Consider the following 121,896-nt stretch of genomic DNA (forward strand, 5'->3'; position numbering starts at 1 on the left):
CATACACATATATGTATGTATATCATTTACCAAAAATGACATTATATTGCTTCAAGAGAGGTTGCTACTCAAGAGCATCATCATTATCTTGTGGATACTTGAATGGCCAGGCCTTTGATGATTTTGAGCATAGGCTTGTGGATGAGTTCATGGGGCTCCATTACGTCCCAAGCATGCAGATCACCACATCATACTGTGACAGCTCCATAGACTTTCTTCAACAAATAAACAACCACCACTATTTGGATGAAAGCAAAGTGGCTACATGTATCTTGTCAAGATATCTCCAATCATGCTACTTCAGCTCTAGGGCACAATCTCACACCTCCTCCAAACGGTGCAAATTGTGATCGAGGTGACCTCTGTGCAGCTCTCAGATTAAAAGCAAGTCCACATACATTCGATTACATTGCACACCTAATCAATGAGCGAGGTAGCAAGAGAGTCACTTACACTAGATTGCCACTGGCAGGGATCAAAAAATGACGGATTGGGAAAGGTAGTTGGAACGAAATGGTTGGACGATAAACTCAAAAAGATTGTGGAGCCCTTGGGGATTGTATAACCTTATAGAGAGAGGTTTGACGACCAATTAGATAAATCACAAGCATTCTGTTACACATAGATCAAGAAATTTACCAACCTTTTGCATGCAGAACGAGCAGATATCAGAAGAAGTATATTTGCGGCCTTCTTCGAAAGCGCTTATGGTTGCCAAACTTGTGAAGATCTTGCCGTCCCCTTGTTGGTAGCCCTCACATTTTTAGTGAAAGACATATTTGCATAATCGTCCATGCTCAACCCTTTAACTTGTGGCTTTTGAATCGCATCATGTTCTTTCTGTTACGATCCAGAACTGTTCCAGATAGGTTAGGGGGCAAATAGGGTTACGTCGCGCACGATTACTCCTTTGCAACGGCTGGCAATATATATGTACAGACAAGAGTCTAGGGTAAAAGTCATCGTCAGCTCTTTCAAAGCCGCTGGAGAATTAGTAATGAATTTGACAATTGCAGTTAGCGTTTTAGTGGTGGTATCATTTTTGGCAAAGAACCAACGTCAGAAATAAATCTTGGTTTTCTCCGTCAGACAGACGTCTTCCTTCGTCAGCTGATAGAAGAACATCCAATAAGTCTCCTTGATGGTTGGGAAGTTCTGATGTTCTCCTAGCATCGAGCAAGCTTTGGGAGTGTTTGATTAATCTCTCACGTGCTTGCAATTCTTATAAAAGCTTTAGCAGTGATCGAAGCTGGATTACGGGCATCAATACCCCAGACGCGAAAGAAGAGGAACTTGCTTGGATGGCCTTGCTGTACCTTGTGCCAGGGATATTGATGGGCAGAGACACAAGTCCATTTTCGTAGGCTTTATAAATTCCATGGATTTGAACTAGTTCGTCCAAGATTAAGCTCATGAACGCCTAACCGATTAACTCAAAAGCAAACTGCAGTACTGTATCCAATGATGTGAATTGGGAGTCTCGTCTGTCTTCATCGATTTACAAGTGCAATAGTTCAAGCTGCACAATCAAAGCGATCAAAGCTTTCCGAATTCCATTGGAGTTAAATTCTTGCACTCCTAGTTTATTATCAAGGTAGAATGCACTCACACTTTTCGCTTCAGCGAGAAGATGGACCACAGGACTTACCCGACCCCAAAAAACCCACAATCAGTGCTCTGTAAAACTTGTGCTCTTCCCCCACGACCACAAGAATGGAGTGTTTGCCCACCACATCTCGTATGGATTTGGGCCAAGAGGCCCGAAACAGTCGTCCCTCATTGAGCATAATGAACTTATTGGCAATGCGTAGAAACAAAGGTCCGTCTTCCAAAAAGGATAGCAGCGAACAAGTCCCCATACTTGTGGACAGAAAGGTGGGTTCTCATTGGCACACAGGCTTGTGATTCCCCAATTGTTTGCTATGATTAAAGCTATAAGACATGAGCGAGAAAGATAAGGTCGGAAAGATATCCTTTGCCCCTTAATTTGGATGAAGGGTTCGAGATCATGGACACAAACCAGGTGCCATAAACTCAAGGGTTTGGCCTAAGAGAGGCCATCCCATGGAGCCATAAACTCAAGGGTTTGGCTTAAGAGAGGCCATCCCATGGAGCCAGGAGACAAGCATATATCACAAGGAACTTTTGACCAATCTCTATATAGCACAAAAAAAGGATTTGCTAGATTATTTACTGGAAAGAAATGCACATATCTAGTAAATAGAGAAAGTGAGAGTGTCTCTATATAGTTTACCTAGAGAATATTTCACTATACTAGGAAAATACTTTCTCTACATAGGGATTTCTTAAGAGAATGTTGCTATATGGATGAAATTTCACTATATGGGAAAAACAATCACTATATAGAGAGTCCTTATGAGAATTTTACTATACAGATATAAAATGTTGCTATATGGATGAAATTGCACTATATGGGAAAAACAATCACTATATAGAGAGTCCTTATGATAATTTTACTATACAGATATAGTTTCACTATATAGAGGCAAAATTTCTGAGAAAATTGCACTATATGGGAAAAACAATCACTATATAGAGAGTCCTTATGAGAATTTTACTATATAGATACAATTTCACTATGTAGAGGCAAAATTTCTCAATGTAGAGAATTGGCCCTCATAGAAATTCATCATATAGAAAACAAATTCTCTATATAATGAAACGATAGAATGAAAATATTTTATATAGATATTTAGCCAAAATTTTTGACTATATAAATAAGATTTACTATGTAGCAAAGTCATTCATTGCGTTGAAATGCAATTTCACACAATTAATACAATTTTTGTACTTATTAATACAATTTTTTTATTGTAATACAATTTCACTGTATACTAACAACTAGAAATGATAGTAAGAAAAGAAATGTTTATATTGCATTCCAAATTAAGTGAATCATAATAAAAATGAGGAATGCTATTAAAATCCTAGATGAATGTCATTTAGAGACAATCCTTGTTGTCAAATCTTCTTTACAACTACTTCTGTTCCATAGGATGGCTAATGTTGGTTTCAACAATAATAGCCATCCTTAGGCGATATACCTTTCTGATGATCGTTAATAGGTTGTATCTTCTGTCGATGTGTTGAGCATCATATAAGGCTACAATTTCGTTCATAGGCAAGTCTTGGTTGTCGATTATAATCCTAAGCAATTCTTACTCATGGTTGTTGGACCATGTAGTGTAAGTTCTTGTGGATCTTTAAGGAGGGGCATTATAGTCACATGCGAGGTAGATTCATCTAAGAGGAAATATGTTTTTTGGAATTAGGATCATTGTAGGTGGAGAAAACCTTGATGAGTTTAAAGCAATCAAAGCATAAAAGATCCAATGACTTATCAAGCATGCTTGAGAACCTTGATATAATATCAATACAATGTGAGCTTTGCCAGGGCTATTCGTAGGAGTTGGCACTAATAGAACATGCATGGACAACATAGCAAGAAAAACACCATACTTGAATGAAGGGCACAACTCTACAACACATTTAATGTCTGTGTTGTTTGGGTGTTTTCCGAGGCATGCTTGTGTTTTTCGTAGGAGCATGCTTGTGTTTTTCGAGGCAGGTTATGTTTTGTTGTACTCGCCATGCAAGGAGAAGATCATCAGAGTTCATTTGTCAAATCTTGGAGAGGGGAAGGAAGAAGGTGATAATGAATGAGCAAGGCTAAGCATTGTGCAAGAAGATGTTCAACCTGATCCTCATGAATTCTAGTATTGCTTGTGCAAAAAGTATTTGGAAAGTTTTCCTTTACTAGAAAGGAAAGTGATGAATGAGGTGTGTTCAAAGATACATGCTTGTTAAAGTTGCAAACATTGAAGGCAAAACATGTATGTGATGTACTCTACAAACTCTAATGTGTTTTTGGCCTTCATGTAGGAGACATTTTTCAAAATATACATAACAACACATTTCTCGTTGAATTCTTGGATAAGGAGAGACAAAGTGTGCTTCCGTTCTCACTGACAAAAGAAAGCTGCAAAATTATCCTCAGGTTAAATACTAAGGAGAAGGCATTAACTAAAAAAATGATCGTGGACTTAGAATACTTACAATTTCCCTATCCTCACCACTTGGCCCATCTGCGACAATGATCTCACCTCACATCTGATGCCACAATCAACATTGATAATCAATACTGTGATAGTGCCCATGATATTCAAAATGTTTGTACCATTGGACTTTGTCATGGAAGAAGCCCAAGGGACATAGTAGCATATAAGATTATCTACGTGCAAGAAGCTAATAGAGACATTCAATGGCTCGACTTTGACAATGCAAGTTGTTGCATCAACATGTAAGGATAGCCTAGAGGTGCTGCCTTCCCCAGGTTCCCTCTTCACCACAGCTGCCCCCTCAATCCTGTAGAATGAGTCAACCTTAAGAGCATTTCTGAACTATTGTGAACATATGGCGACATACTCTATCACTGTATGGCTGCATGCTCGATCGGTGAAACCAACATGCATGTAGGTAGGGTAGCTCAACCCTTGGGCTTTGAACATGCCATATATTGTAAGAAATTTCCGCATGCACTTATAAGGTTGAGTGATGAGAAAGGATCGCAAAGAGTTGCCACCAAGCACAAATTGTTGTTTGCAAGCACTATGGCTCTTTTGTTGGAGTGAGAATTGGAAAGTGGGTTCTCTAACAAGTTTGAGTCATTCCCTTACCCAAAAGAATTCACTTCTTCTCCATTTTCTTTTTTGCTAGCTGAATTCGTGCTTGCTGCACACAAGTAAACCACATGCAATGATAGCTTAGCCAACGAGTTCTCAAAGGTCTGCTTTAGTGACAATGTGATCTTGTTTAGTTGCACTAAGTATGTTATTGTTTCTCAAGACTCATTTGCATCCAATCGCTTATTAGAAAATTTGAATCAAAGGCTTGCATTAACTTATTTGCAACAACACCACTAAAATTTCCACAATATCATATAAGAGAAACGATTCTATTTGGTTTTGTCTTTTGAATTAAGACACCACAAGTTAACTTGCTCACTCAAATACTTGTATGCTAACAAGATCTTTCTACTCAAGTATTTGGATGCTATCCCAAATCTTCTCACAAAACAACAGAAAAGAATTTCCACTATGTGATAGTTTGACAAAAAACCCATAACAAAATTCCCAACACATTGGAAAAAGCCTTCATGCAATACCATAACAAGCAAAATAAACTATTACCAAATATGAATGAAGCTTTGCATTTGCTGAAAACTCCCCAAAAAAGAAAAGCCTCCATATTGTAGATTAGCACACCAAGGTAACTTTCATCCCAGTGCTAATTTAACAAACCGTCTCAGAGAAGACCAAACCTAGCCTTAGGACATTTTACCATATCACAATGTAAACAAATCCTCCACGCAATTTTCAACATGTTAGGAAGAAGCTTCATGCAATAGCACAAAAAACAAAATAAGGTCACAATTACTAAAGAGCTAGTTCAAAAAAACGTATCCACCAAATGTTTACACAATAGTTCTTTATCAAGAAATAGTTACTTTGTAGAAGTGCAATATATCACCAAAATGAGGTCCAGGAGTTATAAATCGTGCAAGATTTAAGTATTTAGAACAACGCTAGAGTTTTTCACAAGTGGAGAAGTGCCTTAACCTTCATTGCTCCTATGCCCTTTCTTTTGGGTTGAATGCTTAGCATATATGTTTATCTTGGCATGAAACCTAACATGCTCGGGTTTAAGGTGCAATGCACTCGCCATTGGAACCATGAACAAACGACCATAGGTGAAAAGATAACAACTTGTTTTACATGAGAATTGAAATAAAAAAGAAAGGACAAAACTTCACCTTCAGCATACACGCGCTCGGTAACCCCCTCGAATGCTTGACACATAGATTTCTTTTAAGTCTCTCCCCCCCCCCCCCCCCCAATTTTGAAGTCTTCTTGATAGGAGCTTTTTAGCAAATTCTATTTCACAGGCCTAGTTCCACCCGCAATTAAAAGATGTGCAAGGTGGAGTAGAGCTCCTCTTCCCATTTGAAGTGCTCGTGCTTTCTCCAGTTTCCTCATGATCTTTTGAAAACACAAGCTTGACTAGTTATCATTGAATCCTAACCACATAATCAAAACCAAGAAGCTCCCAATAATTATAGTAAAATTGTAACAAGAGAGAGTGGAAGTCCACAATGAATCCATATGCCTTAGAAGATGCATTGTGTGTGGTCCTTCCACCTCCCATTGCTGCGATTACACTGGCACAAAATTGCAGGCAGTAGTTTGTTGCTTCACTGTGCTGTATTAATCACAATGTATTTGCTATCGTGGATGCTCTTTCATGAGTCAAAGCTTTAGCTTTAGAGTCACATTACATTGTTTAGAGTACTTCATGGAATCTTAACAATTATAAAACACAGAAAAAACCCAAGAGAGTGGGTTGGGAACTCTCATGTAAAGAATCCCATTCAAGAGAGAGCGCGCTAGACCAAAGCTAAAATTAAATACATCCATTGTAAGGTTAACCTATGGCATTCCCATCATGAAACAGCATGAACTTTCCAAAAAACGTCATCATCTTTCTATAATCATCAATTAAAAATATGAATGCCACATTTTCCCATTCTCCTTAGACAAGCAATGACGAGTCTATGGCCACAAAAGCTAACTCCCAGAAACTAAGTTACTTGGCAACTTTAAAGGTCACTGTCTAGCAAAGGTTCTTCCTCCTTTGTGTCTTGCACCAATTTTGTAGACGTGTCCAGTCCACATACTTCATTCAGTACAAGAGTGCCATCCTCCATATCATTCTCAATCATGGTGAGATCATCCTCTACTAAGGTCTTCGTACTTTTATTTGCCCTCAAAGCCTCTCCCTCAGTTTTGATTGCATGCAGCTCATCTCCTTCTACTAATGACAATCTTTCAAGTAGCTGTATTGCATCTACTTTGGGTATCAATAAGCTCATGTTGGTCCTTCCTCGCCAGCATCCAATGGCCGTCACAAAGGAAGCATCTTTTTGGCTCTCAGAATGATCTGCATAAAGCTTGAAAAGTCTTAGTTATTGGGATTGTCGGTTCACACAAAATAATCCATGATCCCCCAGGAAGTTAAACGAACAAGTTACTCACTTCCATCATCAAGGATAACTATGCAGCACCCAGGCAGAACGGTTTGCACAGCCATAGTGAACCTTTCATTCAAAAAAGCTGTGAAGGGAACTGTTCTCGATGAAAGCAATAATTTGAAATCTTCCTTTGAAGCATGGACAATCTGTTTCGTGACATGAGGTAAAAGCACCGGAAGTCCCTCAGAGGCTATCCTAAAAGCACAAGATGAGAATCCTTCTTTTCCTCCTTGCCTTTCCTGAAAAGAAAATCAGTTATGGACTCAAACGGCTAAGCTGATTTCGTGCATGCTTACAACTTTTAAGGTATCACGTACAGAAGCACCTCCCCCCCTCCCCCCCCCGCAAACCAAAAAAAAAAAGAAAAGAAGTAATTAGTGTTTCCTTATGAAGAGACCTTACAAAGATTTTAAGTCCAACCGACGTTATCTTCATCTGCTCCCCAGCCCGAAAGTTCAGCCTCAAAACATTGGCAGCTGCATTGGATATGTAATAAATTCTCTTTAAACGACTTGTATCCTCACTCCTTGTCACTAAATGCCCATGTAAAGGGAGTGTGTCCTTGATCCCATAGAAATCCACCAGGCTGTTTATAAGGTCTTCATCCCTCAAGAACAGCACAGGGTCCACCCCCTTCCAGTTTCCCTGTAGCTGAATCCTGCTTACTGATTTCTGGCTCGACTCTTTGTTTGCATCACCAGAATCAGCAGCTTGTACCTGAGCCTCTCCTATGACTTGCTTTTTTTCACTACTGGACTCAAAACACGGAACTTCAGCAACATTAGTTACTACTTTCAATTCTGATTGCCCTTCAAGCTTCTTCTCACAAGCAACTTTATCAGGAATCAGATCAAAACTTGTCTCTGGATTGTCATTTTGACGTGCGTCAGAATCTTGCTCTTTCATGCACAATGTATCTGCAAAAGCCATGGCCTGCGTTGCATCAACTTCAGCACCATTACTGTGCTTTGTAAGGGCCTCCCTCGTGCAATGTTGAACTGCATTCATCAGCAGATTGTCATTAGCAGCTTGGACTAGGAAACCAATCACATCCTCAATAAAAGTCCTATTAAAGTGGTAGGCATATAAGGCACATTACTGATTAACCTTGAAATGCAGAAATCTTCTGGAACACAGCCACAAAAAAACCACCAGTATCCTGGTCATGGGGTAAGATACGCAAGCACCGCTCCAATGGAAGGGGGCTAGCTTCCCCATCTCCATCATTGCCTTCATCTCTGACCCTCTCATGCTCTCCACTAAGAATATGAACTTCCATACTTTCCTGCAAAAGTGTCCCTCCAGAGGCAATCTTGTCAGATATATCTTCATGTCCTAGGTGGTCTGCATTGCCTTTGGGAAACATGCCTGGGACTATAGCACCTGCCCGGTGCTTATTCACTTGTTGATAAGAGGAAATCCAAAGACCTTTGTCTCTGACCTGAATCCCCCCAAGCCCAAAAAAAAAAAAAAAGATACACCTATAATATCAACTCGCTTTTAGAATATAGAAAAAACAGGGGCCCTTATGGCTGCAAAAAAGAAAACCTTCCATGTCTTCAACCCAGGGCGGCGTTTTAGCTCTGGCAATTCCTTAGACACATCCATGAGCTCCATGCATCCCTTGGAACGTCTCAATATCTGCAATGCACACAGCAAATGGATCCACGCATTTTAGCTGTTCCTGGACTCTTTTTCATCAGCACATCAGACTGTAGTTAAAAGCATGTACATTGTAAGACTCCAAATGTGATTACTTTTTTATGAACTTTACTGGTGTGGAATACACTGCATCATGAACAGTAGAAAGCTTGCTTTCAATGTCTAAAAAAGTGCTCACACTGAATTTTAAGCATTCCAAATATTTCTGCTAAGGTTTCACTAATAAGGAAACAACCAGAAACAAGGTAAGATAATGTATCATGTGGGGATAACTACCATTTTTCAGCTCCAGGAACTCTCTTAAACCAAATTAGGTCAAGCAAAGATTGTATGAAAGGAGGAAATAAGAAGTGTGTTTGAGAACCGAAGTTTCCTTCACCATTTCACCTGGTCGAATCACCTTGGGGCTTTGAACTCTTTCCTCAAATATCAACCCCCCTCCCTGGGGAAAAATAAGACAACCACAACAAACACTACCAACAACAAAGAGCACCACAAATTGTCAGTTACTCTAGCAAAGGTTCTGTTAGCCTGATAACTTATTCAGCCACATTCTCTCATCTATACCCTTTGGTTTTTAAAAAGGTCAAATAGATGTTTTAGCTATCAAGTCTAGATCTTATCTCCTGTACATTTATATGACACTTTGTCGATCGTGCCTCACCTTATCAGTCAACATATGTTAATAGATGACAGTTTTTGAGTGCTTTGGAAGCCTTCCACTCATGCAAGCTTAATCCATGTGCAGGTCCATTAGTCCTTACACATGTTAGTCCATGAATGTTTTTAGCAAGTTCTCTTGAAGGTTTTTTGGGGTCATCAAAATAGAAGTAAGCTTGCATGAGTTGATATTGCTACGCAACATCACCGTTCCTCAATCTCTTGAGGAAGCCGGCTTGATGCCCCAAAAGATTTAGCTGGGCCATTGTCCCACTGTGTCCACCTGATCTGTGTATGCTGCCCCAACATACATGCCTCCTCATCTTGGACCTCCGGATGCTAGAGTAGGGATTGGCGCTCAAGTTCCTTTTGACACTATGGACTAGCTCATATGAGCACCAACCAAAAGCTGCCACATGGTCTGTAAAGCTCCTCATCAACGGTGACCTATTTCCTATCAGGGAAGCCTCTGAGAAAATCCAATGATGAGACTATTGCCACTGTCCTCCTGCACAGTCCTCCTGCGCAGAGGGGTGTTCTTGAGATCTAAACCTAGGTGAGGCTATGTATTACAAACTTATATATAGCTTTGTAAGACTAGAATATATCCACTCGTACAAATTCAGATTTTTGTTGTCCTAAATTCCAAAAACTCTAAGAGAAAAAGAAAGAGAAGAAAAATGAGGTAACAAAAAAGAATTGAAAAACAAAAGGTAGACATACTTAGCAGCAAAGCAACGCTTATGTTGTCATCAGTGCCCACACATAAGCAGCTATATTGGGTTTCTAAAGACCTACGGTTGTAAAGACCTGCGGAGTCTCTTGGGCAACCCCAGTGCTTACTAAAATAGGTCAATTAAACAAAAGAGAAAAGGTGACTAAGAAAAAATAAACCAAAAAATCAAGAAACAAATTTGTCCCAAAAACAGGAATCTCTCTCTCTCTCTCTCTCTCTCTCTCTCTCTCTCTCTCTCTTGTAGGCCATCCTTTGGTGGTTCTAGTGATGCCCTGTAGGCCATGGTATGTGCCTTGTAGGCATAAGTGTAGGCACTTATTGTGTTAGTGCCTTCTATGCCACATAGGACACTTAGTCCTATGTGACACCTAGGACACTTAGTCCTAGGCCTAGATACAAGTACTTTGTACTTGTGTTTAGGAACCTTATCCATCTATCTAAGTTTACGTGACTATCATCTTCGACTCGCCCTGTACTGCACACACACTCTCTCTCTCTCTCTCAATCGTTACTACAGTGGTATCAGAGCAGGGTTTGCTCTAGCCTTCCAGATCTCCTCAGCCCCGAGCCTCCATTGCTCATTGGAGTTTTTTCTGCCTTGCTGGTCGACAAGCAGGCATCGTACAGTTCGTACCTTCCGTACAGCAGGCGTCGTACAGTTCGTACATTCCGTACAGCAGGCGTCGTACAGTCGTACCTTCCGTACAGTTCATGCGTCGTGCATTCCTTACGTTAACAGATCTGCATCGTCGCCGTACATCTGCGTTGAAGGACGCCGTACACCCGTCGGCGCCGTACTGTACTCCGTACTTTGTGTCGTACATCCACCATACACCCGTACCTGCAATTCGCCGTACATACGGTGCATTCATAGTACTTCTGTACCGTACGCCATTTCGTACCTTCGCCGTACAAGGTACATACGCCGTACGATTGTACCTGCGTAGGAGTACAAGACATTTGCAAATTTGGGGCTACGTCGTACGATTGTACTTGCGTAGGAGTACAAGGTACTTTCACCGTACTTTCAATCGTCAGCAGTTCGTACCAGCTTTCCGTACTACGTACCTTTAGTGGTATTCCATACAGCTTCATCTGGGTATTCCGTACAGTACCTTTTTTAGCATTGGCTGGAAACAGGTCCTTGGTCTCACTGCAGTCATCTACATACATTTGCAGATTTGGGGCTTTTGCACAAACATTTTTTTTAAAAAAAAATTTGGGGCTATTGCAGGACATTGGAAAATTTGGGGTTTTCATTTCCTTTCACCTCTTTTAATTGCAATTTCTTGCAAGAAATTGGAGTTTTGGGATTTGTTCTGCAATTTCTTGTTTAGATTGCAGTACATTGGGTCAGATTGCAGGACATTCAGTTATATTTGCAGGACATTGTGTCAGATTTGCAAACTTTGGGTCACATTTGCGAAATTTCAGCAAGATTTGGGGCTTTTCTGAATTTGCCCTCTTTTTGGCTTATTTGCCCTCAATAAATTTGGGGCTTTTGCCAAATTTGCTGTTTTTGCAGTGAACATTGCCTGTCACAGTCACATTTGGGTCAGATCTGCATTTGCCCTTTGATTTGGGTCAGAAATTTGCAGATAGTTGCTGTCATTTTTGGACAGCCAGCTTATTGCAGTGATAGCCTTGAGGCTTTTGGGTTTTCAGGTCTTTTACAAGTTATCACATTTGCTATGGCTGGGAACAATCAAGATTTATTTGGAGTCCTTCGTGAAGATGATAAGTTGGATGGCACCAACTATCCGATGTGGTCTTATCTCATGAAACATATTCTTGTTGCAAAGCATTTGTGGAATATTGTTTCTGGGGCTGATCTGAGGCCAGCCAATCCTTCAATTATTATTTCTACTGCTGCACCTTCTGCAGGTGGTACTTCTCCTGATGCCTCTTCCTCTAGCACTCCTGCTGTTGCTCTTCCAACTCAAGAACAATCTAGATGGGATGCAAGAGATGCAAATGCACATTCATGCATTGCTTTATCATGCAAGAGAATCATTATTCCACACATCCGTTCTTGCAGAACAGCAAAGGATGCTTGGGATAAATTGGCTTCTCTATATCAGATTCGCAATGAAGCTCGTGTTGCATATTTGAGAAGGCAATTACAGGAAGTGAATATGAATGAAGGTGAGTCAATGGATGCATATTTGACAAAGGTCAAAGACCTCATGGAACAGCTTGCCAACATTGATGAAGTGGTGCCAAATTCACAGCTTGTCAGTACTACATTGAATGGACTACCAGATACATATCAAGGGTTTGCTACAACCCTTCGATTAGTGGCCATGGGTAATCCAGACCACTATTCTTTTGATCAGCTTGTTACTTTGCTTTTGCAGGAAGAGCAAAGTAGAGCTAACAGACAAGCCATTATTCCTGATCATGCATTTGCTTCACAACAAACAGGAAGAGGCAAGGCTCCCAAGCCTATGGGCAGGCCAAAATCTGCACACAGCAGCTGCAATTCCTCTACGCATAGCAGCTGCAATTCCTCTCATGCATCTAAAAATACAGCAGATAAGGGAAAGAAGAAAAGATGCAACTATTGTCGCAAGCCTGGAGATGACATTTCAGAATGCAGGAAGCGCATTGCTTCGGAGAAAAAGAAAGCAGGATTGACAGCTAATGCCTCACATGCCATTGAATCCCATGAGCCAGCAGATGCTTCACATGCACATGCTCTTCAGGATGATTGGGCATGGGCTGTCCATTGCTCATTTGATCCCTCCAAAGCTGATGCACTTTTTACTTCTAATGATGCTCAGTCCTGGTACTTTGATAGTGGTGCTTCCAAGCATGTCACATCTTGCAGACAGTTGTTTCATTCTTTAGCTGATGCACCTCGAGGGGGGACTATTACATGTGCCAACAATGCTTCATATGCTGTAAAAGGAGTTGGAGATGTGCAGCTCACATCCATTTCCAGTCATCCTGTCACTCTGACAAATGTTCTTTTTGTGCCTGGAATTGAAGTCAACTTGATCTCAATTTCAGCAATTGCTACTTCAGGTTTCAGAGTAATTTTTGATGGCTACAGATGCTTAGTATATGATCTTCGTGATGACAATGCCATAGTTCTCACTGGCACTTTGCGAAAAGGACTTTATCACCTTGATCATCATGCAGCTGCACTTTATACTGAAGCATTGGCTATTTCAGATTCACAGCTTGCTGAAACTCATCTGTGGCATGAGAGAATGGGCCATCTCAATTATAGAGCTCTTGCAAAGCTGCATTCACACCAGATGGCTAATGATGTACCTCAGACTCACACAGTTTCTAAACATGTGTGTGAGGGTTGTCTTTTGGGTAAGATGCATCGATTTCCTTTTCAAAAGAATTGTCCAAAACTCTCACAAAGGAAATTGCAGCTAGTACATAATGATGTCTGTGGCCCAATGAGGACAAATGCCATTGGAGGATACAAGTATTTCATGACTCTCATTGATGATTTCACAAGATATTGCTGGGTATATCCTTTAAAGGCCAAATCTGAAGTTTTCTTATGCTTTCAGAGATGGCTGAATATGGTTGAGAATGAATCAGGCTGCAAGCTTGTCACCCTCAACACAGATAGGGAGGGTGAGTATATGTCAAAGGAGTTTGATGCATTTCTTTCCTCACGGGGCATTATTCACTCATGCACTACTCCTTACACTCCTCAGCAGAATCCTGTTTCCGAAAGGAAAAACAGGTCCACAATGGAGATGGCCAGATGCATGCTCAAGGCCAAGTCTTTGCCCAATAAATTTTGGCTTGATGCAGTAATGTGTGCCAACTATGTGCTGAATAGATCACCTACACGGGCATTACAGACTATGACACCTTATGAAGCATGGAAAGGCAGGAAGCCTTCACTTTCACACATGAAAGTTTTTGGGTCTCTTGCGTATGTTCATGTACCATCTCAGCTGAGACATAAGCTTGATGACAAGGCAATCAAATGCATATTCATTGGTTACAGCGAGGAGAGCAGAGGGTATCGGTTATATCAACCAAATACTGGGAAGATTATTGTCAGTAGAGATGTGATCTTTGCTGAACATTCAGCTTCTCCTCTTGTGGACTGCAAAGCAAAGCCAGATATTGACATGTTTGATGCCTTTGAATCTTGGTTACCTCTACCATCATCAGAAGAGGATTTTGAACAGCAACATGCGCCTCCTGCAGGCCCTCCACAAAACAATAATCAGCCTCAACCTCATGCTGATTTGCAGGCTTCTCTTCCGGCACAAAATGATCCCATTACTCATGATGCAGTCATTGAAGAAAGAGCTGTTAATAGACAGCAAAGGCAAGTTCCCAGATGGCTTCTTGATACATTGAGGGACAGCAAACAAGATCAGCCTTTTGCTGCCCGGACAAGATCGGGGAATAGACAACATGGTCACTTTCTTGAGTTTGCACTCCTTGCTACAGCTTGCAATGAAGAGCCTTTGTGCCATAAAGATGCTTTTGACAGCAAAGAGTGGATGGATGCAATGAAAGCTGAGTTACAATCTATTGCCAAAAATGACACTTGGGAATTAGTAGATCTTCCACCTGGCAAGAATGCCATTGGAACGCGTTGGGTCTACAAATTAAAAAGAAAATCTGATGGCAGCATAGATCGATACAAAGCCCGTCTTGTTGCAAAAGGTTATGCCCAACAACAAGGCATTGACTTTGAGGAGACATTTGCTCCCACATCCAGGATTACTACCATTCGATGTGTCATTGCCATTGCAGCCCATCATCATTGGCAAGTGCACCAACTTGACATCAAGACTGCCTTTCTTCATGGGGATCTGCAGGAAGAAGTCTATGTCACTCAGCCTCCTGGTTTTGAGGTTGTTAATTCTGAAAATAAGGTATGCCGGCTTAGAAAAGCCCTTTATGGTTTGAAGCAGGCACCCAGGGCATGGTATGCCAAAATTCATGCACACTTACTATCCCTTGGTTTTCAAAATAGTCCCACAGAACCCACTCTTTATTTCCGTGGGAGTGGATCTGATTTTTTAGTGCTGATTTTATATGTGGATGATATGCTTCTCACGGGTCCAGATACTCAGCAAATTGCAGCTTTCAAGGCTGACTTGCAGCAGATTTTTGACATGTCAGACATGGGACAGCTCCATTATTATTTGGGCATTCAGTTTGCTCATGTTGAGGGGGGTATCATGATGTCTCAGTCCAAGTATATTGGACAGCTCCTTAATCGTTTTCAATTTGAGGATTGCAAGCCAATCTCTACTCCAGTGGACCCTGGCTTCAAATTCTCAGCTCATGATGGGAGCCCACCATGTGATATCACTCTTTATCAGCAGGCTGTTGGATGCCTTATTTATTTATGTCACACCAGACCTGACTTGCAGTATGCAGTATCTCAGCTCAGCAGATTCATGCACATGCCCAGTTCACAGCATTGGCAGGCAGTGAAGAGAGTCTTCAGATATCTCAGAGGCACTCAGGATTTAGCCCTCTTCTATGGTGATCAGGGTTCACTTACCATGCATGCTTACACGGATAGTGACTAGGCAGGATGTTCCGACACCAGAGTGTCACATACTGGCAATTGTTTTTTGCTTGGCAATTCATGTATTTCTTGCAGTATGCAATATCTCAGCTCAGCAGATTCATGCACATGCCCAGTTCACAGCATTGGCAGGCAGTGAAGAGAGTCTTCAGATATCTCAGAGGCACTCAGGATTTAGCCCTCTTCTATGGTGATCAGGGTTCACTTACCATGCATGCTTACACGGATAGTGACTAGGCAGGATGTTCCGACACCAGAGTGTCACATACTGGCAATTGTTTTTTGCTTGGCAATTCATGTATTTCTTGGCTCAGCAAGAAGCAACCAACAGTTGCCACGTCTAGTTGTGAGGCTGAGTACAGGGCAGCCTTCACCGCTACAGTTACACGGATAGTGACTGGGCAGGATGTTCCGACACCAGAGTGTCACATACTAGCAATTGTTTTTTGCTTGGCAATTCATGTATTTCTTGGCTCAGCAAGAAGCAACCAACAGTTGCCACGTCTAGTTGTGAGGCTGAGTACATGGCAGCCTTCACCGCTACAGTAGAGTGTGTTTGGCTTCGACAGTTACTTACAGATCTTGGTATTTGCCAGACATCCTCCACTATTGTCTACACTGACAGCCAGAGTGCTTTGGCCATTGCGCGTAACCCAGTGTTTCATGCGCGTACCAAGCATATTGAAGTTCACTATCATTATGTTCGGGAGCGGTTGTCAGCAGGCGACATAGAGTTGTCCTATCTTCCCACAGAGGACAACATCACAGATATGTTTACAAAGGCACTTCCTCGTCCCAAGTTCGAAGTCTTCCGACAGGCTTTACACTTGGTTCCCTTTGTTACATGATCTGACATTCCTTGTACATTCATAGATGGCTATATCCTTTTGGATGAACATGTGCCACCATGACCAGAAACTACCAGGTATTCTGAGACGTTTCCAGAATACTTCAGCCCATCCCATGGAGGGGGGTTTGTAGGCCATCCTTTGGTGGTTCTAGTGATGCCCTATAGGCCATGGTATGTGCCTTGTAGGCATAAGTGTAGGCACTTATTGTGTTAGTGCCTTCTATGCCACATAGGACACTTAGTCCTATGTGACACCTAGGACACTTAGTCCTAGGCCTAGATACAAGTACTTTGTACTTGTGTTTAGGAACCTTATCCATCTATCTAAGCTTACGTGACTATCATCTTCGACTCGTCCTGTACTGCACACACACTCTCTCTCTCTCTCTCTCTCTCAATCGTTACTACATCTCTCTCTAAATAAATGATGTCAAGTCCCCCGTCCACTGAGGTCAAAATCACGGAGTGTTGTCCGCTTGTGCACCAAGCACTTGAGCTGTCACATGCATCCTTGTGAAAGTACCAACAAGGGGCTATGTCCCAGGCCGTGTTCAAGGGGACCTGGTTGGCCACAAGGACCCACGCTGCTAAAGAGAGTTTGTCCGAGCTTCAATAAAGAATCTTGCTCTATAGCACCAGGGCAATCTGCCCTGTTGAAATGTCAATGCACACATGACAACCATGTACTGTGTTGTTTGGTCCATAGAAATCCAATGGAAGCCGAGAGAGGCCCCCAATCTAAGATCTCTTGGATTTCCTCAGCCACCATGGGGGAAATCAACTTATTTATTCCAGTTCACCCTGGCGCTGAACCCCAGGAAGTACACCCAAAGGGCACATCGATCTGTCTCTCAGCTCTAGCAGAACCCTCTACAAAAAGGGTTGTATAATCTGCAAACTCAAAGTTTAATAACTAGTACTCATGCTAGGACCGTGAGGTGCATTCTGTGAGGCTCGCCGGAGAAAATAGCCCAAAGCTTGTGTCAAAAAGAGGAACAACAAAGGACTAGGGGGCAGCCCTAGTGCACTGAGTAGAAAAGAGAAAAGCCCTCTCCTGTATGACATCCTATAAGCATCTTCCTGGAAGTCACTATATACAAGGCAGAGACCCCCCAAATCCATTAGTTCGAGAAACCCATCCTCCACATGGTGCCCTCCAAAAAAGCCCACTCCACCCTGCCATATGTCTTCGAGAAGTCCAAGAGGACTGTAACAGGCTGAGCCTCCTCACATGCCCAGTCACTACCTCCCCAAAAGTGAAGTTGTTGTCTAGGATGCTGCATTCCTGAACAGTGTGTCATGGATAATGTCAGGGAGGTCGGGGTGCAACTGCAAACTCAAGACCTCATCTAAGGCGTTTCTCCTCCGAGGATGGGAGTGCCCCATTTGATGCTATTCTTTACCAACAGGCTGTGGTCTACCTTATCTACTTCTGTCATACCCGACCTGATTTGCAGTATGTCGTTTCCAAGTTAAGCAGGTACATGCACAAGCCCAACACGCAGCATTGGCAAGCAGTGAAGCGGGTCTTCCCTTACTTGAAGTCCACGCAACATTTGGGACTGTTTTATAGTGATCAGTCTTCATTGGATTTGAATGCATTTGTGGACAATGATTGGGTATGTTGTTATGACACCCGCGTGTCACACAGTGGCAACTATTTCATGCTTGGCTCTTCATGCATCTCTTGGTTCAACAAGAAGTAGCCTACATTAGCCACTTCTTGTTGTGAAGCTGAATACAAGGTAGCCTTCACAACTACAATAGAGTGTGTTTGGCTCCGTAAGTTACTCTCAGATCTTCATGTCAGCCAAGACACTTCTAATATTATCAACACTGACAACCAAAGTGCTTTAGCAGTTGCGTGAAATCCAGTGTTAAATGCGTGTAAAAGCACATTGAGGTCCATTCTCATTATGTTCGAGAGCAACTGTCAGTTGGAGATATACAGTTGTCCTACGTTCTCACAAAAGATAACTTCGCAGATCTCTTCACAAAGGCTCTACCACGACCCAAGTTTGAGGCTTTTCGTCGTGCCTTACACTTGGCACGATTTATTACGTGATGTTGATCTCCTTGTTTCATCATAGGTTGCTATATCCATCTTGGACGAATATGTGCATCCATGATATAGTTTACAGGTATACCTGAGATGTATCTACGATACTTCAGCCACACCATGGAGGGGGGCCCTGGTATGGCCTTTGTAGGCTAGAAAATTACCCATTTAGATGACTCAATCAGTACTCTAGCCACATTATTGAATAAGCTTTTTGAGGCTCAAGATAGACATGATATTCAAAGAATGACTCTTTCAATGATAAGCTGGTAGGAGAAGAGCTTCTCGTAGACTTGATTGAACCTTCAGTGCTTCCAAACAAGCCAAAAAATAATCTCAACGTTGAAGAAAGGCAAGCACGCCACACGTTATTAAAAACATTTAGTAAAGTGGAAAGATGGTTCATATGAGAATGTAACTTGGGAAGAGTAAGAAAACTCACAAATTCCTAATATTGTGAACAAGGATGTCAATTCTACCTAACGGGAGGAAATAGTGTGGTGTGGCATTACCTGCCATAGAGCATGCCATCATCTACAACGTCCGAAGCTAGGAGCTCCTCCTATCGGATCGGCAACCTCATCCCTGTAAAGCAAGTGCCTGAGAATGCAGAAAGTAGCCCCAGGCTTCCGTCACAAAAACGAAAACATAAGGAGCATCTTTGTCTCACTGAACGGGAGAGCGGAAAGATCTCACCTATATGGCCTCCGATGATCACCCAGTTGGAGCCGCCTGCATATAGTGCTGAGACCCCTCTGATCCACCTCTCTGAAAAGCTGAGTTTCTGCATAGTCCCCTCCAGGAAGGACCACTCAACTCTGTCATAGGCCTTCTCGAAATCAAGGAGCAGGATAGCCAGAGGCTGTGCCTCCCCCCTGGCCCAGTCAAGTGCCTCCCAAAAGGTGAAGATATTATCCAGGATGCTGCACTCCTGAACAAATCCGATCTACGTCTCATGACTGTCAAATATCTACTCTATCTGCCCCCTTCGAAATCAGGCATATCCAACCTCTGCTTAGGGAATGAAGAAGAAGTCCGGAGTCAAAGATCTCCGGACAAGCTAACCGAAGTGGGGTGGAGATGTGCTCTCAAAACCAGCAGAAGAAGGTCGGGGCCAAACCATCCTCTCCTAGGCACTTCTGGGCTGGAAGACCCTGTAGGGCCTCCCACAACCCCTCATCCATGAAAGGCTCCTCCAGACATTTGCTAAGGCTCTGTGAAAAAACTGTGGGGACCTGCTCCCAAACTGCCTCTCTAGCCAGAAGAGTGGTGGTCGAGGCCTCCTCCGACTGAAAAAGCTGCTATAGAAGGTTGTAGTCATCTCAAGGATCTCCTGTGGGTCTGACTGCATTTGTCCCTGGAAGTCCCTAAGACGCTGTAGCTAGATCCCTGCTGACCGTGGTCCTGTCGTTTGGGAAAACTGGCGGGTCATCCTATCCCCCCATCTGGCCCTAGAGGAGTGGTAAGAAAACTCTACTCTGCGGACCTCCAAGTCTTGTAGCTCTGATCGTGCGCACTCCAGCCGGTCCTGCAGCCACGGGGACCCTGGGTCCTGCTCCCTGAGTCTCTCAATGGACGCAAGATCTCGACACAAACCCCACTCCCGCTCCTGAAGAGCAGATCATTGCCTCAATAACTGGCTCTGTAGCTCCTGACTGCTCTGTTGTATCCGCTCAGCCACACGTCGCCCATCCCTCAATGGGACTGTCCACGGGTTGACTCCAGATCTCTACCAACACCTGCTTGACGTCCTCCTCTTGCAAGAGATCGTCCGAGATGCGGATCCCCTTTTGGGAGAGTCCACGACGGGGTTCTCCACATGGAGAACTACTGGGGAGTCGTCTGACATCATGGTACCTGCTAGAATGTCGGTGGGCCCGCCACGGAGTAAAGCTCAGTCGCCAATATAGAATCTGTCCAAATGCTCTAGCAACCCATCATGCCGTCTCTCACCAAAGAAAAAGCGCAGGCTGCCTAGAAGTTTGGTAAACTCTGGCTCACGCCAAGCATCCCTGCCACTGATCGCAAAGATGAACTGCTCCCAAGTACTCCTCTCCCCCGCTAGCATCTCTACGAAAGAGGCTCCTCTCTGCTTATCCTCCATGAACTCAAGGTTATTGAGATCTCCCCCAACAACCCATGAGTCCACCTCCCAGAGGCAATCTCTGACCCGCGACCAGAAAGCCGGGCAGTGTTGCCAGCAAGCATACACGTTCAGGATACTTGAAACCAGCCTTCAATAAACGAAAGGGCAGTGATCTTCTTCTACTCAGTCATAAACCTCATAAATAGCCACAATTCAAGCTTTAGTCACTTCAACCACTTAGCAAAACTTAGATACAAGCTTCAACAACAACAAAGGGGAAGCTAGAATTCCCTTGGTCTATGAAAAGAATACACAATGCACCCACTGGCCCCAAATGCCTTGGCACCCCTTATGGTATTTATTTAATGCTTCTGAATGAAAATGTTTTACACTAGGGGTTCACCCCTACACTGTTCCTCTCTACAAAGCCTCTATCTGTTTTCAAGGCATCTAATCCAGGTGCACCACTGGAATACCAACAGTTAAGGCATACCCAGACATTCACTTCTGATCTAACCCAACTGAGAGGCATTCAGGCATCCAAACCACTGGCAAACTGAGCTCAAGGCAGCCTCAAGGCTATCACATGCATCCACACTATCCTTAGGTCTTCCACAGGAACACCCTTGCCTCTGGGTGCTTGCTAGAACCTGTAGGAGTCCTGAAAGGACTACAAACAACACACATGCAGTGCAGAAAGCTCCAAAGCTAGAAAGAACAATGAAAAACAGAACCTAGAACCAATTCCCGCTGTTTGAGGCAAAGGGGCGAGCTCTTTCCTCGCGCCTATCCTCTGTCCAAGCTCCCCACAGGGTGCAGGAGGCTTCCAGCTACTGGGAGAAGAGAAAAGGAGTAGATAGAAGGCGGAAGGGAGTACAAGAAAGAGCTGTAGAGGATAGTGGTCAGCAAATCTGCCCCATGATGCCAAGGAGAAAGATCCGTCTCAGGATCTGTGCCCAAAAACCACCTCGGGAGGTGTGCCAAGTGAGGACATCTCAAACTATGCTCCTCTCAACCGTACAGACCCCGGAATTTGCCTCGAAATGCACGCCAAAGGGCGTACAATTGCACGGACTGTCTATACAATCCATACATTGCCTCGAAATGCATGCCAATCAGCTCCTGCAATCTATACACTGTACGGACTGCCTCACGAAGGGTGCAGCCAACGAAAAGAGTGCAAAAACCAGCAGCAAGTGGAAGAGTGATGGCGTGGAACTTCTGGCAAGGCTCTCCTCCAGACAGACTAGCTCCAAGGAAAGCTGGGAGGGATGGTAGGTTGGGGGGAAATACATGCATACACATGCATGACAAATGGCGCTTCTTTCTTGCCATTTGCCCCTTCATTAAAGTCCTAACCCTCTGGCCAAGGACAACGTTGGTTGTCCTTGGGACAACGTTGGTTGTCCTTGGGCCCAACTTTAAGACCCATCTCTAGTGCCTTTGCCTTGGCCCTAGGACCTAGTGGTGCACCTAGACTTTGCCCCTAGGAACTTCTAGGAAGTGTGCACTTCCTCTAGCCAGTCCTTCACGGCCAAACCATTACTACACTTAACCATAGTTAACCCCAAGTTAAGCTTGGGTTGAGTTACAAAGATACTTTACATCACTTTTCACATCCCTATGACAATACCAATCCAAGCCTCTCCTACCTAAAGGCTCATCCAAACTGTGCGTCCTGGAATAAGCTCACCCTGTGCAAAAATATATGGGGCCAACGCCTGAGAAACTGAAATGCAAACCCCACCGCTCCTACCAATTGCTGGGGACCAAATCTCTAGGCCTCTCCCAAGGAGGAGGCGGTGACGGTGTGCCACGTCTGCTGCTGAGAACATACGCTCCCGAATCAAAAGAAAATCAACTGACCTACCTACTAGAGACCACTGTATTAATCGAGCTTCGTTGTTCACAAATCAAAGAAAGCTAGATAAGACATTTGCACGGATGAAAGCTCTACATCCGATGACTCACGCCAAGAAGAAATCTGCACAAAGAATAAGGGTGATCAATTGTCAACTAGAGTCAAGGAGGTTCCACTCATCATACAGGAAGGCTCGCGGCAACAAGTAGTAGTACAGCACGTCACAGGAAAAGGTAAGGCTAAAGAGGTGGAAGCACTTCTCTTAAAATTAAAAGTGAGGAAGGCACCCTTGATCTTGGGTGAAGGACATGCAAGTGGATCAAGCAAGGAAGCCTTACTCAAAGAAGGTATGGACGAGGCAAAGCATGACTAGGAGGAGTTACCAGGAGGCATAGATGGTTCTTCAACCATGACCTTACAGACTCCAGAGCAGCCTACTAGTCAGGAACCTAGTAGCCAGGTCCCTACTCACCAAGAACTTGGTCATGAGACTCTAGAGTAGCCTACTGATCAAGTGCTTGGAACTGAAGAGCAAAGTACTGAGGACCTTGCTACTGAGACTCCAGTCTTAGAGTAGCCTATTAGTCAGGACCCTGGTAGTCAAGGGCCTGGCAAAATCAGGTGCATTGATGTTGGCTACGCGCATGGTCATGAAGCCCGTGCACATTCCAACTCACCACGGTCAAACTCATGGAGATGGGACGGTAGTGAACAAGGCTTGTCGGTGCGTGGAAGCCTACTCTAGGAAGCCGGATTTCAGTGACTTTGCCAGAGGTTTAGAGGGCGAATAATCGATATCTTTGCACCGACGAACCGGCGTCGCCACTGGTGCAATCCCCACTCTTCGAGCCAATACTGCATGAAAGAAACATCTACACCAAACAGTCAACGCTCCAATAGTGAAGCTGTGAAAAAATTGTCTCTGCAAGTAGGCAGATCACAGCTACAACCAAGCCCAGGTTTACTAGGGAAAAGCCAAGCTGAAAATATGCAGAGCTACCATGGGCCAACCAAAGATCCATACCCTAAGGTCCCATCCACTCATCCATCATATGATATTCCTTATGCTCCATCATCGCATCAAAAAGCTCTAAGGTCCAATTCTCCTTCCCTGTGGAGGCGAAATATGGAGGATCCAAACTAGATGGGTGCCACCGCACTGATGCCCCTTTTCGGGGCTACAGGATTAGAATGGTCAACTCCAGAGGCATAGGATACCTATTCCGGATCTCCAAATAATTCCAAGGACCCAGTCGCCAAAACTCCCTAGGCAACAGCCGGCCCGCTTGCATGTGAAGGTCTGAGGGCTCAGTCTAGGAGCCCCTCTCCCCAGACGTGTGAGAAGAAGCTGTATCTTGGGAGAGGTCGGAATAGAAGCTGGTGCCTTTCCCTTACCCACAGAAGAGGAGCCCATCGCCGCGCCTGACGGGGTGCCCGAGGAGGCGGCCCTGGGCAAGGTTGTTGCTGTCTATAGGGAGGGAGAGAGGACTAGCGGGTGATGAGGGTAACCACCGTAGGAGGGGCCGGCAGAGAAGGATGAGGTTGGGAAGGCACAAAGGGGGTGGCAGAGAGGGTGCAGGTGGATCCTGGGGGGGTGGGGAAGGCAGCTAGGTGGGGTCAGCTACTATCACAGTAGGAGGCGTAGAAAGGTCGCTGCAATGGTGGTACCTGCGGTCCCTATGACACCCTCTCCGATCGCTGAGGGGGGGCTAGGGGCACTAGTGCTCTAGGGGTCTCTAATGCCCACTCCTGATGTTGTTGTGGGTCCTGTGACGGGCGAGAAGTCTCTCCCCTCCAGAGAGGCCCGACAAAGTGGAAGGCAGTCTCTCTGGGTCACGTGATACTCCTGTCTGCGGGTCACCATCCTGATCTCTCTGTGCCTGAGCCATTGCCTGTGCTCTCCAATGCCTTTGATTGTTTTTGGCCCATTTGCTCCTCTTCTTTTTCCCTGCCTTGGTCCATCTTCCCTCTCAGGGCTCCACCCAAGGGGTCTGGGCCTGCTAACCCACTCAAATTGTGATGTGCTTGCCTGGGTGGACTTCGAGTCCCGCCCTCTCGTGTCACTCTGCTGCCCCCGTGTCTCCTATGAGGAGGGATGCGCCTTGCTCAATCCTCTCGTACAATCTCTGGCTAGGTGTCCCTTCTGCCTACTCCTAAACATTGCCCTGGTAGGCCAGATACCTACACATGCTGGTGAAGCATACCTCCCTCCAAGGTCTTCAAAAGGATCACCTCTGGAAGTGTGTCTGGGCTCTCTACCACCAGCTTGAGTCGAGGGACTCCCTCATCTGTCACCACTGCCGACTCTACCTCTAAGGGGTACTCTCAAACTGTGCCAAAGGCCTGCCCTATGGAAAAGAGGATGGACCTGTATTCCCTTGGAAGCCCTGGGAAGCAGAGTGTCACAAGAAAACGAGGGACATGGTGAGTCGAGTCCATGTTCTCCACCGTGAATCCATGTTACCAAGGGATGAGATACACCACGTGAGGGCCCAAGAGAATAGGGCTCCTCTCCACGAGAGCCAGAGCAGTATCCGAGGAGCCAAGTTGTAGGAGGAAAACTCCGTGTCCATAGTTACTGACCTCCTAAATGTGGTCATCAGCTAGTGCTAGGCTGGTCTAGATCCAATCTCTGATATGTCTCCTCAAAGGAGTGAGGCCAACGATCCTACTATCACTACCCTGTCTTGAAGAAGATTCACTGCCTGTTGTACCTGTTGCTTATCCGATAGTGAAAGAAGCACTTTAACAGTTGTGGGGTTCGAGGGTGCTGCCATGGAGCCCCTCTGGCTAGACCAAAGATCACCACCAAAGAACTGTATCACTGGGATAAGCAATAAACTGCGGAAACTGAAAGGAGGGGGCCGGGAAAGTGAAAGGAGGGGGCCAGAAGTGCCCTTGAGGAAAGGAAGAAGGAGAGTAAATGCTCATGAGGAAAAGCCTGCTAAGAGCGCCACAATCGTGTCACTACCCAAAGAGGGCCTCTAACTGAACCTTTGGAAAGGAGAATCTTGAAGGTAATCCAGTTGAGGAGAAGGAATGGGAGCCCAACCGAGGTGTTTGTACAAGCAAGCTCACAATCAAGGATGGGAAAGGAGTATTCAAGGAGCTGTTGATTCCCTTGGGACTCTTCCTTCAAATAACTGAGCTGAGCTTGATGGGACTGGCAAGGTAATTGAAAGGATTGGCTAGCTGGACGCTTCTCACCAGTCTTGAAGCAGGAGGATTTGGCAAGATACACAAGGAAGGAATCACGCTCAGTACAACAAGGAGGTTGTGGGCTGATCAAAGGGTGGGGAGCATGGCACTATTGCAGCTACACTGGAGCGGGTCACTCACGAACGACTGGCTGGAGCAATGCGCTGAGCCAACTATCGTGGAGTAGTGTTTGTCGCGTGTCTGCAGCCCGTGAGCTTCGTCGAGTTACAAGGGTGTCGGGTACCAAGCCACAGCCTGTGAGTTGTGGTACCAAATAGTCGCATATCGAATCATCAGCAAAGGGTCACGTTCTCAGCCCGCTCCTATGCAAGACAAAGGCGCAGCCAGTGGGCTTTCTTCCGCTCACAGTGGCGAGCACACAACAAGGGGGCTAGATGGGGAGGGGGGGGGAGGGGAGATGGGTGCAGTTCGCAGGGAGAGGCAGCAGTGCCCGAAAACATTATAATTTCCTTCTCTCTTTTTTTTCAAAGAAATTATAATTTCCTTCTACCCCCCCCCCCCCAAATTGTCTTTTTCTAGGCTAGCTTTGCAAGCTCGCCTTCGTTCATCCCCTCATTGTTCGTTGCCAGCAGGCGAGTTGTTCCTTAAAAAATTGGGAAATTTCAAGATTGTTATCTTTTGTGGATGTCCGAATACTTAGTAACACTGACTGCACCCACTAGGTCCTAGGGGCAAGGCATAGGCATCTAAGAGGGGTTTTAAAGTTGGACCTAAGGACAACCAACGTTGTCCTTGCTAGGATAGTTAGGACTTTAATGAAGGGCCAAGTGGCATGCATGCAAATGCATGTGCTTCCCCCAACCTACCATCTCTCTCCCTCACCCTCTTGGAGCATTCTCAGTTGGTAGAGGCTCTTGGAGCTGCTTTTGGTTGCATGTTCTTGCTCTCCTTGCCTATTTTTGCTACTCTTGTAACTGCATGCTGCTGCTTTGACGCTTGCTCCAGTTCTCGCACGCAACCCGAGGCTATGCAACTGTAGGCACACGTCCCTAGGCAACTGTACAGTTGCTGTGCAGGCTGTACGGACATCATGCACGACTCTCGAGGCGATTGTACGGACACTTTGGCGCGGATTCTGAGGTGATCCCAGCGAAGCGCAAATCCAAAGGCAGAGTACCCTTTCTTTACGGATTCTCCTTGCCATCAGAGGCAGACCTGTGGACCCTAGCCTCTCCAGCTCTTTGCTTGCCCTCTTTCCACCTTCTTTTTGTTCTCTCTCTCTTCTCTCGGAGGCTGGGAGACACCTGCACCGTGTTGGGAGTCTGGCCAAGGGATAGGTGCAAGGACAGAGCTCTCGCCCCTCTGCCACGAACATCGGGTATTTGGTTATTGTCTTCCATTTGATTGCCATTTTTTATTTTGAATTTATCTGCAGTGTATTTCTTGTGTTTGGAGTCCTCTCTGGTCCCCACAGGCTTAAGCAAGCACTCAGAAGCAAAGGGTGTGCCTAGGGAAAGGCCAGACGGCCAGTGTGTTGAATGTGAAAGCCTAGAGGCTGCTTTGAGCACACTCTGCTAGTGGTTTGGATGCTTGGATGCCTTTCAGTTGGATCATGTCAGAAGTGGATGCCAAGATTGCCTTGCCAGTTAGATTCTAGTAGTGCACTGTGGAATAGATGCCCAAAGGATAGTCAGAGAATTTGTAGAGAGGAACGGTGCAGGGGTCACCCTTGGTGTAAAGCATTTCCATTCAGAAGCATTAAATAAATACCGAGAGGGGCGCCAAGGCAATTGGGGCCAGTGGGTGTTTTGTGTACTATTTTTGCTGAGGAGGGGCATTCTAGCCTCCCCATTGTTGTTGTGGAAGTTTATTTCTAAGTATTGTTAAGTGGTTGAAGTGATTGAAGCTTGCATTGTGGCTATTTAAGAGGTTTATGACTGAGTAGACGAGGATTACTGCCCTTTAGATTCTTGAAGGCCGGTTATAGTGGTTCCATTGCGGGGATCGCCATCATCTTTCTATAGAGGTGAGCCCTAGTAGTGTTGATGAAGTACGCCTTCATTGCAATTTTTGGTATAGCCATCAATCTCAGCAAGTATTGTGAAGAACCAGCCTTCTTAAGAATGCAAATGTGTGCAATGCATGCAGAATTTGAATGCCGATTGACCCTCCAATGGGGAAGAGCGCCCGCATGAGAGTACTTGTTTCTATTTTCGACCTACATGAAAGGTGGGAAGAGATGGCGGATGAATGCAAGGTGAATGAAAAATGCTACGTGAGATTCACAATGAAAGGGTGATACCCTTTCATTAATGTCCCTTGAGATCACTCAAGTTCCATCTTCCCATTTACACCTACCCTTAACCTATGACCCATGCATCTACCATTCAATGCACCCTTCCCTTCCTATTGCCCCTAAAACACGTGTGTGAACATTTTTATTAATAGAGTAAGTGTCACATGTCCAAATTCGATGCCATCTAAAGCAGTGGCTCCAGCTCAACTAGTCCTATCTACTGAAATGATCCACCGCCATAACAAATCAGTCCGTGTGCATCATGAATACAAATACATGTTACACCATTGGCGTATAATATATAATAATGTTTTAATGTCTACTAATCACGGATTAGTGATTTCTCTTGTCATGACACTCCCTTCTGCTTGAATGGGCAGAAGTCTTGTTCTGGATCCTCTCGTCTCTTTCTCTTGCGTACACTTCTCTTTTACTTCTGCATTTGCATCTCCTCTTCATAATCTGCAAATAATCTTCTCTTGGTAGTACACGATCTCTTCTAAATCAGAACTTAAATCCCATCTTCGAGTTCTGGTTTCTCTAGATGCTGAATATTCAAATGAAGAAGTACCACTGCAGTGCCTCTTCAATATCTCTTCATGCTCAGAATCCTCTTCTGAATACTTAGCTGCTGAAATCTATTTATAGTAACCTGCTCAATAAGCTCAGGGCCTTCAAATTCCGCCCTGCCCAGCCCTTGTCAGACGAACTTTCAGACGTCAGCCACCCCACAGTTTCGCGTGTAGATCTTGTCGGGCAGCCGTCGAGATCTCGGCCAAAGCATTGTTTCGCATGCAGACCGGCAAGTCTTTCTATGCAAGGTTGTTCCCGCGCCTTGCCTCCTTTCCCACACATGGACTCCCTTCGGCACTCTTTTTATCTGATTCGTATGATCTTCCTTGCGCGCTGTCTTCACAACAAGTCATTTCCACGAACGTTGCGCTGTCTGCTATCCCACACGATTACACCCTCTCTCGCGCTCGCTTCTTCTCCCTCTCTTCCCGTCCCGATAGTGGCTCGTCAATGCTCTGATACCAAATGTGAAGAACCAACCTTCTCAAGAATGCAAATGTGTGCAATGCATGCAGAATTTGAATGCCGATTGGCCCTCCAATTGGGAAGAGCGCCCTCGTGAGAGTACTTGTTTCTATTTTCGACCTACATGCAAGGTGGGAGAGGGATGGCGGATGAATGCAAGGCGAATGAGGAATGCTACGCGAGATTCACAATGAAAGGGTGATACCCTTTCATTAATGTCCCTTGAGATCACTCAAGTTCCATCTTCCCATTTACACCTACCCTTAACCTATGACCCATGCATCTACCATTCAATGCACCTTAATGCACCCTTCCCTTCCTATTACCTAGACACGTGTATGCACATTTTTATTAATAGAATAAGTGTCACATGCCCAAATTTGATGTCATCTGAAGCAGTGGCTCCAACTCGACTAGTCCTATCTACTAAGATGATCCACCGCGATAACAAATTGATCGGTGTCCATCATGAATACAAATACATGTTACACAATTGGAGTATAATATATAATCATGTTTTAATGTCTACGAATCACGGATTAGTGATTTCTCTTGTCATGACAAGTATGTCACACCGTGAGAGGTCGTTGACCATCTCCAAGCAAGAGGGGCAGGAGGAAGACAGGGCATTAGAGAGCTTTGAGGAGGAGCATAGTATTAGCGAGTGTGATGAGGAGCAAGACAGTGAGGAACAACATGTTCCTCCTGAGCATGCCACTGAGGACTCACAGGATGAGGTAGATGAGGCTGAGGAGCTTGATCCCAATGCCCTTTTTGTGTTGCAAATGCAAAGTGCAGTGGGAACCCCGTCACAGTTGCAGCAGACTTTCATGGACATTCCTTTTCTTGTTTTCATTGACAGCTCCTTTTGGAAGCTCGTTATATGTTTTTTTCAAGCATTAATACTTTGTAAAAAAAAAGAAGGAATTAGAAGGTAAAGACACTGATCATGTGTTATTAGGCCTAAGTGATCTAAAGGGTTGATAGTGCCTAGTTAGGACAGTTAGTCCATCAGCACATTGAGTATTGTTAGATGTCCTAGATGTGCAAAGTGACCTAAGTGGAACAGCACATAACTGGAAATTGGCCACTGGGTTTAGGGGTGGCAAATGGTGTTCTATTGAGTTCTAGTAGTGTCTCACCAAATGATCTGCTAGACACTCCTACGTACGTTCTTAGTTTTGGCCTATCCCTTCACATGTTGGAGGAACATAACAATCTGCCATCCCCTGCCACATGGCCATTCCATTCAAGCTAGACCATGTGGACTCAACAGGAGGAAAGGATGATTCTCCAGGTCACAAGTGCAGGACTGTATCAGCATCTGGAAGGGGAAGGGACCTTCCATGCTAGATGCACTCAGACACATTCTAATCCACAAGTGCAAAAGAAAATGTCTGTTAACTCGACAGCACAATTAGAGCCTGTGAAATACCTTTGTTGTAATGGATGACATGAAATTAGGAGCAGGCCGTCTGGCAGAGATTTTAGGTTTAGTTTAGTCAATTTTAGACACAGCCGCTTAGACCTATGTATGAAGCAGTACAAGGCTTACACCATTGGATTACTGAACAGCCACCAGAAACTCTACGTCTACACTACTCAGCACACTTAGAAGATTTCCCGTTGTCAGCAATATTACAATGTTTTGATAACTGTTTACAAAAGTTGACCCACCTCCCCAACTACAGCTTCATCCTCCACTGGATTCAAAGAACAGGTCGAATAAACTAGCCTGCCCCCAACTCTTAACAATGCCACACCTACAAAACCAGACCATCCCAAAGGAAATTCATTATTTGTGCATTAAACTATCTCTTAGGAATCCATACATACAACAGAAAGAATAGAGTTCACTGCAAACTATTCTGGAGACAAAGGCTGCACCACACATTGTATAACATGGTTTTTCAGACACGAATCAAAATATCATAAAACCAAAGACAATAGAGAACTCCACTTAACATTCTGCAATCAAAATATCATAAAAGCAAAGACATGGCAGATAAGAAAACTCCAAAGAATGAATTGCTTAACATTTCAAAATATCATAAAAGCAGAGACCATGAATCAAAGACAATGGCAAATAAGAGAACTCCAAAGAATTAAGTGCTTAACATTCTGCAATCTAGCTCTGGATATAAGAGAACCAACCTGAGAAGACAATCAGATGCTCCCCATTCAAAAATTACAAACCCTATAACAAAATTTTGTCTTGAAAGACAAAAGAGGTAAACACAGGGGAACATAAACTTAATCGCACTAACCTCTCATTGCAATTTGTACTTGCAAGCGATGAAGCCCATTTGCAATGCCTGCATTCCTGATCACACAACAGAAATTTGGCATCAAAGATTATGAACTGTGTACCGCAAAGATGGAATTCTTTGTACAACCAGATTGTGAACTGTAACGTGGCTATCAAAAGGGAATACCATTTCTTCCAAAGGTCAGGTGCTTTACGAATCGTTCCATCCCCACTACAAGGAACATCACAAAGCACCCGATCAAAAGTTAACCCTTTCTCCTCTTCCCAAGTAGTTTCCATAGAGGCTGAATCAATGACTGATTCAAGACCCTTTTCCAATAATTCTGTTAGAACAGAAGTACAGTCCCTTTCCTTCTTCAGTCCAGGAAAGTGTTGTGCTTCATGATTTGTCACGATTACATTGGGACTACACATTCGTTTAGTTTGGTGTATCAACAGATGGCAGCGCTGAACATCCAAGTCATTTGCAACTACCTGGAAGACCAGGATTACATCAATTCAAAGCACAGCATACTTTAAGAATATAGACAGATTAATGAGACAAGAACATGATCCACACTGACTCATTTTTCCAACTTGACTTCACACATAGCAATTAATCCTTTCAATTAGACAAGAAAGTAAAAAACAACAATAGGTGCAAACCATCTTACAAGTCAGTAATACATAGCTTCTCTTCCAAACCAACACAGCATCCCAGAGCCAGGTAGACTTTGATGGGATCCAACAAGTTCCCTTATTTTATCCCCCAGCATTACCTAGATTTAAATCTCCCAAACTTATAGCCATCCTACACTAACTGAGTCAGATGACAAACAGTGCTATTCATCAACCTTCTAAGGCGTAACATATACACATCTACAAATCAATCAGGCATTCTAGGAGAAGTAAAATTGGCCACCACAGGCATTAATTGACCAGGATAGACTCATTTAATAAACATTACTTTATATCGGAAAATAAGCAGGCCCTTCCACTTTAAATTTGATATTAGTAAAAGTATATTGACAAACCAGGCCATCAGGAAGTGATCCTGTCTTGTCAGCACTGTGAATCATCTCCAGAAGTTGGAATGTCTTGGAACCAGGTGCCGCACACACTGTTCAGCAACACATAAACTCCATTTGTAAAGCATGTCTAGAGAGCTTTCATTATAAACATGAGGAAATCTCAATTCTTGTCTTCATAATCATTTTAAGAAGAAAAACAGGCAATGCTTGACTATCAGAATTCTGTTATACATTCCGAAGCAGTAATACATTCAGAGACCGGTGTAAAGGTTCAATTTTCAGGACTGCCAGTCTATTTCAACCCGCATGAAGCGAGGCTTAAGACTACTCGTGCATGATGCAGGTGAACCTTTTGATTCTATTGTATACAGATCAGCTATTCGATGCCTTATTTATCTCTCCAATACCCTTCCAGATATTCAGTTCAGTGTGTCCCAGCTGAGCACTTATATGCACAGCCCAAAAGACAGAGCATTGGTGTGTTGTGAAGCATGTTTTCAGATATCCCTGCAGGTTGACACGTACGATCACGTTTGATGCGTACCGTTCGATATTAGTACGGTACTAAACGAACTAAAAAATCTTAGGCATACGTCCAATGGTACGTTCAATACCCAAAAAAAAAGACAAAGATTTCAGAGTTTTTGAGTAGGTACTTGTACAAGCTTTAAAACTTATACAAAACATGTAATATAGGTGCTTGATGGAGATAGAGGGAGAGAGATGAAGATGCTTGATGCAGCTTGAGCCTCGTCACTTGTTGGAGACGGAGAGGAGAGAGTTGAGACTTAGAGTCAGAGGTAGATCCTAAGTGTGAGATCATGGTGAGGAGAGAGGGGGTTTATATGGAACCTTGCCATTTGGGAGGCCCAAAATCAGTTTGGCAGAACCACCACCAATAACAAAACCAGTCATCCAAAACAAACGAACGCAAAAAACAAAAACAAACAAACAAACAACAACAACACCCACACACAAACAAAAACAACCCCCCCCCCCCCCCAAAAAAAAAAACGAACATAACGTATGGATCGTATGGCACCGTACAGAACAAAACAGGACGAACGGAACGTTCCGTACGTTGAACGAAGGCAACCATGTTGACAATGCAGGGTATGCAGTCTCCGAGTCTGTTCAATGCCAGAGGGATGACCTCTGACTTGGATGCTTTCAATGATTCAGATTGGGTTAGTAATTATGACACTAGAGATTCCACCATTGAGAATTGTTTCAAAGCATGTTTTCAGATATTTGCAGGGTGCTTGTTCAGCCCATGAAGTGTGAGTTTTGGGGAGAGAGAGAGAGCAAGAGAGTGAGCTGAGAGCTTAAAGCTTGAAAGCTTAGTTGCAATAGAAGAGTGTGAGAGTACAACTGAAAGAGTGAGAGATAAGGTTTTGTCCTAGTGACAAAACCTTAGTAGTCACTAACCATAGTTAGTGGACTAACTACGGTTAGAGGAAAAAACCTCTTAAAGAGGGAAAAGTGCCCCTCACTAGCTTATTAAATTACATTGGTCACTACTAAATTATATCTATAATTCTAACACCCCCCTGGAGTGCCAATGTCATGTACAAGGCTGATTAATCACCAAATGGATATAAGTTTAGGGCACTGCGACATGCCTCAAACTTTTCACGTGGTAGTGCTTTGGTGAAAATATCTGCAACATTGTCATGTGTGGACACAAAGATCATACTGATCTCTCCTGCATGCAACTTCTCTCTGACGTAGTGATAGTGAACCTCAATGTGCTTCGTGCGAGCATGAAACACTGGATTCTTTGCCACTGCAATGGCACTCTGACTATCAGTGAGAATTAGAGAAGGACCCTCCAATGACAGATGAAGATCAGCAAATAGACGTCGCAACCAGACACATTCAACTGTTGCTATGAAAGCTGCCCTGTACTCAGCTTCACATGATGAGGTAGCCACTGTAGATTGTTTCTTGCTCAGCCAGGAAATGCAAAATTTACCCAAAAAGAAACAATTGCCACTGGTGGACTGCCTAGTGTCATAATCACCAGCCCAATCTGAATCACTGTAGGCATGCATCTGCAAGTCACCCCCTCTGGGAAATAACAAGCCAAAAGACTTCGTGCCCTGCAAATAACAGAAGATGCGCTTAACTACCTGCCAATGCATAGTTTTTAAAGTGAAAGTGATATATTCCATTCAAAACGAATCATACAACAGGTGGGAGAGAAAGTACTCTATCCCTAGCCTCAACAATGTGGCAAAAAAGCCATGGTGGTGGTCTAAAATGCCACGACATCCCAAAAGGGATCAAATGAAAAAATAATGAGCAGTCCCATGTCCTCATGAAGGATAAAAGTCTCCCACGAGCTGCCAAAGAGGTGCCTGTACACCGCTCCCACTGACTCCTGAGAGTGAAGATAATCTCCGCCCAAATGGAAGCAAGAGTGTCAGCCTCCGTGCATAAATGGCCCCCAAGGACAAAAGAACAACGCGAACACCATATCTGCCATAGGGTAATACTAAATGCATAGTTTTTGGGCTGTGCATATACCTGCTCACCTAAGATACTGCAAACTGAATATCAGGTCTAGTGTCGCAGAGATATATGAGGCATCCAACAGCCTGACTATAAAGTGTGGCATCAACTAATTCTCCTGCATCATGCATTGTGAGTTTCAGCCCTGGCTCCATGGGAGTGGCTATGGGCTTACAATCATGCATGTTTAATCTGTCCAAGAGTTTCTGCACATACTTGGACTGAGACATAACAGTGCCACGTCTCTCTTGTCTTTGTTTAGCTTGCATACCTGAAGTGCATTTGCTGTAATTTCAAAGCCTGGAGGTTGTTTGACATAAACCTCTTCCAACAAGTCTCCATTTAAGAAGGCTGTTTTTATGTCCAACTGATGAACATTCCACTCAAAATGTGCAGCCATTGCAATAACAGATCGGATGGTGGTCATCCGGGATGTAGGAGCAAAAGTCTCCTCATAATCTATGCCCTTTTTCTGAGCATAGCCTTTAGCAACCAGCCTTGCCTTGTATCTGTCAATGGAGCCATCTGGCTTCCGTTTCACCTCGAAAACCCATCGTGTGCCAATGGCATGTTTACCTGGTGGCAAGTCTACAACATCCCAAGTCTGATTTTTCTTAATGGACTGCAACTCATCCTGCATGGCATTCATCCAATGCACATCGTCCTTTGCTTCTTCAAATGTTGCAGGCTCCTCCTCATCGAGAAGAGTACCTGCATATGCTGATTCCACTGAATTAGCACCTTCCATGTGCCTTGCTGCACTGCGAGTCCTGCCAGGTCATGGAGCATCAATCTTACTCTCCCTGAGAGTCTGTAACAGTCAGTTTGGGACTGTTTTTGCTGCATGTATGTCTGCAATTTCTTGCTGAACCACATGTTCCACCGCCTGTGGAGGTGGCAAGACATCTTGTGGCTGAACTGGAGCATCGGGAGGTGGCTGTAAATTCTGATTTGCATTAGAAATATCAGCAGGGGAACCCAAGGCAATGGGTAGCAACCCCTCAAAAACATCCTCTGAAGAAGAAGGCAAATGAAATTCAGCCTGAGTGTGAGCTGAATTTTCTGCAAATATCACATCTCTACTGACAATGATCTTGCGTGTAGCAAGATTGTAGAGACGGTACCCCTTGCTTTCTGCACTGTACCCAACAAATATGCACTTAATTGCCTTATCTGACAACTTACGCCGAAATTCAATTGGCACATGAGCATATGCAAGGCATCCAAGGACTCGGAAATAATCCACTGAAGGCTTTCTCCCATTCCAGACCTCATAGGGAGTTTTTGTTTTCAAAGCCTTAGTGGGAGCCCGATTTAAGATGTAGTTGGCACACATCAGACCTTCAAGCCAGAATTTGTGAGGCATGTGTTTGCTTTTCAGCATACATCTGTCCATCTCCATAAGAGTTCTATTTTTCCTCTCAGCTTTGCCATTTTGCTGAGGGGTCAGCCTCACTGTGAGCAGCAGTAGGAGTAAAAACTGCAAGAGCATGGGCTGCTCTTTTCTCAAAAAGATCAAGCTGAAAAAGCCCACGCAGCAGAGTACCAGATAATCTCAAGCATAATCATTTTCCCTGCCTCGGACAGCACATTTGTGGCAACCGAGCTCTGCCTGCTGCTGAGTCTCCAAACTCCCTAACCCTGTGCAAATACATGACCGACTGAAACGCTGCATCCAATGCAAGGGGAGTAGCTCCAAACTCTGCTAGCATGATCTCGTGCGGAACTGTAGCCTTGGCCCTAATGAGCCGAGAGAACATGATGATCTGTAACCTCTCTACTCGTCTCCAATCTGCAGCGCCGAGGTCTCTTGCCTAGAAAGGAGCTGCATACATCACAGCTGGTCTCACCAATGTATCAAAAAGCAAGGATTTCGTATCGGGATGCTGAAAGTGGGACTGAAAACACTGACGCTCAAGATGAGCCAACGAAGCATACCCTTTACTAATCCTATCTCGTGCTGCATATGTCATGGTGAAGACCGGTCCCCTGAAAACTGCCCCCAAATAAGTGTACTCTCTAACAAGCTCAATGGGCTGTCCGTCATAAGTGAAGCAAAACTCCTCCGTGCTGTAAATACGATCAGAGGTGTTGAAAACCATAACCTTGGTCTTGCCAAGGTTTACGGTCAACCCCCTGTCCTGGCAAAACCTGTGGAGTGCCTCAATATGTGCTTGGAGGCCCTGAGCAGTAGAGGAAATGAGAACCACATCGTCCGCATACAGGAGGATAGGAATGGAGGATCCTGAGAGAGTGGAGCCCACACCGCCTGTCATCTGTACAAATATCTCTAGCTCATCAATATATAATCCAAAGAGAGTAGGAGAGAGCGGGCAACCCTGCTTCACCCCAATCGTCCAATCGTGCTGCATACCTCCTCTGAGAGCCCCTCACGTGTCTGAACCCGACCAGTGACCCTCTCATACAAAGCCATGATAGCCCACTGTATCTCTCCATTGAAGCCCATCTGGCGAATCCTCTGAAACAATCTGAATCGCGGAACTGTGTCAAATGCCTTCCTGAAGTCCACGAAGCAACAATAAAGCTGTTGCCTTCGTGACTTCGCCTCCTCTACCAGTGCCCTGAGTGTGAAGATGTGGTCAAGTGTCGAATGATCCTTGCGAAATCCAGCCTGCCCTCTGGCTCTGAGTCCTGTCGTCTCGGCATGGTCATTTATACGGCTTTCCAAAACTGATGCATAGATCTTGGCCATAACGTGGCCAATCATGATGGTCCTGTAATTCGACGGCTCCATAGGGTCCCCCGACTTGTGGATAGGTACTATGGTATTGCCTAACAAGGACTGTGGTAGGCCTGTACAAACAGACTCATTGAAGAGACGGGAAAGAACAAAATCTAAGGCATCAATCCCATGGATTACATACTCCGCTTGCAATCCATCATGATCCTTAGCTCTCCCGTTCTTCAATCGGTGGACTACTGCACGGACACTCTCTGGTGTGAAGAGACTAGATGAAGCTGGCCTAGGGGAATGGGATAAATCGATGGCTGGCTGATCTGGAACATCATATAGAGCAAGAGAGTGAGCTGAGAGCTTAAAGCTTGAAAGCTTAGTTGCAATAGAAGAGTGTGAGAGTACAACTGAAAGAGTGAGAGATAAGGTTTTGTCCTAGTGACAAAACCTTAGTAGTCACTAACCATAGTTAGTGGACTAACTGCGGTTAGGGGAAAAAACCTCTTAAAGAGGGAAAAGTGCCCCTAACTAGCTTATTAAATTACATTGGTCACTGCTGAATTATATCTATAATTCTAACATGAAGTGCCTTGTGGAGTCTGCATACTTTATGTTCCTAAGGCATCTCAAAACCAACAAGCTGACACACATACACTTCTTCCTGCTGCAAGTCCCCCTTGAGAAAGGCTCTTTTAACATCCAACTGATGTACGTTCCAACCAAAATGAGCAGATAAAGAAACAACACCCCTGAGGGTGGTCATCATGGAATTAGGGGCACAGGTTCCAGCTGTGCACCAGCATATGCAGGCTGAATATTCTGATTTTCTACAGGATGCTTTGAAGTGCCTCAATTGTCAGTGGAATCAAGCCTTCAAACACATCCAGAGTGCTTGTATGTAGCTGTCTATCAAAGTCAGTCATGAACTGATCTGAGTTTTCTGTAAAAATCACATCTCTCCTGACGAAAATCCTTCTTGTCTGAGGATTGTAGAGACGGTAAGCCTTGCTCTCACTGCTGTAGCCAACAAAATGCATATAATTGCCTTATCATCCAGCTTGCTTCTCAACTAACTAGGCCTATGTGCATACGCTATACAGGCAAACACCCAAACATAGTCCACCTTGGTTTTTTTGTCGTACCAAGCCTCAAAGGGTGTAAAAATTTTCAAGGCCTTGGTGGGGTATCTGTTCAAAACCTGTGTTGCACACATTATTGCCTCCAACCAAAATCTGTGTGGACACAGCTTCCCTCTGATCATGCACCTGGCCATTTCCATTAGAGACTTGTTCTTCCTCTTAGCAAAACCTTTTTGCTGAGGTGTATAAGGGGTTGTACACTGATGCATAATTCCTCTTTCCTTCAAGAATTCTTTGAAGGCATATGACATGTAGTCCCCCCTCTGTCTGTTCTCAAAGTCTGCACTTTGCACCCAGACTCATTCTCAGCCATAGCAACAAATTGCTTTAAGTACTCAAAGATAACAGATTTTTCTTTCAAAGGATACACAAATGAAAATTGGAAATTTTATCTATGAAGGTAACAAAATAAGATGCTGTCCCAAAGATGGTATCCTCATGGGATCACACACATCACTGTGTATGAGTGGCAACTTTCTCTCAGCTCTTACCATCCCTCGTCTCTACAACAATTGCAAACTGCCATAGTTCATATGGCCAATTCTAGCATAGAAGGGTGTCTAAATCCTCATTTGACTCAAACAAAAGTAGCTTTGTTGGGGCATATTGTGTCTAAAGAAGGCTTGCAAATGCATCCTGCCAAGGTTCAAGCAATCATGTCATTGCCAAGTCCTGACAATGTGATTGTTGGTGTTTGTAGAATTCTAGGAAGGAGCAAGTATTATCAATGCTTTTGTAATAATTTCACAAAGATGGTGCATCCAATAAACTAGTTTCTTTCCAATGGTGTGTGGAGCAACAGGAGTCTTTCTAGTAACCTAAGGAGGCCATGACTAAGGGCCCAATATTGAATCCCCATGATTGGTCCCAAGACTTTTATGTAAATCCAAGTGTATCTTTGCATTCAGTTTGTAATGTATTGCTACAAGCCATAATTCTGCATTTTATTACTCATTTTCTTGGAAATAGAGATAAATATTTTGGATACCTAACACCTGTATTTCTTCTTCTAAAAGCTCCATTTCTCCATTCCCTTGCAATTACAGAGATAAAATGTCCTCACCTTAACGTATATTATCGCAAAGCCAAGGTATAGAGGGATCCCATTGTATGAGAAACTCTATGACACAGAACATTGATTCTTGTATCAACCAATTTCAGCAGTCACTCACCTACACCGCCCACATGAGGACAACCGAGCTAGATTCCCACATCTCATTTCTAATTGCTCTTTGATTGCGACTTTTCTCTTGCATTCGAGACGAACGATATTGTCGGCTGCCTTCATCGTCAAGGTTCTAGATAATAAACGAGAATAGCTTGCCGCATCACCAAGATAGACACCACATCTCACAACCCACCTTGCCTGGGTAACCCCACATGTACCGTTTCTCACAAGATATGGACTTTCATCCTTAACCACTATTTTGAATGGACACTCAATCCTTAATTGATGTACCGATTCTACAATCCCATAGGCTATATATAACCTCCAAAGGATGATAATATAATGTCATCATCATCTCTCTCTCAAGCTTTCAGGCTGATCATGCGACTTTAGATCGCATCCTCACCCAAAGGTGTCATTCAAGAGGCCACAGCACGGAGACAAAGGGTTTACTGTTGCTTTCTGGGTTCCCACAAAGCTTTTGACACAATGCTAAGAGCCTCATCATACGCTTGCAAGATCTCGGGTATAGTCACGAGATCATTTGGGCAGTCATGCCACTTTATGAGAGGGTCTCCGGCACAATTCAGACAGCTACAGGGTGGAAAGGAGATCAAGAGCAATATAGAGGTCAAACAGGGTTGTTCAATCGCCAACCCTATCTGGCCAACCAGCTTGAGTTCTTCATCAAGACACTGGGGGGCAGGCTGCTTTCTTGTCGGCTCCTTGATCCAGATTCTCCTCAATGCAAACGATGTGGTCTTACTCTCCTTTTCAGCTGAAGGCCCCAGCGACACTCCTTTTGCAAGACAAGGTCAACCTTGGTAAAACCAAACGTTATGTTCTTCAACCATCCTGGGCAGCCATGCAGAGAGCAGTTCACATTGGACGTATTACCAATGGAGATTGCTGTATCCTACATGTATATAGGGGTTCTTTTCTCTGGCCCGATTTTCACGATGCGACCAGCAATGCAATCCCAACTCGGCATGGCATACACGGCACTTGCTAGACTTGCGTGGAAGTGCTTTCACTCTCATTTCCAAGATTGGACCAAGTCTCTTCTCTAACTCCTTGGTCTGCCCAATAGACATGTATGGCACTTCTTGTTGCGGCTTGATCTATAAGAGATAAGTTGGGCCTAGTGGAGATGCTCCAAATTCTCTTACTGTCACAGATGATTTGCAGTAAGCCATCAATCCCATATCTAATCATTCTGACTGAATTTGGGGTATTCCCACTACACCTTGACATAGCATCCAGGTGAACATACCTCTACTAAGGGACCATGGTTCCTCAACTTCAGGCTAGCACTGGTTACCATGGTCAACCTTATCCTCATCCCGTACTTTAGCACGTGAGGGCGGTCAAAGGTGTGGGTATGCCTGTGCACATAAATGGTTTGAGAGTTCGGGACTCCATATGGACAAACTACCCCCCTTTCAAGATAGCCTTGAGGTCCCTTCTGTTCCGCTCACTTAGCACGAGGCTAACCAAGTTATCCGGGAGGATTTCATACAGCTACACACATTAAGGACCTGGTTAGCCCCCCTAACGAACTTCTTGTGAAGCTCGGCTTCATTAGAGAGCATTATTTAACGATATCTGAGAAGCGCTTCATTGATCCATCAGGCTACATACAGTCCCCCCTCCTCCACTCTTTGAGGATTCCAATCAAGCAATTCCATGTTTCCCCACACCCGCTATGAATTGAGATTGGACGGGCGAAGGGCATCCCTAGAGAGGGCCGCATTTGCACCCCATGGAGATTGAGTGAGAGAAGCATTTTGATTTTAAATACCCTACGTACTATGAGATCCGACTTTGTCATCATTACTGTCTCTTCAGCGATGGGTTCGAATCCCTCTTCAACCTCTTGTCTCAACAGGACCAGGGGCATCTGTTGACTTTCATTCATGAGGCCTGTTGCACAGAAACCAACTTCTCGGACACATAGATGAGATCAGGGTGCTCAGCCAAACTCCACTCAAAGTGTGATCACAGAGTTTTTGCGGTCTGATAGCATGGACTAGCAGGACCTAGGCAGATAACGTACTCGAGGCTCGAACCAAGAGATACGACAGACCCGTCAACGTATTGACGCATAGATTAGGCTTAGGGATCTTCCCTCCATGTTCACTAGGCCAGAGGCACGGCAAACAAGTGTGACACTAGCACTTGTCCAACATAGAGCCATAGCTAGGAGATCAGAGCAAACCATGCATACTGACTGTCACCAACAATCTACCATGGGTTTTATATGCCATCACATCACCGGAGCCTCTCATGGACTTTGACTCCTCCACCAACATACACAGGACAACCACAATGATGCCCCATTGCAGCTCCATGGGCTGAAACACTTTGTACTAGGGTTTTAGTGTGTATGTTGTACCTGTCTTGGCCCTTCAGTGCAAATGCCCACTTAAGGCTCCACCCAATCAGCTCATTGTATCTAGTTTTTCTTGTTTTTCCAGCCTCATAGATCCTTCGTCTTTCAAAAACTTTAATAAACTCTCTCTCTCTCTCTCTCTCTCTCTCTCTCTCTCTCTCTCTCTCTGCCGACCGCTCATGCCTGTCATTTAGTATCTCGATTGCACTGCCAGGCATGTAGGTGGTCCACTTGCCCCCACCCAGGTCTGAGTACACTTCAATCATGCCCTTGATGCAGTATACATGAGCCACTTATCATGCGGGTTGGCAACCCCCTTTGGAGATGATGCAGACCTCACTCATCCATCAGACACACTACTATCAGTGATCCATGATGCCACCATTAGATCATTCCCCATGACCAGTTCCACACTTCGCCTTCAACTAGAAAGATGCCACAAAACCCATGCTATGAGGATGAATGCCGGGAGATGAAATCTCACCTCATACGGTGTAAGAAATCCTAGATTTACTATATTTAGAAATGTGCTAAGGAACAGAAAGGAGACTGAAATAGCAGAGAACAAGAAATATTTGTATTGCTTGAGTGTCTGTAGTGTGTCATCCATACAGTTGGGCCTCTCTTATAGTAAAGATATACTTTAGAGAGTGATGGTCTGTCTTGACCACCGAGTCGGCTCCCATGAGATAATGTTTCCAAGAGCGATAAGCATGTACAACAGCAAGAAACTTCTTATCATAAACCGGGTATCGGGTTTGGATATCGGAATGTTTATGGTTGTCAAAAGCAATAACTCTGCCTTCTTGCATCAAGACTGCTCCTGTAGCGATGTCGGAAGTGTCGGTCATGACCTCAAATGGAAGGTTTGGGTCAGTAATAGCCATAACTAGTGTGGTAGTGAGTGCTTGCTTGAGTTGTTGGAAACTATACTCTGTTTCGGGAAGCCATTGAAAAACTGATGTGCTTTTCAATAATTCGGACATAGGAGCTACGATTTCGAAAAATTGATAGACCTTTATATGGTAGAAGTTTGCCAATCCGAGAAAAGAGCGGACATCATGAACATTCTTAGGAGTAGGCCAGTTTCGGATTACCTCAACCTTCTTGGGATCCACAAAGATGCCTTGAGCTGAAATAACATGTCCCAAATATTCGAGTTGGGTCTTGAAGAACTCACTCTTCTCAATGTTGATGTAGAGAGAATTTGCGCGGAGAACTTCAAAAACTTAGTAAAGATGTTGTTTGTGCTCATGTAGGGATCTGCTGAAAACGAGGATGTCATCGAGGTAAACGATGATGAACTTATCGAGAAAAGGCCTGAAGATGTCGTTCATTAGTGTCATGAATGTGGCCGGGGCATTGTTTAACCCAAGAGGCATGACCAAACATTCATAGTGTCCATACTTTGTTCGAAAAGCTGTCTTGTACTCATCGCCTTCTCATATGCAAATTTGATGATAACTTGAACGAAGATCAATCTTTGAGAATTGTGTTGTGTGTAGAAGTTGATCGAAGAGGTCATCGATGCGAGGCAATGGATACTTGTTTTTTATAGTGAGCTTGTTGAGGGCTCGGTAGTCGATGCACAGGCGCATTGACTTATTCTTTTTTTCCACAAGTAGTACACGAGATCCGAAAGGGCTGCGACTGGGCCGAATGTGACCTTTATCTGAACACGATACTGTGTGATAGATGATGCCTGAGGTGTCCTTGAAGGGACTGGGGAATTACCAGGGGTTTCCATGCTTTAAGGAGGAGGCTTTCATTTGCTCTAATTTGATAATGAGCATCAAATAACAATATGAAAGAGAATCCTTAGAAATAGAATGGAAAGAATCCACCTGGCATAGATTAGATCTGCCAATTAGTTGCGTAGAAAAGGCCTGCAGATCACTGTCCGGAGGTCCATGTTGCTGTCTTTGCAAGTCCACGTGGATGTGTGAACAAACAACAAGTACCTGGCGAGACTTTCGAGGCAGAAGGGACGTTGGCAGAGGCGTTTTGCAAATCGCATGAGATCTGGCGCACTTTTCCTGCGTGGAAGTTCGTAGCCTGGCGAAGATGGCCTGCGTTGAAACCTGTGGGGTACTAGAAGAGGACCGAGCCTGGCTAGACGGAAAGAGAGGGCTGCCAAGAGTCGCTGTTCACAGGCTATGTGCAGCAGGGACTTCACTGGTAGAGGCTGCTTGCATCTGGCGCTGCTTGTTGCTTGCTTCCAGGGCTGATTTGCGGTAGAAGAAGATGGCGAATTTCTAGCACCTACGCCTTGTTTGCAGAAATCTGGGCAGCAAGATGACGATAGAGGCTGCAAAGGGGATCTGTTCAATCAAAAGGTCTTGTAGGCAGGTATGCAAAAGAGCCGGCTGATGCAGGCAATCGAGAACTACACAAGATGGAGGCCTGACGAAGGGCACGGCTTGCTGCAAGGATATGGCGCAATCACATACGGCAGAAAAAGGCCAAACATATTTCAGGAATTCGTGTTTTGACTCGTACACCTATTGCTGGGTGGTGGTTACCAAAAATTAAAACATGGGTTTGGAGAACCCTGGGGTAGTCTAGGGTTAGGTCTTGGGTATAGGGCTGGTTCCCCTTTTTAGGCCCTCTAGGTACCCTTTTGTAGGGTGCTTGGTGCCAAAGGGTGTGCCTATTCTAAGGGGTGTGACCCTTGGAATAGGTGTACATTTTCATGAAGGGGTGTGACCCTGTTTTAAAAAGGGGTGTCCCCACACGAAAAGATGTCTTTTTTTTTTGCCACGATGGGGTGTGTCCTTTGGGTGAGGAGTCAGAAACTCTCCATCAAAAGGTGTCTCTGATGGTGGAAAATGTGCGTCCCTTGGTTTTGGGACAGCCCAAGCACATCAAAAGACACGATTTTTGTCATGTCCATTCACATCAACTTGTGATGTGGGGGAGATGGAGAGGCCATTGATGACTTTAGGTGGGGTTGGCGCTAAAAATTTTTACGCTCATTCTCTCCATCTCTTCCATGCACAATGTGAGCGGATATCCTTCTAGCGGAAAGAGATGTATTAAATAGGCGCTAGAAGGTGGGGGGGGGGCATTTCCTACAGGCAGGAACGAAATTTAACCAATAAATATGCATTTAATTGCCTTGTGATCAAGTTTATGTCTCAGCTAAGATGGTACATGAACATATGCAAGAGACCCAAAAACTCTCATGTGTGAAAGTGAAGGCTTCCTGCCTTTCCATGCTTCATAAAAGGGTGACAAGCTTGCATCCTGATTCATTCTCAACCACATTCAGCCACCTCTGAAAGCATGAGAACTCTTCAGATTTGGCTTTTAAAGCATATACCCAGCAATATCTTGTGAAGTGATCAATTAGAGTCAGGAAATATTTGTACCCCCCAATGGCATTTGTCCTCATTGGGCCACAAACATCACTGTGCACTAGCTGCAATTTCCTTTGTGAGAGTTTTGGACAATTGTTTTGAAAAGGCAACCGATGCATCTTACCCAAAAGACAACCCTCACACACATGTTTGGAAACTGTGTGAGTTTGAGGTACATCATATGCCCTATGAATGTAACTTGGCAAGAGCTCTATAATTGAGATGACCCATTCTCTCATGCCAAAGATGAGTTTCAGCAAGTTGTGAATCTGAAATAGCAAATGCTTCAATAGAAAGTGCAGCTGAGTGATGATCAAGGTGATAAAGCCCCTTTTGCAAAGTGCCAGTGAGAACTATGGCATTGTCATCACGAAGATCATATACTAAGCATATGTATCCATCAAGTATCACTCTGAAACCTGAAGTGGCAATTGCTAAAATTGAAATCAAGTTGACTTCAATTCTAGGCAAAAAAAGAACATTTGTCAAAGTGACAGGATGGCTTGAAATGGATGTGAGCTGCACATCTCCAATTCCTTTTACAGCATAGGAAGCATTATTAGCACATGTGACAGTCCCCCCTCGAGGTGCATTGGCTAAGGAATGAAACAACTGTCTGCAAGAAGTGACGTGCTTGGAAGCACCACTATCAAAATACCAAAACTGAGCATCATTAGCAGTAAAGAATGCATCAACTTTGGAGGAATCAAAAGAGCAATGGACAGCCCATGCCCAATAATCCTGGAGCGCATGTGCATGTGAGGCATCTGCTAGCTCATGGGATTCAATTGCATGTGAGGCAGTGACTATCAATCCTGCTTTCTTTTTCTCCGAAGCAATGCGCTTCTTGCATTCTGAAATTTCATGCCCTCGCTTGCGACAATAGTTGCATCTTTTCTTCTTTGACTTATCTACTATATTTTGAGATGCATTGGAGGAATTGCCACTGTTAGACGCATATTTAGGCATGCCCATAGGCTTGGAAGCCTTGCCTTTTCCTGTCTGCTGTGAAGCAAATGCATGATCAAGAATAGTAGCTTGCCTATTAGCACGACTTTGCTCTTCCTGCAAAAGCAAAGTGACTAACTGATCAGAGGAGTAGTGGTCTGGATTACCCATGGCCACTAGTCGAAGGGTTGTAGCAAACCCTTGATATGTATCTGGCAGCCCATTCAATGTGGTACTGACAAACTGAGAATTTAGCACCACCTCATCAATATTGGCAAGTTGTTCCATGAGGTCCTTGACGTTTGTCAAGTATGCATCCATAGAGTCACCTTCATTCATGTTGACTTCTTGCAATTGCCTTCTTAAATATGCAACCTGTGTCTCGTTGCGAATCTGATAAAGAGAAGCCAATTTGTCCTTTGTTGTCCTGCATGACCAGATGTGTGGAATAATGATTCTCATAAAGCAATACAGGAATGTGCATTTGCATCTCTTGCATCCCATCTTGTTTGTTCCTGAGTTGGAGGAGCAGCAACAGGGGTACTAGAGGATAAAGTATCAGGAGGAGTCCCCTCTGCAAAGGGACCAGGAGTGGGGGCAGCCATTGTAGCATTGGCTGGCCTCAGATCAACCCCAGAAACAATGTTCCAAAAATGCCTTGCAACAAGAATACGTTTCATGAGATAAGACCACATCGGATAGTTGGTGCCATCCAACTTATCATCTTCACGAAGAATGCCAAATAAATCATGATTGTTGCCAGCCATTGCAAATGGGACAAGTCAAAAAGCACTGACAAAGTGACCCAAAAGATAGCCTCAAGGCTTGTAACTGCAAAAAATAGGACTTGCTGTCCGAATCTGGAAAAGCCCCAAAATAAGCCATAATTTGCAAATGTGATCAAATGGCCTGTAATTTCTTGCCAAATTCACTGCAAATCTGATAGTATTGTGCAATATGTCTGCAATAGACCCAGAAGCCCCAATTTGTAGAGAAAAACTGAGCCAAAAATGGGGCGAATTCAGAAATTGCAGATTTACTGCAATGTCTGCTCCCAGAATCGAAGCCAAACAATGGCTGAATGCACAACTGAGCCCGCAAGTACAAAACAGTACGAACGAAACTGTACGGTCAAATCTGGTGCATAAGGACTATACGGACTCTGATGGGGTGTCTTGACAACGACGATCGAGTGACGGCGTTTCAAAACGCTGCAGGTGACTATGGATTCCCGAATGATTCAAAGTAAGCCTTATGTCCCCCCCCAGATCATACAGGAAGAGTTTGGCATGATACCACTTTAGATTTACGCCATCTTCAAGACCGTTACTTATCTTCATAGGTCTGGGCCTTACCTAGAGGGAGAGCTACCGAGAGTGGCATTGGAGTCATCTATATGACTAGCTGAGAGTGGGGCTTGCATGGCCTGGTATGCACGCATTTCCGGATGGTTTGACACCCATGCTTATCAGATGGATTGTCTCCCCCCCTTTCATTCTGACATAGCCCATCGGATCCAGACCGAGGAGACCACGTCCCCTGCCGCAATGCGAGATAGCTCAACAGATGCAAATCCGAGACATCCTACCGGAGAGCCACCACACTGCCAGGTTTCGGCTTCTGAGTCTCACCTGTCAGCTTTCAGTTTTCAGTTTTCAGTCTATATTTGAGTTTTGTTAGAGCTCTTTACCTCTTGGTCCCATCGACCCGTGAGGCCTCCCAAGGACGTTAATCTCTCTCTTTCTCTCTCTCTCTCTCTCTCTCTCTCTCTCACACACACACACACACTTTTTTTTTGCGTGAAATCTTTGATTGATTATATTATATGAGTAGCAACCTCAAAACAAGGTGCTACAATTACATCAACTGAAAATTTCAGTATATACCAAAAAGACCTCATGATCTATGCAGCGGGTCTGCAAGCAATCAAAGAAAGATTGCTGCAGAGAACACCTGAAAAAGCCAAACAGAGAGAAAGTAGGATATCCCACATACACACATACACGCTACTTTTTTTTTTGTGAGAAAAAATATTTTATTGCTATGAAATAATTACATTCATAGTTACTTCAAAAGCGGAGTAACTACTACTCAACTGAAAATCTCAGTATACTCCATATATACATCATGATCAATCAAATGAGTTTGAAAACAATCACAAAACGATTGCCTCAGAGATCGTTTGAAAAAAACGAAAGATGGAAAAGTAGGATCACAAAAGACTCCATGATTTCTGTCCATCCATAGAGTCCAAAGTGCCCAGTAGCGCACCCAAACAAAAAATAAATCAAAACCCTGTCTAGCGGGATGAAGACCAAATAACCAGAAGAACCTGCCAAAAGTAACAGTAGGAAATCTTGCTCGAAGCCTCTGACGAATGAAAGCGAGAAAATCACAAGTACGTGGACAGTGCTAGAAAATGTGAAGCATAGGTTCAGCAGAATGTAAACATCTGTGGCAAACAACCGGAGCAATACGTCTATGCGCGAGTACCTACTCAAATGGAAAAATGCCAAGTAGGACTCGCCAAAGGAAAAGCTGTTACCGAAGAGGGACTTTACAATGCCAAAGGAGACGCAGCCGCTTTCTCCACCACTTTAGTAGGCGATCCATATGCAAAACAGAATTGGCTCTGTCAGAAACCCAAGGCGGAGGTAACAACACTTTATACAGAGAAGGCACTGTGATATGTGAGAGCTTCAAAGGAGGACGGACTGAAGAAGATGAAGAATGGAGAGTTCAACCCTCAAGCCTATCCTGAAGTTCCAAACAAGGTACTGGCAAGAAAGGTTGAAGCATTTCTGAAATTTTATGCCATAAAGGACGATAATGAGCTCCCAAACCATACTTGCTAGCAGCCGCAGAAAAAGATAAAAGAGTGCCATCATCCAGTAGTACATCCGCCATAGAAGAAATACCCTTGAAAGATATAAAATAAGAACGCCTGGGTTCTTGTATAGCCAAAGGAGGGTGGAATATTTTGGACCAATAAATATTCTCAGCCCTCAAAGAATTTCCCGACAAAGAATCCCTGCCATTCCATTCCAAGTGGGATAAAATCTGTTTCCAATCAAGAAGCAAGCGAGGGACAAAAGGGCAATCTCTTATCTTGCCTTAAATAGAGCCATATAGAAAATCCCATTTTGTAGGCTGCCAATGCCCAAAAGCAGAAGTATCAATATGCAACAAAAGAGAGCGGATCATGAAAGCCCCAAGGCTGATCCCCTTGCATAAACTGCAACATCATTTTCCTCCTGTGAGCAAGTATGTGCATTCGAATATTGAGTATGTTCAAACCCCCGTGCATCTTTGGAGAACAGAGATGATGCATAGAGAGTGAATACCAGAAAATCTCCATGATAGCAGACATAAAGGAAACCAGATCTGCCTTATTAAACATGGTGAGGGGCAGATAGAATTGTATGTATGCTATCAAAATGGATTGCGTTATTCGCAAACGAACATGTAATGGCCAAGTTGCAAGCTTCCAATATTCAAGTTTTGTCCTCAACTTTGTGAGCACCCAATCAGTTTGTTGAGAACGAGTGAGCCCCCAACCTAGAGGATAGCCAAGATGTCGAGTCAATTGAGAAGTTGGAACAATTTCCCCAGGCCACAAAAGACTATGCCAGTCTTTAGCATGCAACGGCAATAGCTTGGATTTCTGAAAATTCACATAAAGACCAGCAGCTAAACCATATGTAGAAAGAGCCTGCATAATCAAGGAGAGATCGCTCCGAGTATTTTTCGAGGTAAAGAAAGAATCATCAGCATATGCTTGAGCGATCATACTACGACTGCCAGGAATTTCCAATCCGTGCAACATGCTAGTGTCCAAAAGGTGGTCCATATATTGAAGCATTGGATGAGTGGCTATGGCAAATAGTAAAGCACTGAGGGGACAGCCTTGCCAAACAGAACAACCGAGAGTCCAGGTTGTAGAAATATCCCCTGAAAGTACGCAAGCAGCTTTTACTATCTTGATATAACCAATTAATAACTTGCTGCATTTTTGTGCCAAATCCCAAGGCCTGCATTGTTTGTGAAATAAAGTCCCACTTAACAGTATCAAAAGCTTTGGCAATATCAACTTGCAATAGCAAAACATCCTGCTACATATATTTGGCATATTCTATTCCAACGTAGGCATTAGCAATGTTGTCTGTGATATGCTTGCGAGGAACAAAACCATATTGCGCACAATGCAACCCATCATGTAAATAGCCTTTTATCTTATCAACAATCATTTTGGTAGTAAATTTGTAAATGATTGGCATAAGCGTAATAGGGCTCCAATCAGCCAAAGATTCACAAATCTGCTTTTTTGGAAGAAGTTTAACAAGACCTCTCTTCCATGTGTCTGGCATTTTCTGATTTTGCCAATCAGAATTTACCATATGCAGCAAAGTATGCTTCAATAGACATCCTGGAGATTTCCATCTACCACAGGATTTGATTGCATCTGACAATTCCCTTTCAGTAAAAGGTTCCTCCAATTCCAAAGCTTGAGTAGTGGAGATAATAGGAGAAACATGCTGTAAAAGTAAATTTCTTGCAGAAAAAACCTGCTGCGAGCAAACTGCTAAGAGAAATGATGTACATAGACAGAAGCAAGCTGTGACCGTGATGTAGTCCATGAACCATCAGGCATAAGCACCCTGCAAATGTTTGATTTTAATCTCTTCTAATGCAAGCTTTTAAAAAATTGTTTGGAAGAGCAGCCTTTATCTGTAAAAGCTCTTTGTCTTGCTCTTGTCTCCCATTTAACAAGTTTCCTGTGATCATTTATTTGGAGACAATGTTTAGCTTGGCAAAGTGTTGTTTGCTCATGCAAGGACAAAGGATAAAGTGACTGAGTTCAGTGAGGTCTTGACAAGTCAGTTGGCCTGAGCCAAAGTTTCCCTCAGAGTCTTCATGTAAGACTTGCCATAACCTCTAATTACAACTTGCATTTTGGAAACAAAAGAATCCCATGCATTATCAGCATCAAAGTGGCTCCGAGAAGACAGAGATTGATATGCTTCAGTAACCATTGCCTTGAAAGCAACGTGCTGCAAATAGCTATTGTTCACAATCAAATGTCGCCTTTGAGGCAATCTATCATCTGGCATATCATGAAAAGATAACCTCAACCATAATGGTGCATGATTTGAATGCACAAAGGCATAGTCAACACATTTTGCATGTAAAATCATCATTTTGTTCCGGAGCTACACTATACCAGCGATCCAGAGGTGCCTGATAAGAAGAAAGGGCATTATGTTGGAAAGTGTATCCAGGTGACAAAGACTGCAATTCCTTCCAAAAATCAACCAAATCAAGATGAATCAGTAATTGAGACCATGCATGCCTTTCAGAGGTTAACATATGAGTATTTCCTTATGTATTGTCACCCTGTTGCGGAGCATTATTGAAATCCCCATATATAAAGGCATGAGATCTCCATGGATATCGGTGCATGGCATCCCAAATGACACTTCTATCCCAAGAAGATTGAGGTGCATATACAAAAGCAAATTCAAACACCTCGCCTTGAATGATGCATTGAAGAATAATCCATCTGCCTTGATTGTCATTTGAAGCAATAACTGGCTGAAGCTCATGCTTAATCAGAATGACTACACCTGAGAAAGAGTGTTCCCCAGCATAGAAAATATCATAGCCACAGTAATGACCTGTCTTTCCTGCATAGACATGTTGGTTGTGTTCTTGTAGTGCCACTATAAATCGATTGATATACAGCCACACAGATTTCCATTTCCTACTGTCACACATTCCCTGAACATTTAGTGTAAAGCATTTGATATGAGCAATCATATTTACAGATGTTTATAGGAGAAAAACAGCTATGTACAACAGCAAATTTCAAGATGTCAACCCTGCATCTCTACCTCAGGGTCAGGGCCACTTCCCTGAGAAGAAACATCCGCCTGAGGAGTAGACAGCAATGCAGCAACCTCTTCTTCAGGGAAGAGAGTTCTGCTAGCTGTCACAGCAGCCCATGTGATTCCAATTCCGAAGTGGACCTCTGGAGAGTTTCCACTAGAAGATGCACCATTCCAAGTGCGAGGGGGTGGAGGTCGTTGAACAGAAATAACTTTTCTTGGACTTTGCCATCCATCAATTTGATTTTTTGGTCCTTTTGCTGAAGGTTGAATAATAGGATGCGAAGGGGAAGAAGCACTCCCATTTGCAACAACTGGGCTTTGCCTTTATCCTAATTCACTAAAAACTGTCTATTACCTTTATTTTTATTCCCAATAGAGGAAGAAGCATCCTTGTTAGGCATCTGAGCAGGCAAAGTAGCAGGAGGCATTCTATGCTAGCTCATTGGACACTATGAAGCCATGTGCCCAAATTTTTTACATTCAAAGCAAGCCCCTGCAAATAATCCCCATTTCAATTTATAAAATGCACTGCGCATGTCAACATTGTTCACTATGACTGAATAAGACTCCGGTGTGGGATTATCAGTATCCCAGAGAATGCAAAATCGATTAGAGTTGCCATTAGGCCGCGGTGGGCAAACCACTTTGCCTAAAGTCGCTGTAATTTTAGGCAAGAGTGAAGCCATGCATTGTGGGAAGTCTACAACTTCAACCCAAACCGGACATTGATGTCGAATCAGAGCCTGATAATCCCTCCTGGGGGACCATGGCAAAACATGCACCATTTGCTGCCCAAAAAAAAGTGGTGAATGTTCCAAAAGCATTTGCCTGTGAATCTCATCTACCATGATGACCTCAAAAAAGCCTCTGGCTGCATAGTGTACCTTACGAACAAACGAACCAGCCAGGGTGCGGGTCAACCAGTTGCCTACCTTTGCAGCAGGTGGCATCCGATCTCGAAAAAATAAAATGACTGCATTTTTTGCATATTCTCTAACTAAATCCACAATTTCATCCACTTCAACCATGAGACCAACCGATGGAACAGAGTCTTTCCACTCTTTCCTTGTGTTTGCAAATCCTTCATGCATGACATCATAAACCAGTTGTGCTTCAACAGAATCATGCACAGGGTCATGCTGACCCTCAGCCTGCTTTTGCTTTTTGCATTGAATCGATCTATCCTTTTGAAATGTTTTTTCATAAGAGTATTCAGCCATGTCTTCTGAAGAAGATGGAACCAAAAAAGAGGGTACCTGTAAAGTAATAAAAGAGAAAACAGTCCCAAAAAAATGACCCACCAAGAAGAAAGAAATAGTGTATTTGCAAGGAGAAGAAAGGGAAAGAGATATTTAGGGCTTTAGAGAGAAGAAAATACAAGTTCTGAAGAAGGAAAAGAGAAAAAACCAGGAAAAGATCCAAGATGAACTATAGATCAGAGGCAAAAGAGAAGTTCTGGCGATGGAAATAGTGCACAAGACCCGAAAACCAAAGATGAGAGAAAGGGGGAAGAGAAAACCCGTCAAACCAGCGTGTAGTAGTAGCCCGTGAGCAAACCCTATACAGACAGCAACCTAGAGGCAGAGAATGAGCCGGCAGCAGCAGCCAGAACAAGGCAGAACAAGCCTGGATGCAAAAGGGCAATCACATGCAAAATGACCAACCTGTCGGCACCGATAACATGCAGTGGGAAAAGATGCAAAATGCAGCCTGATGCGCATCGGATGGGCAAATCCCAAATCAAGATCCAGAGTAGATGGCACAGGCTGCATCATATCCCACAAAATGCAAAGGCGAACATCACGGGAAGCTTGTAAGAACTCCTGTCGCAGAACATGAAGATGCCTTCCCAAAAGCGCTGCAAGAGTAGGAAGATGCTGAAGAAGAGGCACAGGCAACGCTTTGAGAGTAATCCAGACTGGACAGTGAGTCAGAAGGGTAGCAGTAGGATTGAAAAGCGGATCCCAGGGCATCAGATAAGAAAAGAAACCAGCCCTAGGAACACCAGCGCGACTGACTAGCCGCTCCACTACATCAGTCGAAGAAACGTGGGCATAATAAAAACCTTTGCCCAAAAGACAAAGGAGGAAATACAATCGACCCATTGCGGCATCAACCTAACGACGAAGATGAGTGGCAGAAAGAACCCTACCCATAAAGTAGAGACGGACACCAAACTGCTGAGCCTGTCGAAGACCTGAAACCAGAAGGGCAGAATCCAATGAACAAACAATCAAGAAACCCGATGAAGGAACATCTGTGACAAAGGCTGAACATAAATGGCGCAGAAGATCCAGCTTAAGGACAGAAGAAGGGCCATCTGCAAGATCAAGCTTTGCCGATTTGAAAAAGGATGAAGAAGGCAAAGCACCGCACTTCCGTCGAAAGAAAACTCAGGCAGGAGGAATAGAGGAAGCAAAAAAAACAAAAGATGATTCGAGAGCCTGTACGGATGGCCATACAGACTGTACGGGCTGTACGGACAGGGAATCAAGTACGGACGGAGAATCTTGTATGGACAAGGAATCGCGTATGAAAGGAGAATCTTGTACGGATTTTGCAAGTACGGACACACACACACACACCCACACACACGCGCACACTTTTTTTTTTGTGAGAAGAATATTTTATTGCTGTAAAAAAATTACTTTCATAGGTACTCCAAAAGCGGAGTAACTACTACTCAACCGAAAATCTCAGTATAAGCCATATATACATCATGGTCAATCAAATGAGTCTGAAAGCAATCATAAAACGATTGCCGTAGAGATCGTTTGAAAAAAACAAAAGATGGAAAAGTAGGATCACCAAAGACTCTATGATTGCTGTCCATCCATAGAGTCCAAAGTGCCCAGTAGCGCACCCAAACGAAAAATAAATCAAAACCCTATCTAGCTGGATGAAAACCAAATAACCAAAAGAACCTGCCAAAAGTAACAGTAGGAAATCTCGCTCGAAGCCCTTTACGAATGAGAGCGAGGAAATCACAAGTATGTGGACAGTGCCAGAAAATGTGAGGCACAGATTCAGCAAAATGTAGACATCGGTGGCAAACAGCCGAGGTAAAATGTCTATGCGCCAGTAACTGCCCAGATGGAAAAATGCCAAGTAGGACTCACTAGAGGAAAACCTGTTACCGAAGACGGACTTTATAATGCCAAAGGAGACGCATCCGTTTTCTCCACCACTTTGATGGGCGATCCATATGCCAAACAGAATTGGTTCTGTCAGAAACCCAAGACGAAGGTAACAACACTTTATGCAGAGAAGGCACTGTGATATGTGACAGCTTCAAAGGACGCTTTCTCCACCACTTTGATGGGCGATCCATATGCCAAACAGAATTGGTTCTGTCAGAAACCCAAGACGAAGGTAACAACACTTTATGCAGAGAAGGCACTGTGATATGTGACAGCTTCAAAGGACGGACTGAAGAAGAGGAAGAATGGAGAGTCCAAGGTGGAATAAGAGCATCTAGTTGCTACGACGGTGCTCAAGTAGTTTTAGCAATCTAGTCACGCAAAAACATCGGAGTCTTGTATTCCATTAACAATGCTGCTTGCTTTGTTCAGCATTACTCTGTCTTTGCAGCTTTCCTTTCCATCATTTTCATTGCATTCCCCTCTTCCTCTTCTTCGTATCAATCCCAAAACTTCTATCCTGCAACATCCAAACTCAACTCCGCTAATTTCCTCAAGTACAGAACAATTTATTCTTAGTTATATCCAGCTTGTTGTGATTGAAAATACTTTTATTTATGATTTATTTATTTATATTCCTATTTATGTTTATGTTTGTCCATGACTTCATTCTTTACAATGAATGGCTGAGAGATTATTCCCAAGAGACTCTCCTATCTCTACACCTCTTTCAGATTTCTAGCTTTCAGATAATTGAATATCCATGTATCAATCTCAACGCTGATGGGACAATCGATCTCCCAACTTGGTGAGTCTTTCTCCTCTCTTAATCAGTTGTATTCTTAGGTACAGCCTTATATAGTTGGATTAAAAGGTGATTAAAAGAGCTTGCAGCTTTTGTTTATTTGAAGTCCAATCAGAGCTTATCTAATAGAATTCATCTGCTGTTATTTGGTTTCTACAAATTCTAATTTAGTGAAATCCATAACTGCTCTTGACTTGTAGGTACAAAACGTCATAAGCTATAAGCATAACAAAGAGGCATCTCTATCCATCTACAAAATGCAAGGATAATCCCTTCAACAAAGAGATAAATCCCATGACTTAGCATAGTAGATAGACATAGATGACAACCATCAAGGCAGTCCTTGCCTTATCTATGCATTACCAAATAACCGGTACGTCAAATGGAAGTCAGGCTTCTTGAAGAGGGCTATGCATGAACCAGCCTATACATTTTGAGCCTTCAAGAAGCAAATTGTGTGGCCTCCAGAAGACGCCCCATGGGCTGAACAAGCCTAAGGGCATGGTACACCAACACATTCATGAATACTTCAAATGTATTTGGTTGTTCAAAAGTCCTTCATCAGCAAAGCTATGATTATAATTTATGTTTTCATCAGTACCTAAGCATAATCTGCCATAACATACTGGAACCTCTTGGGTAAACCCAGCATTTTCTAAGCTTTGACAACCCAATCCAAACAACAAAAGCTTCAATACCCAAAAGGAGAAAAAGAAATGAGAGAGAGAGAGAAAGATGTATTAACGTCTTCGAAAGGCCTTGTGGGCCTATGAGACGAAGTGCAATATCAAAGTGGCACATGCTCATACATATGAGAGAGAGAGAGAGATAAATTAGGGTTAAATTTAAAAAATTAAAGAAACACTAATGCTAACCAAGGAAACAAATATATCTATAACTAAAACTTGTAAAAGAAGCTTTCCTATTTGTGACTTCAAAACCTCCAAATCTATCTTAGTATAGGATGAAGTAAAATAGAATGTTTCAAGCAAGATTGGAGTACATTTCCCTTCTACACTTCAAGAAAGAAAGAAAGAAAGTTTATAAAGACCGATGGGTCTATGAGACTGATAGAAAGCCTGATACGGTGGAGCTACTAAATGATCCTAACCCCATCTAGAAAACTGTGTAGGACATAGTCAATGGCATCATCATCAATGTCACCATAGTCATAGTCCTGACTACCCTCATCATCATCCTAGCATATATAACCTAACCCAATACAATCCAGCACACACATGGCATGAGACGTCAAACTGGGCCCAGTGACGGGCTAGGCTGTTCAGGCATAAAGCCCGTGAGAGATCGTTGTCTGCAGTCTGGAAGTGTAGTCTGTCATGACCTCTTGGCGACAGCTCTACACCTGACAAGCGCCACAGTGACCCCTGTCAGCGGTACTCCAGGTCTGAACATGGATGAGAAGTCAGCTAGTGTGATCTATGTGTCTGTCCTCTATCCAATGTGCCGCGTCTGGGTCTCAGGCCTCTGCCTCGCCTGCTATCCGTGATCAGGGGTGCAATAAGCTCTAGCTGGAAGAACTCTGAGATGAGTCTGATAAGGCTCCCCGTCCCTGTCTCTCTGATCTAATGAGACACTCTCTATGTCGAGCCGCCTCATGAATGAAAGCAGGAAGGCACCTCTGCTCTGGGTATTAGGGAAGTCTGGAAAAGGGCCCGAAGCCATCTCTGAAGATGCAATGGTACCATCCACGGTATCCCCTTTTTTCAACTCCCTAATGCATCCCATTGCTTCCCTCCACTCATGCTTTACATCCCTTGACAAGATGCAGCTATTTTGAGGCTATTTTGTGACATCGATCTTTAACCATTCTCAACTCTCTCTCTCTCTCTCTCTCTCTCTCTCTCTCTCTCTCTCTCTCTCTTCACCCCTATTTTGTGCAGAATTCCATGTTCCGAGAAATTCACTGCAAATTCTGAGTGAAATTTACTGCACGTTAATTAATTGTTTTCCAAGATTTGCTTAATGGGTCCCCTTCTATGGTGATGACAGTCCTGTTCATGTACACCAGCCATTGGCTACTCTTACCTATCCAGAACTCTTCTGTCCTAAGTCAAGTATCTCTTAAAGTTTCAAGTGTTGTAATTATTCTCTCAGGTTTGGGCAAAATTCGACCATATTGAGTCCATCATAAGCAGATATGGGTGCATACTATGCCTCTCTTGGGATCGGAATGAAGCAAACAGGCCATCTGTGCTAGGGGCTTCCCAGCTTAGCACCCCATTGGATGTACTTAATCGTCTTGATATTAAGTTTGTGGTAGATTGTTAATCTTACGTAATAATTCTATAATCTCATGTAACTCTCATCAATAACGCATCTTGGACAGAACAACCAATGTTTCATGCTCGGGCAAAGTATACCAATCCTTTGAGAGAAGGTCAGACCAATGACATCAACCTTATCTACTATCTAACCAAAGAAAAGACAACAGAGATCTGGCAGGTCTTCCACATGTCGGCCAATTATGGCAGCCTGCCGTGTGGCATAACAACTGCAGGCCAGCCTCTAGTCAGCTGTTTATTAGCCGGCCCTACTCTTCACCTATTGCTGGTCCTCACGTTTTCTGAATAACTCTCGTTAATACGTACTCCCAGTTTATATGTGCATGTCTAACCGCCGTATGAATTATGATGATTCAAATGTATCTGGTTCAAGTAGAATGAACTACATGGTGAAGATCGTTTCTATCAAACTGGGGATTTCATTGCCAAACCCTTATGCCAAAAAAACTCAGATCCTTGATTTGAGTGGTGACTAGAAGATCATTTGGCAGCTTCAGAAAATGCCATTAGCGAATGACATACAAATTTTAGGAAGGAAAGTACCTGGGTGCAGAATTTGATGCACTCTCATTGTACTGCTCTGTTTCAACCTATTTCTGTCAAGCCACAATTCATTCACGTATATTGATATGCCTACTTTTTGGCTGTTATACAGACATTTCTCTCATCTATAGAACTGTTCTCATCTGCTATCAGGGCATATGATCAGCAAATGGAGAAGGCATTTGGATCGTACAACATTATGCACAGTCTAGAAAGTCCTAGAACCTTTGATAAGCCCTGGATGTGTGGGGCTTTTTCTAAATCCCAAGCGCATACATGCTTTGCACATCAGCTATCTTGCAATCTGATACAGCCACTGTTCAGCTGTCTTAATATGTTTGGCTGCATATGACACCATCCTGTAAAGCACCGTGGTAGCAGCCATGGACTGGAAAATGCTAGAGAGACCATAGAGGATAACAATGGCAAGCTGATTTGAACCAATATAGGCTGCTCTATACGAAGCATAATTAAAAGGGCCAAGGCCATGCCATGATAGCCATGTATTTTACTATTTGGGAAAATGTGCCAAATAGATTGACGAGACTTATAGCGGCAAAACTGAAAAACAGAAATGCAAGCATACGGAGCATGGTGTCCAACCCTAACTATTTTGAAAAATCATAAATGCTTTCAAAACACTCAATTTATTTATCCAGTCAATGTGCTTCACGATGGGAAATTTTGTTTGAATCCCTAATAAGAGAACAACAGGTCTTGATATAAATGTGCACCATTCACGTTGGCAAACCCCTGGATCTTTTACACACAATCCTCTTTCCTCATCTTTATGAAAGTTATTGCATTTTGCAAAACCCTTCAAACAACCTATGTGCCTGCAGAATACCCGCTTATACAGGACCACCCTTGTGTCCACCCATAAGATTCAAGTCTGTCAAACCAGGGCAAGCTTACTGTCTAAAACTCGATGGTGAGGATGCACATCAAGAAACAGAGGTGGAAGCTGCAACAAATTAAAATATATCTCAATACACAAAAGACTCATGTCCATTCCGTAAACAAGGTGTAACATTAAACTTGTACTGCACTTCAAGGTGCACTCATCTTACCATGCTAACAGCTTCTTGGCGTGTAATGCTTCCAATTTCATTCTCGCGCTTAAGAAATTCATGAATCCTGCAAAAAATGTGTCAGGCAACTCAGTTTCCATCAGGTACTCTGAATTTAAAACTTCTAATTTATGAGACATAAGGTTACACTCAGTTTCTTAGACCAGCCTAGGCTAAACATAAAACAGCAGCACGAAGAGAGTTTTCCAGACCACTCACTCTCCTAACTCACTCATTCAGATGTGAGAATTGCACCATGAACTACTCTAGAGGGTGGTAAATCATACAAGCGTCAACCTGCATCTTCAAACTCAATTAAATATATGGCCTTTTCCTTGATTTCCATATCAAAACATGAAACGTTATAAGAAATGAAAAGACCGCACAAGTAAACCTGATCGTCTACAATATACATAGCATGCAAGTTGCAACTAAAGGTGAGAAACGTTGTATTCTCCTTAGAGCTAGTTACTTAGCTCCAGCTAATTCATGGGTAATAAAATTATTGAAATACCTTCTTCAGAAAACAATAATTTGACTCTATGCCGGCATCAACCAATCATGATATTGCTGCAAACATTTGCTCTGTGGAATAAAATAGGTTATGTTAATAAGGGCGCCTTATTAAGGGACGAGTAATCCCAAGAACAACTATTGTGTGTGCGTGGCGCGTGCATGCATGAACGCACCTATGCTTGTATGCGCACGCGTGCGTGCGTGCGTGCGTGCGTGTGTGTGTGTAAGGAGAGAGTGTGTGTGTGTGTGTGAGACAGAGAAGTGTGTGAGAGAGAAAGAGGTCGTGAGAGAAGGTGCTAGCTGAGAGCCTCGCGAAGATATCCTTGCAGGCCCCTCCCCCTTTGTCCGTACGCCCGTACGGTCGCCGTACGGTCTTCCGGACGGCCGTACCAACTGCTACGACAGGGTCGACATCCCTGCGCAGATCTACGCGCAGGCCCCTGCAGCTCTCTGACCTCGTTTCCTTTCGTACGTACGTACGGTTCCTGCCAGTCCCTCCATACAACGTAGTCCTTTCAGCGCCGTCAGCTTTCCCGTACAACCTTGCCTTTTCCGTACATTTCTGTTGATTTCCGTGCAGTTCATCTTTGTCCGTGCAGAACTTTCCGTACAGTCTCCTTGCTGTTCCGTACAGTCTATCCCGTACAAACTCTTCCGTACAGTTTAATCCGTACAGCCTCTGCCGTACAGTCCTGAGTTTTTTTCCATGTGTCTTTCCGTACAGTTTCTCTGCTTTCACTCTATTTCTTTCCGTACAATTCTTTCTTGCTTTGTGAATTTCAATCATGGCTTCACGTTCCGATGTCTGTACATATGCTAGAAAAGAAAGACCTGCACATGCCAAGCGCCGTCCTTCTCAGCCTACATCGCAAGATGATGAGCTTACTACGGAAGCTCAATATGTGTTTGATACACTTAAGGATGACTTTCAGCAGTCACGACAGGAATGGGGCAAACCAGTTCCAGAGGTCACATACAAATTGAAATTGCCTTCCCTCGTGAATCCTCTCAAGAAGCTATCTCAAACCGCGGTAATAATTTTCTTTCCAGGAAGAATCCCAGCAGCCAGTGATGTTGCGCAGTGGATCAAGTCTATCCTTGGAGGATGTTTTGTAGAAGGTGTCTATTTTGCATCCAGAGGCTTTTATGAGGTGCACTTATCAGATGCCTTATGCAAGCAGAGGCTACTTGAGCTTTCTCCCCTCTTCTACACGAAGCAGATGGTACATGCTATGCCTTGGTCCCCAAACAAGGATTATCAAAGTCTTATACGACATCATTGTCCTGTATGGGTTGAGGTTGTTAACTTCCCGGATTATATGCATGAAGAATTGCCTGGCCTTGCTGCTTCATTGGGATAGGTCATTTGTCCTCCACGCCCCATGGGAAATCGTAACAGGTTCTGCATCCTCTAGGACACTGACACACCTACCCCTCCTTCTATTGCAGTGGAAGTTGAGGGTGTGCAATTGGGGAAAAAGTATTTTGACTTGAAATGGGGTGTGTTTGCAGGAGCTTGCTTTGCCTGCCACAAGTTTGGGCATCTAGCCTCTGAATGCCCAATGGTTCTGCATCAACCCCCTCCTAATGCCTTGCCGCCCCAGACACGCGAAAAGAATGAGAATTTGCAAGCTAAGGCAGCAAATCGAAATGGAGCAAAGAATGCTAAACCAATTAATCAGGTGCAATCACCTGTTGGAAAAGAAAAAGAAAAAGGAAAAGAGAAGATGAAGGAATCTGTGGGAACAGATCGGGATGGTTTTCAACAGCCTAAGAAGGTGATTGTATTAAAGCAACGCCCCTTTCAATCTCGTCAATGGGATGCGTCTTCTCTCTCACCAGAACAAGCTTCCACTTCAGTTCCTATCCTTCAAAATTGGGTGGGGGTTTTGAAGAAGGGAATCCCCATATGTGATTCTGAAGAAGGGGAGAATGCTATATCTTTCATGGATCATGAAGGCATGCAGCCCATGCAAGCAGAGGCTTTGCCTCTCTTTCATGTATCAAACACTTAAGTGCTTTACATACAATGTACAGAGCCTCTACAATGTCTCAAAGTGGAGGCTTTTCTGGAATTATGTACATAAAATGCAGCCAGATATTGTTTGTTTGCAAGAGCATAATCAACACTCTAAGGCTGGTCATCATGATTACTTTGGCGGCTATGATATATATTATGCTGGTACCACTACCTACTCAGGTGTATGCATAATGGTTAGACATGAGCTAGAGCCTCAGTTAGCATTCAATGACAGCAGTGGCCGATGGATGGTCATCCAATGTAATGTCAATGGTGATATTCTTGAGTTTGCATCAGTCTATGCCTCCCAGACCTCTGCCATGAGGGCTTTTTTATGGGATTCTTTAAGCAAATATCCATGGAGATCTAATGCATTTATCTGTGGAGATTTTAATAATTCCCCTCTACCGAGAGATAACACCACTTCAAGATCTCATATGCTATCATCGGAAAGATAAAAATGGGATAACATGCTTCTTTCTGTGTAGGCTGAAGATTTATGGCTGCTTCTCCAAGGGTCAATGCCTGGATATACTTTTCATCATAATGCATTTACTACATACTGGGCAAGGCTTGACAGATGGTATTTGTTTTATCCACAACAATATGCAGATTTTAGCCCTCATCTCCTCATAGATTTCTCATTGGGCTTGTCAGATCATGCCCCATTATGGATAAATCTGCAACTTGGTATGCCACTGGATGATTTGCCAACTCTTTCCAGCAGATTACTGCATGTTAATCAGGCTTATCTCCGACATCAATATTTCCAGCAAATGATCAAACTTGCAATTCATCCCTTGCCTTTGCATGCCCAGGAGAACATGAATTATGCTTGGGACAGTGTTACACAACAATTGACTGAATTTTCACATTTAAGGCCTCTCTCTGAATCAGAAAATGATTCCCTTTCACATGCTCGGATCAAACTGACTGATAATGATCAGAGGAAATTGCACAAATGGCAGATTAGAGCAAGAATGAAGCCCCTCATGGATAAGGGCTGCTCATCAAAAGCCTTCTTCCAGGGACTGCATGCTACTCGAAAGAAAAACTCATGTCTAAGGGTAAGGAAGTTAGATGGCTCTTGGACGCACTCTTTCTCTGATCTCCAAGATGAATGCCAAAATTACTTCCAGAAATTGTTCTCTACCCCTGGCTCCCCATCAAATCAAATGACTGATGCGAGGACTGAATTTCTTCAATATTTTCTCAAGATAGTGGAAATGGATGATGCTCTTACATTCGAGAGACCTTTTACTGACACAGAACTTGATAATGCATTGTCCCACCTTGGCAAATACAAGTCTCCTGGCTGGGATGGTCTTACGGTGGAATTTTATATTTCCTTTTGGGATGATTTGAAAGATGTTCTCTTACAAATGATCAATGCTGCCTGGCAAGAAAATCACTTGCCGCATCTTTGGAAGCATGGCATAATCAAACTTGTGCCCAAAAAACATCTGTGTGACCATATGTCAGATTGGAGTCCTATTACTTTGATGCCTGTAGTTTACAAACTCATTGCTAAAATGATTGTGTATAGGCTTCATGGGATACTGAATGCGGGCCTTCATCCTCATCAGTATGGGTTTGTGCCGCGAAGACAAATCCATGACAATATCTCCAATGCATTGACTGCAATTGAATATGCTAAGTACTCGCATCAAGATGTGCTCATATTGCAAGTAGATATCGATAGGGCATTTGACACTGTTCAATGGGATTTTATCTCTCAAATCATGACAAAGTTGGGCTTTGGTCCCAAGATAGCAAATGCAATTTATTGGCTTTATTCTGGCTCTACCTCTCAGTGCATTCTTGGGAGTCATCTATCTCGGTCATGGACATTGAGTAGATCAGTCAGACAGGGCTGCCCTCTTAGTGCTCTCTTCTATGCCATTGCGACCCATCCCCTCTTGATGTATCTTGATCATCTTACAAACACAGGACAGATGATTGGTCTTGAAATCCCTGGGGCTGCATCTTTTTTGGCACAGGCATATGCTGATGATTCCTTCTTTATGCCACAGAACTCTCCCCGCGAAGTTCACATGCTTATGACCACATTATCATTGTATGGATTAGCAGTGGAATTGCATGTCAACTTTGACAAATCTAAATTGCTTCCCTTGAAACAATGTTGGCATTCTATTCTCTGGCCAGGTCAGGTAGTGCATTGCAAAGATGTAGTCAGGCATTTGGGATATCCTATAGGATGGCATATCACCAGAAAGCAGCAGTTAAAATGGAGCTTCCAAAGACTTCAACATAAACTGGAATATTGGAAATTTTCTACTTGGCCACTTCATGTCAAGCTCAGAATAGTACAATCTATTGTAATGTCCTATGTTCAGTTCTTTTTGCCTTTGCTACATTGGTCCTCCAGAGATATTTCAGCCTTTATGTCTCAAGCTATGGAGCTGTTATGGAGGACAAAAACTGCTGTGAAAGCATTGAGACTGATGAAGATGGAAATGGTGTGCTCTCCTAGGATGCATGGGGGACTTAATGTTCTCAATATCAGATATCATGTACTTGCAAGGAAGGCGACTATGCTCCATACTTTTTTCCGTCAACAACAGCCATGGACTTGTATGATAGCATCCATGTGTGTCAACATGAGGACATCTGCTTATGGCCATTGGACTACTGATCATTGGGAGGTTGTCATTGGGAGATTTGTAGGGAAGATTCCTAGCTGCCCTTTCTCTACTGCTCTGATACTTGACTGGAAACAAGTACTTTCCAAGGTCAAATGGGCTCCTGATAATCGCTCGGGGACAAACTCAATGAGGAAAGAAAGTATTCATTGGAGTGCCATCTTTGACATTCCACTTGCTTTACAGGAACCTATTCGGGCATATAATCTCATGAAATTGGGAATTACATACATCAATGATGTTGTAGATGATCAGGGCTATGTCTTATCTTTTCATCAGGCCACTGCCTCCTATGCATTGGGAATGCATCATAGGTCGATATGGAAGAAAATTACTGATCTCCTACATCCTTTTCTACCTGTTCCTCCTGTGGCTGACACAGACAGGCTTATGGATTGGCAATTGCACCCTTCTGCTACATGCTCTCATCCTGTTCCTCTGCCTGCTTTGACCTCCATCAAAGCCTACAAGCTTCTTCAGCCTGCTCCATGGATTCAGCAATATGCTAATACTCTGTGGCATACCAGGCAGCCCCTCTCATGGTGGCGGAAGAATCTCCGGATATTATGGAGGTGTAAAATGCCTTTGAAACAAAGACTTTTTCTTTGGAGATGCATGACCGGCAGATTGTCAGTGGGAATCACACTTGCCAAACGTCACATTGCACCATCCACATGTCTATGGTGTCAGGCTCCTTCCGAGACTGTCCCTCTTTGCTTTGGCACTGCCAGTCTTCTCGGAATCTCCTTGGGAGAATTTCAGATCATCTTCGGCTCCGTTTCCCGAGTCACAGATTTGGGAAACATTTTTGGTTATTTGGCAGGTTTATGAGGTCTTTGTCTCAATATTCCCTATTTCTCTCATGGGTGAGATATTGGGCTCTTTGGACACTCTGGAATGAGCATAATTTGGCATACTTGGGCCGCCAGATTCACAAGTCATATGAATCTTTCAGAGCCTCATTGCGGCAATCCTTATATGATGCCTGCCATGAGGGTGATATACATGCTTCTTGCATAGAGCTTTTCTTTTTATGCTTCTGATCTTTGGGATATCTCCATTTTGGAGACTTCCCATCTTGTAAATTTATGAGAATATAAATACAATGCACTGGATTTTACCAAAAAAAAAAGTGTGTGTAAGGAGAAGGAGGAGGATGTTATGTTTGATCCTCCTCCAGCTTGATATGTAACTTTTTACTTGGCTGCCTCATGACTTTTGCTCTGAGGCTTTACTTGTAAATTTTTCCTTTGTACTTATTGGTGGGTTTTTACCTCTTTTTGGGTTTCCCACAGAAAAATAAGATTTCACCAAAAAAAAAAAAAAGTGTGTGAGGAGGATCTGGATGTCTCTTGCATTGAGCTTTTCTTTTACTATTTCTGATGGATAGGGCATTGGCTATTTTCTCGAGTCCTACCCTTCTATAAAATGATTGTTTCATAATATGATGTTCATAGTTTCACCCCAAAAATGTGTGTGTGTGTGTGTGTGTGACATGTTTTAACCGCATCAATTTTTACAGAGCAATAATTTGCGTCAGTTTTTACAGAGCAATAATTTGAAGCTGGAGGATGCTGTGTTTGATCCTCCTCCAACTTGATAGGTAACTTTTTACTTAACTGCCTCACAGAAAGGTCCAGCATAGGAAAAGACAACCCCAGGCGCCTGCTGGAGGCATCCATACACGTCCGCATGGATTCCGTACAGCTGTACGGACGTCCATACAATCCGTACAAAAATTTTTAGAAAGTTGAAAAATGACTTCTAGCATTCCTAGAAGTGCATACAAGCCTTGGAATAGCCAAAACATGCTTAAAACGACTGAAAACAAGCTTGAAACAGCTCAAAAACTGCACAAGAACAACTGAAAATGTCCAGCACCTCTGGGAGAGTGAGGGGAGAGAGATGGAAGGTGGGGGAAGGACATGCATACACATGCATGACAAATGGCACCTCCTCCTTGCCATTTTTCCCTTCAGTAAAGTCCTAATCCCCATACCAAGGACAACATTCGTTGTCCTTGGGCCCAACTTTTAGACTCCTCTTTTAAAGCCTTTGCCTTGCCCCTAGGACCTAGTGGTGTACCTAGACGTTGCCCCTAGGAACTTCTAGGAAGTATGCACTTCCTCTAGCCAGTCCCTCATGGCCAAACCATTACAAGACTTAACCATGGTTAACCTCGGGTTAAGCGTAGGTTACGAAGATACTTTACATCAATTTGCACATCCCCGTGACATATCCTCTAGAGTATTGTGAATGGTCTACAATGCCTCAAAGACAACTTAGGACATTCCGCAGCTTTCACGGTTTTAGAGACCCGGGTACTCTCAAATAAATTCTCTCACAATCTTTAAATTCAACTTTTTTCCTATGTGATTCACATCGTGACTTTTAGCTCTACCTTGAGTCTTTGTATTCTATCCTAGACATGCTTCAACATCCTTTTTCTTTTCAAGCTCAAAAAATAGTAGAGTTGTAGGCCGAAATCCATACATCAACATGGATGGACTATACCCCCATTTGCCAAATGTTTCAAACAATTATAGGTAAAATCTAATACGAAAAGACCCTCTTTCAATTTGTCTGGCTTTTACTTATCTAAGCACATAGCACGTCTTCCAAAGTTTAATTGACACATTTTGTCTGACCATCCAATTGGGAATAATCAAGGATGTGCTCACATTGAATTTAGTTTCCAACTTATGGAAGATGGTACTTCAAAAGTGGCTATCAAACTTGTTATCCCAATTACTAACAATACTAATTTATAGTCCATACAACTTGAAAACTCCTTCAACAAACAATCTTGCCAGCTCAAGAGTTTGCACATTCTTTCTAGTTGGAATAAAATAAGCAATCTTGGCCGATCTATATATTATTATAGGCCGAAATCCATACATCAACATGGATGGACTATACCCCCATTTGCCGAATGTTTCAAACAATTATAGGTAAACTCTAAAACAAAAAAAATCCTCTTTCAATTTGTCTGGCTTTTACTTATCTACGCACATAGCATGTCTTCCAAAGTTTAATTGACACATTTTGTCTGACCATCCAATTGGAAATAATCAAGGATGTGCTCACATTGAATTTAGTTTCCAACTTACGGAAGATGGTACTTCAAAAGTGGCTATCAAACTTGTTATCCCAATCACTAACAATACTAATTTATAGTCCATACAAGTTGAAAACTCCTCCAACAAACAATCTTGCCAACTCAGAAGTTTGCACATTCTTTCTAGTTGGAATAAAATAAGCAAACTTGGCCAATCTATATATTATTATCCACAAAAAGTTATGAGTTCTAAGTCTACTAAGTAAATCAATATTAAAATTTATGCAGATATGTTTCTACTTGCTAGATCGGATGTCTATTGAATGAAGCAAGTCACATATTTACTTGGGACTTAACAACATTGTTTTGGACATCCTTATTCATACCAAACTAGAATAATTATCTCTTCAAAAGAGCATAATCTTTTGAGCTCCCATATGTCCTACACTCCGACTATTACCACACTTGTATAAAAGTCGGCATCTAGTGTCTTCATTCGGAATACAAATTCTACCCTTTTAGAGTTAAATGACCATCTACTATGGTGTACTGTCTCCACGTTTGTCCTTGCTTTGAACCAGCTATAGGGCCTTCACCAACCATAGGCACAATTGCTTCATCTTGGAAATTGTTACTACTTTTGTAATTGTTCTTTGACCCCAACAATCGGAGATGAAACTATACGATGATTATCATCAACAAATGTAGCCTACATATGATCCTCTACTTCTCAAATTAAATTTCTAAGTAAAGTTGATCTTTCTTCACATTTACTCTTCATGAGCTCAAGGTACTCATTATCATACTGAGTACACGTCAGCCCATTTACCGTAGGCATCTGACTCAACGTATCAGCTACCATCATTCAGCCCACTTGGCCTTTCAATCTTTTTTTTCAGCTCATTACATAAACACTTCTCTTGCTCAAAGAGAATCTTAAACTTAGCATCATACATATAGTGCCTCCATGTTTTCATATATCCCAATCGATTTTTTTGTCAAATGAGCCAAAGAACAAAGCCGAGAGAATAAAAAGTGGATTTCTAAGGTACACAAAACAATATATAGCTTCATAACACTAGATCATATCCACTCTTACAAATTAAAATTGTTACAAGACAAGTGAAAGAACATAAAGAAGGGATTTTAGCGACTTTAAATAAAATTATGAGTAAATGAGGAAAATAAAAAAAATAAAAATAACTTAGTAAGCAAAGCTATGCTTATTTCTCATAACTAAAAGCATAAGCTGCCATCTCGGTTTCAAAACAAAACTAAGAGTAAATATGGGGAAAAAATACCTTAGACATCAAAGGTACGCTTATATTCTTGCACCTGTTTGCAGCTTTTTTGCTGTGCAGGACAAGCGCCTTCTAGGCGACTTGCTGTCCAGCCCTGTTGCAGCCCTCTGAAGCAGATTTCTCAACAGGTGACTTCAGATTTGACACTTTTGGAGCTGTTTTATCAGTTGTTGAACAGTCAAACTGTTTTTTGACAGTTTTTGCCTTCTGCAAAGCTTCTACAACAGGCTGATTCCTCCTAGTGCAGATTTCATCCCATTTGGAGGTCATATAGAGCCTTTCTAGACCAGGGCATGGTGAGTGTGTTTTTGCTGTGGCAGCACTTTCAGAGCAGGTTACCCGCATTTGATGACATTCTGAAGCTGGTCGACAGTCGACCACTTTTGTGAAGGTTTGTCTACTACAGCAGCTGTTCCTAGGCTGGACGAATCTATTTTTCACACACTTCGAGGTCATTTTTGGGACTGTTTTGCTGTATACCAGCTCGTCCACCCATTTGAGGGTTGTCTTTGAGTTTTTGGAGCTGTCTACTTGCTGTTTGAACCTGTTTCAAGCAATTTCGTGAAGAAATAGCTTGTTTTCTTGCACTCCCAAATGCACAAACAGACCTTACAGTTCTGCAATTTGTTGTTTGGTTCAAAACAGAGGTGATATTCAGTCATTTGGTGCTTGACTAATTAAGGTTTGACTGAGGGGAAGCTTCGATCGGAGCGATATTCAGTCATTGTTTGGACTGTTGTCGTAGGCATTTTGCTGCCCATATCTGAGTACACATGGTGGGCACTTTTCCCTCTTTGAGGTTTTCCCCCCTAACCACAGTGCAATCCCTAACTACGGTTATGGGATAGGATAGGGTTTTGTCACTTAGACAAAACCCCTCACTTCCTCTTTGTACTTACTTCATTTCAGTCCACTATTTAATACACTTACATTTGAACTTTGCACACTCTCACTCTTGCTCATTGCTCTCATTGTGCTCACATTTGGTATCAGAGCAGGACAAGCTCTTGGACCAGCTCCTCTTGCCCAAGCTCTCAGCTTTTACAGCTTGTGTGCAAGCCCACAGCTCGCGCTCACGTCCGTACAACTCTACACCATCTCTGCATCCGTACAGCTCTGCATAGGCGCCCGTACAGCTCCTGCGCCATTTGTCTGTACAATCTCCATCACCAGCAAATCTACACCGCTGTACTGCCGTATGAATTTGTTGGCAGCCATACAGCTTGCATTCTGTACATCTGTACAGCTGCATCATCTCGCCATACTGTTGCAGGTCTGTACCAGTTGCCATACATCCGTACAATTGCGCTGCGCGCGATCTCTATTCCTACTGCATTAGCACTGTGCAGCCCATACTGGATTCCGTACACCATTTTGCACAGCACCTTTCCGTACTCAGTCCGTACATCTATCATACAGTCGATCGTACAGCCGACGTCATCTAACTGTACAGTCGTACAGTCCGTACTATACGGGCTGTTGTTGTTCTTCAGATCAGGGTGCCTTTACAGGGTACTCTAGAAAGGTGGTTGTTTGCAGAGCTTTCATTGCAGGTGAACATCGGAAGGAGTTTTTTCTCAGGCATTGGTGCAGAGAGCCATTGTTTGGCCTGCATTTTGGGAGCAAATTTGGGGCTTTTGTATTTGTTGCAGAGAATTGCACAAATTTGGGACTTTTAGTTCATTTGCCTCTTTCAGGTGCAATTTCTTACTTTCGGCATTCTGATGCAATTTGGCAGTTGAAAGACCATTTTGAAGCTTTGCAAGCAGTTTTGGACTCAATGTGAGTCAATTTGCAAACTTTTGTCACTTTTTGCAGATTTACTTTGCAGATTTTTGGGCATTTGCAGAGCATTGTGGTGCATTTCAAGCCTTTGATAGGCTGTGACGGTATTTGTCACTGTGGGCAGATTTTCTTTGGCGGACTTTGGTTGTGCATTTTACATCCCAGGAAGGGATTCTACTTGTTTAGTTTGCTGTGTTTTTTGATTTTATCTGGCAAAAATGACTCAGAACAACTCCAATGAGCTGTTTGGAGTCCTCATACACGAGGATAAGTTGGATGGCACCAACTACTCCTTGTGGAGTTTTATGGTTCGCAACATCTTGGTTGGCAAACATCTTTGGGACTATGTCAATGGAGATGAAGCAAGGCCAGATACAGTGGCTACACCTGTCACTCCTACAGCTGGAGGCAGGGGTAGAGGTCAAAATGCAGCACAAGTAGTTGGAGCTGCTGCTCTAGAAACTCCCACAGCAAAGCAGAAAAGATGGGATTCTAGGGATGCACAAGCTCTATCAATGATTTCTCTCTATATCAAGAGGTTCATTATACCTCACATTCGGTCATGCAAGACATCAAAGGCAGCTTAAAAGATATTAGAGAGTGTTTGCAGCAAGAAATGATGCCAGAGTTTCCTTTCTGAAGCGAGAGCTTTCTCATACACATATGGATGAGAGAGATTCCATGAATACTCACCTCACAAAGCTTCAGGACTTGAGGGAGAAACTGTTGAATATTGATGAAGTCATTCCAGATTCAGAGATGATAACCACCTGTCAATCCTACAGCTGGAGGCAGGGGTAGAGGTCAAAATGCAGCACAAGCAATCGGAGCAGCTGCTGCTCCAGTGGCTCCCACAGAAGAGCAGAAAAGATGGGATTCTAGGGATGCACAAGCTCTATCAGTGATTTCTCTTTCTGTCAAGAGGTTCATTATTTCTCACATTCGGTCATGCAAGACCTCAAAGCAACTTGGGAGATATTAGAGAGTATGTTTGGAGCAAGAAATGATGCCAAAGTTTCCTTCCTGAAGAGAGAGCTATCTCATACGCATATGGATGAGGGAGATTCCATGAATGCTCACCTCATAAAGCTTCAGGATTTGAGGGAGCAGTTGCTGAATATTGATGAAGTTATTCCAGATTCAGAGATGATTACCACCACTTTGAATTCTCTCCTGAGTCCTATCTTGGTTTCCAAACCTCGCTGAATTTGTCATCGAGGGGGGGGCAACAATACTCTCTCTTTTCACGAGTTGGTAGGACTTCTGTTGCAGGAAGAGTGGCAACACAGGCTGGCGAGCATGCCATGCTTTCTAAGTTTAAGCCCAAGGGAAAAGGGCAGCAAAAGCAACATGCCAATCAGCCTGCACATCAGCATAAAGCTAAGGGTGATGCAGATAAGCCTAAAAAGAAGGGCATTTGTCACTACCGCAAGAAGCCAGGTCATTATATTGGTGAATGCAAGAAGCGCATAGCTAAAGAAAAGAAAAGGGATTCAAGTATGGCTGTGTCAGATGCATCAGCTCCTCATGCACATGATGGGGGAGATGTTATAGCCAACTTTGTGGAAGAGTACTATGCCTTTTTGTCTTGCATTTCAGATTTTTCAGTGGTTAGTTCAGATACTACAGCCACTATTGAGGATGATCCTTATGCTTTCTTGACTTGCAATTATGATCCTTCAAAGGATGCATGCTCTCTCAGTGTCGATGAGACACCGAATACTTGATATTTTGATAGTGGTGCTTCTGAGCACATCACTTCTAAGAAGAGCCTTTTTGCATCTCTGCATCCTCCACCTACTAAAAAGAAGATGACTTATGCAAATAATTCTTCTTATTCAGTGTATGGAGTGGGGGACATCATCCTTACATCCACTGATGGCACATATTTCAGAATTTCAGATGTTCTCTATGTGCCAGATATACATAAGAATTTGCTTTTAGTGTCCTCTCTCAATAGAGGAGGATTTCAGGTTATATTCGATGATGCTAAGTATGCAGTCAGAGACAAAGAGAATGACTATGCTTTGATGTTGTCTGGCACTTTGTACCAAGGTCTTTTTCAGCTTGATATATATGAGAAAAGATCCGATCTTGCACTTTCAGTGAGCACTCCCACTGCTGCGATACAGAATGCGGAGTTATGGCATGCTAGGTATGGGCACATGAGCTATGGCAGCTTAATGACACTTCAGAAGCATGCTATGGTTGATGCATTGCCTCCTTTGAAGTCACCTCCTCCTCATGCATGTGAGCGTTGCATCCTTGGCAAGATGCATAGATTTCCTTTTGAGAAGGATGGTGCAGTAAGAGCTACTCGAAAATTACAGCTCATACATAGTGATGTTTGTAGTCCCATGAGAACACCTGCTTTTGGTGGTTATCTTTATTATGTTACATTCATAGATGATTTCACCAATTATACTTGGGTCTATGGTCTTAAGGCAAAATCAGAAGTGTTTATGCATTTCAAACACTTTGTGACTATGGTCCAGAATGAGACAGGACTCAAGTTGCAGAGACTTCGCAGAGATAGAGGGGGGGAGTATATGTCTCATGAGTTTGAGGCATTTTTTAAGGAGAAAGACATCACGCATCAGCTTACAATGAGGCTTACACCTCAGCAAAATGGCAAAGCTGAGCGCAAGAATTGCACTCTTATGGAGATGGATAGATGCATGCTTACCAATAAAAAGTTACCTCACAGGTTTTGGCTTGAAGGCCTCATGCGTGCAAACTATGTTTTAAATCATGCTCCCACAAAGGCTTTGAAGAGAATCCCTCCCTATGAGGCATGGCATGGGAGAAAGCCTTCATTGGATCATTTCAGAGTTTTTGGTTGTGTTGCATATGCCCACCTCTGGAGTTTCAACATAAGTTGTCAGATAAGGCGCTTAAATGCATTTTTGTTGGGTATAGTGCACAAAGCAAAGGCTATCGTCTCTACAATCTTGCTTCACGCAAGATTTTTGTGAGTAGAGATTATATTTTCACAGAATTCAGCACATACACATGATGAATTTAATATTCCAGCTTCTTCAGATGATGTTTTTGAGGGGATGCTTCCTATAGCATTTGGTTTCCCACCTGAGGCTCATGCTGAAAATCAAAATTTACAGCAACCTCCTCCTGATCCACATGCTTGAATTCAGCCACAGGCTGATTTTGTACCTCTAGAGGGTGTGGAGATCAGGCAAGAGATTCAAGAGATACACGCAGCCAAAACAGTCCCGAATTGGTTGCTACAGACTCTCAAGGAGAGTAGGCTTGAGGCCCCATTGCCTGGCAGGACTCATAGTACAGTAAGGCATGCATGGGGGGCTCTTTCAGTTGAGACAGCTTATGCAGGGACTCTTCTTGATGATGAAGAACCTGACTCTTTTGAAGAAGCAAAGGATAATGTGCATTGGATGCATGCCATGCACAATGAATTGCAGTCCATAGAAAAATCAGACTTGGGATGTTGTGGATTTGCCACCAGGTAAGCATGCCATTGGTACCAAGTGGGTTTTCAAAGAAAAAAGGAAGCCAAATGGGTCCATTGATAGGTACAAGGCAAGGCTGGTTGCCAAAGGCTATGCACAAAAGAAGGGCACAGATTGGAGGAGACCTTTGCTCCTACATCCTGAATGACCACCATACGGTTAATTATTGTCATGGCTGTAAATTTTGTTTTGAATGTCCATCAGTTGGACATAAAAACAGCTTTCCTTAATGGGGACTTGCAGGAAGAGGTTTATGTCAAACAACTTCCTGGATTTGAACTTTCTGGCAATGCACTTCAGGTTTGCAAGCTAAACAAAGCTTTATATGGGCTGAAACAAGCTCCACGTGCATGGTATGCCAAGATTGATGCATTCACGGCAAGTAAGGGGTTACATAATAGTACCACAGAAAGCACCCTCTACATCAAGAAGGATGGAGGGGATATTTTGGTCATCATTCTTTATGTAGATGACATGCTGCTCACAGGGTCAAATGAGAAAATAATTACAGATTTAAAAGCTTAGTTGAAAGCTGAATTTGACATGACAGATTTGGGCATGTTAAATTTTTATTTGGGGATCCAATTTACACAAGACAAGTGTGGCATCGTTATGTCTCAATCCAAGTATGTGCAGAAGCTCTTGGATAGGTTCAACATGCATTATTGTAAGCCTATAGCCACTCCCATGGAGCCGGGACTGAAGCTTACTATGTATGATGCAGGTGAATCGGTGGATGTCACACTTTACAGTCAAGCTGTTGAATGCCTCATTTATTTGTGCAATACTAGGCCCGATATTCAGTATGCAGTATTAGATAAGGTATATGCACAGCCCAAAGACAACACATTGGCAGGCTGTAAAACGCATCTTCCGTTATTTGCAAGGCACAAAGTCTTTTGGCTTGATGTTTCCCACGGGGGTGACTTGAAAATGCATGCTTACAGTGATTCAGATTGGGCTGGAGACTATGATACCACGCAGTCCACTAGTGGTAATTGTTTCTTTTTTGGCAAAGCTTGTATTTCTTGGTTGAGCAAGAAGCAATCTACAGTGGCTACTTCCTCATGTGAAGCTGAGTACAGGCAGCTTTCACAGCGACAGTTGAATGTGTTTGGCTACGTCATTTGTTCGCTGATCTTTGTCTCTTATTGGAGGGTCCTTCTCCAATTCTCACTGATAGTCACAGTGCTATAGCAGTGGCAAAGAATCTGGTGTTTCATGCTCGCATGAAGCACATTGAGGTTCATTATCATTATGTCAGAGAGAAGTTGCATGCAGGGGAGATCAGTATGATCTATGTATCAACACATGACAATGTTGCAGACATCTTCACCAAAGCACTTCCACGTGAGAAGTTTGAGGCATTTCGAACTGTCCTAAACTTATCTCCTTTTGGTGATTGATCACTACCTTGTACACCACATTGGCACTGCAAGGGGGTGTTAGAATTATTATTATATTCTAGGCAGTGGCCAATGTATTGTAATAAGTAGGTTAGGGACACTTTTCCCTCTTTGGGGTTTTTCCCCCTAACCACAGTCCAATCCCTAACTACGGTTAGTAGATAGGATAGGGTTTTGTCACTTAGGCAAAACCCCTCACTTTCTCTTTGTACTTACTTCATTTCAGTCCACTATTCAGAACACTTATGTTTGCACACTCTCACTCTTGCTCATTGCTCTCATTGTGCTCACAATTCTAAGTGTGCAACACAAATCCCAACAAGGGCATTTTGTGGGCTGTTTTGAGGTGCATCCTCTAGCCAAGTATTGGCTTTGAAAGTGGGCATATTTTTTGTTCTGCAAGGTGTTCGCAATAAGTGAATTTCAACAGAGTTTGTTATCCTTAGTGCATTTGTTCAAAATGGCTCAAAATTTGAATAATATCTTTGGTATGCTTGCATAAGAGGATAAGTTGCATGGCACCAACTGTTCTCTCTACAATTTTATGGGCAGAAATCTTTTGGATGCCAAGGGACTTTAATATTGTGACAAGCGATGAAGCCCGTCTCGGTCCCATTGCACCAAGCACTCCTCTACAGCAAGGGGAGGTTGCGTGGTCGAGCATGACTTTCAAGCTTTCAATCTCAATTTTCAAGTTTCAACTTTAGATAAATCAATCTTTATGGATTCAAAAGCATATGGACTCTAGAATCCACATATACTAACATTGAATCATTGAAAAAACGTAAAAAAAACAGATTAAGGCGAAACACCATTTCCTTCAAAGCGTTTCGCCCTATTTCAAAATGTATCATGACGAAATGTTTCGTCATGTTTCAATAGGACAGCGCAAGCACCTGCAGATGTCACTCCTGAGAGAAGAGATGGGATAATCCAGATGCACAAGGCTTATTCAATTTCCGTGAAAAGGTCTACTACACCTCATAATCTGCCTTGCCAGACTTCGAAGCGTGTCTGGGATGTTTTGGAAGCTACGTATCAAGCTCATAGTCTCCTTTTCGCACCAAGAAACGTTATTCGGTACACATGGATAAAGAAAATTCTATGGCACACAATATCATAGAAATTCAGGATTTGCATTCTACTACTTTGAACTCCTTATCTTGCATACATCGCTAAACTAATCTATCAGGGGAATCAAAATCCTCTCACAGATGTTAGCGGGACACTTATTGAAGGAACAATAGATGCGATGGAATAGGTCAACAAATACACATAGTCGATGCTACGAAAGATGAGGGAAAGGAAAATATCAACCCAAATGTTACGAGGATGTGAATTCTAACGTAATTGAATTTACCTATGAATACCTTGGACCTTGGTGGCACAAGAATTCCCAGAGTCTTGATACGTGTATCAGGCTCGCGGAATTAATCCCATGCGAATTTTGCACGTGTTGGTGTAATAATTGTGCCTTGAGGTAGTTTTATGGTGATCCACAAAAGTGGTAAAAATCCATTTGCTATTTTTAGCTTAAAATCAGCCAATTGTGTCCACGGGCCAAAAACAGCCCAATTCAGGTGCAAACTAGGGCCAAACCAGGTCAGTTGCTAGCAGACAAGCATCTAGGAGAGATTACACCCACTTTGGTGCAAGAAGGAGGCTGCCAAAGCAAATTGTGATTTGTTTTCTATTGTTTCCAGGCTGGTCCGGGGCAGATCTGCCCAGGGCGAGTTGATTCTGGGGACTTGCAGGCAGTTCTGAAGAAGGTTTTTGCAGGGAGATTGCATGTAGGGCTGAATCCTGCTGATTCCAATGCCAAGGAAGGGAGGCGATTTCACCAAGAGGGGATTTATGCTATTTCGGGAAAACAGGGTGAGTTTCATCTAGAGGCGTTAAAAGCTGATTTCCTGGTCTGGTAGCAAGGCGACTTGGCTCTAGGGCTGCGCAGGTGCTCTTGGAGTGTGCCACATCAGAGGCGAATCGATCTGTGGCAGTTACGGGCTGTTCCGGAGCTCCTACAGGCTGGACGAGTTGTTTTTTGGGCCTCCCAAGCTATATTTTTGCTGGCTGGTCTGTCTTTTGCTGATCTCTAACAGAGACTAGGCTGAGGATGCCATGGTTGATCTGTTGCTGAGAAGTTGAAGGCTGGTCGTTGATATTTTGGGCTGATCCCAAGCTGGATTTGCCTTCCAAGTGGTTGTGCGGTGAGATTACTCGCAATTGGTCAGCTAGTGTGCCTTGTTGTGCATTGCAATCCACTGGTTGTTAGTCGAGGGGCACCATAACAGCCCAGGGCTGAGTGCTGGCCTTGCTTTCCACGGGATTGATGCCGTAACAGCTAGGTAGGGATGAGATTGTTGGGTGATTTCCACTCTAAGAGCTGAAGGCAAGTTGTCAGAAGGGTTTTGCATGGGGATTGGATGCCTTTATGGTTTAAATTGGCTAAGTTTGCTGGAAGCAGATTATGCTGTTATCTGGATGCCTACAGGGCTTGTTGTAATTTGTTTTCAATGAAATAAATAATAAAGAAATACCGCAAGGGGCGCCAACTAATTTGGTGCACATCGGTGTATTGTGTCTTCAAGTAGGAGCATTCTAGCTCCCTTGTGTTTTGTTTTTTATGTGGCCAGTGGGATAATATTTGCTAAGTTGTGATTTTACCGCCCTTATTTTATCATAGGCCGGTTGCATGGTTCCATTGCCACGATATCACCAACTTTTCTAAGAGGTGAGCCCATGGTCGTGTTGGAACTTGGGGAAGCAAGTATTACTGGCTGAGGTGTGCCCAATATGCTAAGTTCTGGGGATGCCATGCGAAACGCAGCAATGGGTAGTGATAAAGCCAGCCAAAATGTCTCTAATCCTGCTCTAATTCCTTTGTTAATGCCCCCTATGTATGATAATTTGACTCCAAAAGGGAAAGCTAAGGATTTCAAAGAGGGAGGCTCAGCTATAAATTTGAGACTTTTAACGGTGTACAGGAAAGATTGAAAGCTCTAACTTTCTTGCACCAATTTGATGCGGCCTATTTAGGAGGCAACTTTTCGGAGTCGTCTTAAGATTAGAAAAGGCTGCTACTTTCTTGAAAGGTAATGCATTACAATGGTGGACAAATCTTTTGTTGCAGAATAGTGCACCCACCTCTTGGATAGAGTTTGAACACGTATTTTCAGCTTCCTGGTTGACCACCACCTTCGAGGTTCATGTTATGATAGCCTGGCATAACTTAAACGCAGCCAGCTGCCATAATCTCGAGAAGTATAATAAGAAATTTTGGCAAGCATAGTTTCTTGTTAGTTCATATCGGCATGTACCACTGTTTGAGCAGATTGAGAAATATTGTTGTGGATTGCCTAAGGAGATCCGTGATTATTGCATGAAGACACGGGCCACAAATATGTCGCAGTTGATTGAAAATGCCACAACAGCTGATGCCTTATTGCTAGGGAAGTCCAGTGGATGGAAGGGGTCTAAGAAAGATGATGCAACAAAGTCTGACAAGACTAGAAAGCTTGTTAAGGCTAATTTTGTTGCAAGTAAAAGGGCAGGCAAGGGCAGTGGTCCAAAAATTAGGTGGATGAGTCCAAAGGAGAGACAAATCCTTAGGGATGCAAACAAACGCTTTCACTGTAAGGAAGAAGGGCATGTGGCTCATGATTGCCCTAACAGGAAAAGGAAAGAATCTAATGATCATAGAGATGACAAGGGTGATAAAAATGATCGAGGTAAAAAGCCGAAGCCTTCTATGGGGTTATTGCCCGATGTGATAAGTGAGAAGCCACAGGGAGAGGATACAGAGTTATGCCTTACTTGGGGTAAAGTGAGAGATCAAACAGCTCTGATCTTCTTTGAGGCCAGTGGCTAAAGCTAATTTCATCTCCCCTGAACTTGCAGCTAAGCTTGGAATTCGTGCGGAGGAGATGGGACCCTTGAGTGAAGCCGGAATGGCTAATCCCGAACCACTGCATGCTTTGCAGAAGAAGGAAACACCGTTTGTTTGGACTGAGAAGCAGAGTGCCTCTTTTGAGACACTAAAAGAAAAGCTCACTTCAGATCCAGTGCTTATTTTGCCCGATTTACGAAAGGCTTTTCACATTCAAGCAGATGCATGTGGCAAAAATGGTAATGGGGCGGTCTTGATGCAAGGAGGACAAGTTGTGACTTATGAAAGTCATATTTTACAGCCTCCTAAAAAGCATTTGCAGACTTATGAGAAAGAAATGTTGGCTGTAATTCATGCCATCTCTACTTTCAAGCATTATTTATTGGGAGCTGATTTTACAGTACAGAGTAATCATCAATCTTTGCTGTATTTCCTTACAAAGTCCAAGCTCTCGAAAAAGCATATGCAATGTGCAAATTTCTTGTCCATGTTCCATTTTCAGATTATTCACCTCGAGGGCGAGAAGAATATAGTTGCAAATGCTTTGTCCAGAAAGCCACAGGTATCTGCAGTTTCTATTCATTATCACGATGCATTGGATCCCATGAAGGGCCAGTATGCTAAGGAAGATTTTGCTCAGATTTTTTATCAGTTATCGGATCCGCAGCACCTAGACCATTATGCTCTTAAGGGTTTTTAATAATGTATGGCCGATTGTGTGGGACCAAGCAGTTGAGGCCCAAAGTGATCACAAAGAGTCATGTGCCACCATATGCAGGGCATAGGAGCATTGATGCCACAGTCAAAGCGGTAGAGCATTATTTTTATTCGTCTAGTTTGCGCCAAGATGTCGAAGAGTATGTCAGGCCATTCCATGGTCCTCTTCCATGGGATATGCTTGCTGAGGAACTGCCAGAGGTTGAAGAAATGGATGAGCTCCTAATTCCTGAACAGATCCTGCAGCAAAAGAAAAGAAAAGTTTGGGATAAAGTATCACGTCAATACTTGGTGAAATTCAAGACCTATCCTTCATTGCATGTGAAGTGGTTGGAGGAGGGGGAGCTGGCAAATGTACCCCAGGTTTTGCAGCTTTATCTCGAAGCTTTTCAACTTGAGCCAACCTTGGTCGAGGCTCCTTTAGGTTCAACGGGACGCACGTACAGAGTGTTTCCTGATACTCAAGAGGGGGGTAGTTCCTCCGCCTCCTTGTCATGGACAGGCCCAGATGTCTAGAATTAGCTTGGTGACACTATATGTTTCACCCGAGGTACTCAGCTGACAGTATATATGCCATGGGACTTCTCTGACCACTTGGATGTATTTTGCATTGATGTATGGTTTGGAATCCATGGCTCTACTAATCATATATACAATGTTGGTTTTGAAATGCATGTGAAAACTTGTGAATCTGATCAATTCTCTTGTTCATGCATTTCAGTAAATGGCAATCGAGGTCGATTGCCTTGTGTCAAGAGGGGGTATGTCACGAGGATGTGAATTCTAACGTAATTGAATTTATGCGTGAATACCTTGGACCTTGGTGGCACAGGAATTCTCAAAGTCTTGGTACGTGTATCAGGCGCGGGGAATTAATTCCTAGTGATCCCAAGCAAATTGTGCACGTGTTGGTGTAATAATTAAGCCTTGGGGCAGCTTTCTGGTGATCCAGAAGAGTGGAAAAATCTATTTGCTATTTTTAGCTTAAAATCAGCCAATTGTGTCCAGGGTCCAAAAATAGCCCAATTCAGGTACAAACTGGAGCCAAGCTAGGTCAGTTGCTAGCAGACAAGCATCTAGGAGAGATTGCACCCACTTTGGTGCAAGAAGGAGGCTGCCAGAGCAAATTGCGATTTGTTTTCTATTGTTTCCAGGTTGGTCCGGGGCGAATCTGGCCAGGGCGAGTTGATCTGGGGGGTTTGCATGCAGTTCTGAAGCAGGTTTTTGCATAGGCAATTTCATCTGGGGCTGGATTATGGCTGTTCCATGTGCCAGGAGGCAAGGTGATTGCATGCAGGGCTGAATCCTGCTGATTCTGGTGCCAGAGAAGGGAGGCGATTTCACCGGTTGCACCAAATATGATGCAACTCATAGTTCTGTGCATACTTCTAAACATGCTTGTGGTAAGGATAAAGGGATGCCGGAAAGACTAAGAAGAAAGAAACATGCCCATTGCCATTATTGCAAGAAGCCAGGTCATCACATCACTGAGTGCCCTAAGAGGACTGCAAAGGAGAGGAGAAAAGAGTTTGGTGTGGCTGTTTCACGGTCAGCCACTAATGCAGAAATTTTGAGATGCTAGGTCGAGATATGTGCCTAGCACACCTAGGATAATGTTTATTTTAGGTCTGATGTGTCATTAAATGTGTGCATGGCTAGAGGGATCCGATCCCTCGAACAGGATAAGAAGATATGTTGGCATGACACTTTCTTGCCAATAGGTCCACATGACAGCATGTCAAACAAGTCTTATCTGAACATGATGTGTCTAGATGCACCACTATCAAATTATCATGTGTTTGCCGTTTCATTGGTGGTGAATGTGCGTGATTCCCAAGAGGCATCATAACTCCAAGTGAAAATAGCTCTACAAGATTCGCTGAAGCATCATATTGGTTAGTACACAATGACCTCTAACTAATGTGTGTGAGTGATCAAGGTGCTGTCCAATACACTCACAGATTATTACACATCCACCTCACACATAAACTCTAATGCAAGCATCGTTGCCTAATGGACCAATGAACTATACAAAATTGATAGGATCCAAAGATGTGTTGGATTTCACGGTAATTCAAACAAGCAACTGAGCGGTGCCATATGTTATCCTGTAGCAAAACTATCTCACCTACAATTAGTATGTTGCCATTTGTTCTCCCATGATCAGTAAAATGCTGCAGCAAGAGGACTTTGGAAGGATTTACATAAACTGGGAGGTCCCATGCGTTTGACTCCAAAAAAACAAGCCGTAGGAAAGCTTGCTTCACAATTGTTCAACTCAATCTGTGATCTCCTAACCATTAAGCCCCGCAAATGCTAATACTAAAGTTGCTCAAAAGCTTTTTAAACATACAAACCAGCATTAAAGCATAAATAAAAGCACTTTAAAAAAATAGTCAATAGAGCGAGCGGGAAAAAGCGAGCAAGACCAAAAAAGCGAGCGAGAATTTGTTGAAGTGGTAGGAAAACTCAGCAAGCAAAGAAAGAATCTAAGTGTGCCAAAAAATAATTACTTGAAGTAGAAAGTAGTCAGAAGGAGGATTATGTGTCGCATTTCTTGAAATTGAGTAGTCCAAATTAAGGACTATTTTAACATGACCCCATTTGAGTTTGGCAATTACCCGAGAGGGGTCACTCACAACCATGTAACATAGCACTTTAGTGCACTAAGAAGTATTTTTTTAATGGGGGTACTTACATACGGTTTATGTGCATGAGGGCATTTACAATAGAAACTTAACGTAATTTATATATGTATATATATAAACACATACAAGAGAAAATGTGAAAATGCAAGAATAGGGGTAATTTTTAACACATGCTTGCTCACACATGCTAATGGGTTTATGAAGAGTGACCCCCTAGTGCAATTAAAAGGTAGAGAATGTTAAAATATGGCCTTTTTTTTTGCCAAAATAGAAATTGTCTTCTCACTCCCTATTCTGGGAAACCTTGCTTCAAATTTGGTGCAACCAATCAACTAAAAATTCATAAATTCATATTCTGATGCGCACAATTTTTTTAGATAATGCAAAAAGGCATGATATTCATCTAAATCATGCCTTGTCATCTGATTTGATATGTAATATCATGCCATTTGGATTTGACAATCAAAAGATGCAGGGATGTCAAAAACTCATCTTTTGGACCAAAACAACCAAAATTTGACAACTTGCAAAGATACAAGGATGTGAAAATGTCATCTTTTGGGCCAAAACAGGGAGCGCGTTATTTTGGCCCAAAAGATGATATTTTCACATCCCTGTATCTTTTGATTTACAAGTCCAAATGGGGTCATATTACATATCAAATCAAATGGCAAGGCATGATTTAGCTGATTATCATGCCTTTTTGCACCATCTAGTAAAATATCATGCACCAAAATATGAATTTGTGTTCAATTTGTTGCACTAGTTGGATTATTCGGATGTAAGAGTAAATCATTGGGAAGGGATGTTTTTACATCAACCAAGAAACATAGGTTTTGTTCCAAGAGTGAATAGAGTTAAAAAAGCTAAGCATTTACATATGCATGAAATGTAGATTAATCCATTCAAGGAGTCCTTGGAAATGCCCCACTTGTGTGGAATTTTGCATTAATGATCTCAATTACTATGGTGGGAAGAGAGAACTTGATCGCAGTAGGGTTTGTCTTTGATATACTAATGATGACTTGGCCCTGACTTAGCAATGAAAGATACAAACTCTCTTATGAGGAATGTGAAATTAGTGTTAAAGTTATATGCATATTTAACCTTTTAGAATTGAGGAAACATATGGACTTTTGAATAAATTATTATTTTTTGATACTCAAATAGAGGATTTATTGATCTTTTATTATTTTGTATCGCTCGTTTTTTTTTGCTCGCTTGCTTTTTGTCACTCGCTTTTTGGTAATCCTCCATTTAAAAGATGCACTAAAAGTTCAGACTCTCAAAAGCAGAGACAAGATGAGTGTGCACAACCTCCTTAAAAGTAACATTAAAAAGCACATCAAATAATCAAAAATCCTCAACAAAATGCTGGCACTCTGAACGACCACGATGTACATGCAAGTAGGGTCCTAAGGGTGCTTTATCCCTCCTCTATAAGATGGGCTTGCAGTCCAATCCCATTTCACCCATTCCTCCTTTTTCATGTTGACGGAGACTATAGGCCATTGACTTTTATAGAGAGAGCACAGGTTGAGAGAGCATGACTTGCACAATCTGCAACTTAACGAGTTTCAGGGTAGTATCTTATACTGGAAGAGATCTATGTTGTTCATTTATTGTTGGTCTCTAAAACTTGTTAGAAAGAGTTGTAAATTCTGGCTTCCACTTTCAGCATATGTGCATGGTGAATCTCTCACATGTAGTAGCGTCAAGTTCGTTCACCCTTGAAAGACTATGTGAACCTGTCATCAACGAGAGTGGGCGCCAGACATGACTCCACACAAAGCTCTCCAAACACGTCGCCATTCAAAGAAGGCTCTCTTGAGAGGTCACATGAAAACCAGCCATAAAGAGTACCATACAGATCTGTTCAAATACATCTGCTTGCTCTCCAGAAAAGAAAATTTGCAACTCTGCAAAGAGTGGACAGCAATCCCAAAGAAGTGGATCTGTTTTCGGACAGAAAAACAGCACCCAAACATAGAAGCAATTGCTGCAGTTATTTGCTCTATACATGAACATTGCAACCAGCATCATCAAAGAAGCAGCTTGTTTCATTGACACAGGTATTTCTGTTTTTTACATAACAGTGACACTTACAGCAAGCGAAGTCTGGCCTCTAGCAAGTATTTTCTCTTCCCATGTTTGGACAATATAAGCTACATCTCGAAGCATTCTGGAAATTCAAAGTCAAAAGCCTCACAACCTCATGGAATTTATGGAATGGCACATAGGCAAGTTTCATAAGCCTAGTGCTACCATGGTTGGTACAATGGTGACACCACCAGATCTAGCAGCAGGAGAAGAAGGTTATGAATACATTTGCAGTATTCATTCAAACAACCAAGAATAACTCAGCCTTCAGTCAGCCACAATACTCATGATGCCTGGACCATTCCCAAAAATTCATAAGAAACCCATAAAGAAGTTCCAAACCAAGATCAAGGTGATGCACGAAGTTGTCTTACATAAGTGAAGAGCTCAGCACAAAAATTTCGGCAAAACTTGTGCTCAACGAGCTTCCCACAGCTATCAGGGATTTGTCACAGCATTGACTACCAGTCAAAGGAGAAGTCCAAGCTATGTCTTTCGACGGTGAAATTAAAATTGGATTGAACAATAACATCGTTTGGAATTATGAAGCACACATCACATGCACATTGCAGTTGTGAATTGTAGCTGAATGAGATTGTCATGATTTGAAGATTACAGAGACCCTTCACAACTAGTGGGGCATGTGCATAGGTGGCTGAGCACCCTAGACTGGCCAGCAAAAGTGCATCTTGTGATTTGTCACATATGCTTTAGTTTCTGTAACTTACTGCAAACGGTGTCAGTACAAGCACCTCATTGGCTATATTTAGTTTTTCCAGACAAAGCTAGCAGCTTTTCTGGCAATTCCTCCTGCCGGCAACTATTAAAACAAGCGAAAGAACAAAGGAAGGAGGGAGTTTATAAGCAACTTTAAACAAAATTATGAGCTAGTGAGATTACTATGCTTTATGTTCTCATCAGTATCCAAGCATTAGCTGCCATCAATTCTGCCACATCATTAAAAGTTGAGCTCCACCAGCTACTTTTAATTACTAGGCATCACTGACCTGACAAAGCAAAGCTTGATAACAGCATAGAAATCTTATCAATCTATATGCAGGACTCCAGGATTTTATTAAAGTTTACTCCAGATTTTGAAAAAGAATCCACAAACACTACAAGCTTCAACAGGAGGTCGCATCAATGATACAAGGACCCACTCTTCATCATCAGGGTAGACGTATGGCTTACGCCCTACAGTACATCACATACTTCATATCAATTTGTAGAAAACTTAAAGACAAGCACGCCATTGTGCATAATCCCCTATTCCGGCACATTGAGATGTATTGAAGGTATTCCACCTTGTAAGTGTTTGATTTTTGCGCAACTGCATTCGAGAAAAATTCAGATGCCAAGCTAGCTTTCCAGGATACCAAGAAAGTGGTCTCAGCAGCTCCACCACTTCCCCATCAATCTGCAAATCAAAAACAGAAATATCCAGCACAGTGTCGAACAAGACTTTCTATCAGTGTCCTTGTATACTTAAATGTATACCTTTCAACCAAATAAAAATTTATCAGTAGATTGAAAGATACGCGCCTCATTATCCTTTCTTAAATCTTCCATAAACTCATGCTGTATCTGAGTTCCAATTTCTTTTGCAAATTGGCCACTGCATGCAACGCAATACAAGAACATGTTAGTTCCAAATTTTAGAAAAGGATTCTGATTTGTCAGTTGTCGACAATAATCACTATTCTTCATACCAGACAGACTCTGAGAGGCAGACTGCATGACAGGCAGCACGTTTTGTTGGTCAGCGCCTCATGGATAGCTTATCTGTATTACATTTTTCTAATGGACGGTTTTTATCTTTTTGGGAAAAAAAAGAATGCAGGGGAAGGGTTGAAAGAGGCTTGGAAACGTAAGTTTTGATTAACAAAGTTGCAGTTGAGAGAGCTAGCACCCAGGAGGAGTTTTTGTCATTGTCAGGTAGAGCTATAATGTCTTTTGAGTTGGCATTGCCAGTGTGCTACTTCCGTTCATTTTTGTGAAGAAACCTTGAACTCACTTGTCTAGAGGGGGTTGCATTGCTCAACCTCTAAATTAGATTATCGATCGTATTGTTGCATGTCTTGAGGGGTATGATTTCAACAAATGCTCATCTTTATCAGTACTACTTTTCATGGCGGATATAGAAAGAGATCATTTCTCTCTGTTGGATATTGCCCAGCACTGTATTCTGTTATGAAGGTGTATATTTTGTTAGCTGAACAATTGCTGTCTCACTGAAAGTTTTAGTGCACTCCCTAGGTATCCTAGAAGCAGGGTAGAGGAGTATACAACCTGGGGATGCCTTGATCCATGAAGATGTAAACAATACCTGCAAGCCATGCCTTGCAGCAGAAAGACTCCAGCCTTTGGCAGTCTTCTCTGTACCCCGCTCCCAAATAGCACACGAGATTATAGATGATACCTTCCACTACAGTATTTTGGGAGCCACGCCCTATTGCTAAATGATGTATCACGGGGACAAACCCATCCCCCTTGAAAATCTTAATTTGAAAAGACCAAAGTTGGCTTCAAATTTTTGTGACTAACTAAAGGGGTATAAGAAGGCTTCAAAACACACTCTTTGGGAGCATAGTTACAAGCAAACATTTCTATGCTGGCCCTTAATGAAACAAAACCAGGCATAGTGAAAAATCCACAGTGTTTTCAGATTCATACAATCTTTCCCTTACTGCCTGGTGATTAAATTCAAACATCAGACAAGCAGTGTTAGAAATCAACCAACAGAGGGTACACACAGCGGAAGACTGATAGAATAGCCCAGGAGCTACACAGTGTGTGTGGTGTGTGGAATCACAAACTTCTTAACTCTATGTGCTTCACATAGATGTGCAGACTAGTAAATAGACAATGATCCAGCTCAATATAGAAACCACCAAAACAATATATTTCCATCCAAAGCTATGGACACAATACAAAAGAGATAGATCCAAGGATGTGGTCCTCTGATCTTACCACAAGGTACTTCTACTATCTGCAGGATATCTCTAGATCACTAAGCCCGCATGCTCCACCTCAAGGGTATGTAGACTCTGCGTCCAAAGAGCGTCCAAAGACCTCAGCACCTTGCTGCAGCCTGCCCTAGAAGACAGCCTAGGCTCCAGCCCTAGATGAGCTCAGGCTGCAGCAACTCTTGGACTCCTCTGCCTCCTGGATGTAGGCCTGAGGGTGTGTGTACTGCTGCTCCCAGATTCGCTGGCCTGCAGGATGATGAAATGCCAGCCCTGCCATCTTTCCTGTCCATCTGCTCCCTCGATATAGCCTTTGAGGCTCCCGCTGGATCTCCTTATGTGCTGCCCACATGGCAGCCTTGCTGCTGTCCATGTGGCAGCCACTTGTTCCTTTTTTTTCTGGGCCTATCCTGCCACAGATGGGGAGGTCACCTTTCCAGCAAGCAGAAACAAACAAGGCAAAAGTGAGAACAACAGCAAGGGACATTCATGGGATAGTGCATAGATGCCGGCATAGAGTTGCAAGATGCAATCGAAAGCCTCCAGATTGAAGTGTGTAGCTGTTACGTGCAACGTCGACAACCGTGAAGGCAGCAAAGTGGGAGTGAAGAAATGCATACCATCGACCTTGCAATGAAGCATTACTCATAGCCTAGATCAATGTAGACAGGCGACATTGCTTTGAATGCAGCCATGCTGTGAACTGTCCAGTCAGAGATTGACATGTGGCAGTGAATCAATGACATTTTCTGATTCAGATAGTATTTTTCTATACAGTGGGCCAGTCAGTGCTCTAAATCTCACACAGCACTCCTAAACAGTGTTCTAAGTTCTGCACAGTGTTTCTAAAAACTTGGTTTAAGCAATCTGCAAATAGTGCTGCTACAGAGCATCTGACAGTAAGTTGTACCCAAACCGAGTTTAAATTACTATTCAACTTTTTACTTCAGCATTGATTTGGGGTTATTAGGATGCCTCCAAAGAGATCTGGAAATCAATTTAAGAGGAATCACCATTCCAAAGGATGATTTGGTGTTGGATTCTTCAACAGTGGGCATTGGCTCCAGTGAGGGAGCCCAAGATAAGGGCACTGAAATGGTGGAAATCCTTCGCAGTTGCAGATAGGAGCTAACTGATGGTACTTCCAATGCCCAAGCATCTCACGCCCATGAGCAAAACACTAATGGGTATATGGATCCTATATTACAGGCCCTTAAGGAGATGACTGTGGAGATTAAAGCTAATGGTATAAGGATGCAGAATTCCTTTGCTACAGTGAACAGGAAGTTGGAACAGCTCACAAGGAGTCAGATTCATGAGGAAAAGAAGCCTATGGAGCAGGCCCTAGAGGGTGACTCAGATTCTAAAAAGGATTTCTTGGTTGAGCCTATTGTAGACCTCATGGTTTCATGGCATCAGCAAGGAAGAGTCAAGACCTATCATTTTAATTGGGAAACAGCTCACAAGAAAGAAAGAAAGAAAGTCTATTAATGTCCACGGGAGACCAACAGGTCTATGGGACAGCGAAAACCGTCTAGTACAGCTGCTTTAGGGAGGGCACATGGCAGCTCCCAAGGAGTGCAAAAGCAACCCCAATTATTTAGAATACCTGCATCATAGTCTGAAGAAGTAATCAGCCATACATCAGTTTAAGACTGAGAGTCTTTTGGTTTTGATTTAAACTCTTTGATTAGTGCTATGCCTTCATGATAAACTGCCCATTTTCCACCCTGCCTAGCAGCCCTAACTTTAGCTAATTCCGTTGCCTTGTTCTTCAATTGAGCTCATGTAAGTTCCTCAGCTATCCATATCTTAGTCCCTTTCAACTTGTAAGATTGTCGAAGAAGCTTGATCCGTAAATCTCGCGACTTGAGTGTAAGAATAGCATGTCCTTTGGAATGCCAGATATTAGTTGCCCCGTCATCATCATCATCATTATCATCATCAACCTTCCATTCAATATTAGAAATGGCAGCTTTGACATGTGCTAAAGTCTCATTGAAAGAGTCATCATCTTTGAACCATCCTTCAGGGAGCCCCCCCACTCTAATCTTCAATGCATTATCACGTCTGGCCTCGTGTTCCTTGATCTCTTCTTGGATATCAGTCTTGTTTGCCTTTGTGTCAAACTCCTCAATCACTTCTTTCTTGATTGATTGTACTTCAATATGGACCATATCTTTGACTATAGAGACTAGTTGAGGAGTAGGAGGAGAATTCTTACATGAGTCCACAACCTTAGCAATTACTGCCTGCTTGCCAAGTCCCTCTAGAACTTGAAGTCGAGCTTTTACTTCTGCCAGCTCAAGCCTTAACTCTCTGACTGCTTGCTGCAAATAATAAATCTGTTCATGTTGTCCAATGATAGGTCGTTTGGACCCTTATTGCTGGTAATTGTGTGCATATGGAGATGGTGTCATGGCTGCAATTGTAGAGTACCGAGTCCCGATAGTTGAGGTTGATGGAGTTGACGGGGATTTGGAGGAGACGGTAGGCCAATCCATTTTGGCTATTTCTTAGAACTCCCTAGCTGAACCTAACCCCCAAGTTGGGCTGGGAGCCACTAAAGAGTAATGCCCCCAAGAGTGCCAGCCCTGAGGCAGATAGCCTCTATCAAAGGTTTAATGAATACAAGACCTTACCTGCTGATCTCAGGCCAGTCATGCCATTTCATCAATATATTCAGTCTATTAAAGTTGCTGAACATAGGGGACCTACTCAAGACAAGGATGTCAAGGATACGATTGTTTTATCTACGTTCAAGGGTGATACTTACACCCCTAGTGAATAGGAGGAATGGGAATGGCTGAGTAAAATGGAAGACTATTTTCTGCTCTATCCTAGAAGTGATCAAAGTAAGATAAAAGTTGCTGTCCTACACTTGGAGATTATGCTCATTCCTGGTGGAGAAACCTTCAACATGAGGGAATCACTATTCACTCTTGGGAGGAATTTAAGGACCAAATGTTTCAGACATTTGTATCTTCTATTGCTAGAGACAAACTTGTTTGTGAATGGTGTGATCTATCTCAGCAAGGCTCTGTAAGGAACTATATTAAAAAGTTTTGGAAATTATCCTTGTTTGTCCATGATATTGATGAAAGAAGAAGGCTACTTAAATTCATCTATGGACTCCATCCCAGCATAGCTACTGATGTGACAGCCCTCAATCCTAGCACTCTTAAAGAGGCAATGAGATTGGCAGAACTCTATGAGCCTAAGTATAGCTTGAAGGAGAACGGATTGGGCATTGGGCACATGGACAGTAGACCTATCATCAGCAAGGGTAACCTCCCATTGGTTCCAAAGCAAGTGTTACCTGCTACAGCAGGCACTCCCATTCCTAGGTATCCCACTGTTTTTGGCAGCAATGTGGGTAATGTCAAACCTTTCAGGTCTGGAGATGCAAATGCCTCGAGGACTTGAAGGACAAGAAGGATAGAATTGTCTCAAGCTATTATTAAAAACACAAAGACAAAAAATTTATGCCACCTTTATGGAGAGAATTGGACTCCAGATCATAGGAATGTGTGTAAGGCCAAGGCAAGAGCTAAATTGAGTATGATAGTAGAGATTGAAGATGATCCTACTTCAAAAAACCCTACTGCAGAGGTTAAATTTCATGATTGTTAAGGTGATGGTCATGGAGATGATGATATTTGTCATGATTCCAAAAAGGGGACTTCTTTCCCATTTGACCCAGGTGGTTCTACCTTCGGAAACACCCAGATAAGTGGTGACTGGTAGCCTAATTGCCCAAGAGCACATAAATCATGGAATGTGGAAATTCTTGATGATTACATGGAGAATGATACAGATCCTGAGGGCAACTCTTGTGTGGATGATAAAAATCTGTTCTGGGACACCCAATCTGAGACCTATTGCATATCTCTTGTTCTGGGACACCCAATCTGAGACCTATTGCATATCTCTAGAGGCATGTATGGGTTCCCAAAGCGCCCAAACACTCAAGCTGAAAGGGGCCATCAATGGCAGACCAGAGAGCCAGATGTACAAAGGCTTTGGAGAACTCCCAAGTTCACCCTTCTCAGACTATGGCTAGTATCTGGGCAGATACTATACACACTTTGATGGCCATTTGGGCGAACATACAGGGAACCTCCAGGACTGCTACAGCTAGGAGGGTTGCTTTTCTTAGAGTCTGGAAGAATTGTCCTTTCTTCTTTGACTCTCCTTCAAGGATGAGGTGGCATTTTCAGCCGCCACCTGGGACTTTTGTTTGCTCATTCTGAGCTATTTTTTTCTCATGCTTGACATGATGTACTCCCGCACTTGAGCTTGCTCTGCGGTTTTTATTCATACTTAATTAAGTACTTTTCTTGAAAAAAAAAAAATCAATGGCAGACCAGTTCACATATTGGTTGGTTGATAGTAGGAGCACCCACAATTTCATTAACTCTAAGTCTGTCCTCTCAGCCTAGACTACACCCCACACAGATTGAATCTGGTCTGCAAGTTCAAATTGCCAATGAGGAGCACTCCATTAGTAGATATTGCTGTCAGGCCACCCAAATTCAGGTGTCCCCAGATTATATCTTCCAAAGAAACTTGTTTGCTTTGGATATGGGGCCCATAGACATTGTACTTGGATGTGAAGCTCTTGGAAAGATTACTATGGATTTCAATCACATGCTTATGAGGTTCTTCCACATATGTAAGGAGGTACTTTTGAAGGGTCATGAACCCCCCAAGTTGATTGTTATCTCTTCTAGGAAGCTGGCAACGGAACTCAGAAATGTGTGCGCAGTAAGTTCAGCGTGGAAGCTGTTCATACATAATCCAAAACGTAAAAATGAATCATTACATGAGCTCTTAGGCTCCCTTTCTTGGCAACAAGCCACTTGTCAAATTCTACATTACTTTCCTAATTACATGCCACTAAGGGCAACTCTGGAGTCTTCGAAGCACTTGGTCACGCGAACCGCCTCCTAGACTCTTGTTAGGCTCCATTGCGCTTAGGAAAATCACTCTTCCTAGTACCTGCAACAATTAATTAAAGTGCACCATCATGGCACCCATTAATTGTTAGCGCTTTGCATGCAAATAACACACTGTGGACTAATTCTAGTGACGGTGGGCATCCCCACTGAACAAATGTGCACACATAACAAATATAAAAATATATATTTATTTTCTGGTTGACCGAAGCCAACACCCTTGATCATAATTAAGGGGCTTTGACCAAGGGTGGAGGCGCCTTAATTATAGTCAAGTCTCTCCAACCGAAGTTGGCACATCTTGGTTAACCGTAGTTAACCCTCTTGGTGCATGCCAAGTCTCGTTGACCGAAGTCAATACTCTCTGACCGTAGTCAGCTCTGTGGTTCTCCTGTTAACCGCAGTTAACCCTCTTGGTAATGAACCAAGTCTCCTCGACTGAAGTCAGGTTTACTTGACCAGAGTCAAGTATCTTTGACCGTAGTCAATTCTATGACCATTAAAAGAACTCTTTGACCATAATTAACACATATAAACAGTTGACCTCAACTGAAAAGCTTTCTTGTAAACATCCAAAAGCTGTGGATGATCGAACAACATGTCTTCATCCATCCACTTGGCATCTAATGCCGTATAATTCTTGAATTTTACAAGATACCTGTAAAACTCCTTGCCCTGAGAGCCTTTGCGTACAGTATGGTACACAATCTGCTCTGGCTGAAGGACCTCCTCCAGCTCATCCACTTCTGGTGGATCCTCTGATAGTGGCTCTGTAGGCTCTGGCCCTGGAATTTCTTTAGAAGACTCACATGAAATGCATTGTGAATCCTCCAATGCTCTGGCAATGCCAACATGTATGCAACCTCATTTATTCTTTCTGTAACCCTGAAAAGGCCATAATATCTGGAAGATAACTTTGCATACACTTTCTGTTTGCCTTTAAACTTGCGGAGCCTAGCTTTCTCGAACTTTAAAAGTACCCAATCCCCTTCCTTGAGATTTAACTGTCTCCTATGCTTATCTCCAACTCTATTATGCTTCTCTTGAGACCTTTCAATTGCTGTCCGAACTTGGCTATAAGCTGTCTGGAGGTCTCTCACAAACTGATCAACTGCAAATATTTCATCCTTCGTCCTCAGGATAGGTGGCAAAATCACCTTCCCATAAATGACCTCAAAGGAAGCTTTCCTTGTAGAGCTGTGTACTGTATTATTGTAAGCAAACTCTACCAATAATAGATACTTTTCCCAGTCTGAACCTTGGTCACCCACGTAGCATTTCAGCATATCCAATGCTGTAAAATTTGCTACTTCACTTTAACCATCTGTCTAGGGATGGAAAGAAGAAGAAAAATTCAGATTCGTCCCCATGTTGTCAAATAAAGCTCTACAGAATAGACTGGTCATTCTGGGATCTCGATCACTAACATTGAATTAGGCATACCATGGTGCTTAAAGATCTGCGCCATGAAAAGCTTAGCCATATGATCTGCCTTTATGGTTTTACGAACTGGAATGAAATGAGCTTGCTTGCTGAATCTATCAATGATAGTCCAAATCCCATCATTCCTTGACTTTGATCTTGGCAAATCAAAAATGAACTCCATTGTAATACTTTCCCACGGTGCCTGAGGCACAAGAAGAGGCATAAGTAGGCCAGGTGCCTTCCGTCTATCATACTTCACTTTCTGACACGTAAGCCATTCAGTAACAAACTGATGTATATCTTTCCACATCCCTGGCCAAAAGAAATACCTCTCTAGTGCTAGAGTTGTTGCTATAATTTCTCTATGTCCAGCATAGGGAGGTGCATGGCATTCCTCCAAAATATTTTTCCTCATCTTCTAGGTGATGCATAGGCAGTCATCTTTCATTAGATACCCATCTTTCAGGGAATAGTGTGACTGGTGGACTGCCCCAATCTCACCAAAATCTGCATCATTAGCATATTGTTCCCTCATATCTTCCAGGTCCTAGCAATAGTTACATTGTTGACCTCGGGTCTTCGGGATAAGGCATCTGCCACTCTATTCCGAATTCCTGGGGTACGGACAATCTGAAAATGATACATTGACAGCATATTTGCCCATTTCATATGCTTCTCTGAAAGTTTTGTCTGAGTTAGAAAGCACCCAAAAGATAATGCTTCCATGTGTTCACAGCATGTGTTCACAGCATGAACTACAGCCAACAATTCTTTTTCATAAATTCCTAGATATCTTTCAGCATCACGCAATCTTCGGCTCTCGTATGCTACTATATGTCCATTCTGATGTAATGCAGCCCCAACACACTCTCCACAAGCTTTGAAAAGACTAGGATATCATCAAAGAAAGTACCCGTGAAATGCCTGTACTTTCAGAAGATGCGATCCATCATTCTATTGAATGTGGCTGGAGCATTTGTCAACCCAAAAGGCATCACTAAGTATTCATACAACTCGAATGTAGTGCGAAAAGCTGTCTTATGCACATCTTGTGGTTATATCCTAACTTGATGATAGCCACTCTTCAAGTCTATCCTGCTGAAAATTGTTGCTCCTTTGAGCTGGTCAAGCACATCGTCTATGCGTGGTATCGAAAATCTATTTTTGATGGTCATCTTATTCAACGCACGATAATCAATGCACATTCGAAAAGAACCAGCTTTCTTCTATACTAGAAGTACTGGTGAGCAAAAAGGAGACGAGCTCGGCTGAATCAACCCTTTGGACAGCAAGTCCTTGAGCCATAATCTCCTCTCTCTGGGTCGCAATGTTGTTGAGGTAAATTTTCTCTTTGAAAAGCAAAGGTTGCGTTTATCAGTTGCATACATAGTGTGAGTGAGAAGCTTGCAGATCCCAGACGAGTTGTAAGAAAATGGCTCAATCACCTATCCAGAGGGATTCACAAGATAGGGATGCACATCCAAGACAGAAGTGTGCAGCAAAATCAACAAGAATTTGAGCAGATGGAACACACTCGTATGCAAGAGATGGAAAATCTCAGAAGGGATCCAAGAGCTCAGCATTATTGCCCCTTTTCTGGCTGCTGCAAAAAGCACTGAGTATGCATCTGATTCCCTTTTTCTGAGCACAAAGGCATGCATCCCTTTACTTGTGTAAATCTCTGATTTTTCTCTGATTTCTGCTTTTTCTGACAGTAAATACTCTCTCAGATACGTGAAAACTGCTAGCAGAAACAGTCTCTGCAACTTTTTTTTTTTTAACAGTAACTGGATGAAGTAACCGGCTGGTTACACTAACCAGATCAGTCCTGTTCTGGTGTGGTTACATTGACAGACTAGTTAGTCTGTAACTTGGCCACTAATTTAACCAAACTGGTTAACTGAACCGGTCTAGTCTGGTTAGGTCAACTAACTGGACCTCTGACCAAGGTTAACTAACCAGAGTTAACTTAACCACTGGCCTGCCACATCAGCCTACCACGTGTCTTGCCACGTCATCTGTGAGCTGGCTGCCATGTCAACATCTGAGATACATATGGTATGCTTCAATAGAGTGTTATGGTAATATGAACTAAATTGGAGAAAAATTAAAGCAAAGAAAAAGCATATGACATTTTTTGCTAAGCAAGAGGGAAGGCATGATTGTTCCGTGGTGGCAAGCTTTTTGCTCCAGTAGTTTGTTTATGGAATTGCTTTTATAGATAATGAAAAACAGTTGGTATGTCAGATAATATCTTCTATGTATTTTCTAGCATATGAAGAAAATATTAGATCATTACTAGATACCAACCTAAATCATAAACTTTGACGTGTGATTAAACAATGACGTACATATACCCTTCTGTTAATCACAGAATAGTATATGTCACTTATTGCTACTCACATCAAAAGAAAAAAGAATTGCACTTTGTATTTGTTGTTATTTCTCAATATCATACTGGTATGGGACGGTATAGATATTGAGGAATATGACAAATATAATGCTGGAACCTATACCAAAATAACATAAGCAATGAATGAATGTGGTATAGTACTTTCTCTTGGTATAGGGTAAGAATAAAAATAATATTTCATAAGTTTTGAATTGGCTAAATTCATTATCTCTTGGTTAATGAGAGCTTAAGATCTCTTGAAGAATTTTTTTGATCATGATGATACGTGATAAAGATCCAAGAGATTACTCTTCGTATCTCTACTCGTTGACTCGGAAAGTCAAATACACAACTGAGGTCAGTTGCAATCCAAGCAAGAGGAATGTTATGGAATTATATTTCCGATATTCTCTTGTTATAAAAATTATTTTATTTTAGTCAAGTGTGACTATGGCAAAGTATTCCATAGGAGCACACCGGACGCAGCAGGAGTCCTAGTGGATGCTTTGTGGGGTTTAGTTGGGGATGCCTAACTACCTGTGTTTTGCCAGGCTAGATGGTTAGTATTATGGGTGATTCCATATTAATACTAATGTCCCTAGTGTTACTGGTGTTATCGCAATTGGTCACAAGGTGTGTATTTTGATGTCTGTATATCAAGCGTACAATTGTGTTGGGATTAGTTGGTGTGATAATTCATCAATTGATTGTAACAACTAACACAATTGGCGGCTTGAGTACAAATGATGAGTTGGATAACGAGGAACGAAGATGGTGGAGGTGATTTGGATTGATCGAAGTATCTAATGGCTGTCAAAGGCCATGGGCCATATTATAAAGTTATGAATTTTAAGCCGTGGGCTAATTTATTTTATAAATTTTGGATGAGGGCATATTAAGCCTTGTGATATTTTAAGCTCGTGGAGCTATGTTGAGCAATGCCTCTAATTATGGACAAAGGATGTTTTTGGATGTACTATTATTGGCTCTTTGCTTTTTGGAATTACAATTATAAATACTCTAGATGGGAAGCAAGAGCCACCATCTAGGGGGGGCAGATTGGACCCCATGCAGTGTCGCTCTCTCTTTCTCTTCTCTTCCCCACTTGTTTCCTTGTTCTTGGTTTCTATGGTTTTGATAAATCTTGAGTTTGTAATCATGTTTGATTTCACTTTTCGTAATAGAAAATCTTGGAGGTGACCCTTGGTCTGGCCCCCTTGGTCTCGCCAAAAAGAAACAAAGAAAGTTTATTAAAGTCTTCAAAAGACCAATGGGTCTATGAGACAGTGAAAAATCATGATACAACAAGCTGTGTGGGTGGAGCTACTAAACGAGCATCCACTCCAATGCAGAATGCAAAATGATAAGCGTTGAGTGCTACATAGTCATGTTAAAAATGATGATCGTCTACACAACACTAACATCCTCATCATCAGAGCGTCAAGGGGAAAGAGGTAGTGAGGGCATAAAGTCAGAGATAGAGTGCCGGCGGCTGCCCCGGATGTGGTCCTATGTCTTCTACTGATCATAGCTGTACGTTTGATAAGGGCTACAGTGACGCCTATCGGTGGAGCCCCAACTCTGAACAGGGAAGGGATATCCCCAAGTGTAATATGTGCCTCAACCATCTGTTTGAGCTGTCATGTCGCTAGCTCTGTGTCACAATCATGACGGCGCCTCACGGTGTGGGAGTCCACATGGTCTAGCTGGAAGAAATCACTGATCGAACTCTCTGAAGAGTCTATCAAGGAGGTCTGCTCCTGTCTCCATGATCGAAGTAGACCCTCACGGTGTCTGACTACCTCATGAATGAAGGCGGCTAAGCATCTCTGGTCTGGAAAGGAGAGAAAGTGGGACAATATCCCACAACTGTCTCTAAAGAAGCAATAGAAGCGTCCTCGAATCTCATAGTATACTGGGCATCTGAAAATGAAATGCTCCTCCGACTCAATCTCCTATGTGTCACGTAATGTGCATATGCGCCTCTCCTTGGGCAAACCCTCAGCTCTGCCACTCTCTATGCGAAGTCAATGTGAAGAGACCCGAAACTGCCCAATAGAGATCCTCAGTGTGTGGGATAGGTGGATCTGCGTATATCCAGGTGGGTCGATAAAACCCTCCACTATGACATGTAAACAATGATCCATGTAGAAGCTGAGCTTCACTGGAAGCTCGCTCGATCCCAACCAGGTCTTGAAAGTATATAGCTGCACAAGATCCTCACAAATGACCTGGTTAACCTCATGAGACAGGGGGGGGAGGGCGCATCAATGCTATATTCGAACTCCATGTGGAGTCCCACTTGCTCAAACCATCTCTTTGTGCATGCAAACCAGCATGTCTGGTCACCTGCTGCTAATAGTGCCATAGAGGAGGACAATGCTAGCCACAGTAGTCTGCTTCGTCCAGAATTGTAATCTTTGTCTCTCCTAAATCGATATAGGTAGGTGATAACCTGAAATGCTGCATCAAGCTGTAGTGGAGATGACCCAAACTCAGCCTGAATGATCTGGTGAGGAACTAACGGCTGACTGCGAATCATCCGTGATAGCATAAGAACTTGCAAGCGCTCCACTCAAGCCCACTCTATATCCGACAGATCTGGCCCCCAACTAGGGCTGCCATACATCCCCATTGGGCTGACCAGGGAATCAAAAAGTAAGCCCTTGGTTCGCAGGTCCTGAATGTGAGCGAAAGCATTGCCTCTCTAGTCTAGCCAATCAAGTGTATCCTTTGCTCAATCGAGCCTCCATCGCCGGTCTAATAGTAAAGATAGGTCCAAAGAAGAGAACCCCTAGGTATGTATATGACGAAACAATCTCAACCGATGACCCGTAAAAGGTGAACTGCTCCCGGTGCATAGTGGCTCGAGATGTGTTGAAGATCATGACCTTGGTTTTACCAAGGTTATAACAGTCAAATCATGGGAATAACAAAAGGACTGCAGTGCATCTAGGTGTCTCTGGAGGCCCTCTACTGAGGAAAATAAGAGTGCCACGTCATCCACGTATAACAAGATCTGGATCAGAGTGCCAGCGAGAGAGCATCCCTCCCCCCCAGTGTCTGCATAATTGTCTCAAGCTCATTAATGTAGAGGCCAAGACCTTATCCGAGCTCTGCCTGAGACCCGCTCGTAAAGTGTCATGACAGCCCAAATGAACTCCTGGTCATAACCCAAGTCCTGCAGACGCCTGATGAGGCGGGCTCTCAGAACCTTATCAAAGGCTTTGCGGAAATCCACAAAGCAGCAATAAACCCTCTATTTCCATGCCCTCGCCTCCTCAATGATACACCTAAGTGTGAGGATGTGATCCACCGTCCCATGATCACGTCGAAATCTATCCATCTACTCTTAAGTCACTCCATCTCTGCGAATCAATTGACATCAGAATCAAGCACTGATGCATAAATCTTGGACATGACATGCCCAATCATAATGGTCCTGTAGTTCTCCGAGCTCATGGAATGCCCTGCCTTGTGGATGAGTGAAATAGTGTTAAAAGTCTAGATGCATGGGAACCCCAGACAAACTACTTCATTGAAGAGCTTTGCTAAGATTGGGGCTAAGAGATTAATCCCATATGCAATGAATTCAATGCATAGGCCTTCATGATCTTTCGCTCCGCCTTTATGAAGTTTCATCACGGCATCCTTCACACCCCCCCTAGTGAAGAGTGTGCAGGATGTGAGGCGGGGTATGTGTGAGAGATCAAGAGATGGTTGATTTGGGATATCATAAAGTAAGCGCACATAATTATGCCAGACTTGGGTGTCAATGAGTGGTGAAGGGGACCGCCCCTCTACAAAGCTCCGTCAAAAGTCCTTAGAGTAGCCCCGGGAGGACAAGGTGCTACAGTAAAACCAGTGATACGAGAGGTGAAGGCAAGGGATCCCATGACGTAATCAAAATGCTAGAGCCCCCTCCATGTGGAAAGCAGGTAAAACCACCTGAGGAGGGCCATCTATCAAGACCATTATAAATAATAAGATCATGCATCCTGCCTAGATCTAACAGGGCCTACCCGTAAGATGTGACTAGAGCTCATCTATCAACTGAAACTCGCATCATACATGTGTCCTCAAGATCAATGTCTGGCAGTAAAATAGAGGAGCTTTATGGCAGCACCCTTGAATCCCACAACCGTCAAGGTTATCCTTTCTCCAGTCGACAAGCAACAAGTGCAACATGCAGTCCAGTCACTTCAAGACAAGGCAGTTGTGGGCCAAATAGTGGGCAACTAGGAGATAGGTGAGAGAGTGGATCCAATCGAGCTTGACACCAGGAGGTCGCCATCTACAGAAGAGGCATCTTCCTCATCCAGCTGAGCTCTCCTACTACCACCTTGACTCTTATGGAGCAAAGCCCCATCCTCCTTGGCCCGCATCTGGTGTACCTTTTCCCCTAGTACAATGGCTTCACAGTGGAGGACATGGACATGACACACCATGTTCCTCGATTCCCGGTGATGCTCCGCTTCTCGAGGCATCCAAAGGAATACAGAGCCATCCTTCCCTCCATTGGTAGAGTGTTTGGCACAGTGCTATAGTCCCCGTCAAATTCAGCAGCTTCAGTGGTAGCAGACGACGGGGTCCCCAGGTTCAATAAATAGGTGGTTGAGAGCCTAGAGTTGATCCTCCTCGAGACCCTCGAGGGGGGCACACTTCGTCAGAGAGTGGAGATCTCCGGTTTACCAGGCCAGTGCCTTCGTTGCAGGCAGATGGGCCACCTAGCCCGAAACTGCCCTCATGATCAGGGAAGACTCCTCCCCCCCCACCCCCGAAGGACAAACAGAGTCAGCAGGCCAGGCCCCAACACCCCCTCAGACGAGCAGTAGGAGTCTTAGACCCCCTCAGTGACACCTTCAGAGGGCAAGTGGACCCAGGTGGGCAAAAAGATAGTTAAACGAAGCAAATTGGCTCGAAAGCGCCGCACGCAACAAGCTAGATGCAGGGGGGGGAGGGAGGGAGAGAGAGAGAGAGAGAGAGAGAGAGAGAGAGAGAGAGAGAGAGCGCGTCGAGAGGCACCCGCAGATGAGCAACCGCACAAGCCCTTGGTTGGAGACCCCTCCCCCCAACAGCAGGGGCCACAATTCAGCCAAGTGATCCTCCATTAGTGGAAATACAATGACCACAATCACCCTTGCATCAATAGCGTGCCTCACGAGCTCTTGAGGTTGCGATGGCAGAAGCTGCGGAGGGTAGCCCGGCAGCGGTTAAGGAGAAGGGGATCCAAAGCCCAGGTGTGCCTAATCAACAGGGCGGGCCTGTGACTGCCTCTATTCCCTCCTGCCCCCCTCCCCCTCAGAACCCCTCTCCGTCTCCATGCCCTCCCCCTCCTCCCGAGCTCCCCCAACCCCCCTCGCGACTCTTGCTATGGTCATCCTCACCACCCACCCCCCTCCCCTCCTCCCCCTCTACCTCGCCCTGCCCTCCCCCTCCATAGCCATCTTCTTCAGCCTCCCCCACCTCCCACCCCCCTATCAGACCTGCCTCGGCTCCCTTGCCAATAGGCAAGGGCACGACCGCTTCCACGTCTTGTCCCCCTCCCTTCTCAGCCCTCCCATTCTAAGGGGGGATTCAAAGGGAAGGGGCTTGACCTCCAGATCAGTAGCCCCCAAACTTCAGCCTAGGCGCCCTCTTCCGAGGGACTCTGGAGATTGGGGCCTTGAAATTACCTGGAGATCTCAGACTCTTACCCTCTACCACTGGAGGTGACGTTCATGATCTTGTAGCCTCGGAAAGGGGGTTCGATCAGCGTAGTGGTCTCCCAGACACATTCGTTTGGCGTTTCCAGCTCACCTCCGTAGGGTTGGAAAAGTGGACCCGAGAGGTATTTGATGCTATGATGGGGGATCAAATCTCACGCATGATGGACAATTGGATGGTTCCACTAGAACTAGATATTTGGCACGCCGATCATGCTATAGTGAGCTTCCAGTTGAGCTTCACGTGGGAGAAGCCGATTTATGGATTGACAGTAGGGATTATCAGATTGCCGCCTGAGGCAAGGATTGATCTGGCAAACTACTAGCCACTCCATAAGTGTGCTGAGATGTTCGGAGTGGACGTCTCCTTCATGTCGCAGTGGGCATGAAAGATTGGCATAGAGCCAATGTCCACCTTGGTACGCCGTCGCACGGACACGGACTGATCGCCCTCCAAACCCCCCTCAAAGTCACAAAAGGCAGTTTTTATGGAAGGCACCCACTCACATGCGAGCCTTGTTTCCTGCTTCCCCGTCCTCGTGAGTTGGACCATAGTGAGTTGGAACGTGTACGGGCTCCATGACCATGCACGTAGTCAGCCGTAGCACCTGATCCTTTGACAGGAGTTGCAGAGGGGAATGGTAGGGCAAGCAGTGGACTTCCTTTTGATATAGGAGCACATGTTCTCAGCATCAGACATCTGATGGCGTCATCACCTTCTTCCCAGGGAGGCCTTGAGGTGTGGTATCCTGTCGTAGGACGGAGCGGAGGGCTATGCATCTCGGTCTCCCAAGCAGTGGCAGTTTGGACGCGAGCCAGGATGAGAGAGTCCAAGATTGGGATCCTGAATGTGTATGCCTCGGCGTGCAGACAGCACCGTTTGGCCTTTTGGAGGAGTCTGCCAGATGTCGACCCTTGGATCGTTGGAGGAGTTTCAACAACCTGGAGTTTGGGGAGGACAAGCAGGGGGGTGCCTCCTTTTCTGAGATGCCAATAGCAAAGCGGAGCGCATGGGAGCAGTTCATCTTCACGATCAGTGGCAGAGAGCCGAAGTTCAGCAAGATCCTTGGCAACCTTCTCTTCTCATTTAGCCAGAGGCGACATGATGGATTACTTCAAAGGCTAGATCACTTCTACGTCGGGGACTGGGCACTCCACAGAGGTGGCTCTACAGGGATTCTAGCAAGCACCACGATGTCAAACCACTCTCCAGTAGTATTCTACCAAGCAGCCTCATCGTGGTCTTCCCCAAAAGGGGGTCCGCATTCCAAAGGACCTACTACAGGATGAGGAGGTTCAGCTGGATATTACAAAGATTTGGATGTAGCCAAAGTCAGTACCCTACGAGGGCTAGGCTTCATGAGTGGAAGATGTGATTCAAAGGAGCAACGAGGAGTTGCAGTCTCACGCCCTTGGGAGGGCTCTTCAAGACCGCGAGCGCGACGAGACCTCGCCTCCATAGAGAGGCTCAGGGAACAGGGCCCAGGATCCCAATGGCTCGGGAATAGATTTGAGAGAGCATGCCTTAAGCTTCAAGACACAAAGGTTCAGCAGGCTGAGTTTTCCTAAGACTCCACCTGGGCCCGCTGGGTTCAGCAGGGGGATAGGATGACGAAGCAATTTTTTCATACCACTGGGACTCGATCGGCAAGCATGCAACTATAGTGATTACGGGATCCGTTGGGCTTCTTGCACATTGATCCACAGGAGATTTTAGAGCTACAGATTTCTACAGCCAGCTCTTTAGGGCGGAGAGGGTGACTCCACGGCTACTTTAGTAGCCCTCTAGCTAGAGTCAGTGGGAAATGTGTAGGGACTATGTAAGTCCCCAAAATCTTTCATCTGTCAAATTTAACCTTTTGATTAGCGAGCATTCTTCCATGTACCTATGGACATCGTGACTAATGTAATGAAGGGGGGAAAAGGGCTACTTTAGTAGCCCTCTAGCTAGAGTCAGTGGGAAATATGGAGGAACTATATAAGTCCCCATCCACCACTCATTGTACACTTTTGATGTGACATCTAATCCTATCTACTCTCCCTCTTGCTTCCTCCTACTTGCAGCCTACATCCTCTCTCTCTCTCTCTCTCTCTCTCTCTCTCTCTCTCTCTCAAATACCGGAGAGCTATAGGTATACCCAAAGAGCAGAGGATCTGCATGCTATGTACGCTATGGGTGGTTGAGACAGAGGAGCATTTTCTTTGTGCTTGCCCACCCTACTATGAGATCCAAAGACGCTACCACTATCTCTACCTAGAGGGGAGTGGCTTCAGTCCACTATCACGACTAATCCATTTCCATGACCAGATTTGCATTGGGCTCTATCTGATGGAGATGCGCCGGCACACGGAGGCATTTCTGGATAGATCAAAGAGCAGCACAAAGCAATGATTCAAAAGGCCCTGAGACAAGCAGAAAAAGGCCGCCAACAAGCACTGGCAAGCCTTTGAGGTCGAAGAAGGCGATTGGATCCATCTCCGTTTTCATATAGCCACAATGAGATTTGAAAATAGCCACAATGAGATAGAGAAAACAAGACAAGAGAGTAGCTGATGCTTCGATCCAATGGCCATGGCTCATAGACATTGAGTACAGTCAAGAGCCTTTGAGCACGCACTGGTCTTTGTGTGCCTTGTTCCAGTAAGTCTTGCTTGGGTCATTCCAAAAGGTGGACTATGTTGCAATAAAACTAGCCTTTGGTGGGTGTCCTCACCTTGGCCCCTCAATTAGTGTCTAACTCTTTGTGTGTGTGTATAGTCATTTCCTTTTAAGATCACAAGAAGATTATAAGGTGGCACTCGCTCTACATCACCAATCCTGGCGTGAAATTTTAAGTACTTTAATGTACTACAAGACTGTGACAACTTTGGTTTTAAAAGTCCAAGTGTGGGCTTAATAATGTGTGATTAAACACGGCATGGTGCCTAGCACATAAGCGTAATTAATCCCTAGGCCCAAAGGCATTCCAAGGAATTAAAAGAGTGGTTGTTGGAAAATGATGACGTGGCATTTTTAATGGGTCCCCTAGAGGGCCATGTACCTTCTGTTGGGGTAAAGGCACATTGCCACCCTTTTGTTAAAGTTATGACACCTATGACTGTCTTAAGACAGTCATAGGGGGAAAGCCTAATCCTAATAAAACCTATGAGTTTGTGGTGTGGCTCAACACTTCACACCCACACTTTTGTGTCTCCCCCTCTCTCTCTCTGTCTTCGTCGTTCCACTCCCCCATTCTTTCCCTCTCAACTGGTATCAGAGCCTCTACCTCTCCCTCTCCACTCCGCTCTACCCCTCCCTCTACCCCTTCCTCTCCCCTCGAGCATCGCACCCTACAGCAGCGGACAGCGGCAGCAGGAGCAGGCAGCGGCGTAGGCGATGCGCGCAGGCAGCGCGGGGCAGCGCGGGGCAGCTCGCACACGCAGCAGCAGCTAGCTGCTGCTAGCTGCGCACCGCACACCACAGGCTGCTACAGCCTTTCGTACGGTCAAGTACGGTCGTCCGTACCGATTGTACGGACGCCGTACAGGCGGCCGTACTGTACGGACGCCGCCGTACGGTCGCTGTGTCAGAAAGGTACAAGTCGGATTTTTGGCTTTGGGATTTGTGCTCTCGCAGGTACCCTGCACAGGTACAGCAGGTACAAGAGGCACATTTTTTTTTTGGGGCAGAAGAAAACAAAGAGAGCACTCTGCTCTTCTTTCCCGGTTGTTCAGTTCTCAAAACTCTGTGGTTGAGATCCTCGTGCTTGAGGTGACTAGTGCCACAGTGTTGCTTCGGGAAGGTCAAATGCCTTGATTTTGCAGAGGGCTTTTATGCTTTTGTTGAGTGCAAATCTCAGCTTTCGGGTGACAATTTCAAAGGGCTTTTGCCTGGAAGTTTATGCAGTGTATGCCTTGAGGCAGTGTGGAGCCAGGGTGCCCACATTGGTCTTGTTTCCGAAGTGTATTCAGTGACATTTCTTGCAGGTCACATTCTGTGTACAACACTTTGAAAAATCTCAGTTGAGCCACGCTTGGCCAGGGCGCATCGAGTTTACTCGGTCCCTAACTGTCCATCGTTGACAGTGCTCAAAAGATTTTCTCTTCAGTGTTTGTACGTTGGGATCTGTGTTGTTACTGTGTACACAAGGCCGTTTATGCATTACATTGTCAGGTGAAAGTGCCAGGAGAGCGCTGTATTTTGTATGCTACCTCCGTGTTGAGGTGTTTTTCACTTGGTACAAGTGTCAAATCAAAGGGCTTTTGCCCAGATTTTGCTTGTGAGCACTTGAGTTACTGTTTGAGACCTTCAGATGCCTTTTATCCCCTTGGCAGAAGGGTGATTGCTTGGGATTTGTCCCATTCTTTGTTGCAGGTTTGTGACAGGCTGAAGTGTTTGGAGCCTCTTTTCAGTGAACAAAACAGTGTATGACGAGTGGTTTATGCATATAAAATCAGTGCAATACCTCATCTGAGGTGGGAGAAGTGTCCAGGACAGCAGTGTTTTGTGCTTCGTCAGCTGATGATGCACTAATAAAGCACTTGTGGAACAGCTGCAGCATTCTGAAGTTACTGTTTTATGCCTATTTGAGCACGGTCCAGTGTGTCAGAAGGTACAGTGACTGGAGGGAAAATTTTCTGTTTTGCTGCAGATTTTTTGACAGTAAAAACAGCACTATTGTGAGTGCTCCTGGCTCTTGATAGAGCAGTTTTTCTGAGAAATCAGAATTTTATTTAGTCATTTTTTGACTTACAGGGAGTCAGATACTTTCCTTATCTGATATGGCATCAGGGGGAAGAAAATCTTCAATTCTGAACATAAAGAAATTGGAAGGGGCACACAATTATGCATTATGGGCAGAACAGTGTTTGAATGTACTTCTGCTAAAGAAGATTTCTAAGCCCATAAGGGTGAAGGGTGTCAAGCCATCTGGGATGTCAGATGATGAGTGGGAGGAGCTTGATTTGTCTGCTAGGGCTGCTATCATGCTCACTCTCAGTGATTCTCTTGTGTTCAATGTTCAAGCTGAAAAGACTTCTTATGGCCTATGGCAGAGGCTAGAAGAGTTGTATGCCCAAAAGAGCTCAGCCAGTAAGGTTTATTGGTTGAAGAAGCTTGTCGACCTTCGCATGAAGGAAGGTACAGCTATGACCTCACACTTGAGTGAGTTCAATGCCATCTTTACACAGCTTATTGCACAGGGATTGAACCTTGATGAGGAGTTCAAGGCTACTTTCTTGTTGTGTACCCTCCCTGAGAGTTGGGACACTTTCAAGACGACCCTGTCTAATTCAAATGTCACTCTTATGTATGCTGATGTGGAGAGCTCTCTCCTTATGGAGGAGATGAGCAGGAAGAATAATGCGGGCAGCAAGTCTTCAAATGCTTTGCAGGTACAGGAAAGAGGCAGGACTCAGCAGAAGGGGAGATCTGCTGGAAAGTCCAAATCCCGCAGTCAGTCCCGCGGCAAAAAGGATATTGAATGCTTTTACTGAATGCTTTTACTGTGGCAAGAAGGGACATGTGAAGTCTAAGTGCTTCAAGTTTATACGGGATCAGAAAGCCAAGAAGGCTGAGACAAAGGATGCAGGCAGTGGAAGCAAAGGCAAAGGCAAGGCCAAGGCAGATGACTTGGATGCAGTGAATGTTGCAGCAGAGGACAGTGAAAGTGACAGACATGATGTTTTATGCTCTTCTGCTGTAATTGCACATACATTGGTTATTGATGGCCATGACATGCACACCTGGCTCTTGGATTCAGGTGCTTCTTTTCATGTTACTCCTCATAGGGAGTGGTTTACTTCCTACACAGGTACTCATGGAGTTGTTCACCTTGGGAACAACTATGCATGTCAGATTGCAGGGATTGGCAATATACAGATAGTATTCCCTGATGGACGCACATTTATGCTTGATGGTGTTCGCCATGTGCCGCAAATCAAGAAAAATCTGATTAGCACTGGCTTGTTGGATGACAGTGGTTACCACACCACATTTGGGGATTCCAAATGGGTGATTACTGATGGCAAGGTTGTAGTGGCTGAGGGTTATAAGAGTGATACCTTGTACCCTCTTTATGTTTCCAGTGTAGGTAATCATGTTGTTGCCATAACCGAGCTGCCAAAGGTTTCATTGTGGCATAGCCGGTTGGGACACATGTCCGTTAAAGGAATGCAAGAACTGTCACGTTTGGGTTATCTGCCGTCTCTTTCATTTTCAGATTTGCCTACTTGTGATCATTGCATATTTGGCAAGCATTCTATGACTCCTCATAAGAGGAGAACTCCCCAAAATAGAGCACCGCTTGATCTAGTGCACACTGATTTGTGTGAGATGCCACAGCTATCACTAGGGGGTGCAAAGTATTTCATTACTTTTATTGATGATGCCACACGCAAAGTGTGGGTCTATTTCTTGAAGCATAAAAACGATGCCTTAGATGCTTTCAAGAAGTTTGTCGCTCAGGTTGAGAATCGGACAGGTCGCAGGCTGAAATGCCTCAGATCCGATAATGGGGGTGAGTATGTGTCACATGCTTTTGTACAATTTTGCGAAGCTAAGGGCATTAAACAGGAACTCACAGCCCCTCATAATACATCTCAAAATGGTGTGAGTGAGCGGATGAATCGAACTATTCAGGAGAAGGTTCGATGTATGTTGTCTTATGCTGCATTGCCCCATGGTTTTTGGGCAGAAGCCGTGCAAACAGCAGTTCACCTAATTAACAGGTCGCCGAATAAGGCTTTGGAGTTGAAAGTGCCAGATGTGGCGTGGTCTGGCAAGACACCTTCATATAAGCACTTACGTGTGTTTGGCTGCGAGTGCTTTGCTCATATACGCAAAGAACTGCGCACCAAACTGGAGCCAAAGTCTTCCAGATGCACCTTTATGGGTTATGGTGACGAAGGTGAAATGGGGTACAGGTTATGGGATCCCGTCAAACGGAAGATTATACGCAGCAATGATGTCATCTTTAAAGAGGATAGTGTACACAAAGAACCCGTGCAACCTGTGGAATACAGGAGGGTTGTTTATGATGATGTCGGACAGCAAAGAATGCCCATTAATATGCAGCAGCAGGCTGCTGTAGATAACCCTGTTCAAGAGGGTATACAAGCTGAAAATCAGCCAGACAATTTTGCCAATGATGCACCACTGGATATGCCAGCAAATGGGGCTGTAGAACAGCCAAATATGGTGGTACAGCCACCCGTCATGCATGACGAACAGGCTAGACAGCAGCCTAATCCGGAACATTTTGTTAGGAGGAGCACCCGTGTACAACGGCCTCCTGACAAGTTTGTTCCAGGAGCCAATAATGTGGCTGATTTTATCATGCTGACAGATTGTGGTGAGCCTTCCAGCTTCAAGGAAGCTATGGGAAGAACAGAGAAAAGGAAGTGGGATAAAGCCATGCAGTCAGAAATGGACTCCCTACTTCAAAATGATACATGGGACTTGGTGCAGCTACCTGCAGGCAGAAAGGTTTTGCCATGCAAGTGGGTTTACAAAGTCAAAGTGAATTCAAATGCTTTACCGAGGTATAAGGCCAGATTGGTTGCCAAGGAATTTAAGCAGGAGAAGGGCATTGACTTTGATGAGATCTTTTCCCCTATAGTCAAGATGACTACTTTGAGAGCAGTGTTAGCTCTTGTTGCTCATGAGGACATGGATTTATGTCAGATGGATGTGAAGACTGCTTTTCTTCACGGAGATCTCCATGATGAGATCTATATGAGTCAGCCAGAGGGATATGCTGTTAAAGGAAAAGAGCAGCTTGTGTGTAAGCTCAAGACGAGCTTGTATGGACTCAAGCAGGCGCCAAGAGAATGGTACAAGAAGTTTGATGCCTTCATGCAGTCCCAAGGGTATCATAGGTGTGAGACCGATCACTGCTTGTACACCAAACGGGCAAAGGATGGCAGTTTGATGCTACTCATTCTATATGTGGATGACATGCTGATTGCCAGCAAATCTCAGCAGGAGATTATTGCTTTGAAGAAACAACTGCATAAGTCTTTTGACATGAAAGACTTGGGTGATGCAAATCATATTCTTGGTGAGCGGATTCTTCGGGACAGGTCCAAGGGACTTTTGTTTCTGTCACAGAAGGAGTACATTGACAAAGTACTGCAGAGGTTTAAAATGGAGGGGGGGAAGTCTATTAGTACCCCGTTGCCTCCACATTTAAAACTCAGCAGTAAGGACAGCCCCAGATCAGATGATGATAAGGCTGAAATGGCCAAGGTTCCGTATGCATCTGCAGTTGGTTCTTTGATGTATGCCATGGTTGCCACTCGTCCGGATATTGCTTTTGCGGTGGGAGTCATCAGGAGGTATATGGCAAATCCAGGCAAGCGGCACTGGGAAGCAGTGAAAGGTGTCTTGAGGTATCTCAAGGGTACCAAAGACTTGTGCATATGCTATGGTAGGCAGGATGCATTGGTGCATGGTTTTACAGATTCAGACTATGCAGGGAATGCAGATAACCGGAAGTCTACTACCGGTTATATTTTCACATTTGCAGGAGGTGCTATCTCATGGGTGTCTCAGTTGCAGAAATGCGTTGCACTGTCAACCACTGAAGCTGAATATGTTGCAGCTACTGAGGCTTGCAAGGAAGCAATATGGCTTACTCGGCTGGTGGGAGATTTGGGCATTACAAGAGATATGCCAGTTTTGCATTGTGATAGTCAGAGTGCTATCATGTTGGCAAGGAATCCGGTCTTTCATCACAAGACCAAGCACATAGATGTGAAATACCATTTCATCAGGGAGGCACTGGAAGACAAGCGGCTTGAGCTTGTGAAGGTGCATACTGATGATAATCCTGCAGATTTGCTCACTAAGAGCTTGCCTACAGAGCGGTTTGCACATTGCCGCCACATCATGGGATTAGGATGAGACCATTCTTATTTTATGGTCTTGTATACAGTAACTATATATTGCTGTAATTTTTATTCTTTTCTCCCCTTTAGGCACATTGGCCTTTAGGTGGGAGGTTGTTGGGGTAAAGGCGCATTGCCACCCTTTTGTTAAAGTTATGACACCTATGACTGTCTTAAGACAGTCATAGGGGGAAAGCCTAATCCTAATAAAACCTATGAGTTTGTGGTGTGGCTCAACACTTCACACCCACACTTTTGTGTCTCCCCCTTTCTCTCTCTGTCTTCGTCGTTCCACTCCCCCATTCTTTCCCTCTCACCTTCAGTGGCCCCCCTAGAGTTCCAAGTGGCTCTAGTGCCTTCTACATGCTCCTTTGCCATTCCTGGACCTTCCTAGGCCTCCTAAACTTCACATGTGTGCTTTTCTCTCTCATCTTGTCCCTTTGTTGAGATTTTGGACTGGTTTTTCAGCCTCCTTCAACTGAATTTCACTTTTCTTCGTAACTCCTTACCCGTTTGGATTCCTCGACTTCCGTTTGGCCCGGTGGCTTCCCCTCTGCCTCCCCTTCGCAGTGATATGCTTTTCCCTTTGTGCGTTTGGTAGAACGGGCAGAGCTAAGCACTTCTTTTTCTAGTCGAATTTGCAAAAGTGGCTTTTTCTGGACCTTTTTGCTTCTACAGCCTCCTGGGCCTCTCCTCTTGCAAAGCTACAGCTTTCTGTTGAATTTCAAGTGGTCCCAAGCGTTGGTTGACTGGTTTTTCTCAGTTTTGGAGGACTTTCCGACAATGAAACTTCTCCAAAACCTTCTCAATGCATTCCTCTCTAAAGCACGCTTCTTTTGAGCCCAAGAACTCCCACTTCTTCGCAACTGAAGTGCTTCTTTTCACATTTTTCAGTGGAATTCTTGCTGGTCGGCTCTTGTAAATGCTCTTTCTTCATGCCTTTGCACTTCTCTTTGGCTAAGAATGCAATTGGGCATTCGCTACTATGTCCTCTTGGCAATTGAGGACTTGGTTCGAGTTTTCAGGGCTTGGTGAGTTGTGATTTTGCTGCTGCAATTTCTTTTTGCCATAAGCTATTGGTTGGCCTCGTGTGCCGCCTCTTTCTTGGTTCACAGGTGCCCAGGCAGTGCTACATGAGTCATTCTTTGGTTGGGTTTTATTTTGGAGCTTTGAAAAGCTTTGTGAATGCCATCTGGAAACCACTCAAAGAGAGTGCAGCTGGGGTGCAGTGTGATTGCATCTGGACAGCCAATGGAATTGCACTCGGAAAAGAGAATGCCTTTGGATTGAGCCTATGGATAACCGCATCCTCATGGAGGTGGCCTTTGAACTTTTGAGTCTTCACATGGACCTTGTTGAGTAACTCAAGAAGTCTAGGCTTGAAAGCCTTGCGAAGGCTCAATGAATTGGGGCTGCGTGCTCAGTTGCAGGGAAGGTCTCCCAGATGCAACTTGTAATCATTTCACTGTGAAATATAAAGAAATACCGAAAGGGGCGCCACGGTGTTTGGGGCCAATCAGGTGCACTTGTCTATGTTTGTTGAGCAAGGGCATTCTAGTCTCCATCCCTTTTTCAGTGGTTTTGTTTGTGAACAATGGGTAAATGCAAAATGGTGATTATGCAATGGTTAATGGTTGTGATATATGCTTTGTGAGCTGTAAATAAGTGCTGAAGTGATTAAAGGTTTAGTTCCACTGCCCTCTGAGTTATTAGAGGCCGGTTTCACTTTTGCTAAAGGTCCTCACTGACTCGTGGAAGTTGGGCTAAAGTGCTGAGGCTCGCTGCTAAGAATGAGAGGGCTGGACCCTTTTATAGCCAGGAAAGACCCTAGAACTGGCCAGCTTGATCTGGTCTGTAACTGCCCTTTTCTATAGACTGATTGCAGTCTGTTACAGACCTGCCCCAGTCTGTGGATAACCCAGGTGCTGTTGGGCCCTCGAAGCTGCTGTGCTGCCTGGCGGCCCCAACTGACTCGCTGTCTGTTCTGCACAGGCCAGACCAGGTCTGTGGTTGTAACTGACCTGGTCTTGCCCTATGGGTTCTGTGCCTTGTTTTGTGATGTGGCAACCATGGAGGCTGCCACATGGACTATTCTCCACCGCTGTACTGCCACACCTGCCATTTTGGTCCTGTTGATGCCAATGGAGCCCTGAGAAAATGTGAAAGCTTTCATTGCAACATTGCTTACTGATGTTTTTGATTCCTTGATGATAAATTCTGCTCTTTTCCTCCACTTCATGAATTGGAACATGAGTCAAGCCTTTCCATAGGCACAAAGACCATCAATCTCTGTAAGTGTTCGGAATGCAGAGTTGATCGTTGATCTCTTGAATATCACATTGATGCTGTCTGCAATACAATTTTGGTCACATGAAGGATAACCGTCACCTGCCGCTCATGGGCTCCATGTCCTCGAATAACCATACAAGCCACAGACTCATAGGCTACTGTGCAAGCCGCTCTTTGATAAAATGCTCTCTCTAAGATGCTCATGATTAAGTCTCAAATGGGTGGAAGCGGCCCAAGGGTGCCCTTATGTAAAAAGAATCCCTTGCAAGTTCCAATTCCTAAGTTGCAATGCTCTTTAAAAATGCAGGATGTATAACCCGGGTCCTGCTATATCTTGTTCATACATTTACATATAATTTAAATTGCAAAGAACTTTCAATCAACCTCTATTCGTTTGTGTTGATGAATTTTGAGAGCAATGTATTACTAAAACTAGAAAGGTTATTCGTGTTTCTTTTGTAAGATGTCCATTATCTATTCTAGTGACAATTGTGTACTCCAACCAATAGCTTACATAATAGTTCTTGAATAAAGTCTTTAAAGGCCTCAAAATAAACAAATAGGCATGCAGGCTTGCACTACATTTTGAAAGGAAAAGTAAATGCGCAATTTAAAAAGGAAAATAAATGCAAGCATAACTAGACTGAATAACAAGTCAAAGAGGAGCTAGTACTAAGAATGAAATTGTAAAGAAAGTGATGCCTGCTAAGTTTTTTCCCAACAGCACTTGACCAAAGTATCCAACCCCAAGCTACATAATTGATATGGAAAACAACGCTGTCATACCTGGCATTAATTCGAAATACAGCAGGCAAAGGCTTTCGTAGTGTTTCCAAAAAATCATCCCACTCGTTCTCGGGCACAATGCCTTGTTTCTACAGCACCATGTGTATTGATATGAGTATATGAGTATTAAAATACTCTTTCTTAATCATTTGCTCAAGGAAACTAAGAGCTTCAACAAGGCTAAATCAACCATCAAAACAATGCTCGTCAAATCACATTCTTGGTGCCAACCAACTAATACAGAACCTAATTGTTAATCTTCAGACTCTCCTTTATTCAATGTCATATTGCAGGAGTGCTTTTACGGAAGGAAACATCATTATTGACATCAGCATCACCCACAATTTGCTTTCCCTTAAAAGGACACTTTGGAGAATAGGGGCCCCCAATTGGTGAAAAATGCTATTAGAGCATGAGAGATGGGGAAGGGGGGGGGCAGGAGGGATAAATAGGGGAGGGGAAAATGCCACGTGTCCCTTCCGGACTTTTCTCAACCGCCTTGCTGAAGGATATAACCTGTGGCCCACATCGTCACCACCCGTGTCCTCACCTCATTTCGCCTCTCCAGTCCTCACGCACGGCGAGTTAGTCTAGGAATTACGTTTGCAAGATAGATAGGAAACTATCACTTGAAATTTGCCTTCATAGGACGTTTTAGCGGACATGGGCAAGGTACATCACCTTATCTTTTACAATGGTCTAGATGATGGCATTCCTCCACAGAATTCACTTGCTTTCCACACAAGGAGGGCTCCAACGTAGTTGACTACCTCATGGGAACCCCTGTCTTCACCCCACATATCACTAACTTCTCTATCTCTCCACCACCCCCAAGAGCTTACCACAGTGATCTAATCTTTAGTAGATCCATCACACACACTACATATCATGACATCCACTTCGATCAAAGCCTCTCCCTTGCTTTCCACCTTACTCACACCTCTCGAGGACATTCCACTCTACGAAGATCAGACTGCTCTGTTCACTCATGAGGCTGCCTTACACACTTTCACGCACCACCCACTCCATGAGCTCGCCCCCCCTTGGCTCAATATCCTACAATAGCTGGTACAATGATGACTGTAAGAACTTACGCCGTCAACTCAGATTCGAGACTAAGCATCGTCTCAAGCCAACACCCTGCCAACTACTGGGGGAAAACCTCCGCTATAGATGCTCAACACTGCTCCACAATGAGATGACAAACAAGGGGTGAGGGGGGGCCTATATATAGCCCCTCACCCTCCTCCAGTCGGCTGCAGCATGCCGGCCAACCAGCCTGCAAAGTGGGCCGACCCACCCTACAGCCCATGAGGTTAGCACACAGCCATATATGAGGGCACAACTCTCTTCCTGGGGAGCCGACTGAGCAGCCCTAAAGGGGCCGACGGTCTGCCTCCATGAGGCCAGCCACACCCCTATATAGGCTCACTTCCCCCTATGTGAGGGCTGACTAGAAGCTCTGTGGGGTCGACTCCACAAGCCTAGGTGGCCGACCAGCAGGTCGGCCCACTTCAGCCCTATAGGAAGCCCACCAAGCCGCCATACTGGCCCTCGGTCTACAGGGTGCACAGAAAGGGCTGCTCCAGGGACGGCCTATGCAGCACATGAGCAAGTCCACAAGGCCCCCCAAGATGTAGGGGATCTGTGCCAAAGTTTGCCACAGATTTGCTCCTCCCGCAGCACCCTGGCGAAGCCTCTAGGTAGGCTGATCTATCCCTGGCCCTTGCGCAGCACCTCAAAAGTGACCCAAACATGGCAGAGGCCATCACAAGATCTTAGCCTCACAGGAGGGCGGGCACACCCACAAGCAAAGGCCCTCTCTCTGTAGTCTAACCTACCCTCTCTCTGGGTGGGCACATCCATAAGCAAGGCTCTTTCTCTAAGGTGACATGAGGAGATGTTGACCTCCAACACCCCCTCAGCTCCAGGATGGAACACAGACGCCGGGGAGCTAGGCGTGCTACTAGAACAACTGGAGAAATCTGTCGTGTGATACTCCATCGCTGAAGACTGCCACATGTACTATTGAAGAAGCCCCCTCTTGACACGACCGCCTCAGCAGGATCACTAGAAACCCGGTACTGTTGCTCTCGAGCCACAGGTGCTAGATACACACCTCTGATCTAGTACTCGTACAGTAAGTCATCTGGTACAACAATCCAACTACTGGTACTAGTACATAACTCCAACAAAAGGTATTGTACAATAATCCAACTAATACAGCCCTCGATGCAAGGTCTGGTTCCTTGCATGGGCACCTGTATCTCAGAGCTATACGGTCGCCACATCGATGAACCTTGGTGCTCCAGTAACAATGGGCATATAACAGCTCATTGGATCAATCAACTGTGTCTGGATTCTTGCACTCGCAATCTGCTGACCCATTCAGATCTCCAACAGCTCAACGGACAATAGCTGCAACAGAACACTAGGAAACCCCCTCTAGATCTACCAAGTCATAACATCCAAACAAAATATATACTGGTAACACTACCACCTGATTCAGCGGGAACAACTCCTCATGACTCGAAGTCCTACCTGAAAGCCTACCTCGATAAAAGACTCCCTTCCTATTGCAATTGTCTGGTAGGTACCGCTACCACAAACAAGCAAGCAATCCTCCGACTGGATCTAGCATGCGCATCTTGCCATGTGTTACTAGAAGGCTGGAATAAACGTTGTAGTAGCGGTTACACCATACTGCGGTTACTGGTCCCCTAACTATTCCTTTGAGGACACTGCCACCAATAACTGACCTTTCTGGCCACATCAGTTACAAGTATGCGACGCCTTGAGTGCTTCCCGCTCCTCAGCTATCAACTGCTTCCGTCCTTTATGCTCAGCTGCCAAAGCCTCTGGCTAACTCTCGTAGGTACAATCTACAAATCTCTCCTCTTGGTCAAGCACCATCGCGACCAGTTCCTCCCATGTCAACGCATTCATCCTTCCACTTGTTATCAAGGACGAATAGTAAGCACTATACTGAGAGGATAACTAGTACAGTAGAGTTATTGCCATGTCCTCGGACGATATCTGTTGCCTGCCTAATGGATCTCCTGCTAAAGTTCTTGTAACTTGTTGATGTGCTCCCGCATTGAAGACTTATTGGGATCCAACAATTGCCTCTGGATTTCCAAGAAAACCCTCTTCATGGGAGACGTTCAATTATACAGGGACCTTAAGTGCACCCAGATACTATTGGCATGGTCCTGCTCCAGGATGCCAAGGTTGGACGCAAGGGGATATGGCCTAGCAACTCCCAACAACATGAAATCAGTCAGATCATATGACTGTAAAATAGACTCCATCATGGCCCGCCAAACTCCGTAATTGAGTACATCCAAACGATGGTCGACGGGGAACGTGGGCAAAACTGGAATTTTTGTCCTGTTCTTTGCCATCTCGAACAAAGTCGCCATGTCAGAGTGAAGAGGGAATAAAACCGAGAGGAAAGGGTGGATGGGATAGAAGTAGAGAAGGGGATGGACAAAGGACGGAAAGAAGGGGAGAAGGGGCTGGATATGGTGATGAAGAGGCTGTGAGCCTGCAAGACCTTCACACCTCACTGTCCCGCCCTTCAGAAAACCTCCCTTCGAATCTGAAAACACCCTTCAAAGTCTCTGTACCTTCCTTGACTCACGAGTCCCAAACAGCCCACACCTCACACAATCGTCCTCACGAACACCTCCAAACAACAGCCCCTATACCTCCTTTCTGTGTGCTGGCTCAACACTCCCTCAACACCTCGGGTCTCTAGCCAATCATGGCTCTGATACCATGTGAGAAGTGCAACGGAATTGAACGGCAGTAGAGAGAGAGAGAGAGAGAGAGTTTATTAAAGTCTTCGGAAGACCGATGGATCTATGAGACTATGAAAAACCTGTTACAATGAGCTATGGTAGTGGAGCTACTAAACGAGTGTCCATACCAATGCAGAATGCAGAAAATGGAAAATGACAGTACTAAATCCTAAGTACAACATAGTCATATCTCGACTATATGTATATCAATCTCAGCATCATCGTCAACATCATCATAACCATCAAACACACCAAACAAGAAAGGAGAGAAAGAAGAGAGAGAGAGAGAGAGAGAGAGAGAGAGAGAGAGAGAGAGAACCTCACACACACCAAACAAGAAAGCAGAGAGAGATGAGAGAAAATGCAAGTGATCTTAGGCCAAAACCCCGCTAACTGTTGGGAAAAACCTCTGCTATAGATGCTCAACACTGCTCCACAATGAGATGACAAACAAGGAGTGAGGGGGGGCCCTATATATAGCCCCTCACCCTCCTCCAGTCGGCTGTAGCATGCCGGCCGACCAACTTGCAAAGTGGGCCGACCCACCGTACAACCCATGAGGGTGGCACATAGCCCTATATGAGGGCACCCCTCTCTGCCTAGGGAGCCGACTGAGCAACCCTATAGGGGCCGACCAGGCTGTCTCCATGAGGCCAGCCACACCCCTATATAAGGGGTTCACCTCCCCCTATGGGAGGGCTGACTAGAAGCCCTGTAGGGCCGACTCCACAAGCCTAGCAAGCCTAGTCGACCCACCTCAGCCCTATAGGAAGCCCACCGAGCCACCTTACTAGCCCTCCCTCCTGGTCTACAAGGTGCACAGCAAGGGCTGCTCCAGAGATTGCCTAACATTGCTCAATGAGATGACAAACAAGGAGTGAGGGGGGGCTCTATATATAGCCCCTCTCCCTCCTCAACACTCCTCTATATATAGATGCTCAACACTGCTCCACAATGAGATGATAAACAAGGAGTGAGGGGGGGCCCTATATATAGCCCCTCACCCTCCTCCAGTCAGCCGCAGCATGCCGGCCGACCAACTTGCAGAGTGGGCTACCCACCCTACAGCCCATGAGGCTAGCACACAGTCCTATATGAGGGCACCCCTCTCTGCCTAGGGAGCCGACTCAGCAGCCCTATAGGGGCCAACTATGCTGCCTCCATGAGGCCAGCCACACCCCTATATAAGGGGCTCACCTCACCCTATGTGAGGGCTACCAGAAGCCTTGTAGGGCCGACTCCACAAGCCTAGTGTAGAGAAACGATAGAGAAACCATAGGGTTTGCAGTGGAGCGATCAAAAAATACAGGCTATGAGAGTTCGTGAGTACAAAGAATCTAACAAAAAGCAAGCTCACTGTCAAGTCGATACGACTCCTCACACAACTTGACAAAGGAACCATTGCCTCAATCACTACAAAATTGTGCATGCAAAAGAGGCAAAGGTATCAAGCCCAACAAGCATGATATATAAACCGTGTGAACTTCCACTGAGGCACAACGTCCCTCAACCAAATATTATTTGGATATTTTTGCATATTCTTGTTCACCTCCTACAATTTACAGGCAACATGACATTCCAAAAAAGCATAGAGATCGTGAGTCTATGCCTATTGTTCATCATCATGAGACTATGCCTATTGCTCATGAGAGCAAGTACATGTCATTCTAACAATTCCAACTAGTATCAGTGGAATGCCTTACGATGATGCATCAAATTGACCCTGAAGAATCACGATGCTATATCTGTGTCCGCAAAACTTTATCCCAACGAATGAGGGCGTAAGGTAGATGACATGTGGACATATGGCACTCAGCAGCCAACATTTTTGGATGTTACAAGGCAGAGCCTTCCATCCTTGGGAAGCCTGCCAGTAAAAAGATTTGCCTAACGGCAATCCCAGTAAGGCCACTCCTACCAGTTTGAATTCACAGCTATAAACTCTTGCAGAGCAAATATAAAAGCTCCTATAAGTCCTTTTATGTCCTCAAAATCCAGAAATGTCCTGCTAATCACCACCTCAAGAAATGACGGATCGGAACAGACCTTGTAGTATTGTTCAAACACAGGGCTCTCTGTAACAAAGGGATCCCAGCTTGATGTTGCGGAGCCTTCCTCTCGCGGCTTCTTCCACACATTCTCACGCCCGTCTCGAAAGTGCCTTCGCTGTGTCCGACCGCGCTTCTGGCCCCCTCTGTTCCTTCCACCCATGGCTGGAGATTTACTAGACAACACCACCGCAAAGGCTTTTAAGTGTTGCTGGGATCTCCAACATGGCTGGGAAATTGCTTAATTCTTTTCGGCCCATCATTTGCATTGGGTTTCAAAATTTGGGGTTTGTTAACACCACTCCTATGACCCAAGAAATTGAATCCAAGTGATTGTCATTGATTAAAATTATATTGTGGTTTTGCATGCTTCATCAGGTGTGCTGAAATTTTGTTGTGGTTTTTGAATGCTTCATCAGTTCCATTTACAAGTGGTAGGCAGTGTTGTAGTTCCTTGTGCACAACTTGATGAGCATATCTTTTTATAATTTTATTTCTTTACGAAGTCGAGTGGTTTTGTTGGGTCGTCTAGCAAGGAGAATTTGGCCAAACGTAGCATGTGGTGCAATTAATACTTCCTCAAGCTTGACAGTAGTTGCACAAGATAGATTGGGTTGTTCAGCTCCATATGTTTGGGAGATGATAAGATAGTGATTTCTTCTTGCTCAAATTGGTGTTTGGAGCAAGAGTATATAGTACTGTCACCGATTGTCAAGTGAGCTTAATCTTTTCTTACATGGTCGATTAAGAATTTCTTATTTTTTTTATTCGATATTTGAA

At 43.9% G+C, this 121,896-nt stretch overlaps 1 protein-coding gene across 1 annotated transcript; it reads right to left on the reverse strand.

Annotated features, from left to right (window-relative positions):
* Nucleotides 1-6,131: 6,131 nt before the first annotated feature.
* On the reverse strand, nt 6,132-121,456 carry LOC147895798 (S-adenosyl-L-methionine-dependent methyltransferases superfamily protein). The gene is made up of 15 exons (XM_087382417.1): nt 121,115-121,456; nt 115,266-115,354; nt 87,419-87,491; nt 87,181-87,293; nt 60,292-60,358; nt 60,137-60,185; nt 32,331-32,416; nt 31,484-31,791; nt 31,316-31,371; nt 30,726-30,811; nt 8,657-8,749; nt 8,216-8,549; nt 7,511-8,106; nt 7,113-7,347; nt 6,132-7,017 (listed from the first exon to the last, which is right to left on the reverse strand). The coding sequence occupies exons 1-15, from the start codon at nt 121,277-121,279 to the stop codon at nt 6,677-6,679; spliced, it is 2,691 nt and encodes an 896-aa protein (XP_087238543.1). The 5' UTR covers nt 121,280-121,456; the 3' UTR covers nt 6,132-6,676.
* Nucleotides 121,457-121,896: the final 440 nt, after the last annotated feature.

This window comes from Dipteris shenzhenensis, chromosome 12, assembly GCF_047967505.1.
Source record: "Dipteris shenzhenensis isolate YYH24624 ecotype China chromosome 12, Dip_SZ_1.0, whole genome shotgun sequence".
NCBI classification, from domain to species: domain Eukaryota; kingdom Viridiplantae; phylum Streptophyta; class Polypodiopsida; order Gleicheniales; family Dipteridaceae; genus Dipteris; species Dipteris shenzhenensis.

Coding starts and splice junctions, on each gene's coding strand:
- LOC147895798 (XM_087382417.1), bottom strand. CDS start 121,279: ATGGGTGGAAGGAACAGAGGGGGCCAGAAGCGCGGTCGGACACAGCGA. Junction 31,792..32,330: donor GATCACTTCCTGATGGCCTG/GTTTGTCAATAT, acceptor CTGGTCTTCCAG/GTAGTTGCAAATGACTTGGA. Junction 31,372..31,483: donor CCTGACCTTTGGAAGAAATG/GTATTCCCTTTT, acceptor TTGTGTGATCAG/GAATGCAGGCATTGCAAATG.